The sequence below is a fragment of the Syngnathus scovelli genome, chromosome 8 (assembly GCF_024217435.2).
Source record: "Syngnathus scovelli strain Florida chromosome 8, RoL_Ssco_1.2, whole genome shotgun sequence".
Lineage (NCBI taxonomy): Eukaryota > Metazoa > Chordata > Actinopteri > Syngnathiformes > Syngnathidae > Syngnathus > Syngnathus scovelli.
The window spans coordinates 5,492,209-5,636,387 of NC_090854.1; the positions used below are offsets into that span (position 1 = coordinate 5,492,209).

Below are 144,179 nucleotides of genomic sequence, written 5' to 3' on the forward strand. Positions count from 1 at the left end.
GATGCCTTTACCAATTGTCTGTATGCGGGCAAAAGCAAAACGGTGAGATGGTCAGAAAGCCCCAGATGGGGGAGGGGGGTGGCTTTGAAAGCTCCCTTTTGCGCCGAATAGACTAGGTCCAGGAAGCTGTCTCCACGTGTCGGAAAGGGAACATGCTGGTGAAGCCTCGGGAAAACAGACTTCAGGTTGGCATGATTGAAGTCTCCAGCGAAGATGGTGAAACCGTCAGGGTGCGCTGTTTGCTGTTCACTGACAGCCTGGTACAGTTCACCAAGCGCCGCGATCCTGTCTCCTTCGATGTTGGAAGGCGGGATGTATACCGCGACTAGCAGAATCGCGGTAAATTCCCTCGGCAGATAAAAAGGACGGCACTTAATGATCACAAACTCCACAAGCGGCGAGCAGTGCTTACATACCACCACAGAGTCCCGGCACCATTCTTCTCGGATGTAGACGCATATTCCACCTCCACGCGACTTTCCCCCTCGTACAATGGCACGGTCCGCCCGATAGCACGCTAGCCGCTCCAGATGCACTGCAGAGTCCGGAATGTTGTCACTCAACCAGGTCTCGGTGAACACGAGCACACAGCAGTTCCGCACCGTCCGGTTCGTAGACCTCAGCAGGCGAACGTAATCCATTTTGTTTTCCAGCGATCGAACATTCGCCAGAAGAATGGAGGGCACCGCCGGTCGCGCTGGGTTGGCCGCCAGCCTGGCCCGGACGCCTCCGCGCTTGCCCCTCTTTTGCCTCCTCGCACACCGTTTCCGACGGCTCCCAACCGGGGGAGGAATAGCGGGTGAGGTCGGCGACGTTTCAGGACGTAGCAGTCCGAGCGCCTTTAATGTCGACGCTTCAAAGTCCAGAACGCCGCAAAACCCACTTCTGCCGATGTCAAGCAGAACCTGCCTGCTGTACTTGTAGCACGGACGAGACGAACACACAAGACTGTCGGACGAACACTCATAAGACGAACAAATCACCGTACTGACGGGACAGAGAGTGGCCGCTGCGTGTGCACACGCCGCCATCTTGATGTACTTTCCAAAATGTAAGTGGACTTCAGTGCGCAGGGAGCTTTATTTAGTCCGATCGTGCAACCGCAGCGCGCCGGGCTCTCACTGTCGCATTGCTTTAAGAGCGTCTTTGTGTTTTAGGATGGCTCTACTGCTCCCACTTGCTTTCTTTGGAGGCATGATTAGGGGTTAATACAATTCTCCAAGTAACGAAAATACAATAACGGAGTCAGTCGGCATCCGGGCTGCGTGGTCGGGTTTTCTCGGGTCCTCCCGGCTCATCTCGCGAGGTTCGACCTCCGAATTTTGTTCCACAACCGACGAAAAATAATCTCGAATTTTTTGTTCAAATTCCGATTTGTTTGAGAACCGGGACGTTCGAAAACCGAGGTTTGACTGTGCAGTGGAGCCTCGGTTTTCGACCACAATCCGTTCCAGAAGGCTGTTCGAGAAGTGAATCGTTCGAATTCATAATCATGTTTTCCCATTACAAATAATGGAAAAAAATGTAATCCGTTCCAAGCCCCCCCCCCCCCCCCCCCCCCCCCAAAAAAATGACTTTTTAAGCATTTTTTCTGTTGTGCATTTTTGTCCGATCGCGCAACTGTAGCGAACCGCTGAACGTGCAACCGTAGCGTGTCGCCGACAGCGCAACTGGTCGCATTATTGTGACAGAGCCGTCGCTGAAATTTAGAAAAGTCCTGATGTACTTTCCAAAATTTAAGTGGACCTCAGTGCTCAGGGAGCTTAATTTTGTATGATCGCGCAGCCGCAGCGCGCCGGACTCTCATTGTCACATAGCTTTAAGAGCGTCTTTGTGGTTTAGGATGGCTTTACTGCTCCCGCTTGCTTTCTTTGGAGGCATGATTAGAGTTGATGCAATCCTCAGAGTAACGAGAATGTAATAACAAACGGAGTCAGTTGTCATGCAGGTCCTCTCGGCTCATCTCGCGAGGTTGGACAACTGAAATTTTGTCCGACATCCGAAGCAAAAACATCTCGAATTTTTTGTTCGAATACTGATTTGTTCAAGAACGGAGTTCGAAAACCGAGGCTCCACTGTATTATATTCACCTTGGTAGCCCACCAAGCAGGAATATTTTTTTAACAAAACTTGAAATTATAAAATTAATGATTTTGGGGTTGCTATACTGCCAAAATCCAGGAGTTTCCAGGGGGTAAACCCTGGGCCCCCTCCGGGGCATTGCCTCTGGCCCCCTGCAGCCCCCAATGGGGTCCTGTGGCCCCGGGCCCCCTGCGGCCCCCTAATGGGGGCCTGCGGCTTCCCAATGGGGGCATGCGTCTCCCAGACCCAAGCTACTTTTCAGTGTTTTTTCACATTTGTCGTTCTCATCCCTGCCAATTGTTCTCCAATAGGAAGATATTAGTGTGATTTCATGTCAGGCAGGTAAAAAGTACACATTTTATATACCGTATTTGCCGGTGTACAGGTCGACTCGGTGTATAAGTCGACCCCCTAAAATTCGACGGAAATTTACGATTTTATGATATATCCTTTGTATAAGTCGAGCTCAATTGTTGCATTATATTAAACTTCAAAATTCAATATGCGAAATTTATTGACGAAATGTGTTCAAATTCCGGGAGGCCGTGCGCATGCGGCTGTTTATAAGCACCGCGGAGGAGATCGCGGAGCCTCATTCGACTTACAGCGGCCGGCGAGCTCGCGCACCCGCCCGGCACATCCGGGAGGCCGTGCGCACACGCCAAGTGGCCGAAAATAGCCCCCGCCGAGCGGATCGGCTGTTTATAAGCACCGCGGAGGAGATCGCGGAGCCTCATTTGACTTCCAGCGGGCCGCGAACTCGCGCACGCCGCCCGGCACATCCGGGAGGCCGTGCGCACGCGCCGAGTGGCCGAAAATAGCCCCCGCCGAGCGGATCGGCTGTTTATAAGCACCGCGGAGGAGATCGCTGAGCCTCATTCGACTTCCAGCGGGCCGCGCACTCGCGCACGCCGCCCGGCACATCCGGGAGGCCGTGCGCACGCCCCGAGTGGCCGAAAATAGCCCCCGCCGAGCGGATCGGCTGTTTATAAGCACCGCGGAGGAGATCGCTGAGCCTCATTCGACTTCCAGCGGGCCGCGCACTCGCGCACGCCGCCCGGTTCAAATTTTCTAAGTGCAACGCACAATGAGATGCATGAGAAACGGCCTCGGTTACCATCACATTTGAAGCGATGAATACGAAGTTAAATTTTATGACTCGGTGTATAAGTCGAGGTTGATTTTTTTCGGTCGATTTTGGATCGAACAAGGTCGACCAATACACCGGCAAATACGGTAGTCTATATAAACTTGCGATTTCAACTGTATATGCAGTATTTTTGTGTTCTGTGGTTGTGTGATTCCTAAGTTGTGACTACATTTTCTGTCAGGCTGAAGATCAGTTGCGCATAGTGGAAGAGCAGAGGAAAATTCATGAAGAACGCATGAAACTGGAGCAGGACCGACAGAGGCAGCAGAAGGAGGAGCAGAAAATCATCCTTGGCAAGGGCAAGTCCAGACCGAAGCTGTCCTTTACCCTCAAGGCCACTGAATGAAGGAATGCTCCCCTTCATCCCCATCCTGCTCGGCTCCTCATCAACTCTACTCCTGTGTCGGCTGCTCGCTTCATTTTGGAAGTGCTGAACAAAGGATATGAAAAAGTGGTGCAACCCAGTGTTTAAACTTGCAAACCCAATGAAGGTCTGGATTTTCCCTCCTTGCAAGGAAGAAAAATTAGACCTTGATGGACCTGACTACGCCCTGTCTCACTCCATGCTTTTCTTTCCTGATACACTTCAAACTAAAATTTGTGCTTTTGTCACTTTTATTTCAGTCTTTTAGGGAATATCAACTTTCGATGTAGAATGCTTTAACCCTTGCTGTAAAATAAGTCTTAACTCAGTGTAATGAAAACCAGTGCTCTTCACATCTCCATTGGCAGTGAATGGAGTACAATGCAAGTCCCCAATGAAGAATAACTGTGAAGTCAAATTCAGATTACAAAAAATGTCACGTGCAGCTTAGGAGCTGGACTTGGGTTTTCCATTTTTGTTTTAACCTTAAAAATGTACTTTGGCATCAAATCACAGCATAGCCTTGAAAAACATAGTTATTTCCTGCATTCACTATTTTCTGTATACATTTGGTTTGTTTGTGTCAAGTTCATACTGGTCTTTTTGTTGTAGTACACGCATGGATGTTGGTTGAGAGCAACCTCATTGGATTTCATTCGGTTCAGGTAAAATGAAGCCTTTTTCCTGAGCTGTCCGTGACCAACCCTTAGAACCAATGGCGGATTTTATCTCTTTCCTCTCTTATGTAAGGACTATGATCAGTGGAGAATGGACTGTTCTGTATGATGTCACATTGTGAATCCTTGCTGTGGTGTACTGACTTCTACTGAACCTTTCAGGTTTTATAACAATCCCCAATCATCGAACAGATCCCAGTAATAACTGCAAATGTGTTTTTTTAAGGGTGGGGGCTTGACAGAAATGTCAAACTGTATCATATGTTCTTTAGCCCTGTAATTGTAAATTAATGTGACAAGATGCATCCCTTGGTAAGTCTGGAAAGGTAGAGGATGGCCAAATCCAGGTAAGATATGGATTGAGGTCAGTGAGTGCCGTGTGTGTTTGTGTGTGTGTGTGCGTTTGTGTGCGCGCGTGACGAGCTGACCTCATGTGGGTATATTGATTTGTGAGTTTCCTCGTGTACCTTTTTCAGTTGTCACAAGACTTAACTAATAAATCCATTGAGACATCAGAATTTTTGTCATTGCAATATTTACTAATTGCATTGTATATGAGCGGTGTGGTTTCAATAACATCACTGCCCAGGTGGTCAGTCCATTCAACTCTAAATGTCAATGTACCGACACCCAAAATGTCTTAATTTTCCGATTGTTTCCTTTTCCATAACAACACAGTGCTGGTTGGATGGTGTCAGTTCAGTGCAAGGTAAGTTTTGAAAGTTTTTTTTCCCCTCAAATGAAACCTTGAAAGATGGGATTTTACACACCCATTAGAAATCAGGTGTGCACTGCATTTTAGCTTTTATAAAAAACGTCGGTAAACTATTGTTATAAATTACAGTAAGGGTGTGACTTAAGTTATTTGAAGTAAGGCCAGGCCACGCAGTGTCCGGAGCTGTGTTGAAAGCCACATCCACCGCTTCATGGCTGGACAAACGGAAACAACCAATCCCACTGCCACTTCTGCTGATGAACTTTTGTTAACCAATGAAACCTAAATTCACATATTTTTACACCCAGTTCATAAGGTTACTCAAGGCCACATGCCCTTGAACATTCAACTGGAGAAGGAAAAAAAACAGCCTGGCAGATGCTCCCATTCCTTCGGACGTTCAACAAAGCCACTTCTGCTCTTTCATGCTCGGTTGAGTAAAGTCTGAGTAATCGTGGTCAGTTATTTTACAGCTTACCATGCATGTTTTATGTGGAATGTGGGAGGAAACCAGAGTACCTAGAGCAATGGTTCTTAACCTAGGTTCAATCGAACCCTAGTGGTTCGGTGAGTCGGTCTCAGGGGTTCGGCAGAGCCTCCACTGCGGAGGTCCGAACACACCTGTTTTATCGTGTAAATTGATGATGATGTATATCTGAACTGGTCTCACAAAGGCAACAGCAGAAGTCACACTGATTTGCAGGAATGTAATTTGTTGCGAGTTCATGCGTTGTTAGTTTTATTGTTTGAACAAGGTGACATTCATGCACGGCTCATTTTGTGCACCAGTAAGAAAATCAACAGTAAGTCTTGAATTAGATTTTTTTTTTTTTTTTTTCACTATAGAGGGGTTCGGTGAATGCGCGTATGAAACTGGTGGGGTTTGGTACCTCCAACAAGGTTAAGAACCACTGACCTAGAGGAAACCCATGCAGGCACGGGGAGCCAGAATCAAACCCTACACATCTGAACTGTGAGGTGGACGCACTGACGCACTCACCACTGCTTCACCGTGCTTCATCACACAAAAAAACTTGAAATTCTATCCCATCCCACCCTCTGCCATTCAAAGACATTACAAACAGCTTTGATTGAACACGATTAGGCGAAAGAATTGGACTGAGACTATCAACAAAGCTCGTGTTTAAAGCGCAGATTTCATATTAGGTAAGATTCAACATTGTTTGGAAGAGGAATCCCCTCCCATGAGAAAAATTGATTGCTGCATTTTGTCACTGTTTTCCTTTCTTCGTTGTTTTCCACTGGGACCTGGCTGGTAACTCCCTAGCAACACTTTTATTGCCTCTCTATTCCTCAAAAATGAACTTGTGGTCAATCTCTGCACTTTAAATTCTAATGCCAAGTCCATCACAAACACCTCTTTCATACTTGTCTATGATCGCCATTTTTAGCTCTATCGTTGTTATCACCACTTTCCTCTTCTGCTTTTCTCCTGCGTCTTACTTGGGACCCATGGTTTTTCTCTGGTACAGTGCAGTACTTATAGTGGTCTACAACCCGCCAACCAATGCCTACTAGCAGCAGGTGAAACAAACTTTATTTTTTACAATAGAAGTGTGGGTCGGATCGGTTTCCGAAGCTTTGTCTGAGAACCGAGACAGATTTCGTTTCGTTTTGCGTCGAAAACTGAAAATGTTGAGTTCTGCTGGCGTTCCAGCCTCCCTTTACCCCTTTTCCTCTTTTCGCATTCCGTAAATAAACAGTCCATGTTGCACTGCCTCGTTCATGACAAGTTTCTCCCGCGCTTGTCCGCAGTGACGTACATTGCTCAGAGGCACACTACGCGCTATCAATGTGTATTTAAATGCCGTTCTCCCATCACTTATAAACCCGCGAAGTAGCGCATTCACAAAAGGTGAAGCACTAAGTGGCGAGGGATCACTATTATTGATAATAATAATTTTGCAATATTTGCATGTCCTTCAGAGTCTTTGTTCCCGGGACAAAGTATTTGTCACAAATATGGGTTAATGGTGTGTTCAACATGCTGTTTGTGACATTGACTTTATTAGTAGATACTTTAATTCACTGGTAGGTCAAGCAAGTGTATGCAATAAACAAAAGTTGTAATTCTTTAATTAAATAATTAAGTAAAACAATTAGGCCCGTGGCTGAGTGTGTTTATTCCAAGCCAGTACAAGTGGCGTCTGCCTCCTAAATTATCTCCCTGGTGTTACATTATCATGATGAGTGCCTGAGCAAACAAATACAATCCACAGCGGCTGCCCTTTAATGGCCCTGATCAAATTGAGTTGTTGAAAAGTGCCAGATCTTCACACGTTGGGATTGATGAGCTGCTATCTAATGGATGACAATCAACAGGGACAGACTAAGTAAGATTTGGTGTTGACATGGCCTGGTTGAATCTTTAGTCTTTAAAGGACTTTCATGTTGTGTGTAACTAATGGTCTTGTCCAATCAACTGTTAATTTTCAACAAAAATACTGTACATCACTTTTCGTTCAATTTAATAAAGCTCCATACACGTATGGAAACAAAAAATGTATACTGTATATACAGTAATCCTTCGTTTATCAGGGATAATTGGTTCCAAGACCACCCGCAATATGTGAAAATCCGCAAAGTAATCACCCTCTCATTTTTAACATACATTTTTTGTGTATCAATAAGTGTACACTAAACCATATAAGTGCATTATGTTATCATTAGAACATTAAATAATAGTTTCAAACATGTAAATACTATATTAATACGTAGTATAAATGACAGAAAATAATGTATAAATAAAAGAAAATGTGATGTGTGTGTGTGTGTGTGTGGTGACATGTACTATATGTAGCTAAAGTATACATACTGTAAGTATGTTTTTAGAACTCTTATAACTTTTTTTATAACAAGGCACAAGTGTACATACTGTAAATGTTTTTTAGAACTCTTATTATAAAAAGTTATAAGATACAATACTGTAAATATGTTTTAGAACTCATTATTATTAAAACTTGTTTTTAATAAAAGGGTACAAGTGTATGTACTGCAATTGTGTGGACAATCCCTGCCTTCCGGTGGCGTGTGGGCAACTTTCGTACCATCATTCCTCAATTTAGGTTTATTTTGAATTTTTTTAAGTATGTTTTTAGAACTCATAACTTTTATAACAAGGTACAAGTGTACATACTGTAAATGTTTTTTAGAACTCTTATTATAAAAAAATATAAGATACAATACCGTAAATATGTTTTAGAACTCATTATTATTAAAACTTTTTTTAATAAAAAGGTACAAGTGTATGTACTGCAATTGTGTGGACAATCCCTGCCTTCTGGTGGCGTGTGGGCAACTTTCGTACCATCATTCCTCAATTTAGGTTTATTTTGAATTTGTGATTTATTTATTTATTTTTTTTATTTGGAAAAAAATACGCGATGTACTTAAACCGCGATAAACGAACCGCGATGGAGCGAGGGATTACTGTACTACACTCTATGCTTTTATTCAGTGTGGCAATTCCGCTAGTGGGTGCCCTTGCCTTTTGGAAAAACTCGATCTGCCTTCATCAGCACTGTTTTTCTTTTTTTCCCCACCTCTTTCTCTCAGTTGCGCTCATGGGAGGTACTTTGCATCGTTGTGTTCACGGTCCCGACTCGTGAGTAAATGTTCGCCCGTGGTGCTGATTATGTGATCAAAAGCCACGTAAATATTTTTTAGCTGTGAAAACTTGACGTGACGTCACGTTGATTTATTTTGGCTATAAGTGTGTGTCTTTGTCCCTGATACATCTTGTACATATGTTAACCATGAAAATAATTTACTTTACATGCGTGTTGAGTAAAATCGTCCATTCTCGTCTCCCCAGTGCCCTGCTTGACTGACAGGAGATTTGGGTTGACTTGCCTGCCCAGGAACCAATCAGCAGCGTCTATGGGCGGGGTCGTGGTTAACCCGACTCCACCTAATGTATCCATCCAGTCGCCGTCTCTCCTACTTACTATCCAGGTTTCGGAGCTGAGCAGAATCGTGATCTCCCCGTCGTCCGCAGTCGTTTGGAACAGATCTGCAACATTTGGACACTGCAGCTTTTTTGTGGACCTCTATTATGAGAACTTTCCCATCAGCTCTTTTGATTTATTTTATTGTCATGTTTAACCATTTCCTTTATTTACGACGATAATTATTTTTGTCCTTTTCATTTTTTCTACTGCTGTTAGCCTCAATTTGTTGCTTATCACCACCAGCGTCACCTGAAAAGGGAAATCATTCCATTCCACCACTAGTCATCGGTCCCGCTTACTCTGCTGCTGCTTTGGATTTGATGCAGATATCTGGACTCAGACAAAGGGGATTTATTTTTTTTTCTTTCTACAATCAACACTTGTTTACTCTGAGGAATGTATCACGACGGCTTTGAGAGCGCGCTCTGAGCAAAGGAGAATATACGCAGCGCCTGTGAATAAACTATGCGCCTTGGCTTTGTGGAGCGGGTCTCTTCCTGACGATGCTGTAGACCGCGTCGGGGTCTGTGGTCCGCGTGCATCCCCATTGGATTGGGATACAAAACGAAGAAACGACATTTTTCGTTCGAATATATTTTTGGGACAAGTGTATTTATTTTGACAAAAACCGTGCTTCTACCCGGAGGCACACCAGTCAAAACATGGGGGACTCGATGTGGAGATATTATTTTGGAGTTCTCTTTCTTTTCTGCAAAGTACACTTGTGTCGGGCGCTCATCTTGGAGTCCATTTATTGGAACACAACAAATACCAAGTAAGTACGCACGCCCGCACACACACGCCGAACAGTCGCCAGTACTGCGCTGCGTCGTAGGAGCGACGGTCCGGCGGGCTTCCTTATAAAGATCATCATACAATGTTGCTCATGCAGCTAACGTAAATAAGTAAATATAGACAGATGGATCGATAGATTAAAAAATTAAATACCCGATGCAAAAATGACGATTCAGGAGTACATAAATACTATTTCATTCCCATCCGGTTTATCACTTGTCTCAACGTAAACGACTTCCCAATATAGGTGTGCGCATTATATTGTGGATAAGTGACGTAACGTAAATAAAAATTTCAGGGACATGATAGCGCCCGTCGCATTATCATGTATTCTTCTAGTGGTTGATATTTAGGCTATTTGCAGCGGTCGACGGCTTTGGCACGAAGTGCCGTGCTTTAGTTTGAACTATGCAGCAGACAAAGCAACATAAACTGCGGTATGCATGGCAAGTTGTAGTTGTGTTTAATTACCTATTATAATTTTTTGGCCGACCCTGGATGAGGTAGAAAACGTCACTCCAAACTATTATTCCAACTGCATAGATGCTCGCATTGCTGACTTGAAAGTGACTTAATTTGATGATAGCTTTCAATTCATTTATATTTGGTTGGAATCAAACTTTTTTTTGGTACCAGATGAGCTAAATCTCGGGCAGAAAACATTGCAGGCAGGTATAAAGTTTGCGTCGCTTTTCTCAGATGCTTTCGCTCGTGATCCACGAGAGCCACCATAATATCGTTCAGGACCATTACATTTATAACACACACGCACACGCACGCACGCATATTAAGATTATTCAAGCAAATCGAAATGATTTTTAAACACAACAAGCAAGTTTTTGTTATTGATTGTTGTGCTTGCTTATTTTTTTTTGATCACTTATAACTCCAGATGAAACCACAACAGATCACAGTTCCTTCCTTTGCCATTCAGATATTCAAAGGAAAATGCTCCTATATTTCCAGTGACTATAGATGAGAATGATTTGGCCGCAAATAGTTAAATGTACAGACACATTGTTTGATGTTTTGGGTGGGGTGCATAGAAAGTATTGTCTTGATTTAAGGAATGGGCAGAGCTTTGCGCTCTGCACGCAGCTACCTCCGGCCTCTTTCTCAATTGCTACAGCCAACTGTGTCCCAACACCTCTGTAGATAAAGAGGCTTGTCAGTTATTGATTCAAGCACTGTTCACTCACTTTGTTTATGCATCATAGCCCTTTTAGTTTTTATTTATTGCTATTCGCACGTTATTTGTTAATATGTAGTGTTTAGAAGCATGTAATTGTTTGGTATATGATCTACTAGCTTCCTTTTGAAACCGCAGACAATAAGCAATAAATTAACAGAAATCAATGTGAGTCTATTTCCAATACTTTTTATATTAATAATTTTGTGGTTTGCAGCTTTTGTTTTGAAAATGTGATGCTTGTCTGACCTTGGAATTTTAGCTCCCCCGACTACCACTAACCAGCAAACATTCCGCTGAATTAGCGTGTGCATGTGCACATTCTTTTTGTTTTGTGTGTAGTTCAGGGTTAAAAGGCCAGACTGTGATATCATTAATTGAATTACGTTTTGGGTTACTATCTCATTATATATATATATATTTCAAAATATATATATTTTATATTTATTATATATATATATATATATATATATATATATATATATATATATATATATATATATATATAATAAAAATTATATTTTCATTATAAGTAATAGAGACAGAATGAGAGTACTGCCTTGAATTTTAAATTCATAGGTTGAAATAAACACTAACAATGGCCAGAGGCTAAAACATTTAACTCGGTTTAAGATAATTTATTGAGTAAGATTACTCCCCCTCATGCACGCGCGCACGCATGCACGCACACACACACACACACACACACACACACACACACACACGCACACACGCACACACAGGGTCATTGTTGCGACCATTTTGACGTATGGAGATAGTAGAAAAAAAATACAACTAATGGCCAATTCCTTATTTAATTCTGAAGATTATGGAAAGACCTCATGCCTCTTGGATATCTCTATTTAGCACCTCAGCATTATGCTCCACAGACCTTTGTGGCTTTCACTTTGTCTCTCATTCAGTTTGTCTTGATCTGCCTCTTTGACTCTTCAAGAAGGATGAACGTTTGAAATGTGAAATCTCTAGGCCAGTCTAATGACTTTGTGTGTAGGTGGAGTAGTGGATAAAGGAAACTCAAGGCTGGCCCTATAGCTTTCTGCATGCATGCTACATGTGTGCATCTATGGAAAAAAAAGTCCGTCCACAAGGCCCATGGCTATGTCGATTAAACGCTATTGTTATGTGTATTGCCCTTATGCATGAACCTCCAAAGAAAAACAGAAAACACCCAACCTCCACATTCTTCACAAGTCTTCCTAACACGCACGCACGCACGCACGCACACACGCACGCACGCACGCACGCACGCACCTTCTAATCCATTTTGTAGTTGGGAGGGTGAAACAAAAGCAAGGCCTCCTTTACATGGTTTATGTAAAAAAAGAGCTCCCTCTTTTCCTCTGCAGTTCATTAAGAGATTACGACTAAGGCCCTTTGTGACCAGGCAGTGACGGGGGCACCTATGTGGGTTCCTTTGTTGTTTTGGGGGGTTGGACTTCTGCTTAGAGATGCAGGTCTGTCACGAATGAGTGTAAAGGGCCTTGGTTCTGAAAATTATAATGATAACCCCTTCCTTCATTGACCTTTCCTTCCAAAAAGTCCCTAACTCCAAAAATGTATCCTTTTTAGTTTCCCTTTCTCCCAGCAACTGAAAGGGAGAAGGATCTGCTATTTTTATTTAGCCACACTGGCTATCAGTAATGGTAAATATTTGCTATGGGGGAAAGTAAAAGGTCAGTTAATTAAACCATGTGGTGTTTGACGGAGTGTAAGGATTGCAAATGCAATATACATGGCTGTTTTATGATGTCAATTAGACATAATCACCAGGATCATATATTAGAACAGGGGTGGGCAAACTTTTTGACTTGCGGGCCGAATTGGGTTCTAAATTTTGACTGAGGGGCCGAACCAGGAGCAGATGGATGTAGTGTTTGTGTGAAGTAATATAAACAACCTGTAAAGGTCATTGCATAAAAGGTTTTGGCCTTTAGTAGGTAGTAAAGCATGGATATTCAAAAAAGGTTTTTTGAAAACAAATGCATTTATTAACAGCATTAAAAAAAAAACATCCCTAAAAAACTGCTATCAGTGATTCTCATAAAATACGACACTGTTATTATGAATAACAGTCTCCATCACTTCAGTGCCTGCAGGTCAGATTAATGAAAGATGTATGTTTATCTTATGAGATCACATCAAACGGCAAACATTCTGACCAAATATATCATCTTGAAGAATCGGTGAAAGCATACATCCAAATAAAGTAATCAAAACGGCAACACGGTGAGGGGTATCTGAAAATCAGAGCAGAGTTTTAACTCACAAACACCTGGTAACAGAGGTGAGGAAACGGGAAACACTTCCTTAAAGTAAGCCTTAAAGGGCTAGAGACACCGGTATATGTATAAATCGGTTTTAGTTAGCTTATGGGCTTATAAATATAAATTGACGCTCGAAACAACGAATAGGAAGCTGTTGCTCTGAAAAATATCATTTTAATTTGCCGCACAGACGAGTTTGACTGCACTGAGCCGCCAGCCGGAAGTGACGTCTCATGACGTCTCAAGTTGTACGCGTTTAGCTCCAGTGAATGTAAACAAAAAGAGAAGAGGGGCCAGCGCGGAGACGTCGGGCCAGGTTTGCGGCCAACCCAGCTTGCCTACCCGTGCCTTCCATTATCCTGGCGTACATTCGTTCGCGGGACGACAAGATGGATTGAGTTTGCCTGATAGGATCCACGAACCGGACAGTGCGTGCCTGCTGTGTGCTCGTGTTCACAGTGGCCTGGTTGACTGTCATCTTTCCGGACCCTGCTGTGCATCGGGAGCGGCTAGCGTGCTATCACTCTTATTGTTCATCTTCTTGTTTTATTTGTCCTGTGTTGTTTACTTGTATGTGCGTTGTGAACTCTGTCTTACCTTTCTGGACTCTGCTGTGCATCGGGAGCGGCTAGCGTGCTATCACTCTTATTGTTCATCTTCTTGTTTTATTTTTCCTGTGTTGTTTACTTGTATGTGCGTTGTGAACGCTGTCTTGTCACCCTGGGATAGTGAGAAACGTAATTTCGATCTCTTTGTGTGTCTTGACGTGCGGAGGAATTGACAATAAAGGAGACTTTGAGACTTTGACTTTAAAAAGTATGTCGAAGCGTGACGGGAGGGGAATTCAGAACACATGCTCAGCTCGTCGAAAAAATGCGATTTAAGAAATAAAATTAAAAATACGCCTAAAACCTAAACCAAACGCTGCAGATGTTCATTTCTTCATTCGCAGTGGTCAACTCGGCACTCTACTCTTTTTACTATGCCAACCTAACCACAGTGACGGGAGAGGCACAATTCAGAAAACGTGCTCAGCTCGTCGAGAAAATGCGATTTAAGCAATAAAATTAAAAATGCTTATAAAACCTAAACCAAACGTTGCAGGTGGTCACGTCTTCATGTGCCGAGATCAACTCGGCATTCTAAAGCCCCCAAGAGCACTTTTTACTATGCCAACCTAACCAGAGTGACGGGAGGGGCACAATTCAGAAAATGTGCTAAGCTCAGCCCAAGTGAACTGCTAGATTCATCATATTCTGCGTCAAAAGAGGTTTCTGAATCGGATAAAATGATGCTAATATTGCCGCTAGAAACGGAGCTGTCGCTATCATCTGCCATGTTGTTTGGGTTTGTTGACATCCAGATGTACAACTTGTGACGTCACAGTAATGGCGCCGCCAGTTTGGCTTCGTGCGGGACCCGATCGAAAAACTGGCATTTCATTTCAGCTTTATTCTTAGTAATCGGTGTCCATTTTTAATTTCCAATGCGGCAAATGTGTTCACTTTATACATTCTATCAAATTCTGTTCTAATTGGAAAAAAAAAAGGGATGTCTCTAGCCCTTTAAGAACTTTACAGGTTAAGATTAGTCACAAACAGGTGGTGCATCAATGTCCTTGAGCATCCTGCATTGTTTGAAAATGAGAAAGGTCGCTAGTTTCAATCCCTGCTATTTGTACAGATCATATTTAAAATGCATTTTTTTACAACAAACTTGAAAGCCTCCCCTTCATTTTCAGTGGGAACAGTGTTGTTGGTCTCCCTTTTTTTGCTAGTGTGTCATAGTCTGGAGTAAAATTTGTTGTGGCAATTCTTAGGAGAGATCCGAGGTGTTGGTCCGTTTATCTAGATCTGTGATGTTCATGTGGCTGAACGTCACGTCGCGTACGTCGAGCCAAATTGGCCACTCTTTTTAAACACTCGGCACTCAGTGTCCACCTTTCTTTTCCTCGGGCCACTCATTTTAATGGAAGGATTCCAGGGGAAGGTTTGTGGGTGGCTTTAGCGTAAAACTGTATCCAAAAGCTCGGCGTGCAAATTACAAGAATGCTGTCGTCACAGCCCACGCTCTAAATTCGGCACTGATACAAATAGAGCGCGAGTGCGCCATTTCCGTACTACTGAGTACGTACACGCACTTGTGAGTGTGCACCGAGCTTTCTGACACAGCTTCCGGTAGTAAATGCGCAGGCGAGTGGTTCCCCATCTACTGGGGAAACGCAGTCATTGCAGGCAAAATGACCGAAAAAAATCGTTTAATAATACAATTTATTTAGGGTTGGCGGGCCGGATTAAATGGTCCCGTGGGCCGGATGTGGCCCACGGGCCGTAGTTTGCCCATACCTGTATTAGAACAAAGAAAACCAAAGCAAAATGAAACAGAGCAAGAAAAGAAAGCATTGGGGCCCCTTGGAAAGAGGAGGGTAATTATGTCTCGGGCTGCTCTGATCTCGTAGGCCTGGATTACTGGATGAAAGGTGCAGTGAGTGCAGACAGAGCCAGAGAGGACAAGATGGGGATGGGTGACAGTCAGCATAAAGACCTCTGTCCCTTTGGCCAACAGAGGGCGAAAGCTGCAGCGCTGCAAATAATTGAGGGTGGATTAACCTTCGCTATATCTTGGCTTGCCCTCTTTGTCCATTGCCTGAATGAAACCTTGCATTGCAGCTGCGATTCAGAGTCAAACAGTTGCTTTTGAGCAGTGGAAAATAGTCACCATCTTCACTTTGAGGCCATAGGAAGAGAATGGAGGGGAGATTTCGAAAAAGGATTACACAAGGGTGGGTGTTGTTTTTTGTAACACAACAATCCATTGTTTTAAATTGATTGCTTGATAAGGTACTTCACTTTCCACCACCTCCCGAAAACATTTTAACACATACACATCAAACCTGGGGGTGAAAAGGTGCTAAAACAAACAGAGGACACCCAAGCAAATGCTCTTTCATGTCTCAAATTTAACCTAAACTAGCAGGGATTGCGACCATTTGGCAGATGTAATTTAAGCAACAGAATGGCTTAAAATATATTGTGCCAAATGCTGTAAGATTTGAAGATTTGCAAGTGATTTTGTCAATAGACTGGCAACCTTCTCAGTATTATTCAAGCTTCTTTTTCCTGACAAAGGAAATTACTTGGAGTTGTTGATGCCTGTGTACAGAAACAAGAGCAATATGGCTCCTCTGTTGACTTGATAGATGGCAGGATTAATCTTCACCAACTTCAAAATTTTGATCTGTGTTGCTTGGGGTGGGAATCACTTGCCACGTCTATGATTCAATACGATTATGATTCAGAAGGAAGAAGAAAACAAAGGAGAAGAAGGCAAAGAAGAATACCATAGGTATACAACCGCTAGTGTTTGTTTGGCTTCATTCATTAAAACCTATTGATTTTTTTTTTGTTATTTTAAGGAAGATTGCTTTGCTATGATACAAGCCACATGTGTCATTTTATAACTGGGGCTTTAACAATGAACCATCACAGTAAAATGACAATGCATTGATGCTTATGCTGGTGGCTGCCTGACTGATGAATACACTCCTGAATAAAATTTCAAGACCAGTTAAAAATTGTGTGAATTTGCATTTTGCACTTTTGGATCCTAAAAAGATTCTAAGTAAAGGTTCAGAATGTATCCAGAAAAAATGGGAACAAGAGACTAAAAAGTGTGAGCATCCAATTGATTGAAAACAACAATTTAACTGAAGGAGGCTGTTGATCAGCTGATCAAAAGATTAAGACCACGGCTCCAACATGCCCCACCCCCCAAGAAATCTCCTTGGCAGAAATTAAACTGTCAAAATCTGACTGACTGTATAGCTCTACCGTTACTCAAAAATTTGTTTTGGCATGCTGGATGCAAGTGTCTAACAAAGTCTCTGTCTGGCAACCAGTGCGAGTGAGAAGACCTACGGAAAAGAACACTGCCTGCATGGCAAGCAAAATCAAGTGACTTACATGACCTGTTTCAATCATAACATAATCTATTACTTCTACCTCTAAGTGGTTGTTGAAGTATCATTATTTTATACCTATGGTCTTCAATTTCTAGCAGTTGTTAATTGTCATCAACCAATATAAGTTTTAAATAGTTCCTCTGCAAGCCTGAAAACAGCTTATTTTGACTAGGGGGTATGTATGTTTGCATGTTCTCCCCGAGCCCGCGTGGGTTTTCTCCGGGCACTCCGGTTTCCTCCCACATCCCAAAAACATGCTTGGTAGGCCGATTGATCACTCCAAATTGTCCCTAGGTGTGAGTGCGTGTGCGAATGGTTGTTTGTCTCTGTGTGCCCTGCGATTGGCTGGCAACCGGTTCAGGGTGTCCCCCGCCTACTGCCCGATGATGGCTGGGATAGGCTCCAGCATGCCCGCGACCCCCGTGGGGACTAAGCGGTTCAGAAAATGGATGGATGGATGGTATGTATATCTTACTACAGTCAGAAATCATCCTAGAAATAGAACAAAGTGAATGTATGGAAGAGTTAAAAATGAGATAATGGAGAAGTAATGGTACGTTTTAGAAAACAGGCAAGGGTGGAGCAGCTGCACAATAAGGGAGGTGCATAACAAATGAATCACTGGTGACACCTCGCAATCTCACAATTTTACATTGTTTATTGTTGTTATATATTGACTTTTTTGCCCTCCCCGAAAAATCTTATTAACTATTTCATTGTGAATATTTGTATAATGCTGCACATTATATCTTTCTGTAAGTTTATGAAATGTTTTTTTTTTATATTTGGGCTGTTCAGATAACACAGGAAGTAGCCTGTTTGACTATGACAAAAACAGGATAAAAAAAGAGACGGGCGCATGAGACAATGAAGTTTTCTTTGGCTCTTTTTTGTCTGCTGTGTGCGTGTTAAGCTTCTCTCCGTTATCATTGGAAATGTTTGATCTCTTGCATGTTGCCTATTTCCTGCCAAGATAGCATTCATGCTAACTGGGCAAGAGTCTGACAGCACCAATGATTGTCAAAAAGTTTGCAATGAAACGTCTTATCAGCAAAGACCTTTTCCTGTCATGAAGCAATTGGAGCTGGGCGACCAAATGCAGTTTGGACCAGGGTTTATTGAACGAACTCAAAAGACAAACTATAGTTGCTCGACTAGGAACGTGAATAACAGAACAGACTAGAGACTAGAAACAAGAAGACGACAGACGAGAACAATCCAACAGGGAGTGACACGCAGACAGGGCTTAAATACATGACAGGTAACGAGAGGCAGGTGATGGCGATTACATAGATTGTGAGCACAGGAGGGGAGGGGCGAGCACACAGACTATGACATTAAAACAAGGAAACAAACTGTGACAGATCTTGACATTTCCCTTCGTGCATGTACACAGGATGTTGATTGATATCCAGGTCTGTAATGTGAGAATGTTGTGATTTTCAACAATGTTTGTTAAAGGCTTCACATGTCAAGCAACTCATAGATCTAAGCTGTAGGATTTTTCATATATTTTTTATACCAATATACTGCCTCTTTTTGTCCTAGTGTGTCCATCACTACTTTGCCACTGAGTGTGTCCTCAAGGGTAGGAAAAATATCCACTCGGCCTACTTAGCTGTTGTGCTTGACTGTATTCGTTCTTCATGTGTATGTAGCATGCAAGCACATGTGTACTCGTGCCCATGCGATTGCCAGAAGCCACAAAAAGATGATGCATACTCTTTAGAGAGGGAAGGAGAAAATAATGTTGTAATGATGTAAAGTTGTGCATCTGTTCTTTTGTAAGTGACAGATACTATGTCAGTGCTGAAGAGGTGTGGAAAACAAGTGTTATTGCAAGAATCACAATTTGTATTTCATATTATTCTGCATTGATTCACCCCCCCCCCCCCCCTTCAATTTAATTATGTGTTGTTTTTTAATTATGAATTGTCCTTTCCTTGCCACATGTCCCATGCATGATGACTGCTGCATTGCGGGGGCTGCTTTTGTAGTAAAAAAAAAAAAAAAAAAGGATAAGCTTTGCTGTTCAGTCTGGGAGTTGAGGAAATTTCATTCTTTCAGGAAGTTAATTCAAAGTTCAAAGATATATGCAAGGTCATCCCAGCACTTTAAATTTTATTTAACATTAAAAAACATACAGACGCATAGATTAAGACAACAATGACTACAATTTACAATTTATACTACCCTCAGCAGGATCCTCAAGGGTGCATGGGAGTTCGCTCAACCAGTCCACATGTGTTTTGTGGACTTGGAGAAGGCGTTCGACCATGTCCCTCGGAGGTTCTGTGGAGGGTGCTTCGGGAGTACGGGGTGCCGAGACAACTGATAGGGGTGGTTCGGTCCCTGTATCATCGATGCCAGAGTTTGGTCCGCATTTCTGGCAGTAAGTCGGACTCTGTACCGGTCCTTCGTCGTGAAGAGAGAGCTGAGCCAAAAGGCAAAGCTCTCAATATACCGGTTGATCTACGCTCCTACCCTCACCTATGCTGACGAGCTATAGGTCGCTACTGAAAGATCCTGGATACAAGCGGCCGAAATGAGTTTCCTCCGCAGGGTGTCCGGGCTCTCCCTTAGAGATAGGGTGAGAAGCTCGGTCATCCGGGAGAGACTCGGAGTAGAGCCGCTCCTCCTCCACGTAGAGAGGAGCCAGATGAGGTGGCTCAGGCATCTCACCAGGATGCCTCCTGGACGCCGGGCATGTTCCGGGCATGTCCCTCCGGCAGGAGACCCCGTGGACGACCCAGGATGCGCTGGAGAGACTATGTCTCTCAGCTGGCCTGTGAACGCCTTGGGATCCCCTGGATGAGTTGGACGAAGTCGCTGGGGAGAGGGAAGTCTGGGAGTTCCTCCTAAAGCTGCTGCTCCCGCGACCCGACCCCGGATAAGCGGAAGAAGATGGATGGATGGATGGATGGATGGATGGATGGATGGATGGATGGATGGATGGATGACTATAATTTCACAAAACTGTTTAAAAATACATACAAATAGAAATAATCTGCAATCTTTTTGCTGTAGACAATTATTATTCTTTTTTCTTGTTTAAATGCATCAAATGATCCATTCATGACCTTCGGCAAGGTACATTTATGGTTACAGTCTAAGTCTCAGAAATATTGATTCCATTCCAACTTTAAGGCAAATAATAATATATTGGTCACTTATCATTTTAAAAAAACATGAAAGCACATGCAGTAATGTTTTCAGCAGGAATATTTTTGTGCTTGATACCTATCTTGCTGGCATCAGGCCAAAACCTAGTCACATTTTGGTGAATTCCATATTTTACAAAAATGTTTGTCGCGCAACATGAGTTTTCATCAAATGGCGGCACGTCTGTCATCGCGACCGGTGTTGTGACCGGGGTTGCCAAAGCCTTTTCCCCCGCCTATTTTAGCCTCATTTACAGTGTGTTTAGCTGGGCTTTATTTTGAAGTCTTAGAAGCGAAAACCTGGCATTGTTGAACTGTAAATTGCCTTTCAAAACTATTCAATGGCCCCAAAATGAGGGCGTTCACATAAACGTCCACGGAGCAAAAATGCGCTACGTTCAGTTCACGTTCATCCAAAATATGAACGAGTTCATGAACCTCCGTTCATTGAACGCGTTAAGAGACAACACCGCCTATTAAATATGGCCTGGATCTCCACTCTCCACACACGCGGGGCACCGCGGTTGAGTTGCGCATGCACGTCTCATAACGGAAACACCAAATAGGCGATATGCACTTACGTCACAGATTGGGGCGGCCATTTTTGTTTGAGTGGCAAAAAGCCTTGTCCGCTGCCACTGGACTCGTGAGGATGGCGGCCTGGGTGGGTGTCATGAGTGATTATTTCGTCCTGTTGGACCAAGAAAGCCGTAAGAGATACATTGAGAAGTTGAAAAAATATAACATTCGTGTTTTTCAGACAAGCTTGATATAAAAATGGAAACTGGCGGATCCAGTTTGGTGTTTCAGGTGGGGCCGAACTGATCTTTGGGTGTATCCGCCAGTGACAATGGATAAATCTGACTTATAATTGTAGATATGTGAACAATCTAATTATTAGTAACTAGCAATTGGACAAACATACTGTAATGAAGCCGTGTAATTATGCATTCCTTAGGTCATGGACGAGTAGCACCAAGAAAAAGGAGTAATCTTATCCAAGCAATACCTCACAGATGAATGTTGACGTCAATAAAACAAAATTACGTACCTCCTGCAAAGTGATCTGAGCAGATGTAAGAATGGATAGTTGGCTTCCAAAGCTTGGAGCTGTTGCGACCATGTTCCGCCCTATGAAGCGCCGCCACCCAGCTATCCTTTCTGGTCTAGGCACATCCTATGGTCAAAGTTGCACCGTAACAATTCTGCCACGATTTGCCACCGATAAAATGCTAAAAAAATGCCCCAGTACACGTATCTCTAAAGCTCAATCCAGCCTTGGCCCTATTAGCGCCACCCAGCGTCCGCCACTTTTTGCCACCCAAACAAACCGTCAGCCGATCTGTGACGTCACGTGCATATCCCCTATAGTCGTTTGTTCTCAATTATATGAATTGAGTTGATGATGAATGAGCTCGTCTGGAGCCAAAATTGTGTTTATGATTAAAATTTGATTAATTGAGCAGCCCTAATGTCTAATGCAGTGGTCCTTAAACTGGGTTCGATCGAACCCTTGGGGTTTGGTGAGTCGGTCTCAGGGTTTCGGCAGAGCCTCCACTGCGGAGGTCCGAACACACCTGATGTCTTGAATTTGAATTTTTATTTTTTTATTTTTCACTAAAGAGGGGTTTGGTGAATGCGGATATGAAACTGGCAGGGTTTGGTACCTCCAACAAGGTTAAGAACCACTGGTCTAATGTTATTATCTCCTTATGTGTGCTGATTTAATTCTGCAAAATGACTGACGCATATACATCTTTTAATGCACACGGCTGAAAATGTGTTTAAGGCCATAAATATGTTTACAGGACAATCATTTATTTAAATGTATTTTTTGCATGTGTGCATTTAGTTGTTTAGAGTAGCATCTGTGGGTAGCATTCCCGATTAGATTGATTTAACCTGAGGACACAGCAAATAAAGATTCAAGCTGAATTTTATAACGTGGACGAGAATATGTGCGTCACGGATCGGGATGGAGCAGGGCGACCAAATGCAGTTTGGACCAGGGTTTAGTGAGGGGAAAGGTAGTTGGAAGGGAGGATGAGGGGGAACAGACGGACAAACTAACATAACAACCTAACACAACCAACAACATAATAACTGGAGTGACCGACAGACTGGATAACTGAAACGGAACTGACCGACAGCGACGTGAGACAGGAGACATCAATGATCCGACAAGGGAGTGAGGGGCAGACAGGACTTAAATACAAAACAGGTAGCAAGAGGCAGGTGACTGTGGTTATATTGATTGAGGTAACACAGGAGGGGAGGGGCGACTCAAACAGAAACCACGGCAACATACACATAACAAAACAACCGGGGACGAGTCGTGACAATATGTATTGTTGGAATGCTGTAGGGCTTCTCGATACTCCGGACTAAATGGCACTATTATTTTACTTTTGGGAAATATTTAGGGAAATTCAATTACACTCTCAGACAAAGCCCTCCAGGCTTCCTGCCGAGGAGTTCCTGTGACTGTTGCTGTTGTTGAAATGTTGCCTCACATTCCAAGGCTTTTCTTTTTTTCAGTTTTGTTGGTGCCTGCCTCCCATTACTTATGTGTTTTTTACACGCCTTTCTTGTCACTCATTTACTTATATATATATATATATATATATATATATATATATATATATATATATATATATATACATATATATATATTTATATATATATATATATATATATTTATATATATATATAAGTAGTTTAGTCCACGTATATTTCCACAATGTTGAATAAAATGCATATTTGCTTACATTTATCAGGGGTGAATGAGGGTGAATTTATTTGCACTTGCACATTTGCCCAATCCTACCAGAACTTTTGCCATAATGCTTTGTCATTGAAAATTCAGGACATAGTCACTAATTACAATAATGGTATTTGACGGTGATGATTTTTACAATTTAAGTCCGACAAACACTGCAAAATACTATACACAATGTATGTCTGGTGATGTGAAATAAAGAGGTTCTGTCCTTTCTTTATTCTTTCAGATTTGTGCCAGGTCAAGGTGTGGTACTTTACCCTCAGATTGGGGATAAATTGGACATTGTGTGCCCTCGAGTGGATGGTGGGGTCGGTGAGGGAGTGGAGTATTACAAGGTATATATGGTGCCCAGAGAGCAGCTAGAGAGTTGCACCATCACCAAGGCTGACACACCGCTGCTCAACTGTGTCAAACCTGACCAGGACGTAAAGTTCACCCTCAAGTTTCAGGAGTTCAGTCCCAACCTTTGGGGTTTGGAGTTCTTCAGGGGAAAAGACTATTACATCATCTGTAAGTATCAGTAATATATGCACTGTGATCTCTTTAAATGTTTGTTCATGTTAACTGCCCTTAAGATTAGTTTAGCGACAGTGTCTCATCCAGTTTGTTTGGGTGTGTAATTTACTTGATAGTTCCACATTATATTTAGGGCCAGTCCACGGTGCTGATTACCTGCGATGTACTAACATCCTCAGGGAAATTTTGACAGAGTTTAGTGAAGGCCTCCTGGGTTGTAATATGGGAGGTGGACTGAACCATCTGTGCTGTGCAAATGGGGGTTTATTGAAGATAAGACCATCTGTGAAGCTGTGCCACTGCCAGCTGTGTGCTGTCACTGTTGAGGAAGGCAATAATTCTTACTCTTCAGAAGGAAGGGGAATCAGAAATGTTGTGTTCAGATAGGGAAACAATTGCTGGAAATACTACATAATCCAAACAGTGTCCAATTATAATGTACAATTTAAACTAGAAGTGAGTTTAGAAACCTCATGCAGTAACTGGCTAATGCTTGCACCTATTTCCTTCAGGTGCAAATTTTGGCAAGCTTCTTTAAAACAAACAAGTGTCCCTTGTTGTGCTATTTGTATTGTCACATACATCAAACTTCATGAAATCGAGCCTTAAGCTTATATGGTTTTGCAAGTGAGAGTTAGAGACATTGTCGGTCAGCTTTTTCACAGACACACTCAATTCAATCATGTCTGATGCTGAACTAAAATGGTGTGTGGGTGTGTGTGCGCGTGTGTGTGCGCATGTGTGTGTGTGTGTGTGTGTGTGTGTGTGTGCGTGTGTGCGTGTGTGTGCGTGTGTGTGCGTGTGTGTGCGTGTGTGTGTGTGTGTGTGTGTGTGTGTGTGTGTGTGTGTGTGTGTGTGTGTGCGTGTGTGTGTGTGTGTGTGTGTGTGTGTCTGTGTGTGCGCTCAAAGATTTAAGAGGACCACAAGCTCAATTACCCATTTCTTACCTCCTCCCAAACTTGCTTCACCCAAACGTTGAGGTTAAATATTGATGCGTCAATATTGGCGTTTAGGTCTGATGCTTCTACGAGAATGATCTGCCTGGATTTCTGCCACAAAATCAGTTTAGGATTAGAGATGACGTAGCAGGTTTAAATTTAGATAAAGGTGAATTTAAATGAGTAAGTGATAAAGATGTGTCACATGTACACGTAGAAGCGTAACAGATGTGAGGCGATGGTGAATATCATCCCAATGCTTAGGGTGCAGCCTGGAGCAGCTTCTCTGTGCACACTGTTCAGATGTATGCTTAGTATGGCAACAACAAACATCCCCTTGGCTCTACCTCGCCATAGATAATATTTCTCAGCTTTATCACAGCATGAACAAAGAATAATTTTCAATTTCCACTAGTGTTACACAAAATACATCTGCCAACTGCATCGGTCAGTTTGAATGTGAAACAAAGGGTTTTCAATAACTGGTTTTATATTCCATGCAAACCTCTGCCTATCAACAGTAATTACGCTATACGCAAAGATGTAGCTTGAGGTGTACATCAGGAGATCCCACATTGAGGTCTTAATGGGGAAAGGGAACAATATTGTAAAGTGTGATGAAGCTAGTGTTCCCATTTTTGTGCCTAGTCTTGTATTTGCCAAAATATTCTGCCTGGTTTCCGTTTAGTGTACGGCACCATGATGGGAACTGGTGATGTCCATTCTCAGTAGCTCACACTCAAGATTTACTGCAAGGATTTGATTAGGCTTTAGGAGAGAGCACTTGATACATAATTAATTAACCAGCGTTTAATCCTCCATGTCCTCTCTCAATTGCCAAGGAACTCACATCAAATCAAAAGATCTGGATCTCAACCAATTGGATTAGTGCTGCTTTATGTTGATAAACTGTGCAAAGGCTAGAATTATAATACATGGATAAGATACACAATCAATTCAAACAAATTGATTCAAGTACATCCACACTGTTTTTTTCAATGTGTTTTTGACAGACATTCAAGTCTATTTCCTGTGCTAAAAATAAATCGAGTCTTTTGTGTTTGTGTATGTGTGTGTGTGTGTGTGTGTGTGTGCGTGCGTGCGTGTGTGTGTGGGTGTGGATGTGTGTGTGCGTGTGCGTGCGTGCGAGCGTGGCATGCATGCGTGCGTGTGTGTGAGCCGTCTGCTTGACACGTGTAGTGTTGCATCTGTCCAACAGGCAGCATTATGTCTGCAGATATTTCTGTCACTGTGCCTACAAGTGTGCACGATGTGCTTTCATGCATGGCTGTGTCCGTGAATGTGTCTTTAAGTGGCTGTGCTTGCTGCTCCAGTTAGGAGCAAATGAATTTGATGTGATAGTTTGTGGCAGCATCGCCTGAAGATCAGAGCCTTGTATGAAAGATGACGCTACATGAGCAAAAATGGCGAATGATAGAGATAGAGGTGAAAGACATAGACAGTGAAGAGAAATAGACAGTGAAGTCGATTGACAGAGGTTAAAAACAACAAAAAAGCAAAACAATAGACAGCAAATCCAGTATTTTTCAGACAGAAATAAATAGTTAACATATTCCAGTGAAAATAATTGTTTGATTGAAACACACACGCGTGAATTTTCACTAATTAAATGTTTCATCATCAGTACAATGCAACTTTTGTTGTACTGCGCATTTTGCTACAGCTGATGCTGTAACAAAGCACTTCACATATAGCAATGGGACAATCACAAAGACAGTGAAAACAGTCAATTAAACACAAATTAACATATACTAGCAGAACAGTAAGTCAGTCAAAAGCCTAATAATAAAAATGGCTCTTCAAACAAGTTGAACGTTGAGGGGGCTTGTCTAACATACCATGCAGAAACGAGCTGGAGGTCATTCCGGAGGGAAGGACCGGCACCAGAAAAGGCTCGATCCCCTCTGAGGCTCCGCTGAGTCTTCAGCACTTGCAGGAGCATCTGGTCTGCAGCCCTTACCGGGCAGGTGGTAGGGGTGGAGGAGCTTAGAGAGGTTAGCTGGGGCAAGGCTATTTAACGATTTGAAACCAAATGGCAGTATCATAACATGCACTCTAAAATGTATTGGGAGCCAGTGAGGGAGGCCAGAATTGGGGTTATGTGCTCCCTCCTACGAGCTCCAGTTATCAGGCGAGTGTCAGCATTTTGGACAAACTGGAGACGCTTGAGGGATGACTGGCTGACTCCGAAGTCGAGTGCATTAGAGTGCAGTCTAGTCGAGATATAACGAAGGCATGGATCACTATTTCTAAGTGCTGTTGAGAAAGAAGGTGGCTCAGCCAACCTCCTAACATGAAATAAGATGGATTTGACAACAGCAGTGATTTGGCATTCCAATTTAAATTTATTGTCCAATTTAAAACCAAAATTCAAGACTAATGGTTTAAGATAAGACTCTAGGCAGCCCAGGTCAACAGGGTGGGATGTACATGGGCCACTGAGACCAAAAACCATAATTGCTGTTTTAACTTCATTGAAATTTAGGAAATTCAGTGACATCCAGGCTTTGAGTTCTCCCATGTCAGAGAACATGTCCTTTTTGCTCTGCGGGACATAGATCTGTCATCTGCATAGCAGTGAAAGGAAATCAAACTATCAAACTACATACAGGCTTAAACCATCTAAACAAAATTTTATTTGGTGGTGGATCTGTGGAAAAAATCTCAAATGATTGGATTTGAGACTGTGATTATGTGATTATTAGCATATACAGCAATTGACAAATCCAGGGCGCTTGCTTGGAGCACACACACATATGTTGAGCTCTTGTTTTTTGAAATAAAGAGCCGGTTACCAAACCCACATCTTGCCTGGTACTTTGGTAACGCTACAATATAGTTATATACGTAGATCTATGGAATAATTGGAGCCGCAACTGACGACAAGTCTGACGTCAGTGGCTTATGTTCCGGAGTCAACAGCTGTTTTTTCTTTCTTTCTTTTTTTTTTTTTTAAGTGACACATAGGACAAAGATTTCGATGGATTTAATGATGTGGAATAACATGGATGGTTCGATAAAATTGTTGTTTATATCAGTGGATCGGTTGGTTACGTGTCAGAAATATTTTCGCGGACCGGCTTTTATATAAATAAATAATACATCTATATAGATAAATAATAGATTTATAATAAATATATAAATATGATGAAATAAAATGATATGACTGGCATAAAAACAAGTATAAACGACATTAAAATAAAACTCACAATTACGTTGAATTAGTGGGAGCACTGAGCTTGTTTCTCAGAAACGAGCTGGTCTCATCTAGGCGTACTAATCGGAGACAATGACACCCGAAGTGGTTAAGGTTTGTCTTTTAATATAGGATGCTCCATGTGCCGAAGCACTTTTGAAGGCTTCATTGCCTTGTGAGCTAGCCTGTCGCCACATATTATGCAGAGTGGGCTTGGTGCGTCAGTCACCTGTGGCGATAAATCCATATTTTAAGTAGGACTCTAGAAACCTTCTTTTAAATGCAGCTTTCCTTTTCTTAGAAGTTGTAGCCTCATTGGACTTTTTTCCCTTTCCGAAGAAGCTTTCCAAACATCTCTGTTTCTTGTTCATATTTGCTTGCTTCGCGGGCTCGACTGAGGTGGCATGACATGTGACCGAGACGAGCACCTTGACCTGAACCGACGAATGTAATTGGGAGAGAATCACAAATGTTTAATTATTTTTCAAAATAAATTTTTACTCATTTTTGCTTGCTTTGCGGGCTCGACTGGGGAAGCATGTCACATGACCGGGATGAACGTCGTGACCTGAATTGATCATCGATAAAATATATATAAATTTTTCTGTGCGGCTTGGCGGCCCGTTACCAAGTGACCCACGTACCGGTCCACGGACCGGGGGTTGGGGACCCCTGGTTTATATTATAGTTTGATATATAGTTTATATATACCGTATTTGCCGGTGTATTGGTCGACCTTTTTCGATCCAAAATCGACCGAAAAAAATCGACCTCGACTTATACACCGAGTCATAAAATTTAACTTCGTATTCATCGCTTCAAATGTGATGGTAACCAAGGCCGTTTCTCATGCATCTCATCCGCTCGGCAGGGGCTATTTTCGGCCACTCGGCGCGTGCGCACGGCCTCCCGGATGTGCCGGGCGGCGTGCGCGAGTGCGCGGCCCGCTGGAAGTCGAATGAGGCTCCGCGATCTCCTCCGCGGTGCTTATAAACAGCCGATCCGCTCGGCGGGGGCTATTTTCGGCCACTCGGCGCATGCGCACGGCCTCCCGGATGTGCCGGGCGGCGTGCGCGAGTGCGCGGCCCGCTGGAAGTCGAATGAGGCTCAGCAATCTCCTCCGCGGTGCTTATAAACAGCCGATCGTCTCGGCGGGGGCTATTTTCGGCCACTTGGCGCGTGCGCACGGCCTCCCGGATGTGCCGGGCGGGTACGCGAGCTCGCCGGCCGCTGGAAGTCGAATGAGGCTCCGTGATCTCCTCCGCGGTGCTTATAAACAGCCGATCCGCTCGGCGGGGGCTATTTTCGGCCACTTGGCGCGTGCGCACGGCCTCCCGGATGTGCCGGGCGGGTGCGCGAGCTCGCCGGCCGCTGGAAGTCGAATGAGGCTCCGCGATCTCCTCCCCGGTGCTTATAAAGTGCCGATCCGCTCGGCTTGGAGCTATTTCCGGCCTCCCGTTGGTGCCGGGCGGCGTGCGCGAGCTCGCCGGCCGCTGGAAGTCGAATGAGGCTCCGCGATCTCCTCCGCGGTGCTTATAAACAGCCGCATGCGCACGGCCTCCCGGAATTTGAACACATTTCGTCAATAAATTTCACATATTGAATTTTGAAGTTTAATATAATGCAACAATTGAGCTCGACTTATACAAAGGATATATCATAAAATCGTAAATTTCCGTCGAATTTTAGGGGGTCGACTTATACACCGAGTCGACCTGTACACCGGCAAATACGGTAGTTATATGGGCCTGTGGAATAAGTTGAACTGCAACTGACGTCAGTGGCGCACCGCACACACTTCCGGGGTTAGAAGCGCCGGTGTTTACACAAAGGACGAAGATTCCAATGGATTTAATGATTTGGAATGACACGGATGGTTCGATAAAATTGTTGTTTGTATTACTGTTATTTGATATATAGTTTATATCTAGTTACATGGGCCTGTGGAATAATTTGAACTGCAACTGACGTCAGCGGCGCGCCTCACACGCGGCGTTGTTTACACAAAGGACGAAGAATTCGATGGATTTAATGATTTGGAGTGACACAGATGGTTTGATAAACGTGTTATAGTTATTTGAATCACTGTTAATGTTACGTCAGGCCCGTTCTCAGCTTCTCGTTTGTGTTTATGTCACGTTAGCATACCGTATCGTTTAGCCTGTTGTTGCTGGTTCATGTCTGTTCTTGGTGTTGGATTTTTTCAAATAAATTTCCCCCAAAATGCGACTTAAACTCTAGTGCGACTTATATATGTTTTTTTCCTCTTTATTGTGCATTAAATGGCCGATTCGACTTGTACTCCGGAGCGACTTTTAGTCTGAAAAATACAGTAGATCCATCCATTTATCCATCCAGCCAACAAATTACCAAATATTTTTTTAAGAGTCAGAGATGAGTTGAAGCCATCTCAACTGAATTTGGGTGAAAGGCAGACCATAGTCTGGACTGTTCACCAACCAATCAGTCACAGGGAACAATAACACTAATAAAAGAATAAATTGGATAATATTCAACAGCATGAAAGAGAGAATAGTAATGACATTAAATATGGTAGACGTGTTAATATGCAACCAAAAATAAGTGTATATGGTTGTACTGCATGTTGCTGTTGGTGTTATGGCCGCATAACATACCAAGAGAGCACTTAAGTCACTTAACATTACCTGTTCAGACCTGCTGTCGTAGTTTTCCTGATGCCATCTTTTTCTAGCAACAGCTTTTTTCACCATTGTGTGTGCATGCAAAAACGTGAATAATTTCCAACCTCTAAACTTCCAACCAAATTGAAAGTTTTAATAAATTAGGGCGGACGTCTGCTGGTCGGTTGGTCGAATTGTTGGTCAACAAGCCAATGTCGGACCAAATTCTTCCTGGTCTCTGCGACAGAATTGTCACGGTCGGGTGTAGCATGGAGCAGGACGACCAAGTGCAGCTTGGACCAGGGTTTATTGAAGCAACTCAAAAGGCAAACTGACATGACTTAACAAACAATAACTTGACTGACTGACCGGGACGTGAAACAAGAAGACAGCAGGACATGACGGCATCAAGACAGTACGCCAACACCGAACGACAGCAACCAAAACCATAACCAAAACCAACCAATACCAATGATCCGACAGGGAGAGAGGGGCAGACAGGACTTTTATACACGACAGGTAACGAGAGGCAGGTGGGAACAATCACACTGATCATGGGCACACAGGAGGGGAGGGGCGAGCACACAGACAGAAACCAAGACAGACACACAGTGGAGCAGTTGGGGGCGAGACGTGACAAGAATCCCCAGCAAACAGTTTGTCACAAATAACAACACCAACCCATCATCTCAAAAATCATGTTAAATTGCTAATTAAGGACACAAAAATTATAATAATAATAATCATAATAATAACAATTATTATGAGTATTATTATAATTATACTACTACTACTACTACTAATAATAATAATAATAATTATTATTATTATTAATATTATCATTATTATTATTATTATGGCAGCTCTCATATGACATCATCTCATGGCGCCAGCTCCTCTCAACATTCATGAAATAATAACAAATGGAAACCTGAATAAGTCACATGTTCATTTTGAGCATTTTCTCTAAATTCACTTAAAATTTGGAAACATTTGGATGGAAACCCCACAATTATGCTATAATCCTACTCTAGCTTGCCTGGCACAACACAATTACTCTGCGTGTAACAGGACCAGAGAAGTTTCAAATTCCCTCAAATTGAAGAGATTTTCCCTGCCATGTGTTGCAAATCAGATTAGAATAACATTTTTGGCCTTCTTTTGGTAAAACCATAAATAGTCTTTCTCTTCTCAATTATTGCCACACACCTGTCTGCACCAATGTACCATGCTATAAACACAACTGTAAAAACATGCCCTAATGGTGTTAGTCCAGGGGTGGGCAAACTTTTTGACTTGCGGGTCGAATTGGGTTCTGACCGGGGTGCCGAACCAGGAGCAGATGGATGTAGTGTTTGTGTGAAGTAATATGAACGACATGTAATGGTCATTGCATAAAATGTTTTGGCCTTTAGTAGGGAAGTAAAGCATGGATATTCAAAAAACGCTTTTTGGAAACAAATGCATTTATTAACAGCATTAAAAAAATATTTCACCAAAAAACTATCAGTGATTCTCATTAAATACATTGTTATTAAGAATAACAGTTCCATCACTTCAGCATCTGCAGGTCAGATTTATGAAAGATGTTTATCTGAGGTGAAATCACATCAAACGGCCAACATTCTGACCAAATACATCATCTTGAAGAATCAGGGAAATAATACATCTAAATAAAGTACTAATATAGAAATTACTAATAAAGAAATCAAAAAGGCAACACGGTGACAGATTTACTGAAAATCAGAGCAGAGCTTTAACTCACAAACACCCGGTGGCAGAAGTGAGGAAACGGGAAACACTTCCTTAAAGTCCGCCTTAAAAACGTTAACAGTTAAGATTAGTCGAAAATAGAAGGTGCTTCATAAACTTGCACCTGTACTTGACTTTTGATCCGCAGTTTGTCGGTGAAAAAAGTTTTGCTGAGTCTTCAAATTAGCTGTCAACCTCTCCGCTGTCAACCTCACATGCTGTTCATGTGTTGACTCCTAGCGTAGTTAGCATGCTTCGTAGCAAAGTGACGGCTAATATTGTACTCCTTGCAACCGTTTCTTGGCATATCAGACAAAACGACATTGATTGAACTTCAGCAAAAAAAGGATTTTGTTGTCAACTCTTTTTAAACACTCAGCACTCAGTGTCCACCTTTCTTTTCCTTGGGCCACTCATTTTGATGGAAGGTTTCCAGAGTAAGGTTTGTGGGTATCTTTGGTGTAAAACTGTATCTGAATGCTCAGTGCGTGAATTTTGAGAACGCTAACGTCACAGCCCACACTCGAAATTCGGCACTGATGGGAATAGAGAGCGGAGTGCGCGGGGTCCCTACTACTTAGTACGTACACGCAATTGTGAGTGCGCAGACACGGCTTCCGGGAGTAAATGCGCGGGCGGGCGTTTCTCTATCTACTGGGGAAATGCAGTCATTGAAGGGAAAATGACCCAAAACAATGTATAATAATACAATTTATTCAGGTTTAGCAGGCCTGATTAAACGGCCCCGCGGGCCAAATTCGGCCCGTGGGCCGTAGTTTGCTGTCTGTGTTAGTCACTCACAAGTCAGCAGTGTTGCTTTTATAATACATAATACACAGTCGCACTCACACACACAAACACACGTGCACGCGCTCAAACGCACACACGCGCACGCACACATGCACACTCACGATCACGAGCGATCACGGAGCTTTGTCTGTAATGTGCTTTATGGCCACTACGGGAAAGCCAGAGTTCAGCTCGTGAGAAAGGCATGGGGTAAGAGGAGGGAGAATGGAAGGAGTGAGGGAGTCCTTGTTAACATCCTCTTTGTGTCTCCTCCCATCGCAGTCAGATCAAAATAGTAGATGTGAGAAGAAAAACAAAGGCAAATGGAGACAGAAAACAGTTTGATTTTTAAAATCAGTCTGGATCAGCATCTTTCTTAAGAATCTGCCGTGTAATGCTCTTGTAAGAAAATGGTAGAAATGGGAGTAGAATTGATAGGGAGGGGTGGGCTGACGGCTTCGTAAGGCAGTAGTTAAGGTGTTCACAGGAGGGGAAAGAAAATATCATCTTGGACTAGAAAGCGTTGGGGTGGGAGGGGTTGGGTCCTCCCGAGTCTGGTGGAGGCAGATGTAGTGAATGCAGGCCACTGCGCCTTGGCAGGAAGCCAAGACACTAAGCCCTGGCAGCTCGTTAGCCTCTATGTTACTGACCTGATAGACCATGAGCCCTACTCCCCACCCCCTGTTCTCCCCTTCCTCCTTCTTCCCCATTTCACTCAAAACACGAAGCAACTGCAGTCCTACTTAGCAGCTGCTAGAGCCAGCATACTAGATAAAAGTAAACAGACCATGAACTTTAGGGTCTTGAAACCATCATCCAGAGCTTTGGAATGCCCTACCAATGGATATTAGAACTACTACCTCAGTAGAAACATTTAAGACACGTTTGAAGACACATTTCTATGAGATGGCCTTTAACTAACTTGTAGTGGCCGATTCGGCCGGAGTTTGTTTTGTTCTCTCTGCCCACCCCCTCCCTGGCTGGGGAGGGGGTTAGGTGGCGCAAAAGCTGATAGCGGCTAGCTGGATTCTCGGGGACCAATTCAAAATGAAGAAACTGCAGCTCAACCTCCTTGAAGACACTGCCAGGACAATCGAGGGCACCTCCGACATCCATTTTTTCATTGATTTTCATAATATGTATTACTTGTGCCCTCTCTGCATCCATTACAACCTGGTGATCCTGAAAGGGGGATCCTTCCATCTGTGGTCCCTTCTCAAGGTTTCTCATTTTCCCCTGGTAGGGTTTTTTTTGAGTTTTTCCTTGCCCTTTTGGGAGCTTAAGATCAGGGGATGCCATCCATCCATCCATCCATTTTCTGAACCGCTTAGTCCCCACGGGGGTCGCGGGCGTGCTGGAGCCTATCCCAGCCGTCATCGGGCAGTAGGCGGGGGACACCCTGAACTGGTTGCCAGCCAATCGCAGGGCACACAGAGACAGACAACCAATCTCACTCACACTCACACCTAGGGACAATTTGGAGTCTTCAATCGGCCTACCAAGCATGTTTTTGGAATGTGGGAGGAAACCGGAGTGCCCGGAGAAAACCCACGCGGGCCCGGGGAGAACATGCAAACTCCACACAGGGAGGGCCGGAGGTGGAATCGAACCCGCACCCTCCTAACTGTGAGGCGGACGTGCTACCCAGTGCGCCACCGAGCCGCCCAAGATCAGGGGATGCTTTGAGAATAATTGTCAATTTTTGGCTATGTGTTTGTGATTTAGGGCTATACAAATAAACTTGACTTGACTTGACTTGAATCATAGTGATTAAGGCCAAAGCAATTGTTCCGCTGGTCGTTTACACATTACATATTGACACATTACAACATAAGACAGAAATAGCCATTCAAACCCCCTCATGCCGGGAGAAAAAAAAAATATAAAAAAAAATAAATGGCTAATTTTTCTTTGTAGCATAAATGGACCAAAAGGAAAGTTTTGATTAATTATATATATATATATATATTTTAATCAGCTGATTAATTAAATAACCAAATTATATTCTGCCAAATATTGCAATGGGCATCAAGCTCAATAAATTTAATCGGTCCAAAATTGACCCAACTTGTTGGGTTGTTTTATTGCAAATCAACTTCCCAAGTGCAATTTTTCTTCGAATTGTTTGTGTCTTGATGGTCTTGGACAGGGGTGGGCAATTAATTTTTACAAGGGGCCACATGAAAAACCTGAGTTATGTCAGAGGGCCACACCAACGATAATTTAAACCCGCTCAACTTTATTCCATTGTAATATGCACTAAATTATTTATTTTAAATAGCTGGTACTGGTGATTAGAAGACTACAATTATTCTGTTTATATTTATATTAGGCTATGTGAAATTGTGGTGTATAGGTCAAATAAAAAAAATCATTAATCAGTACAATTTATTCTTAACTTCTTTAACTTTTCCTCAAATGAATTACAACACATTTATAGAAACATATCAATGTGTCCTCAACCCGCCTTGTTATGGTACGTCGGGAGAGTGACACATTCTCAAATGCGCTCTTTTTCTCCGGGCATATCAGTGCAACAGAGTCCAATAAGCACTCCTTAATAAACTCTCCGTCAGTAAACGGCTTACTTTTTCTGGCAATTTTGCGGGAAATGACAAAACTTGTCCTGACTGCTGTATCTCTGTGGGTATGAAGTTTGATGAAAAGTCCTTGTTGGGCTTGCAGTTTTACTAGCAATGCATCAGCCTCTGTTGCGCGCTCTTTATTAGACAGATTTCTGAATTTTTCCTCATGCTTGGTCGTGGAGTGGCGACTCAAATTATATTCTTTAAACACAGCGACCTGTGTGCCACAAACCAGGCACACGGCTTTACCTTTCAGTTGTGTAAAGAAATACTTGGCAGTCCATGTCTTGTTGAAAACACGGCACTCGTCAACTTTTCTTTTCTTCGCGCCAGCACACATTTTGAGGGCAGCATTACTTCGCGCTGTTCACCTACACGCACAGCTCACATGCACGCACGCTACATGGAAGTGCAGCGCCTTTCAAAATAAAAGCAGTACAGTTGTATTGCATGTACGACACAGATTTTTTATTTTTATTTTTTAAGTTGTAATCAAATGTAATTTGATTACATTGGCCCGCGGGCCGTATTTTGCCCGGGTCTGGTCTTGGACCTTCTTATCTTTCAGAATTGCTTGTACTTTATGAACTCTCGCTGTCCCTGCAATCCTCCTGCAGAGTGTTCCAAGTCATGGACTGGTGTTGGCGAGGTGTTTTTCCATCACTGTGTCCCCTACCTCTGAAACAGTTTGCCGAACGACAATGTTCATGTTTTGAAGAGCGGGCTCAACATCTACCTGTTTAGTTTAGCTTTTAGTAGATACTAATATTTTTATCCATCCATCCGACAGATCATACTGGACAGCCAAATGCAGTACGATGCAGACTTTATTGTTGTGTGGGAAAGGGGAGTGCTGGAGGTCTGGCTGGGATGGTGCGACAAAGTTGTTAGAATGCGACTGGTGGGCAAGGGCGGCAGTGCCGGACGGGCCGCTCTCCACGGCGTGAACAGCTGGCCGATAGCTGGAACCAACCTAGCAGGGGTTAACAGCAGAGCGCAGTTGATAATCGTGGTCAAGGCCAAGCAGGCAGTCGGGACGGGCGGCGATCAGAACGTCATAAATGGGCAAGTGGTCAGGGCGGGCGGCAGATGGGCCAGTAAACGGGCAAGGTTAGCAACAGGAGTCAGACGGGTAAAGCGCAGTGAGCAAACAAGTGGCATCACAGGACAGACTGACACCGAGTGTGGAGGGCTCAGGGTTTAAGTAATGTTCCAAAACAAGCGAAGTCAGGTGCAGGTGACTGACTTGAGAGTGTGAGCTTGGCTGTGACCGGTTGACGTCAATAGAAATGGGAGGCCGGGTGGCAGGTGACAATCTATCAATCCACCCACAAATTTTATTCTTAGCAAATATTTATTTAGTATTGTAGTAGTTTAGTATTGTACAACTAGTATTATTTATTTATCCACTTTTATCAAGCTTTCTTCTTCCATTGTTCCTCTAAAGGAGTCTGCTGCCCCGGAAGCGGCGGTTGCCTGTGGCTGCCTTGGCGTTGCCCTGTGTGAGCCGGTGTGGGTTGGATTTTTGCCCCACACCTTCTCTGGGCACCTTGGCGGCGCCCTGGGGTCTGTGGGTGATGTGCTGGTCTCGATGCACATGGCTCCTATGATTCCTTCCTATGATCACGCTTCCTCTCTGAACCCAGCCTGTTGTCAATATTCTTATAAGTTTCGTATTGTATGAATGTGTGTACGTGTGTAATTGCTGGGGGAGGCGCTTGTGTGTGTGTGTGTGTGTGTGTGTGTGTGTGTGTGTGTGTGTGTGTGTGTGTGTGCGTGTGTGTGTGTGTGTGTGTGTGTGTGTGTGTGTGTGTGTGTGCGTGTGTGCGTGTGTGCGTGCATGTACGTGCATGTACGTGTATGTGTGTGTGTGTGTGTGTTTGTGTGTGCGTGTGTGTGCATGCGGGTGTGTGTCTGTGTGATTTTGGGAAGTGTGTAAGATAAGCAAAACTATACTTGACAAGGCACAATTACTGAAGTTAATTGAATAATTTTGTACCTTAACAGAAAGATTTTACACCTTCTATTGTCTTTCTGAACTGATTGTTTCCCCCACAAAGTAGTAAGCCTGAGGCATAGACTATAATGTCTACAGGCCACCAGAATAAGTTTTTCCCAACCAGATGATTGCAGTGACAATTGTCACTTTTTCCTCTATCTCTCTTTGTGCTGTAGCTACATCAAATGGCACGATGGAAGGCATCGACAACCAAGAGGGGGGAGTATGCAAGACCAAGTCCATGAAGATGATCATGAGAGTGGGACAAAGTGAGTATAAGTAAATCAGAGATAGAGTAAGGAATGAGCAGTCACAACACAGTGCTCATGTAATGTGAAAATTCGTGCAACATTCAACAAATGTAATGTCTTGATAAGGTCACAAGAAACAGTGGAGGGTCATTGTCTTTGTGACATCTGGGTTGGGAGGAAGGGATATAATGAAGACAAGGTTTTGCGCATATTCAAACAATTGAGCAAGCTTACATCTAGTGAAAACATCTGCACTTTAGAGCACATGTAACTAATTCTCGCGTAGATGGACACAAACTGTTATCACAAGCACCACACAAGATAGCACAACTATAAAAGGAAGTTCTATTCTGAATCAATACGGTAATTAAAGTTAAAGTCCCAATGATCATCGTCACACACACACATCTGGGTGTGGTGAAATTTGTCCTCTGCATTTAACCCATCCCCATGTGATTTTGAACCATCCCCTGGGGGAGAGGGGAGCAGTGAGCAGCAGCGGTGCCGCACTCGGGAATCATTTGGTGATCTAACCCCCCAATTCCAACCCTTAATGCTGAGTGCCAAGCAGGGAGGCAATGGGTCCCATTTTTATAGTCTTTTGTATGACCCGGCTGTGGTTTGAACCCACAACCTTCCAGTCTCAGGGCGGACACTCTACTACTAGTCATGAATCAGTTGCTTAGATGACTTCTAGTGTTGCAGTTTCCTGAGGCTGACAGTTTCTTCAGGTTCCGTGTTGAAAATAGCTTAAATAGTTATAGTTCCATTCCTACAACACCCAATTAGCCTCTATCACTAACCTATGCTAAAGGATCAGCAATTGTCTGTGCCGCTAGCCAATCGTAATATATACATTTTGCCAAACAATAATTCACACCTATGAATCATTTACAATCTAACTTACTTGTTTGTGAGCGGAATCCTGAATTACATTGCTGTGCTATGTAGATCCTTAAAACCACGGTGGTGGTTTTCACCCCTCGTTATTGTGATCTACAGTACTATTGTAATATGATTTTTTTTTATCATAATGTATTGTTGATGTAATTTTGACTTAGATGGAAATACTTGTTTAACTTGAAAACTGTGTCCTTACAATTCAAAAATGTTATCTTGTGTTTTCTCAGATCCTACTGACCCTGTTTCATCCAAAGATAAACCCACCAGGGTTCCATACTCTCCTAAGCACCCAGACAGCAAGGACACCCACAAAAATAATGAAGTGCTAGAGAAGCCAGGTGAGATCATATGCTGTCATTTTAAATGCTGCGAAAGTGGTAACTGAGTGGAGGATTCATTGAAACAATTTGGCATTACAGAGGAAGGCCTGGAAAGAAAGGACACCAATTAATCAGTCTGTAATTGAATGTTAGCCATTAACGTGATAGGCATCTCTGGCCTCTCCACTCTCAAGGACTTCAAAGTCATCATTATGCTGGTCCACTCCATTTAATCCATCATTGGAGTGACATTTTCAGGAAAATGATCGTGTGCCATCTTTTTAACCCAGCTCCATTCTCATAAAACAATTTTTTGAACAAAAGCAAGCTGAACATATCCGCATGCAACGCATCAGAAATTTCTTTTGAATTTTATTTAAAATTCCTAGGAGAATGCTTTGCTTTAACTAGTTTATTCCCCTGCATAATATATTCTGTGGTATCATAAAAAAATTCCGTTTTGTGTCAGGTGCTACAATGAGCATATGGGCATTAGAGCAGAGTGTATGAGGTAGTATAATCTCCTTGTACAACAGCACAAGGGTCCTTGCTTTGGGCTGCCTGCCATCTTGTATCAGCTCTTACCTCAGTACGACCGCTGATGGATTACTTTTAGGCCTCAAAAGATCAGCAGAAAGCATAGATAGCCAGGTAGCACCTGAGAACATCATGACTTCAGTAATGGATGTAAACCATTTCCATTTAGAAGTTCATAAAAAAAACAAGAAAAGGATCTTTTTTTTATTTTTTACCCCCTGGGCTGTTAGTTTAAAATTGTGCTGTGCACATCTTAGTGCCATCTTTTGTCCTAGTTTTAAGGTAACCGTCTACATAGATTGTATGCAAATGATGACTAATTGAATTTAATCTTCATAGAAAAGCCTTCAATATAAGTTTTATTACTTACTCCTTTTCTCGTACTCTACTCACTGTGCTGTCATTTATCTCTTTGGAGGATACATTATGAAAAGAATGTTGAAAATGAGGGCTCCTCTCCCTGTTTTTTTCAGTGAAAGCATTCGCTACGTCTAAATTTTGGGAATTGCAAACACAACCAAGTAACACAATTCACAATTCTATTAATGTTGGTACACGAATGCAGTGTCTTTGTTGTTCTTATTGTTCATCTCAGTTTCAACAGTTTTCATCTTTGTCCTTTGCAATGGCACATTTGCATTTCACATTAAAACACAAAACTTCTCAAAATAGCCGCATAAGTAACATATGATGGACACATATTTTGAATGGATGAATAATTTCTTTTGTCATTTAGACCCTCATGACTTTTTTTTATGTTTGGCAGGTGCAGCATCCAGAGAAAGCGATGCAAACAACACAGGCGGGAAGTCATCCAATATCATCGGTTCTGGGGTGGCCATCTTTGTCAGCATTGCCTCAGGCAGTGTCATCTTTATCATCATCATCATCATGCTGGTGCTGCTGCTTCTCAAGTACCGGCGACGTCACCGTAAGCACTCTCCACAGCATGCAGCTACGTTGTCTCTGAGCACGCTGGCCACGCCTAAGCGAAGTGGCAGTGGTGGAAACAATAATGGCTCCGAGCCCAGCGACATCATCATCCCGCTCAGGACTGCAGACAGTGTCTTTTGCCCCCACTACGAGAAGGTCAGTGGCGATTACGGCCACCCGGTATACATAGTTCAAGAGATGCCACCGCAGAGCCCTGCCAACATATATTATAAAGTTTGAAGAGGAACGTTGAAAAACACGAGACTTACTGGATCACTGTGCGTGTTCATGGTTTCAGCTAGCACAGCCCCCATGCCTGCAAACAAACTCCCTCACCCTTCTTCTTTCATTCTGCCAAGTCTTCTCCAATATTTCTTCAATATTTTCATTGTCAACTTTAGATTATACCTACTTCCTCTGATATGTTCACAGCGAGTTTGACAGGGATTGGCAGAGACCTGAGAAATTGCTGCTGCTGCTGCTACTTCGTGGCTATGGGCAATAGGAAAAGGAAAAATGGAGTGTATCTTTGTCCAAACTTTCTCCCTTTTCTGGTTTGTGCACAAGTGGCTTGCATGTTCGGGAGCTTCATATGTGAGGTCCAAGAGGTTTGAGAGATGCAAGTGTTATTTTTATTTTGCTGTCATGGAAAGGAGAGACGACTAAATGGATGTGAAAGATTCATCATAGAGACTGGCGGTTGGAAAAATAAAATTAGCTGGAAAGAGGCATAGATTTGAGCCTGGAAGAAAGGTATCAGAGAAGAATTAGGCTGACCATGAACTTACAAAGTGGCTGCCCACCCTTGATGTTCGCTGGCTTGAATGACAATTTGATTCCCCAGGCGAACAAGGAAAGGGGGAAACATTTTATAACCATCCTCTCTGGGACGTTGCTGACTGACTTGCAGATATCACCCAAACACCCTGTCAGCCCACCCACTACTACGCACATCTGTCAATTTCAACATTTTCTTTTTTGTGGATACACCATTTGTCCCAATTCATAGATCCGTTCTCACCAAATTCTTCTTTCATGTTACTTGAAGGTTGTATCCAGTGTGTATCCTATGTACATTTGATTTGATTATGTGTGGCTTTGATATCCTGGTGTAGCTTTGTGCAAATAGGAGTTTAATTCATCCTTTCTCAGCACATCATTTTTTTATGTAACATTCAAAGACAAGTGGAGTCGCAAGTGTTCAAGATGATAGGATGATATTGAGGATGATTGTGTGACAAGTCTATTAAAAGACATGCCTGAAGAGTGGAGGACTTTGTAAAAAAAGAGAGCAGCACTTTTAACCCTGTTTTGGTACCTGCACTCTTCATAGCAATCCAGAGATGGACAATGAAAAAGAAAGATTTGAGATAAGCTGTATCCTGGCAGTGTTAATAGTAACTACTCACCTCAGCTCCCCGAAACCTGGGCTTTAAATGGGAAATTGTTTAGGGCAATAAGAAATCCAATTTGCCTTAGTGTCGTTTTTTTTAATTATTTTTTTTTAGATCAGGTGAAGAAAGGCAGAGGTTATCTTAGCTGCGTAAAACAGCTCTAGGTACTGTAACGTTTACTCTAAACATCTGAAGACAGGGCATCTCAAGCCCAATTAAGTTTGGCCAGTGCTCACGGTTTGTTTTTTAAAGCAGGGACATACTCATCCACTGTTCTTTCAGCATCGTAATTTCCATGTCTTAGGGCTTTAAAATTAAGTTTTACAAAGTATACATCATGAAAAATATAGATGAGATTTTATTTATTATAGACACATAGAGCACAGACTGATGTTGGCATGGCAAGAGGTAATAATATACAGTATTAAGGTATACGTGCACATTATGCAACCTAGATATTTTATTATTTGATATGCTTCAAGTCCTGCAATTTCTTAAGATCTCCAGGGGAAGCAGGGCCATGTGAGGGAATTGGGACCCTTGGCTCTTATAGAGCAGAGTAGCTGTCTCTCTTACTCGCTCAGCGTAGCATATACTGTATGTCATGAACACCCAGTGCCCCTAATTTCCGCACACACATCCTTCATCTCATCTTTGCATCTGTATGTGTGTGACTATTCAATTATTCATGTTTCAGTGATTCCACAAATCTTCAGCTCACAATCATGTCTCTTTTCGAAGTGTATAGTGCCCCATCTTCCTCATGAATCACATCAAATTTCACCGAAAAGCCAAGCCTAGTATAATGAGGTTTGTGCCTCTAAGAGGCTACAAAATCAGCGAATATGCAACTGTTATTTATTTTTGTAATCAATTCTGACACACACATATATATATATATATTATATATATATATATATATATATATATATATATATATAAGGCGGCTCGGTGGCGCACTGGGTAGCACGTCCGCCTCACAGTTAGGAGGGTGCGGGTTCGATTCCACCTCCGGCCCTCCCTGTGTGGAGTTTGCATGTTCTCCCCGGGCCCGCGTGGGTTTTCTCCGGGCACTCCGGTTTCCTCCCACATTCCAAAAACATGCTTGGTAGGCCGATTGAAGACTCCAAATTGTCCCTAGGTGTGAGTGCGAGTGCGATTGGTTGTCTGTCTCTGTGTGCCCTGCGATTGGCTGGCAACCAGTTCAGGGTGTCCCCCGCCTACTGCCCGATGACTGCTGGGATAGGCTCCAGCACGCCCGCGACCCCCGTGGGGACTAAGCGGTTCAGAAAATGGATGGATGGATGGATATATATATATATATATATATATATATATATACACACACACACATGCACGCACGCACGCACGCACACACACACACACACGCGCGCGCGCGCACGCACACACACACACTATGAAAACACCTATGGGAAGTGTTCTTAACCACTGAAAGACATTTCAAATGGCATACTGTAAAACAACAGTGTCAACAAGCCTGCTGTTAGTTTTATTCCCTGCATATTATTTAAACTCTTTTTTGTTTTATTGTTGTGCAACTGTTTAGCTGTGAAAAAAAATTAACAATTAAAATTGTATGACATCTGAACAGATATTTTGTAAAAGATGAAAAAAGACATAACAAAAAATGTCTTAAGTTTCTGTGCACCTGCAGCAGAATATGACAATCCTATTAGTTGTTTTTTTTATCTGGCGTCATTTTCTTGGCCTTCACTTGAATAACACTCTTCAAACATTGACCTGATTTGGTATGAATGTGATTAAATGTCATAGATGGGCTGTCAGAGAGTCTTATTAAGTCGGAGAGGAAAAGTACGTTATGTTCCTGTAAAATGCCTTGCTCGTTTGATCACCCCTTGGTCACTTGACTCAGAAATTTTGCACCACTCTTCTGTAGGTAAGAAACTGTAAATACATTATTGTTTGTATTGTATATGGATCCTGGGTTGTTACAATAGCCTTATTCACCCTTTTAGGAAATTAAATACAAAAACCTTCTGAAAAAAATTGAATAAACTTCAGTAAAACAGAGCATACTACTTTTTGGTAAATAGCTTATGTAAATATTGACGAGAAGAGAAGAAGACATTTTTATAAACTCTTAAAGTAAAAGCTTTTGTATAAAATTTGAAGTTTTTGCTATGTATTTTAGCTAGCGCTCAATGGAAAGTGTCCTCCCCACGCCCTTCCCTTTTGCACTGTTTCCATAGTCATTTGGTTTGGGAAAAAAAATTAGCAAAAATTTGCCAAACTGACTGCTGCATATTTGTGCCATAAGTGTGTCCCATAAATATTTATTGAGTTATTTTTTTTTATTTTTTTTTTTGGGAGGGGAGCATTTGTTTGATTTTATTTCAGTCCAGTTTGTCAGTAACACAGTATTATATGTGAATTGCTTTTTTGTTCTTTCAACCTTGTTTTTTTTGTTGCCCTGTCATGATTACTAAGTGGCTGTTCCCCTTTTCTCCTTTCTCGTCAAGAATGAGTTAAAGAAGTTGTGAAAAACTGGTTTTAATGTTGAAAATCTGAAGAAGAAAAAAAACCAGTGAGCATATATGACACACATTCCACCAGTCTGTTACAAAATACAGTTTTTCAATAAAAAAAAAAGTTTTTCCTATGGACAAGCTCTCTGGTTGTGATTTTTTTATAGACTAATAGAGATTTTTTTCCCCAATTTGACTCATTTTTATGTACGTTATGTATTCTAACTTAATATCTAGTTTGTGAACAAATGACTGACAACTCCCACTGACAGTGGTGGTTCTGCATTGAATTACTTCCTGGGCGAAACTACCGTATTTTTCAGACTATAAGTCGCATTTTTTTTCATAGTTTGGGTGGGGGGGGGGGCGACTTATACTCAGGAGCGACTTATATATGTAATTATTCACAAATTTTGACTTGATCATTAACACATTACTGACTTACTAGTATAGTTGATCACTTCACATGTTATTTTCACTTTAAACCGCATGAGGGCGCACTATGGCTGTGGAATAATTGGAGCCTCACTGACAATGAGTTCCATTCACTGACTTCCGGAGTCAGGAGATGTAATGATTTGGAGTGACAGAGATGGTTCGATAAACTTGTTATTTATGTTATAGTTATTTGATTTATAGTTTATTTAGAGTAGCAACGTCTTATGTTATTAGACTTCAGTAGTTTCCGATTGTCTATGAAGGCAGCACGGGAGGGGTAGACAGGAAGAGTGATCCAGGGCGCTTGCTTATAGCACTGTGTTGGCTCATATGCTGAGCTCTTGTTTTGTGAAATAAAGAGCTGGTTACCAAACCCACCTCTTGCCTGGTACTTTGGTAACACTACAATATAGTTACCGTGTTTATTCTAATTATTGCCCATATTCTAATAATTGCCCAGTGTGTGTTAGCGATGACATAAATAAAAAACATTGATACCTCTGATTATCGCCCATGCTGCTAAAAATTCCCCCCAAAACTTACGTTTTCCTCCGCGACCGCATGCCGACGTCATTGCGCAAGTTTAAATATGACTGATTTGACAGCACGTCGAACGAAACCACGCAAATCTTTCCTGGAAATATTTGATTTCAGACGGATTTGAATGATTGACTGAAAAAATGCCAAAATATAGAAAATATACCGTTAAAGAGAAGTTTGCAATTGTAGCTGCTGCCGATGCAACTTCTATTAATGCAGCTTCTAAAGAATATAATGTCGTTTGTTCTTTGTTGTTGAAGTTATGATGTACACGGGTCGTCTGGCGCTTCAGCCTGCTTTCCTTCTTTTGAAGGCTGATGCGACTTTGATTTTGTTCTCTTCATCTCTATATTATGATACAATTGCACTCGTCACTCCGCTACAATATCCTCACACAATTGCGTTATCGGGGCGTACGCTTAAACAAGACGATCGCGATAACATGACGAGTCCGACGTCAGCGGCACGCCGCAAACGCGCCGTTGTTTACATAAAGGATGAAGAATTCGATCGATAGATTCATTGATTTGGAGTGACACAGATGGTTTGATAAAATTGTTGTTTATATTATAGTTATTTGATATATAGTTTATATATCGTTATATGGGCCTGTGGAATAATTTGAACTGCAACTGATGACGAGTCCTACGTCAGCGGTGCGCTGCACACGCGGCGCGTTGTTTACATAAAGGACGAAGAATTCAATCGATAGATTCAATGATTTGGAGTGACACAGATGGTTTGATAAAATTGTTGTTTATATTATAGTTATTTGATATATAGTTTATATATCGTTATATGGGCCTGTGGAATAATTTGAACTGCAACTCACGACGAGTCCAACGTCAGAGGGGCGACGCATACGCGGCATCGTTTACATAAAGGACGATCGATGGATTTAATGAATTGGAGTGATACCGATGATTTTATAAAGGTGTTATTTATGTTATAGTTATTTGAATAACTGTTAATGTTAAGTCAGGCCCGTTCTCAGCTCCTCGTTTGTGTTTATGTCACGTTAGCATACCGTATCGTTTAGCCTGTTTTTGCTGGTTCATGTCTGTACTTGGTGTTGGATTTTGTCAAATAAATTTCCCCCAAAATGCCACTTAAACTCCGGTGTGATTTATATATGTTTTTTCCCCCTTTATTGTGCATTTTATGGCTGATGCGACTTGTACTCCGGAGCGACTTTTTGTCCGAAAATACCGTACTTCCAAGCCCCCCCCCCGTAAAAAAAAAAAGAAAACAACAATTTATTTCCGCAGACATTTTATATTAGAACAGTATATGCTGCAAAATATTTTAAAAGAGCCCGCATAGTTACAATCGCAATTGCGCTCGATACACCCACAATACAGTAATCCCTCGTTTATCGCGGATCATTGGTTCCAAAAACTACCCGCAATAAGTGAAATCTGCAAAGTACGGTCACCAGCAAAAAATACCGGGAAGGCTAACGAGTTAGCGGAAAAATGCTAATTCGCGATCGTGCTGACACGCGAAAACGGACTTCTAAAGGAATGTAAACGAACATTTGGAGCAATACGACATTGTCCTAAAGGTTAGACACATGTTCCTCAATTTAGAAGTTTTATTTTGAATTTCAAATGTTTTTTAATTTGGAAAAAAAAATCCACGATGTAGTGAATCTGCGATAAACGAAATGGGAAGTAGCCAGGGTTCACTGTATAACTCTCATATAAAGCATTCCTCCGTGAATAAATAAACAAGCCTTTACATGATAAATGTCAGTGATGTAAATATAATAATGTAAGGAATAATTTAATAAATAATAATAACTATGTAATAAATGTCATAAATGACATTATTTTGTCTTTCAAGGAAGGAGGAACGATTGGTAACTGCCCCGAATTCTATACTTGGCACACTTTCAGTTATGACACAAAATACAGTTGTCACAAAATATAGTTGCACTAGCAAATGGCCGGCGGCTCGGTGGCACACTGGGTAGCATGTCTGCCTCACAGGAGGGTGCGGGTTCGATTCCACCTCCGGCCCTCCCTGTGTGGAATTTGTATGATCTCCCCGTGTCTGCGTGGGTTTTCTCCGGGCACTCCGGTTTCCTTCCTCATCCCAAAGACATGCTTGGTAGGCCAATTGAACACTCCAAATTGCCCCTAGCTGTGAATGCGAGTGTAGATGGTTGTTCTTCTGTGTGTGCCCTGCGATCGGCTGGCAACCGGTTCAGGGTGTCCCCCGCCTACTGCCCGATGACTGCTGGGATAGGCTCCAGCACGTCCGCGACAGTATAGTGGTATAGAAAATGGATGGATGGTTTATTTAGCTTTCTGTTGATGGATGGATGGATGGATGGATGGATGGATGGATGGATGGATGGATGGATGGATGGATGGATGGATGGATGGATGGATGGATGGATGGATGGATGGATGGATGGATGGATGGATGGATGGATGGATGGATGGCAAATGGCCAATGTTCGTCTATGAAACTAGCTACAGATATGAACGTTCCATTCAACGTTAACCCAAGGGAAATAAGTAGGCCTAATAACTGAACTTGTAATAGTCTTGATGACTTTAGGGTGTGTTCAGACCAGAAAAGTCCTTTAGTCCGCTTATTTGGTCCGGACTAAAAGCGGACTCATTTTTTTTCGTTTGGTGCAGACTGTACATTTTGCAAGTGAAGTATTCACATCCAAGCTTGTGATGATCTGTGCTCCCATTGGACAGCAATGACCAGAGCAGCGCACAGAGCACAGACCCGAAAATGGAGGAAAACATGCGAGTCCTACGCGCTGCGTTCCTTGTCTGCACATTTGTGCTGTTGGTGCTGATCTTCGCTGTTTGTATTCACACCTGAAGCAAACCGCACCAGAGTTCGTTTGGAAGCTAACCGAGACCACTTGAAAAAGTGGGTCTTGGTCCGTTTCTTTAATCCACACCAGGATTCATTTGTGTGTATTGACACCTGCACAAAAAGTCCGGACTAACATTACAATCGAACCGTGGTCCGTTTCAAGCGGACCAAATAGTCAGGTCTGAATACACCCTTCGTTAGGGGGGCACCTTGACATATTTTTGCAAAGGGCCCCATGGAGGTCTGAACCGGCTCTGGTTCCAGTAAAATCATTAACTACTTAATCATTTGAAAGCACATTGCCTTAACGCTGTTTTGTTTCTTAGGCAGAAGCTGAAAATGGTAAGATCACCACTGTGCACGTGCACTTGCTCCTTTTTTTGCTCCTCTTATTTATTTATTTATTTATTTATTTATTTATTTATTTATTGTGTTATTTATTCATTATTTATTCAGCACGCTGTTGTTATACTTGTTTACTTGTTTGTCTGTTGTGGGCCATGTCTTGTCACCGTGGGATAGGGGGGAACGAAATTTCGGTTTCTTTGTGTGTCTTTGGCATGTGGAGAAATTGACAATAAAGCTGACTTTGACTTTGACTTTGTATAACATATCAATTCTTAGCTGTGTATTAAAAAAAGCAGGGAAAAAAGCCTGACAAGATAAAAAATGAGAAAACAAATTGTAACTCTCTCACGGCAGTACATCATCTTCCCACATCTTGCTCACCCACTTTGATGAAGAAGAGGAGATGTAGGGAAAGACAACTTTTTGATGTTTTTATTATTAACACTTCTGTTTTATCATGTCTGCTTTCATGCCTTGTACGTGGAATGGTGCTTTGAGGCAACGAGGCGTTTTTTGCTTTTTAATGGGTGTTTCGTTTTGAAGAGGTTGAGAAGTTTACCACTGAGTTATGTTTGGGACATTTTTTCAACCCTTTATCCTCATCACGTATATCATGTTGTAGTGTCTTCTCTACCTCCAGCCATATTTCAAAGCCAGTTTTTGTTTGTCAAAACAACTGACTTTCTTTAATTTACCATGCAAAATTACACATTGATTCTTTGTATTGGCTCAGCTATGATACTGAGAAACTAATAATTTACCATGAATTCAGCTTTACTAATGGGGCACCTTTTTGATTGCTGAAGGAGAACTTATCTGCAGAATAAGGTTGTTGGATTGTTTGAGCTGTGTCGAGTCAAAATTCAGAGTCCTTACTGTAATCCTGTCATAATTATAACTCGTGGACGGCAGTTTGCATTGTTAATACAGTTTATTTATTGCTGGATTATAGTTGAGCTAGATAGATCACCAGAGAGCAGAGCAAATGGAGGTGAGTCATCGTCCAATATTTCTGGACCTGGAGGAACTAATGATAATATAAAACATCATAACAAACATCATCACTCGCAGAGACGAGGCGGGCTACAGGAGGGAGGTGGACAGCCTAGTGTCATGGTGTGAAGAAAACAACCTCACCCTCAACACGGACAAAACGAAGGAGATGATAGTGGACGTGCGGAAGAAAAGGGGACCTCACCAGCCACTTTTCATTCGACAGCTTGAAGTTGAGAGGGTGAGCAGCTTCAAATACCTGGGTGTCCATCTCAGTGACGACCTCACCTGGACACTCAACACCACACAGCTGGTCAAAAAGGCTCAACAGCGGCTGTATTTCCTGAGGAGGCTTAGGAAGTTTGGAATGTCCCCCAAGATCCTCAGCAACTTCTACAGCTGCTGCATCCAGAGCATCTTGACCAGCTGCATCTCCGCGTGGTACGGCAGCTGTACTGCTGCGGACCGCAAGCGACTGCAGAGAGTGGTGAGGACGGCAGAAAAAATCACCCGGAGTCCGCTGCCCTCTCTGCAGAGTATCCACCACCGTAGGGTCCACAGGAGAGCGGCGTCCATCCTTAAAGACCCCACCCACCCCCAACATGGACTGTTCACACTTCTCCCCTCAGGCCGGAGGTACAGAAGTGTATAATGTAAAACCTCCCGTTTCAAGAACTCTTTCTTCTCCACAGCCATTAGACTCTTAAACAGCTGACCAGATCACTACCTCAGTAACTGATCTGCACTTTACTGTACACTGTTTACACTCACTTTGTTTTGCACTGCATTCTCCCCTGTTTAACAGTACAGGTTCTATAACTCTCACAACTGTTGCACAATGCCATTTTTGCACTAGCCTATATTGTGGTTATATATTGTATATATATTGTATATGTAGGTATATATTGTGGTTTTTATATTTTGTGTTTTTTTTACTTTTTAACCTTCTTTTAATCTCCTTACCTTGTCTGGCACTTTAACGGACAGCGAAAGAATTTCATTGTACAAAGAAAAAGTGCTTTCCTTTTGTACATATGACAATAAACGCTTTGAATCTCTTGAATCTTGAATCATAAATTGGGGTGAAAAACATCATTTGGTTCCATCTAGATTTACTTGATTCGGATATATACTAGGTTACAAACTAATACATAATTTGAATATTTTAGAGTTGAGTACATTTTAATCATATGAAACCAAAGTTTAAATATTTTTTCAGGGATAGATGGCTGTGCCTCTGATACACAATTTGAGTAGTTTTGTAATCTTATCCTCAGCTCAAGATGGCGTGCATAGTTTGCAAACAAAATACAAAAGACTAAAACAAGATAACCTGATGTTTACTGGTGCGTGACGATGTATAGACAAAAGAAAGACTATGCACGCAGACTAGTTTTATGAGTACTATTGTAATGGCAGACAGGATGGGATTTTGCATATATACATATAAATTGTCAAATGAGCTCTTCTGGCTCCAACTGTGCTCCGGTTTGGTGCACTGTGGTGGGCACATGAAATGGAAAAATCAGGCCAAAAACCACTTCCCTTTCTTTGCTCACACTTGACCATATCTGCACTGATGCGTATGATTGACTGGAGGTAAGGTTTATTGAATGGACACACACACATGCATGCACGCGCGCGCACACACGCGCACACACACACACACACACACACACACACACACACACACATACACACACTCACATACGCACGCATGCGCCCTCACACACACACACACACATGCACACATGCACACACACACACGCACACAAATACGTTGTATACAGTGTGAGTCGAGATGAGCAAATTGAGGTTACATGACCAAAAACAAAAAAAGCTGTAGCACCTCTAAATAAGAACAAATCACAAGAAAGTGTTTGTGTCATTAAATTGGACTCCTGAGGTAATCTGTAGGCCCTTACTAGACAAAATTGTCCCTGGGATAATTATATTTAACTGCTCATACAAAGTCTTCATCAGACATCACAAATCATCACGCCCCATTTGAGCTTTTAGTTAGCAGTGGTTTCAGGAATTTTTACCTAGTAGCTTCCTCATTGTTGATTTGTTGATCATGACTGACCTTAACTGAGGCAATGAAGGGCTACAGTTTTTTACATGTTGCTCCGTGTGACCTCCTGGTTGGGTTGTTGTCGTGCGCTTGGGTTAATTTCTGTAGGCAGGCCACTCTTGTGGGTAATAGATCTCAATGTGGTTCACTTGAGTCATACAGGTTTAGAAATGACTTTGTAAGACTTTCGAGACTGATCAATTATTTCTCATTTGTACTTTGGATCATGAAATTTTGTCGCAGCTTTTTGAGTACTTGTGGCCAACTTAATTTTGTCAGACAGATTAATGAGGTGATTTCTAAGATTGAATAGAACAGCTCAGGACATAATCAAGCTTGTTTTTAGAGAAAATGATTTCGCCTTTCCAATTTAATGTGATTAGCTACAGTTAATTCATGATTTAACAAGGAGGCAAATACTTTTTCATCCAGGGCCAGTTAGCTGTATTCTTTTTTTCCTTAAACGAAATCAACTTTTAAAAAGATGCATTTTGTATTCACGTCTGACATTTGCATTTCTTTGATAATCTTAAATAAATAACTAAAACTGTGGAAAAATAATTGGGAAGAGGGCAAATACCCGGCATTATAAATGGCCCTGGTGCTTTATTATCGGTTTGTTTAATTAAGAGCTGGTTGATTACCGTATTGTCCCGAATATAAGACAATGTTTTTTTGCATTGAAATAAGACTGAAAAAGTGGGGTTCGTCTTACATTCATGGTCTAGACCAGTGTTTCACAACCAGTGTGCCGCGGCACACCGGTGTCACGTGAGAGATGTTCCGTGGGAAATTGTCCAACATTAAATACCGAGCGAATTGTAACAGGATTACCAAACCACAGGTCAGTTTCCGCAAGGCTAATCGTGCATGTGTGGCAAATCGGAGAATTTTGAGATTGCATGTTGTGGCATCGGCACATACTCAATTTATGTGTGTGTTGCTGTTAGTGTTGGCTCGTGAGTGAACGATTCGTTCAAAAAAGGTTGGGAAACACTGGTCTAGACATTATTCCCACTCACTTGTGCGCAGCGGTAAGTTAAAGGTTGCTGGTATCGACTGAGTATGTTGCTGTGATCGTGTGCGTCTTTGACACAAAGTGAGTATATACGTACATTTCATTGATACTAATGTCTACTGTTGTGCCGTTCGTCTGATCGCGGTTTGTTTCGTGTGTGCGCCGTTTGATTGATAGCTTCGGCGCGCTCCTTTAAGTTTGCCTCACATCGTACGAGTAGCCGTTACGCAGCGGCACGGCGACTAACGGTCGCCAGCAAATTTATTTTGTTGTCTCGATGACTTATGTTTGGTGTGTTGCCGAGGGTATTTCATTTATGGTTATTTAGTATAGCGGAACCGTTACGGGCAGTTAATTATGTAATGTGTGTCATCGTGTTGCGTGACGTCAGAAGTTGAGCGTTGACTTACGTGCTGTATTTCTGTCTGTTGCAGAACCATACACACCCCACACACACACACGCACACACACACACACACCCCACACACACCACACACACCCTTCACATGCTTCATACAATAATCACACACACAAGAATCACATTCACACACCCAAAGACTCACCCATGTACACTACACACACCTGCTCACATATCCTTACGACCAAACGTGTGCCTATACCCTTTTGCCAGTTTGCCTGTATGCCCCTATGAGCCACAGTGCTTTTTACCTTTTTGCCAATAATTCAGTAAAGCAATCAAAACTGAACCACATCTTCCCTCCTGTGTTCTGACCGACACCCGGGGGCGGAAAGAGCATAACCATCCGATCCAACCCCCTATACAGTCCTCAGGCTCCCCAACAATAGTGGTAGCAGTTTGCATTATTTTATTGCAATGTTTTTCCTTATTCAGATTTGTTTCAAGACTACAGTTACAGTTAGACTTCACTTTGATGGTTAATGCAGTTATTGCAATTTTGTTGTTTTATCACAGTAGATTGGTTTATTTACATTTCAAAAACCAGAAGCCATTCATTTACAAATGTGATTGCACTCAAGTTAACATATTTAAATGTTCAGATATTAAGATGTGATAGTCAGTTTTTGCATGATTTGAATGATGTAAAATAACATGCTTTTTCTCTTGAATATATTGTTATAATCATTTGTTTCAGATGTAATAATTTTATGTATAAAAATTAAATTTGGTGTTCAAAAAGTCTCTTTTCAAACTTGAATCTAAAAGTCTTTTTCCAAACTTGAGTCTTGAAAAAGAGGGGTTCATCTTATAATCAGGGTCGTCTTATATTCGGGCCAATACGGTACATATCCTGCCAATCATTAACTTTCACATTTTCAGAATTTGACCATAAAACAGAACTGTTTTGCTGTGATGCTAAGACTTAAAGCTCATCATTTTACAGTAGAACCCCGGAACTTGACGACCTCGGGACTCGACGCAAAATGACAGAAAACCTTTGCCTCTGATCTAGAACAAAGCTTCTGAATCCGACATTAGTTGGCATGGTTTAGGGGGTTTTAAACCATTGTCACGCCCGACTGCGGTAGTGTGCGATGCACTTCTGGAAAGGTGCACTGGCTTACGGGGTTCATGCTGAAGACTTGAGTTCACGCGATAACAACTGTGTAAAAAGAGAGCTACTGTATTTGTCAACAATAGCCATCCTTTTGTTCATATTGATTTGCTTTTGGGACATTATTTCCGGAAGTTTGGCTCTTCTACCATGGGTAAGTAAGTTTTGTGTTTAAATACTGTTGTTTTGTCATGTTTAATTTATTTCAAGCTCATTGTTTGTCTTTTAAATGTCCTGCTCGTTTCAGGCCCTGAATACAGACCACGTAAAGCTGTGCTCCAAGTTTTCGCTGTACTGTACTGTATTTTCATTTTTTTTCTTTTTTTTTTCTTTGTGGTTTTAAGTACTGTTTTAACCCAAACTAGACAATTTGCTGCGGAACTCGACGGTTTTACTTCTCAACGCTGCTTGCGGAACGAATTAGCGTCGAGTTTTGGGGTTCTATTGTATTATGTCACAGTAGGGAGGTAGGTCGGTCAATCAATGTTATACACGAAATTTTGAAAATATGTTTAATACAAAAACATTTGTTCTACAACTATAACTACAACTATTTCTGTCAAGCTGCCCTATATTAACATATCTTGGTGATCTTAAATAATTAACTAAATAAAATTGCAAATGAATATATGTATGCACTTTTACTGTCACTTTTACCAAATGATCAGCAAACATATGCAGTTATCAAAAAAATTCTTGTACAACTAGTACAATCTAGTTCTGTCAAACCGCCCTAAATTAGCACATCCTGGTGGTCTAAAGGAATTAACAAAATAAAGTTGCAAATTAGTACATGCACTTTTACTGCAGATGCTAATTGCTTACCAAATATATATATGTCCTTTAGGATGTGGGTTTGTGTGGGTGTATGTAAATGTATGCAGGCAGATGAACTTTAAAGAGGATTTATTATGAGCACAGTGTGACCATATGCTTTGCACCGGCATTTTCTTCTACATACTAGGTAGAGCAATGTCTTTATATCTTGCCAAAGAGCTGCATATGTATACATAGCACATCGCAGTCTGCATGCCTATGCCAAATAACTATCCAGGAATAAGCAAGATTGAAGCTTGCTACTGGAGCGTGTGACTTTCTGATTGAGTATATGCACCATCACTCTGGACAATCCATGTTTATGTATGCTGTAAAGTGTAAAGTGATGTTTAATACGAGTGGTTCTGTGTCACAGGACTACGTTTATTGTGGTGAACAGATAAGATGACCTATAAACAATGGTCCCCTTTCTGAGCCAAGATGTTTGTCTGAACCTGTAAGCTGATCTGCTGCAGCCCCCTGGAGCATGAAAAGCCTTCCGCGTCTCTAACCAAGCGAAACAAAGTGACTCCAGACCCACTAACAAGAGCCAGAACTTGTTTCGCTGCACAGGGACATGGTTAGTAAAGGAGTAGGGGTCTTTCTTTTGATGATGGGGTAAAGGATGTATATGTGTTTGTGTCTCATTCGATTAGCTATAATTGAGACTTGCTAAATACTCAAAAATATGAACTATTGGCATTCTTCAGTGGCATCCTAAGATGTTTGTGATCTTGTGGCTTTTTTCTTAAGGCATACAGAATTAAAAGGACAACCACTGTCTTCAGCAAAGTAGTGGTATTGTGAGAGATCGGACAGTACAGCAAATTGCAAGTGAAGCAGTCTTTATTGTGGAGGGAGAGGGGAACGCTGGAGAGCTGAAGCGGCGTTCGGGCGAGGACTGGACGTGGCAGACGGGTGATCTCCAAGTCGAGCAACTGTGGAAGGGACCGGTGTGCACGCAGACACTACGAGACAAGCTGACAAGCATTGTCGCGCTGGCCGCGCTAATATAGTGCTCCCAATCAGCCTGCGACAGGTGACAGCGATCATGGTGACAAGGGGGCGTGGCTGGACGACACCGGTGCGTGACAGAACCCCCCCCCCAAGGAACGGCTCCCGACGTCCCCAGGAACAGCCCACCCCAACACCGAAATGGGCGGGCGGGGGGCAATCAATAACCCGTCAAAGCACCCGAGTTGGCATCCGACGCCGAAGCAGCAGACGCGGGCGTAGGAGGCGGCGAGGCCGGGGCACGGTGCCGCGACGGACCCTCCCCACAGGCCATCTCCCTCCGACACGGACGCCCCCGCCGTGGTCCCGGCTGGTCCGGATGGAGGCGGTGGAACCCTGCGACGAGTGAGAGGTCGAGGATCCAGCAACTCGGCACCCAGGAGCGGTGCAAATCATCGGACCCCTCCCAATCGACGAGGTACTGGAGCCCGCGGCCATGATGCCGCGACCGGAGCAAGGAGCAGACGGTGTAAGCTGGCTCTCCCTCGACGAGCCGGGGCGGCGGAGGAGCAGATGCCGCAGCCAAGGGGCTCTCAAACACGGGTCTCACCCGAGACACGTGGAACGTGGGATGGACCTTCATGGAGCTAGGAAGGCGCAGACGAACAGCAGATGGGTTAATGACCTTGCTTATGGGGAAGGGGCCGACAAAGCGGGGCGCCAGCTTGCGGGATTCCGTGCGCAGCAGCAGATCCCGCGACGAGAGCCAAACACGCTGTCCCATGCTGTATGACGGAGCTGGCGTGCGATGCTTATTGGCCTGGCGAGCGTAGCCGGAGACAGAGCGGAGGAGAGCGACCCGAGCCCTCGCCCAGGCCCGATGACAGCGGCGCACACAACCGAGGGCCAATGGGCATGTCGCGCTCTGCTCCTGGTGGGTGAACAAGGGCAGTTGATAACCAAAAACACAATGAAAGGGTGACAGACCTGTGGCCAAGCTGGGAAGGGCAGGCGTACTCCACCCAGGGAAGCTGTTTGGCCCACCCACGCTGATCTCCAGCAGCCATACTGCCTTGCCCAGCTCCTGGTTCAGACGTTCGGCCCATTCGACTGCGGATGGAACCCCGAGGAGAGGCTGGCCGTGGCGCCAAAGAGCCGGCAGAATTCCGCCCAGAAGGTGGAAGAGAATTGCGGGCCACGGTCCGACACAATGTCCTGAGGGATGCCGTGGTGCAGAATAACCTCCTGCAGCAGAATCAACGCTGTTTGCTTTGCCGACGGGAGTTTGGGCAGGGGAATAAAATGGGCTATTTTGCTGAACCGGTCCACGACTGTGAGGACCACAGTGTTCCGCTCCGAGGACGGAAGCCCCGTGACGAAGTCGACCGACAGATCAGACCAGGGTTGCCGGGGAACGGGCAGGGGCTGGAGCAACCCGGCCGGGGTCTGATTAGATGACTTACAGCGGTTACAGGTAGGGCAGGCCCGGACGTAATCGCGCGTGTCCTCCCTCCAGGTGGGCCACCAGAACCGCTGAGCCATCATGAACCTAGTGCGGGCAGTCCCAGGATGGCAGGCGAGGCGAGAGTCGTGTGCCCATTGAATGACGGATGACCGCCAGTCCTCGGGGACAAACAGGCGACCCACCGGGCAGTTGCTGGGCCCAGGTTGATTGCGGGCCTCCACCTGACGCTCAATCTCCCACGACAGGGCCACCACCCGAACAGAGCTCGGAAGGATAGTGGGAATTGGACCCTCCATCTCCTCCCCGCCAGGGAACCTGTGCGACAAGGCGTCCGCTTTCTCGTTGCGGGAGGCCGGCCTGTAAGAGAGCGAGAATTTAAACCGGTCGAAAAAAGGGCCCACCGAGCTTGCCTGGCGTTCATTCTCTTGTCCGATCTCAAGTATTCCAGGTTCCGGTGGTCCGTCCAGACGACGAATGGCGTGGTGGTGCCTTCCAACCAATGCCTCCAGTCCTCCAGAGCCAGCTTGACCGCCAGGAGTTCCCGATTGCCGATGTCATAATTTCGTTCTGCGGATGACAAGCGGCAAGAAAAGAAGGCGCATGGGTGGAGGCGATCATCCTCGTGGCTACGCTGGGACAATACTGCCCCGACTCCCACGTTGGAGGCGTCCACCTCGACCACGAACTGCCTCTTGGGATCAGGCACTTGGAGGATGGGAGCGGACGTGAACCTCCTCTTTAAATCCGCAAAGGCGCGTTCCGCCGGGTCTGTCTATTTGTACGGGGAGGCAGGGCTGATAAGAGCGGTGAGGGGTGCCGCCACGGTGCTGTAGTTGCGGATGAAGCCGCGGTAGAAGTTCGCAAATCCCAAGAATTGTTGTCGCCGCTTGCGTGTCTCGGCAACTAGCCAAGACGTGACTGCCCTCACCTTCTTGGGGTCCATCTCAATGGATCCCTCTTGCACCACGTAGCCAAGAAACTTGAGAGAAGACGTGTGGAAGATGCACTTCTCCGCCTTAACGTACAGGGAATTCTCAAGGAGACGGTGCAGCACTGCATGGTCATGTTTGATGTGTTCTGAGAGGGAGGAGGAGAAGATGAGAATGTCATCCAGGTAGACGAACACAAACCTGTTTAACATGTCTCGCAGGACATCGTTGATCAGGGACTGGAAGACTCCTGGGGCATTGGTGAGCCCGAACGGAACCACCAGGTATTCATAGTGCCCGCTAGGAGTGTTGAAGGCCGTCTTCCATTCGTCTCCCTCTCGGATGCGTACCAGGTGATAAGCGTTGCGAAGATCCAGCTTTGTGAATATGGTGGCGCCTTGCAGGCTTTCGAAGGCGGAGGAGAGGAGAGGAAGGAAATAGTGGTTCTTCACAGTGATCTCGTTGTTTCCCCGGTAATCAATGCACGGGCGGAGCGTCCCATCCCTCTTCCCCACGAAGAAAAACCCTGCTCCTGCGGGTAATGAGGATGGCCGAATGATACCAGCAGCCAGAGACTCCTGGATGTACTCCTCCATCGCCTTACGCTCAGGGGCAGAGAGGGAGTACACGCGGCCCTTGGGAGGTGAGGTGCCAGGTAGCAGGTCGATTGCGCAATCATACGGCCGGTGTGGGGGAAGAGAAGTCGCCTTGGCTTTGCTGAAAGCGTCTTTGAGTTCATGGTACTGTGCCGGGACGTTGGAAATGCCCTAGCCCGGACATGGGCCTTTTGAGCGGGTCGGCAGCTGCTCTTAGGCATAAGCGATGTCGCTTATGCCTAAGAGATATCACTCGCTCCACTGCCGAACACCCCCCATCCCCCAGTCCAGCACCGGGTTGTGCAGCCGCAACCAGGGAAGCCCCAAGAAGAGCCGCTGCTCGGGGAGAGACAGGAGAAAGAACTGTTATTGTCTCATTGTGATTGCCCGAGAGAAGTAGCCTGACTGGCTCCCTGATGGAAGTCACTTCGCCAATCAGCCGACCGTCAATGGCATGAGCGGGGATTGACGGGCTCAGGGGCAGGGACTTGATCTTCCACTCACGGGCCAAACTGGCGTATATGATATTTTCTTCCGCGCCGGAATCCACCATGGCCGCCATGTTGCGGTCGCCTGCCGCAAACTGGACTCGTGCTTGTAGCGCGAAGGGAACTCGAATGGGAACTGGGAGAGCGGATGTCACTCGAGCTCACACAGATTCCCCCGACGACGCGCGAGCTCTTGCCTTTCAACGGGCGGGCCCGGGCCCGCCCCAATCCGCTCAGCCCGCCCGCCCCAATCCGCTCGGCTCGGTGGGCTCGATGGAAGCTGAACGGACGAACGAGGGTGGCTGTGACGGCTTTGCGGCGGTCCTCACTCCCACTCGCATCGCCGGGTCCGGATCCGCCGGTCCACGCGGGCTGCCAAATCCATCGCACCCTCCAGGGTTCGAGGACGCTCGTAGGATACCAACGTGTCCTTCATGTACTCAACCAGGCCGTGGATGAAGGTGCTCACCAGAGCCGGTGTGTTCCACTGGCTGCTGCCAGCCAAAGTCTGGAATTTGAGAGCATATTCGGCCACCGATCATCTCTCCTGCCTCAAGGTGGCCAGCTCCTCGCCGGTGTCCTCTGTGGCCGAGCCCAGATCAAACAGCCGTAGGAGTTCGCTCGCGAAGGCTTCGAATGAGCAACAAGCAGGAGCCTCTCGCTCATACTCAGCCATTCCCCACAATCGTGCTTCGCCCGTGAGGTGGGACAGGACAAACCCTACTTTGGCTGGCTCGGTCACGAACGTGACAGGTTGGAGACTTAACATGATGCGGCAGTTGGTCACAAACGCCCTGACATGTTTGGGATACGGCGGTGGAAGGTATTGAGTCTTATCTCCTGCCTTGGCGTATGTGGTCCATGTCTCGCTGCCGAAAAGAAGTGTACTCATAGCACAGGCGTTGTACACTGCCATCTTGGTCTTCACGGTTAGCCTGGGGTTTGTCCACACTCTGGTCGTGAGGCGTACAAATGTTGTAGCTGCCTTCCTGATCCTCACATCAATCTCAGTGTCCAGGGAGAGGATGGTGAAGTCAATGTAGGTGAACTGACAGATGACGTCGAGTTTGTAGTCGTTGATGGTGGTGATAGGCGGTGCTGCTCTATCCTGTCCTAGGGTGTTGGTCTTCTTCAGACTGATGGTCAACCCAAAGTCATAGCAGGCCTGGGAAAATCTGAAAATCAGCGACTGCAATTTCAGCTGGGTATGGGTGGTAACTGTTGTTTCATCAGCAAACAAGTGTCTGATGAGGACTTCCCGAACCTTGGTCTTGGCTCTGAGGCAGGCAGTGCATGACTAAGTCCGGGGGTATTCCGCCGTTGCCTGGGGCTTTGCCTATGGCCAGGCTGTCGATGGACCCGCTGAGCTTTTCTACAGTCGTCTCTGCATCTAATTCTTTTATGGCTGGGAGACATTCGATCGCATCAAGGGCCAATGGGGCAAAAGTGTTCTCCATGGAGTAGCGATTGGGGTAGTGCTCCACCCATCTCTCCATCTGCTGGCCTTTGTCCATGATCACTTCCCCCAATGGAGGATTTGAGAGGGGCCGTCTTGCTCTGGACTGGACGGGCCTTCTTGATGCCATCGTACATTCCCCGGATGTTTCCTGTTGCAGCAGCTGTTTGGATTTTCACGCTCAGTTGTATCCAGTACTCGTTGGCACAGCGCCTGGCAGTTTACTGGAACCCGCTTCTTGCATTCCTGAGAATATGCAGGTTTTTTTCCCTGGGTGACTGCTTGTATTTCGCAAGAGCAATGCGTTCTGTTGACTTGGCCTCAATCCAGTCTTGTGTTTCTTGGAGGTTTTATTTCCAAAGGTGGCCAAGGCTGTGCGGCGCATGATGTCTTGCAGGGCTTCCCAGTTCTCCATGCCAGAGTCTCCTGGCTGTGAAGCGCCGAGCGTTTGCTCGAAGGCTTCAGCAAACAGTTCTAATAGGTCCGGCTGAGACGGCTTGCTGAAGTCGATGCAAGGGTTTTCTCATTTCTTGGTGTGGTGAAACCTTCAGTCGCATCTTTATCTTGCAACACATCAAGAAATGGTCTGTGTCGCAGTCCGCGCTGTGGTAGGAGCGTGTGTGGAGAACTTTCTTGATGGTGGTACATCTGACCAGGATAAGATCCAGTTGATGCCAGTGCTTGGAGTGTGAGTGCCTCTAGGAAACTTTGCGTTTAGGCTTGTATTACGGCGACAAAATCCCAAAAAATGTTCTGAAGCTGCGGTGGGCCAAGCTGGGGAAAACAGTTGTAATCCTCGCACTTAAGGATGCAATGTCCACACGATCACTACAGTTTATGCATTTTATTGCTCTCTCTATTCCGATCCACCAACAGTTGATTCGCGGTGCAGAGCAAAAGGATCCAAGGGGCGATAAACATGCCATGTGCGTTGTGCGTATGTGCGGGGTTGGTGCGGTACACATAAGTGTAGCCTTCCCTGTGCTCATGCCAAACGGAACAGGAGCACAGGTGTCAAGTGAAACTAATTAAGGCTCCTCTTGTGCACCGCCCACGCCCAGCACCCATGTCCACCAGTATCCAATAAAATAAAAACTGAAAGCAAAATAAACCATCCATCCATTTTCTATACTGCTTGTCCCCACGGGGGTCACGGATGTGCTGGAGCCTATCCCAGCAGTCATCGGGCAGTAGGCGGGGGACACCCTAACCGGTTGCCAGCCGATCAGGGCACACAGAGAAGAACAACCATCCGCACTCGCACTCACAGCTAGGGGTAATTTGGAGTGCTCAATTGGCCTACCAAGCATGTTTTTGGGATGTGGGAGGAAACCTGATTGCCCGGAGAAAACCCATGCGGAGACGGGGAGAAGATGCAAACTCCACACAGGGAGGGTTGGAGGTTGAATCGAACTGGCACCCTCCTAACTGTAAGGTGGACATGCTAACAAACGGACAAACCAATATCCGAAAAGTTGACACGATAATGAAAAGCAAAAAAAAAGAAGTATTTATGGCCCCTACAGCTTGGTTTTGAAGGAGGAGTTTGCGATGCATGACGTAAGTGCACATCTCCAGCAAACGCTGTCCATTCACATTCATTTTGCCCACAAACTGGCCGAGGCATGAAGGCCACGAGTTATGGTCTGCACCCACTCTGGCGTTTAAGTTGCCTAGGAGAACAAGTTCCTCAGGGCTGGAGATGTTCCTGATAGTGGATGCGAAGTTCTCATCAAACTCGTCCTTTACATCTGGAGTGGAGGTTAGCATTGATGAGGCTGAAGGGTCATCCGCGGTATCGAGGCGGAGAGCCAGAAGTCGCTCTGAGCCGCTGCCTAGTTCTACCGTGCTCAGCAGGCTGTTTTTCACTGTGAAACCTACTCCATGAACTCTGTGTTCGTCAGAGCTCTTTCCCTGCCAGTGGTAAGTATAATCTTTCTCCTTCAGCGTGCCAGAGGCGGCTAGCCATGTTTTGTGAAGGGAAGCTATGAATATCCACGTTCAGTCTCTTGAGCTCGTTGTTAATGACAGCCATTTTTCTGGTGTTGCTGATGTCATGTATGTTTTCACAAAAGCCAGTCAGCATTGTTAGGACGTTCCAATTTTCCAGTTTAAGGCCTGGTCTTTTATGTTGTGTTCGTTTGTTGCTTGGTGCGATAGTTGCGGCCTGCCGTTTGGACAATTCCTGATCTCCATGCACCCAATGAAGAAAGCAAACCATGGCGGGACAGCAACTCACTGACTGGACCCAACTTAAGGCGGGTGGTAGCTGTCTATTGAGATCAGAGAATCTCTACACCAATTGAGCGCTAGCTTTTTGCCGGTAACTGGCACTCCCCGTGTTGTATCGACGCCGAAGGCCTCTCCAGGTTGTGGGTTTAAGTATGTAGTTGTGTGGGGGTGTTGGGGTGGTGGAATGTAAGCCTGGGTGGTGTGATATGTGAAACGGCGTGTTGCCCATGCAGCGCTTTCCAGTATTGGGGGTCTGGATGTCATATGTGATGGTCCCCAGCCTCACATGCTGTCTCCTGTTGGTCAGGAAGCTGGTGATCCACTGACAGGTGGAGGCAGGCACCGCGAGCTGGATGAACTTCTGTTGGAGTATGTCAGGAGTGATGGTGTTGAACGCCAAGCTGAAGTCCACAAACAGGATCCTGGCGTACGTCCCTGGGGTGTCCAGGTGGTGCAGGATGTAGTGCAGTCCCATGTTGACCGCATCGTCCACCGACCTGTTTGCCCAGTAGGCAAACTTCAGGGGGTCAAGCAGGGGGCCCGTGACGTCCTTCAGGTGGTTCAACACTAACCTCTCGCAAGATTTCATGACCACAGATGTCAGGGCGACAGGTCTATAGTCATTCAAACCAGTGATGGCAGGCTTCTTGGCCACCGGTACGATGGTGGAGCACCTGAAGCACGAGGGCACCTTACACAGCTCCAGGGAACGGTTGAAGATCCATGCAAAGGTGGGTGCCAGTTGTTCAGCACAGACTTTCAAGCAGGAAGTGGACACGCCGTCAGGGCCCGGTGCCTTCCTGATATTTTGTCTCCGGAACTTCTGACACACGTCCTCCTTGCGGATCTGGAGTGCGGGCGCTGCTTCTGTAAGAGAGAGAGTAGGTGATAACAATGATGAAGGTGTGAACAGAGCGGTTGTGGGGGGAGGTGAGTATGTTGAGTGTGCTGTAGGAGGTCCTGTTGTGTGGGTGGACCGTTCAAACCTGCAGTTAAACCTGTTTAGTTGGTTTGCAAGCCTTGGGTTCTCCACAGGACGCCCACATTAGCTGAAACCCAGCTAGCTCCACGGCGTGGCGGGGGGTGCGTCCGTCAAGCCGCATTTCAACAAAGCACAGCGCGGCGGATCTGCTGAAGTCCGTGTTCCTTGAAGTGAGAAACAGCAGTTCGTCCATCTTGTTCGCCAGGGAGCAAACATTCGCCAGATCAATCGATGGTAGGGGAGAACGGAACCCTCTCTGCCTAAGCTTCTTCGTGTTTGCTACGCCGCCATCTTTGGCATGCTCGCTTGTATAGCACCGCCGCTGTGGCTAAAATCTCCGTTAAACAGTCTGGATCAGAGAAAACTGGAGATAAAATACCAGGAGAAGACTGTCCAATGTGTAACAGTTCTCTTGTAAAAGTGATCCGGGATGGACAGTGTTAGGTTCAAAATCAGCAAAAGGATCAGCAGACAAAACCAGTGAGGCAGAATATTGAGTCTTTTCTCGCGAGGAGTGCATTCAGACTTACAGCAATCCGACTACACTAAAAATCTGTTTTACACTCCTTGCTCTTTTTATTTGGAATGCCCTACCCACAGTGTGAGACGATTAGCCCTTAGGGGGGGGGGGGGGAAGAGATTGTTGCTTCGTCTCGTAAGAAAAGAAACAAAAAGTAACGCACAAAGTGTTGCGTGCAGATATGGCTATATCAGCAAAACAGTTTAAGCAATATTCCGAGAGATAAAAAGAGAAAGTGACGTTCTTTAAGGAAGATCAGAAGGTTCATGACGCATCGTTTGACCTGTTGTTTTCACGATCTGTTCTGGTGGACGCTGAGCTGTCAGCAGCATCTTGTTTGACACAACAGTCATCTCGCCCCTGACCCAGCCGTAATCCTTCTGTTTTGTTGTACAAGATAAGAATAAGCAAGGCAAAGCAGCAAGCATACTGAACAGTAACATTATGAATAAGTACTCATTAGAGAACGCATGATAACATATATATATATACAATTTTTCTAACAGACAGCAGAAGACACAGAAAACACACAAAATAAGAGAAAGTAGCAGAGAGCGACTCACTGAGGCGGCCGTCCGCGGTGCCATCAAGATTGCACATATGAAATAATAAATATATATAGTAAATAAATATTAATAATGAATAAATAAAATAATAAATAAATAAAAATAATAAAAAGAACACAAAATTAAATTATCTGGTGCAAAGACAAAGTCTCAATCAAAATATGTACTTTCACAACTTTTTTCAATTAATACTGTGGAGTGGAATTAAATAAAAAAAATACAACTGTGCTTCAAGTAACATTCACCTACCATTTTTAATTTTGGCAAGAAGAGTTTGACACCGTTTAATTCACCTTGGTGTCTCAGTTTGAGCACTGGTTGGCACCCATGTAATGTACATAAAAAAAAACTTACCGTAATTTTCGGACTATAAGTCGTGTTTTTTTCATAGTTTGGGTGGGGGGCGACTTATACTGAGGAGCGACTTATATGTGAAATTTTTCACAAATTTTCAAAATTCAAAAAAACAACGTGAAACCATGATAAACGAACCGCGATGTAGCAAGGGACAACCTTAATTTGAACTGCAAGTGACATCAGCGACGCGGCGGTTGTTTACATAAAGGACAAAGGATTCGATCACGGGATGACGAAGATGACGAAGGGCCCCACGTACTACCGGCATCATTAGCGGCTTTGTTTGTAAGTGACACGGAGGACGAAGAGTTTGAAGGATTTAATCATTTAGAGTGACACAGAAGGTTTGAAAAACTATTATGGCTTTTACGCACGCCCGGTCCTACTCTATGGCGCTCTCTTTCACCTCCGTGGATGAAAGTCGGGGGCCGGCTCTCGGCCGGGTGGCTGTCCGGGGACGGTAGATGGGGCTCGGACATGGCTTTTACGCACGCCCGGTCCTTTTCTACGGAGCTCTCTTCCACCTTCGTGGCTGGAAGTTGGGGGCCGGCGCTCGGCAGCTGGCTGTCCGGGGACGGTGGATGGGGGTCGGACACTGCTCCTACGCACGCCTGGTCCTACTCTACGGCGGGCTCAGCCACCTCCGTGGCTGGAAGTGGCACCTCCGGGATGGAAGTCCATGTCGCCACACACCTGGAAGTCGACGCCGGTGCTTGGGGCCGTGTGGCGGTGAACCATTTATGTTTTAGTTGTTTGATATATTTTATTTCGTGTAGCAACTTGTATATGCTTTTATTGTTACAGTTCAGTAGTTGTTGGCTCGTTGAACTCTTGTTTTGTTAAATAAAGAGCCGTTTATCAAACCCACATCTTTCCTGGTACTTTGTTAACGCTACAATATAGTTATATACTAGATCTGCGGAATACCGACGAGTCTGATGCCAGCGGCGCACGCGCGGCGTTATTGACAAAGGACGAGGATTTTGATCGGTGGATTTAATGATTTGGAGTGACGCAGATGGTTTGATAATATTGTTGTTTATATGATAGGTATTTGACATATACTTTATATATCGTTGGGTCTGTGAAATATTTAGAACTGCAACTCACGACGAGTCCGACGTCAGTAGCGCGGTGCATACGTGGCATCGTTTACATAAAGGACGATCGATGGATTTAATGAATGGGAGTGACACAGATGGTTTGATAAACGTGTTATTTATGTAATAGTTATTTGAATAACTCTGAATGTTACGCCAGGCCCGTTCTCAGCTCCTAGTTTGTGTATATGCCACGTTAGCATACCGTATCGTTTAGCCTGTTGTTGCTGGTTCATGTCTGTTCTTGGTGTTGGATTTTGACAAATAAATTTGCCCCAAAAGTGCGATTTATAATCCGGTGCCACATATACATGTTTTTTTCCAGTTTATTGTGCATTTATGGCTGGTGTGACTTATACTCCGGAGCGATTTTTAGTCCAAAAAATACGGTACATAAATTAGGAAGAAAAATAGGCACCAGACTTCATGCACTTTCTGTCCTGAAAATAATCTCAATTTAAAATAATAAAAAAAAGAAATTTATTGTTGAGAATTACCACACCGAACAAATGTGAATGTCTGGTACAAAAACGACCCCTTTCCAACTAGTGCCGGCAATCGAAGGCTTGCACTGATAGGAAATTAGATGCTTTTGTAAGCCACGGTCTACCATGTCAATGATCGGCAAGCTTTTGACTCGTTACAAAAGCCCAAACCTGTCAACTACTGTGATATGACATAGTCGCAGCCCAGCTCAGCAACACTTGGTGCCCTAACCCTTCCTTCAAAGACAATGCAAATATGTTGAAAATAAGTTATAATATGCTTAATTTTCAACTGATTTTGCTTATGCTTACTTTGTTGTCAAAGCCAATGTGTATTCTATCAATACAGAAAATACATTTTTTAAGCTTCTTCCTTCGGCTGCTCCCATTAGGGGTCACCACAGTAGAACTCACTCTGTCCTCTGTATCTTCCTTTGTCTCACCAACCACCTGCGTGTTCTCCCGCAACACATTCTTAAACTTCCTCTTTGGCCTCCCTCTTCTCCTCTTACCTGTTGGCTCCATCTTCAGCACCCTTCTCCCTATATCACCTGGGTCCCTCCTCAGCACACATCCAAATCAACTCAATCTTGCCTCTCTAATTTTGTCGCCAAACTTTGTCCCACCTGAGCTGTGGCCGTAAGGTCGTTGGTGCCTGTCGTGGCGGCAATCCCCGAACCCGCTGGTGGACACCGGCGGTAAGGGATGCCGTCAAGCTGAAGAAGGAGTCCTATCGGACCGTTTTGGCCTGCGGGACTCCGGAGGCAGCTGACAGGTACCGGATGGCAAGCGGAACGTGGCTTCGGCGGTTGCTGAGGCAAAAACCCGGGCGTGGGAGGAGTTTGGTGAGGCCATGGAGAATGACTTTCGGACGGCTTCGAGGAAATTCTGGTCCACCATCCGGCGTCTCAGGAGGGGGAAGCAGTGCAACGTCAACACTGTTTACAGTGGGGATGGCGTGCTGCTGACCTCGACTCGGGACGTCGTGAGTCGGTGGGGAGAATACTTCGAAGACCTCCTCAATTCCACCTACACGCCTTCCGTTGAGGAACCAGGGCCTGGAGACTCTGAGGCGGATTCTCCAATCTCTGGGGTCGAAGTCACTGAGGTAGTTAAAAAACTCCTCGGTGGCAAGGCCCCGGGGGTGGATGAGATCCGCCCAGAGTTCTTAAAGGCTCTGGATGTTGTGGGGCTGTCATGGCTGACACGCCTCTACAACGTTGCGAGGACATCGGGGACAGTGCCTCTGGATTGGCAGACTGGGGTGGTGGTTCCCCTCTTTAAGAAGGGGGACCGGAGGGTGTGTTCCAATTACAGGGGAATCACACTCCTCAGCCTCCCTGGTAAGGTCTATTCAGGGGTGCTGGAGAGGAGGGTCCGTCGGGAGGTCGAACCTCGGATTCAGGAGGAGCAGTGTGGCTTTCGTCCTGGCCGTGGAACAGTCCGGCAGGATCCTCGAGGGCGCATGGGAGTTCGCCCAACCAGTCCACATGTGTTTTGTGGACTTGGAGAAGGCGTTTGTTAGGGTTTTCCAGGTTATCTTTATCGTAGGATTATGTTGGAATGTAGACTGTAATGATTAAATCAATCTTGTCTTGCCCTCACAATGTAATGATTAAATCAATCACGTCTTGCCCTCACAATGCAGAGTAAGATGAAGTGGTTGCTTCCTCTGCTTGATTGACCAGCTGCAGGGGAAGCAATCAAAGTTGTTCTGTTTCCCACAACAGTGTAAAACACCCCTTGCTCTGATCTTATCAGAGGCCGGGGGTTCACCAAACCTGTCCACTCCCACCCCCACTCTGTTCCTCCTAATAAATATGCCCTTGCAGGGAGGAGACTTTTAGACTTCATTCGATAATCGCTGTTCAGACAGCGACGAATGGACTCTCCACCTGCAGGTGTCTAAAAGAACTTGCTTGTCTTCTGTTTGGTTCTTGCAAAATAAGTTGGAGTGAGCAAATCTCTAACATTTTGGTGCCGAAACCCGGGACCCTCATACCCATCATCTGGCTGACGGAGGACGACGCGCTGTACACCGTCGACGGGCCAGCGTCCACTAGCCGGACCTGGTAAAGAAAGACCTGGGAAGGAAATTCTTCGCTGGGCCAGCATCTTAGGTCTGCCTTCGTCTGACAGAGGTGGATTGACGGGACCCGGCAGTGCAACGAACCAGGGGACAAGTAAGTTAAAGGCTTGAAATTGTGTTGTGTTGTTAAACGCGTAACACATAGAGGTGCACGGGAGATAGCTTGGGTTCAAGTCCCAGTGGAAGAAACAGGCTAAGAAAGGCAGAGCTTCTTTTTCGTTCATCGAAGAAGTGTGTAGACTCTTCTTGGTCTGTTTTTCCGAGCTGAGGGATCTGGCTTGGGTTAAAGTCCCAGTGGAAGGAACGTGCTAAGAAACACGGAGCTTCTTTTTTGTTAATCAAAGAAGGGCGTAGATTTTTCTTTGTATGTTTTTCCAAGCCAAAGAATAGCTTGGGTTCAAGTCCCAGTGGAAGAAACGGGCTAAGAAAAACAGAGCTTCTTTTTCTTAATTGAAGAAGGGCGTAGATTTTTTCTTTTGTCCGTTTTTCCAAAGCTGTTTGGGAGGGTTTTACACCCATCCCTGGATAGGCCTAAAAAAGCGCTGGAGTTAGTGTGATTGAGTGTGTGACTGGTAGGATAAATTGACAAAAAAGCAGTTCTAGCATTGATCCACGGCAATAATACAGGCTAGTAATTTGTTGAAAGGTCAATTTAAACCTGCATTGAGGATCCTCAAAGCAATAGTTAAATAAATAAATAAGTAATAATAGTAATAATAATAATAATAATATTTTTGAGACAAAGAGATTGTATAACCTAAAACTACTAGAATTAATATGGGAAATAAAAACGGTAAATCTCTTGCTCTGCTCTTTTTTTAAAACGAGAAGTTCATGGCAAGTAGATTTCTTAATTGTATGCAATATATGCCGAAGTGGAAGAAAAAGTATGGAGTAGAAAGGAAGTTGAGAGTTCAAGTGGTAAAGAAATGCAACTTGCTTCTAGAAGAATAAATAAATAAAATTAGAATGTGCTGTCCTCGTGTGCATGGGAGGGACCAGCTCATGATCGACCACAGGAAATGGCCAGCCTGTGACGAATCATTGGTGCTGGGAACTACCTTTTGCATGCGAGAGCTGTGCATCTGTGTGCGTATATGTTAAAATGATGAACATTGGCTAAAGTTTTAGTATAAAAAAAATTTGCTAGACTGTGGTCTATCCAATTTGCACCGCAGAACAGAAATGATTTTGAAAGATAAAAATGAGAGGAAAAAGAAATCTGTTTGCAAGCAGAAACTAATCCACACTAGTGCATGTTAAGTGTCGAGCCCACATGAGAAATTCGAAGAAAAAAAAAAAAAAAAATGACAGAACATGCTTTCAGGAATTGGAAGAAGCTAAATTGTGAATTTAAGATTTTGCAATGCTACATTTAATAGGAATAATTGATTGGTTGTGTTATAAGATTATGCAAAATTCTAATTGCAAGCTAAATCTGAGCGATTGAGTTCTTCAAATTTAAAAACAAAGAAAAATTCAGATTAATTTGCCAATTGTTTGTTTTAGTTGAGTTTTTTTTTTTTTTGAAGTGGTGGATTGTTCTACCAGGAAACCTGAGTTGAAAGTGATATATGAGTGTTGTGTGGTGAGCTTGGATGAATTGGGACCGATGTGATAGGAAGACTCCTTTTTGGAGACTGTGTGAGATACATATGATGAGCATTGATGAATGATTGCCTGAATGAAAGGTTGAATGGTTGAAGTCCTTGGCGACTACTATGGAAAATTAGAGCGACTTTGATGAAAGAGTGATTTTGAGCAGGTTGAATGTTAGAAAGAAACACGTAGCTTTTGGATTGATAATTAACTAGAAAAAAAATGGAGAACCAGTAACACATGTAGAAGATGTGTGAACTGAGAAATTAAGAAGCGTTTTGGAAAGAAAGTCAAACTAAATGATGATGAAATCATATGTAGTACTACAAAACTTTACTACATATGGATTCTCTAAATCATACAATTGAGTGAAATAAAACATACGTTTTGATTTGTATTCAAATTTCTAAGATTCTTGTGATAAACAATGAGAAAACGATTGAAAAGTAACTAAAGAAACTACAACAAAGTGAAAATGTCTAATCATTTGCTAGCTGAGTCGCTCCCCATTCGGGGAGGCCATCCATTTACTTGCTAAGCTAGTTGTCAAAACAGGGGCAAGATTAGAGAATGGCATCTATAAATGACCTACCCTACCAAAGAACCGATGCAAATGGGCTGCAATATTGAGCCATGGTGCGCGTCACATGGCTCAAGAGGAGGGATAGTGGGGCAGGTCAGTCAGCTTTATACAACATATGGATTTGATTCATATTCAAAACATTTTCAAAACAAAACAAACATTTTTTTTTTGTAGAGCTTGTTTCAAAAAAAAAAAAAAAAAAAACTCCTATTTGCCAGTTAAATGGGCACTACAATTGACTACGAGAGTTGCAAGCAACAGATGAAGAGCAGTCCTGGGCAGATTATCTAATCAGGACGCTCAAACTGAAAGATGTGTCCAATGCAAATTTACTGCCGCCTGATCTCTCCCCCTCACAGGTGGACAACCCTCAGGTTCACTGTGAGAGCTCACACACAGGAGGCGTGCTATGTGTGTTCGAAACTCCCGCCTTCCTCCACGCAAGTTCGCTTGGAGGCCAGAGCAATGAATGTCACTGAAGCGAAACACGGTGCCTATGATGAACACTTCTGGGCAAATCTCAATGTGACTGTTAAAGGACGAACAATACCACAAGTGGCCTACACAGAGAGACCAGCTGGAGTGAATTACACATGTTACATCCAAGGTAACAAGACCCACGTCTGCATTAACGACGACTGCTCTCCAGGAGGAAACTGGATGGGAGCTCTGGACATCACCGATGAGTGTCAAGATAAGAGAGCCATTTCAGGTGGTGAGGGCTCTCCAACCAACATGGCTACACCATCAAACGGAACATACTTCATACAGAATGGCTGGTGGCTTTGTGGTCACAAGGTTTATCCGATGCTGCCCGCCAACTGGACAGGAGTGTGTGCACCAGTGTGGGTGACAGACCACACCTACAGGATATGACATCATCAGCTGACAGGAGCACACAACTCTTCTGGACTCGACGCAGAGCAGTTGCAACCTTTGACCCTCATGACCCTGTCTGGGGTGCGAACGTTCCAGATGACCATAAAGTATGGTCCGTCGGAGACAAAGTTGTCCTTGCGCTCTTCCCTCAGATGTACTGTTTCTGTGTTTTTCTTTTTGTTTTTATTGATAGCATTCTGGTCGCCTGTGGCACAGGGGCCGTGTAAGAATTTTCCTGCTAATAACATCTGGCCAGCAGGTTTTTCGCTTACACAATAAGTTTGATCTGGGGTATTGAGGTAATGCCTCATCTTCACTGGAAAGTGTTGCTATCATTGTTTGTTGTTTTTATTTTTACTATTCTTCTTTCTTCATTATACATATATATATATGTTTTTTCTTACTTGTCTTTGTTGTTTGGGGTGACATAATCATATGATAAAACAGGAGGGAGATGTTAGGGTTTTCCAGGTTATCTTTATCGTAGGATTATGTTGGAATGTAGACTGTAATGATTAAATCAATCTTGTCTTGCCCTCACAATGTAATGATTAAATCAATCACGTCTTGCCCTCACAATGCAGAGTAAGATGAAGTGGTTGCTTCCTCTGCTTGATTGACCAGCTGCAGGGGAAGCAATCAAAGTTGTTCTGTTTCCCACAACAGTGTAAAACACCCCCTGCTCTGATCTTATCAGAGGCCGGGGGTTCACCAAACCTGTCCACTCCCACCCCCACTCTGTTCCTCCTAATAAATATGCCCTTGCAGGGAGGAGACTTTTAGACTTCATTCGATAATCGCTGTTCAGACAGCGACGAATGGACTCTCCACCTGCAGGTGTCTAAAAGAACTTGCTTGTCTTCTGTTTGGTTCTTGCAAAATAAGTTGGAGTGAGCAAATCTCTAACAGCGTTCGACCGTGTCCCTCGAGAGGTTCTGTGGAGGGTGCTTAGGGAGTACGGGGTGCCTAGCCAACTGATAAGGGCGGTTCGGTCCCTGTATCACCGATGCCAGAGTCTGGTCCGCATTTCCGGCAGTAAGTCGGATTCGTTCCCAGTGAGGGTTGGACTCCGCCAAGGCTGCCCTTTGTCACCGATTCTGTTCATAATTTTTATGGACAGAATTTCTAGGCGCAGCCGAGGCCTTGAGGGGGTCCGGTTTGGGGACCTCAGCATCACGTCTCTGCTTTTTGCAGATGACGTGGTGCTGTTGGCTTCTTCAGGCCGTGATCTACAGCTCTCGCTGGAACGGTTCGCAGCCGAGTGTGAACCGGTCGGGATGAGGGTCAGAACCTCCAAATCCGAGTCCATGGTCCTCGATCGGAAAAGGGTGGAATGCCCTCTCCGGATCGGGGATGAGATCCTGCCCCGAGTGGAGGAGTTCAAGTATCTTGGAGTCTTGTTCACAAGTGAGGGGAGGATGGAGCGCGAGATCGACAGGCGGATCGGTGCAGCGGCGGCAGTAATGCGGACCCTGTACCGGTCCGTTGTGGTGAAGAGAGAGCTGAGCCAAAAGGCAAAGCTCTCAATTTACCGGTCGATTTATGCTCCTACCCTCACCTATGGTCACGAGCAATGGGTCGTGACCGAAAGAACGAGATCCCGGATGCAAGCGGCCAAAATGAGTTTTCTCCGCAGGATGTCCGGGCTCTCCCTTAGAGATAGGGTGAGGAGCTCGGTCATCCGGGAGAGACTCGGAGTAGAGTCGCTACTCTTCCACGTTGAGAGGAGCCAGATGAGGTGGCTCGGCCATCTTATCAGGATGCCTCCTGGACGCCTCCCTGGGGAGGTGTTCCGGGCATGTCCCACCGGTAGGAGACCCCGGGGACGACCCAGGACGCGCTGGAGAGACCATGTCTCTCAGCTGGCCTGGGAACGCCTTGGGATCCCCCGGGATGAGCTGGATGAAGTGGCTGGGGAGAGGGAAGTCTGGGAGTCCCTCCTAAAGCTGCTGCCCCCGCGACCCGACCCCGGATAAGCGGAAGGACTGAAGGATGGACACATATATATATATATATATATATATATATATATATATATATATATATATATATATATATATATATATATATATATATATATATATATATATATGTGTGTATATCCATCCATCCATCCATTTCCTGAACCGCTTAGTCCCCACGGGGGTCGCGGACGTGCTGGAGCCTATCCCAGCCGTCATCGGGCAGTAGGCAGGGGACACCCTGAACTGGTTGCCAGCCAATCGCAGGGCACACAGAGACAGACAACCAATCGCACTCACACTCACACCTAGGGACAATTTGGCTACCAAGCATGTTTTTGGAATGTGGGAAGAAACCGGAGTGCCCGGAGAAAACCCACGCGGGCCCGGGGAGAACATGCAAACTCCACACAGGGAGGGCCGAAGGTGGAATCGAACCCGCACCCTCCTAACTGTGAGGCGGACGTGCTACCCAGTGCGCCACCGATCCACCTATGTGTATATATATATATATATATATATATATATATATATATATATATATATATATATATATATATATATATATATATATATATATATATATTTATTCATTTATATATATGTACGATATTTTCTTACTGTTATATAATTACATTTCTTGAATCGAACAAAGTAACTGACTAATAAATGCCTACATAGTCAATGGTGAGAATTTAGAGCTGCGGATGAAGGTTTAAGGAGGAGCAGCCAGGAGAGTGTTTTATGATAACTCCACAGTCACATTGCAGGACCCACCCTATTCCAATACTACACACACAGTATGAAACGCATACACTACACTGGTTGCCATGGGGACTTGTCATGGCTGCAGATTGTGCTAATAGGGTAGCAATGGGTCCAACTGAGATCAGAGACATAGCTGTTATAATTTAAGATCAATACTCCAACCTCATTGATGTTCACTGATGCAAATTTTAATGAATAAAAACATCAAATTTATTATTTATTATTTAGCTAAATTACAGTTTATCAGTGAAATATATGTCGTTTGTGCTCCATAAGCACCATGAAGCAAAGAACAAAAAAGCTGCCTAAACAGTCTGTAGCTTTGAATAGGAAAAAGAGGGGTAATTAGTAAAAGGTTTTCTGTCTATAAAGATGTGAAGGAATAAAACAGAAAGAATCTTTGCACATAATGAAACAAACGAGACATTTATTGGAATTAAAAAGACTACTCAATCAAAAGGATACTGTCATGTTAATTTACAATCCGTAGCATCCCATCCCTTTCATGTATTTCTCTCTGTTGTCCATTTGTTTATTTTTTCGTAGTTACATTGAGCAAGTCACCTGCAGTCCACCATCTACGTGGCTATTGATGAAACCGCTAGGCAGCAATTAAGAGACTAACCCCCCCCCCCCCACACACACACACACACACACACGCACGCACACACACACACACACACACACACACACACACACACACACACACACACACACACACACACACACACGCACACACACACACACACACACACACACACACACACACACACACACACACACACACACCGAAACAAAGGCACCAAAGGAATAATAATGTATGCCTGGGAAAACGAGTGCTTTAATTTCAATTCATTTCCAGCCTGGGCCCCTGGGGTGCTGAGTGTGTTTGATCCCAAAGGCAAGTGAGTGGGGAGAAGGAGGGTTGCAGGCATATGTATGCAGAGGAGAAGAGAGAGAGGGGAGCCAGGGAGTTGCAGAGAAGCAGAAAGCCATTTAATATTCCAGACCATGTGTTGAGATGAGAGACTGCTCTCATACCTTCAGGTTCATGAGCATAATGAGATTTTTATTTTGCTGAGTGCAGTCTGTGCTTGTGTGTTCACTTTCTGATCACTCACTTGTGCTTGTGAGGGTGAGTGTGGGGGAAAAAAAAATCTCCCATGGGCTAACATGCCTCAATTATATTATCACAGCAGGGACTATGTATGTATTTATGAGACAATGATTCACGTGCCAATAAGGGAGTCGGGCTGATTACTTTAACACCTCAGATAAAGTTAACCTATTACCATTGACTTAATCTGACAGGAAATACACTTCTTATTAGCACACATAGAGCATATTACTTTCAGAACACTCCCATTGGGTACTTTCCCAAACAAACGTCTACAACTCCCAGACTCCTTGGGGTGAAAAAAGATCAGCTGAAAGTGCACGGAAAATCTCCCTAACATTCAATACTCATACAATGTATGGGTGTGTCTTGTAGCAATCCAAAAAAGTACCCAGTTTTACTATAAATAAGGGGAAAGAAGACCTGCACCTAAAAATGTGTATGCCCTTTCTTCAGAGCCCTTTGTATAAAAGAATGAAAGTTGAAACAGGAATCTTGCTCTGTTTGCATTCATTGCAGTGCACTTTGGTTCATTGCATGTGTAGTGTATCAATGTAAGGCTCAAAAGTACCCCCCATCCCCTCCCTTTGCAAAGCAGTTATGTTAATCAATGATTTATTTTAAGGAGCAACACTCAAATTTTGAGAAGTAGATATTTGCTTGATCCCAGGGATTCATAAAAATACAATATTTTAAATGAACAATTGCTTTTTTGGAATCAGCAAATTTCATTTAATAAATTAATATTGTACATAACAGCAAACTGGGAGTGAGCGAGAGAGTGGCGAGAGAGCGTGTGAGAGAGCGATTGAGAGATAAAGAGAGAGAGAGATCTTCGCGTGTCATCAATCCATTGTGAAATATTGAATAAATATACCCTGTATGCATTACCCATGCATGTGATGTTTAATTCCTTGGAATGTGAAGAGAACCATTGCCCCATTGCCCAGTGTACTGGCTCACCTCAGCTCTGTTAAATCCTCAAAATGATGATCTTGTGGCCCCTAACAATTTATTTTAGTTTTTCCTTGCCCTCCTGGGGTTAAAATCAGGAGATGTCTTTAATATTTTCCACTATTTTTTAATATTATCCACTGAGGGCATGGGAAGACTTTCATCCATCCATTTTCTGAACTTCTTATCCTCATTGGGGTCACAAGCATGCTGGAGCCTATCCCATCTGCCTTGGGTGGGGAGACACCCTGAGCTGGTCGCCAACCAATTGCAGGGCACACAGAGACGAACATTCACATTCACACCTACTGGCAATTTGGAGTGGTGAATTGGCCTACCATGGAAATGTGGGAGAAAACGAGAGTACCCCGAGGAAAGCCACGGGGAGAACCTGAAAACTCCACACAGGAACCTCTCAGCTACTGGCACTGAGACGTTTTTGTGATTAATTTGACTTAACCCAGCCGCACCTGTATGTACTCGGTCACTACACACCTTGCTGCCATGTGCACAAATCGATTTTTTTTAGTTAAAAGACGATTGCTTGAATGATACAGATTCTAACATATTTAGTATTCTCCTGTACAACTGTAGTATTCCACCTTTGATTTTATTAACATTCTATGGTTTCACACACCATCCAACTATACTCAATAGTACTCAACTATACTCAATCCCGCTCTTCACCTCATTTTGCCATCTGCTCCAACGTCAGTCATGGTTTCTTCTTTTTCACCACAGGCCCCTCAGTTTCCCGTTTTCTTGTAAACATTTTGCAACGAAGCAATATGTTTGCCACCCAAATTGCTTTAACAGGATTCAGCTGAGTCACCACCAGCAGATGTCCAGCACCTGTCCCGTGTTTACCAAAAGTACAGTGGAGCCTCGGTTTTCAACCACAAACCGTTCCAGAAGGCTGTTCGAGAAGTGAATCGTTCGAATTAAGAATCGTGTTTTCCCATTACAAATAATGGGAAGAAAATAATCCGTTCCAAGCAAAAAAAACGCAAATTAAGCATTTTTTCATTTGTGCATTTTTGTCTGATTGCGCAACTGCAGTGCACCGCCGAACGCGCAACCTAGCGCGCCGCCGCCGACCGCGCAACTGCACCGCGCTGGTTGCATTATTGAGACAGAGTGGTTGCTAAAATTTAGAAAATATTTTTAAAGTCCTAATGGACTTTCCAAAATTTAAGTGGACCTCATTGCGCAGGAAGCTTAATTTGGCCCGATCGCGCAACCGCAGCGCGCCGGGCGGTCACTGTCGCATTGCTTTAGGAGCGTCTTTGCGTTTTAGGATGGCTTTACTGCTCCCACTTGCTTCCTTTGGAGGCATGATTAGAGTTGATGCAATCCTCAGAGTAACGAGAACGTAATAACGAACGGAGTCAGTTGGCATGCAGGTCCTCTCGGCTCATCTCGCGAGGTTCGACAACCGAATTTCGTCCGACATCCGAAGCAAAAAAATCTCGAATTTTTTGTTCGAATACCAATTTGTTCGAGAACCGAGGCTCCACTGTATATTACTTCTCTCCTTACATATGATCTGAGTAAAGAGAGGGACACTTTGCTCTTTTGACCTAACATATTCTAACCAGAAATATAAATCCAAAATGTGAACTGCATCACCAGTCTAATAGAATTTCAGTTAGAATGAATAATTTGCCTGGGGCCAAAACAATTTGATTTTTTAATGACCACCGGCGGGCGTGGCTCACCTCTCCTCCTCACCGGCTGTGTTCCCTGTGAGAGATACGCGCTCTTGTCCTCGTCATACCCTGAATGTGGCCGACCTCCGCCACCCACCTCCTCACCAGCCGTGCTCCCTGTGACAGACACAAGTAACCACCTGGCTGAGCCATGGCATAACAGTCTTCTTTACTGAATGCTATTGTTTTAATTTGTTTTTAACTTTTTAACTATTTTTAAAGTGACCTTAAGTGACCTGAAAGGCGCTTCTAAATTAAATGTATTATTATTATTATTATTATTGTTAATATTAAACAATCGGGTTTCTCAAACTATCTCCCATAAAATGATCAGAACTGACTAAAGTTCGATCTAACTCATTGGTACTGCTTACCTATGTTTCCCTTCCATATCGATCCGTAAATTTACTCAAAACATTAACAGAACAGCCTATTTTGACATGAAATAGCCTTGTGCGTGTAGCAGCTATCACTATAGCATTAGTCACCTGCAAACTCCCATGAGCTTCAGTTCGCATACTCCCATGAGCCTCAGCAAAGTGTAAACAATCGCGTTTCTCTAACGATCTCCTATAAAATGATCAGAACTGACTAAAGTTTGATGTAACACATTGGTACTGCTTACCTATTTTTCCCTTCCATATCGATCCGTAAATTTACTCGAAACATTAACGGAGCAGCCTATTTTGAAATGAAATAGCCTCACGGGTACAACAGCTATTCAGTGACGCCCGCTGACCACTTTTGCCGTAATGCTGGGAAGTGATGCGACCTTGTAATTTACTAGTCGTACTAAAACATACTGAAACATTTTGGCAAAGCACTGTGTACAACCAGTATGGATCAACAAATTCATCAATTGATCCATATATAAGGCGCACCGGACTATAAGGCGCACTGTCGGCTTTTGAGAAAATTTTAGGTTTTTAGGTGTGCCTTATAGTCCGGAAAATACGGTATGTAATGTACGTATGTACATATCTATTTGTTTGTAAATAATTTTTAAACAAGCCAGATACCTGTGTAAATTTGGAACAATACAGATTTTGGTTCAAATTTGATTTTTAAACAAAAAGCACTATTTACCAAATCAATATGCTGATACCGTCATGATCTAAGTTTGTTTGGTCGGTCATTTGTCCTTTGCCATGTGCAGTGTGTTATATGCCGTCAATGGCACGCCTTGTCGACTCGTAAAGTCTGTTTATGCTAGTGTGTATTTTCATAAGCTTGTGTTTATTTATCCCAGTACCCTGCTTCGTCTTTTGTTCCATTTATTAAATTCCTTTTATCCTGCAATCCTGCGCCTCAACCCTGCCTCAAGCCTGACATATACAGTGAACAAGCATATCGATCAATGAAATTTTATTTTTATTGCCCTCCTTATACATGATTTGCAACCCAAAGTACTTTCTATGTATTAATTATAAGCCCTGTCACACACATACAGGTTAAAATGGTCCTCTAAAGACCTCAGATACAAACCGGATTCGGTTAAAGTTGGGAAATTTTGTAAAATGTAAATAAAAACAAAATACAATAATTTGAAAATCCTTTTCAACCTATATTCAATTGAATACACTACAAAGACAACATATTTAATGCTCAAACTCATAAACTTTATTTTAGTTTTCAAATAATAATTAACTTAGAATTTCATGGCTGCAACACGTGCAGTCGAAGTTGGGAAAGGGCATGTTTACCACTTCGTTACATCACCTTTCCTTTTAATAACACTCAGTAAACGTTTTGGAAGAGAGGAGACTAATTCTCTTAGCTTCTCATGTGGAATTTTTTTCCCATTCTTGCTTGATGAACCGCTTCAACTGAAGCGGTTCATCAAGCAACAGTCCGGCGTCTTCCCTGTCGTATTTTATGCTTCATAATGTGCCACACATTTTCAATGGGAGACAGGTCTGGACAGCAAGCGGGCCAGGGGAGAACCTGGACTCTTTTACTTCGAAGCCACGCTGTTGTAACACGTGCAGAATGTGGCTTGGCATTATCTTGCTGAAATAAGCAGCGGCATCCATGAAAAAGACGTCGCTTGGATGGCAGCATATGTTGCTCCAAAATCTGTATGTACTTTTCAGCATTTATGTTGCCTTCACAGAAATGTAAGTCACCCATGCCATGGGAATGAATGCACCCCCATACCATCACAGATGCTGGCTTTTGAACTTTGCGTTGATAACAGACGGTCCGCTTCCTCTTTGGTCCGGAGAACAAAACATTCAGTGTTTCCAAAAACAATTTGAAAAGTGAACTCATCAGACCACAAAACACTTTTCCATTGTGCATCAGTCCATTTTACATGAGCTCGGGCCCAGAGAACCCGGCGGCATTTTTCTGGTTGTTGTTCATAAACGGCTTTTGCTTTGCATGGTAGAGTTTTAACCCACACTTACTGATGTAGTGACGAACTGTATTTACTGACAGTGGTTTTCTGAAGTTTTCCTGAGCCCATTTGGTGATATCCTTCACCCCAGGGGTCACCAACCTTTCTTAAACCGAGAGCTACTTCCTGGGTACTGATTAAACCAAAGGACTACCAGTCTGACACACACTTCTGAAATAGCCAATTTGCTCAATTTGGCTTTCACTGTGTTATTTGTCATTTCCAGTTCACATGTAAGTATGATTTTAACAACAATAGCAAAAATACAGTCAAACCTTGTTTTTTTACCATAATCCGTTCTAGAAGGCGGTTCGAGAAGCGAATCGGACGAATTCCAAATCTATTTTTCCCATTATAAATAATGGACATTTTTTTAATCCATTTCAAGACAAAAAAAAATAAAAACGCCTTTTTTTTAAGCATTTTTTCATTTGCGCATATTTGTCCGATCGCGCAACTGCAGCGCACCGCCGAACGCGCAACCGTAGCGCGTCGCCCACTGCGCAACTGCACCGCGCTGGTCGCATTATTGTGACTGAGCCGTCGCTGAAATTTAGAAGATATTTTTAAAGTCCTGATGTACTTTCCAAAATTTAAATGGACGTCAGTGCGCAGGGAGCTTAATTTGGTCCGATCGCACAACCGCAGCACGCCGGCCGGGCGCTCACTGTCGCATTGCTTTAAGAGCGTCTTTGTGTTTTAGGATGGCTTTACTGCTCCCACTTGCTTTCTTTGGAGGGATGAATAGGAGTTAATACAATCCTCAAAGTAACAAAAATACAATAACAACGGAGTCAGTCGGCATCCGGGCCGCGCGGTCGGGTTTTTTCGGGTCCTCCCGGCTCATCTCGCGAGGTTCGACCTCCGAATTTTGTTCGACAACCGAAGCAAAAAACTCCAATTTTTTGTTCGAATTCCGATTTGTTCGAGAAAGCAGGACGTTCGAAAACCGAGGTTTGACTGTAAAATAAATAGATGCAACTCACTGACAAGTGCCGCTATTTGAGCTAATTATAGAACAGGCCTGCGGGCGACTCATGCAGTCCTCACGGGCGACCTGGTGCCCGCGGGCACCATGTTGGTGACCCCTGCTTTACACACTCATGTCAGTTTTTAAGGCAGTGCCGTCTGAGGGATCGAAAGTCACGGTCATTCAGTCTTGGTTTCCGGCCGTGGCGCTTACGTGCAGTGATTTCACCAGATTCTCGGAACCTTTTTATGATATTATGGACCGTAGACGTTGAAATCCCTAAATTCCTTGCAATTTTGCTTCGAGAAATGTTGTTCTTAAACTGTTCAACTATTTTCTCACACAGTTGTGGACAAAGTGGTGAACCTCGCCCCATCCTTGCTTGTGAATTACTGAGCATGTTTGGGGAGGCTCCTTTTATACCCATTCATGGTACCCACCTGTTCCCAATTAGCCTGATCACATGTGGGATGTTCCAAAAAGGTGTTTGATGAGCTTTTCTCAGCTTTTTCAGTATTTTATGCCACCTTTCCCAATTTCTACTGGACGTGTTACAGCCATGAAATTCTAAGTTAATTATTATTTGGCAAAAAAACAATTAAGTTTATCAGTTTGAACATTAAGTGTGTTGTCTTTGTAGTGTATTCAATTCAATGTAGGTTGAGAAGGATTTTCAAAATGTTGTATTTTGTTTTTATTTACATTTTACGCAATTTCCCATTTTCAACCGAATCCGGTTTGTACATACACATCCTAAAAACAATACCATAAATACCTCAGAAACCTGATATGTGGAAACACCTCTTAACTTCTATCACTCTATGAACATACTATTGTGATTACCCATCCTTTCCTTCAAAGTGAGCTAGTATACTTTCCAGCTAGGAAACATTTTAGCTAGTCAAAGACAAGACCACTGTAACAGCCAGTTGCTTGCATAATTTTTCTGTCATAATATTCATTTTTCTGAACCGCTTAGTCCCCACGGGGGTCGCGGGCGTGCTCGAGCCTATCCCAGCCGTCATCGGGCAGTAGGCGGGGGACACCCTGAACCGGTTGCCAGCCAATCGCAGGGCACACAGAGACAAACAACCATTCGCACTCGCACTCACACCTAGGGACAATTTGGAGTGATCAATCGGCCTACCAAGCATGTTTTTGGGATGTGGGAGGAAACCGGAGTGCCCGGAGAAAACCCACGCGGGCTCGGGGAGAACATGCAAACTCCGCACAGGGAGGGCCGGAGGTGGAATCGAACCCGCACCCTCCTAACTGTGAGGCGGATGTGCTACCCAGTGCGCCACCGAGCCGCCTACATAGCACCATTACGTCTAAATTTCAGGTCACTAGGAAAAGCTACAACAGCCCAAAAGATAGCCGCCAGACAATAAATCGCTACGATGACAGAAGGCTAATATTCCGTGAATCTTTCATCAAGGTCTATTCCAGAGAGGATTAGCATGCCACAGGATTTGTAATGTGGATTCTGAGTCAATATCTTCCGACGATACTACTTTACCCTTGACCACTATGGAGGAGCAGGGAAACACAGGTAAAAGCATGTAGATTACCATGATGGGGAACAACAATAGAGCCAAAAACAGAAAGCATCGTGAGAGGATAATGTCAGGTGTATGTTAGTATTAGTGGAAAAAGGAAAGAAATATTAGACCACAAAGAACACAGTAGTCTTTCTTCTTTATATGTCTGTGTTCTGGTTTTATTTTAATTTATCTAGCATTATTATTGTAAATTGAAGAAACTCTTCTCCCTGCGCCCATTGCTCTCCCTCTTCCTTGTTCAGACATTACAGTGTTTGTCTTTTTCTGTTTGAAAAAACAAAACAAAAAAACACTCCTCAAAGTCCTCGTTCTACATAACCCCTGCCACTGAGTCTCAGCCACACTGGAATCAGCTGTGACTGGCCCAATTTAATTTATCAGCTGTGTCAATTACACAATTACACAGTTGCACACGTTCAATTGTTTGATTATTATCAGCTTAGGTATATACCTTTTGAACTGATATAGGAATTGCAGAAGCAGAGTTTTTTATGCTGTTGCTATGGTTTGGAATATTGTTTTTGCTACGCAAGGCAAGCATGGAGGGAAATTTGACGGAAGAGCGACAGACTTTGTCTTCAATTCACCAACTTTTGGCAACTTTATTTGAAATAGGAGTAAAGACGACTGATGAGGAAGAAGGGCCAAATTCATGACAGCCACCATGAAAAATGAAAAATACCATATTAGCCCGAATATAAGACGGCGTTTTTTGCATTGAAATTAGACTGAAAAAGTGGGGGTCGTCTACTGTCTACTGTTGTACCATTTGTCTGATCGTGGTTTGTTTTGTGTGTGTGCGCAGTTTGATTGATAGCTTTGTCGCGCCTCTTTAAGTTTGCCTCGCACTGTACGAGTAGCCGTTACGCAGTGACACGACGACTAACGGCCGCCAGCAAATGTATTTTGTTGTCTCGATGACTTATGTTTGGTGTGTTCCCGAAAGTATTTCATTCATGGTTATTTAGGATAGCGGAACCGTAACGCGCAGGTAGTTATGTAATGTATGCCATCTAATAGTGTTGTGTGACGTCAGGAGTTGAGCGTTGACTTACGTGCTGTATTTCTGTCTGTTGCAGAACCACACACGCACACCCCACAAACCACATACACCCTTTACACGCTTCACACAAGAATCACACACACAAGAATCACATTCGCACACCAAAGACTCGCCCATGTACACTACACACACCTGCTCTCACATCCTTACGACCAAATGTGTGCCTATACCCTTTTGTCAGTTTGCCAGTATGCCCCTATGAGCCACAGTGCCTGTTACTTTTTTGCCATTAATTCAGTAAAGCAATTAAAATTGAACTGCGTCTTCCCTCCTGTGTTCTGACCGACACCCGGGGGCGAAAGAGTATAACCATCCGAGCCAACCCCCTATACCAGGGGTGGCCAACCCGCGGCTCGCGAGCCGCATGCGGCTCTTTGCCTGGTTTCATTTGTGTTTATTTTTTTGTGCGTGTTTGCTTCGCTTGAGTTCAATATGGTATTTTGGTCAAACGAGCATACGCGTGATGTGAAATCCTGCAAAGGAGGAGGGACAAACCCATTCGAGGAGTGTCAATTTTGCTCTTAAAATGGCAAGGAAAAATGCACAGCTAAACGAATATATGAAGATGAACACAGGACGTTTTTAACAGAGTGGGAAAGTTTATATTTTTTCGTTGAATGCAATGGCAAGCCATTCTGCCTGATATGTCGGACGTCAATACCGCATTTAAAAGCTTCAAATCTTCAGCGCCACTTCAGCTCACTTCATGCTAATATCGCTAAGACTTTCCAAAAGGGACTGAATTTCGCAAGCGCAAGTTGGACACTTTGAAAAGTCAGGCAGAAAAACAGGTACAGTTTTTCAAAAAAATTACGAAGCACTCAGAGACTGTCACGCTTGCATTGTTTCAACTGGCTTGGAACATTGCACGGGCTAAAAAGCCATACAATGAAGGGGAGTTCGTTAAAAAATGCCTCAGTGACGTTATTGAAATCTTGTCTCCTGAAAACGACAAATTAAAACGAATGGTCTGTCCCGCCACACGTAGTAAGTGAAAAAAACTTTTTATGTTTTTGTTTGTGGACTTTGTTGAACTGAGAGTTTGTCCATGTGAGACAATGCACACAATGTTTAATGTTGAAAATGTGGTCTTTGGTCTGTTGTCTTAGTACTGTAGAGTCCATTTATGTCATTATCATGTTGGTGCGTGACATGATAATGTCACACAATAAATTTGGCTGAGCAGAGAGTAGGGTGTGTGTGTGTTTGTGTGCGCGCACGCACGCACGTGTGTGTGTGTGTGTGTGTGTGTGTGTGTGTGTGTGTGTGTGTGTGTGTGAGTGTGCCTGCGTGCGTGCGTGCGTGCGTGCGTGCGTGCGTGCGTGCGTGCGTGTGTGTAAGAGGAAGGGATGGGGTTATGTTCATGTGTGCTCATGTGTATGATGTGGCTCTTTGCGGTAACACAGTAAAAATGTGGCTCTTAGTCTCTGACGAGTTGGCTACCCCTGCCCTATAGAGTCCTCAGGCTCCCCAACAATAGCGGTAGCAGTTTGCATTATTTTATTGCAATGTTTTTCCTTATTCAGATTTGTTTTAAGACTACAGTTACAGTTAGACTTCACTTTGATGGTTAATGCAGTTATTGCAATTTAATTGTTTTATCACAGTAGATTGGTTTATTTACATTTCAAAAACCCGAAGCCATTCATTTACAAATGTGATTGTACTTTAGTTTACATAATTAAATGTTCAGATATTAAGATGTAATAGATAGTTTTTGCATGATTTGAATGAGGCAAAATAACATGCTTTTTCTCTCGAATATATTGTCATAATAATTTGTTTCAGATGTACTGTGATTATTTTCTGTATAAAAATTAGATTTGGTGTTCAAAAAAATCTTTTTTCAAAATTGAGTCTTGAAAAAGACAGGGTCGTCTTATAATCAGGGTCGTCTAATATTCAGGCCAATACGGTATATACTCGTTTCAATCCTCGCTGGGCGAAATCTTCACAATTTGAATAGGTATAGCCAACCCAGGAAGAGCATTTTTACGACACTTATGTTTTGAGAAAAAATGGTTTGGAAAACTATGCAACAAATTGTGGTATCAAACGAGCAAAAAGAGCCAGCCATTACAACCTTTTAACCAATAAAGGTTCTCCAGAAGCAGACAAGATTGCAGTGGCAGCGTGTAAAAGGGAGTGAAACACAGCCACAGCTCATCAACAGACTGTAGAAATAAAATGCAAAGATCTTTAATGATTCAACTATTGCCACAAAAATGTCATATGGAATAACAAAAAAGAGGCCTTAATTAAAAATGTCTCCTTAACAGCCAGAAGCAGCCATATTTTTCTGTCTGCTCTGACGCATCAATTTCAGGCAACACAAAACTGTATCCATCCAGTTCAGCACTTGCTCCTTTAAATATGCTTTAAATATGGACTGTTTAAATTTTATGAGGAACCCATTAAACTATGGAGGACGGACAATGCCATCATGAAATTATTAATTCAAAATGTCATAAATTAATAAAACTTTTATTAATTAAATAAATAAATTTAATTAATTAAATAAACAAATAAATAAATGCACCATTAAATAATTAAACATGTGTTTTATTAATTAAATTATTCATTCATCAATTAAATGTGTAAGTAAATTAATGTTAGGAGATGTAATTAATATATATAGGCTGGAATCGAACCCCGCACTTTTGAACTGTGAGGAAGTGCTAACCAAACCTGCACCGTGACACCCTTGGTTTGAATACACAAAACAACTTAAAAAAAACTTTGGGATTTGAATCCGAGATTCCAAAGAATAAAGTGAAATAAAAGTTAAAACTAAAAATAGCCGCTGCTCTTCCACTAAAGCATGTGTTTTACCTTTTATTCCACAGACAAAATAAGCGAGAATAAGTGATTTACACTAATTAAACTCCCTTCAAAGATAGTGGCTCCAATACACACACACACACACACACACACACACACACACACACACACACACACACACACACACACACACACACACACACACACATCCTTGTTAACCTCCCTCTGCAGGACCCAACTTAATTTACCGAGTTCTGGGGTCCACCCTTTCTAGTGGTCCAAGAACTATGAAAAAAATCAGGCAACTCCCAAAAAAAATCTTGTTACTAAAAATCACTTTCAATAAACACAATTTGAAACTTTTTTTTTCATGTCAGTTTTTCAGTCATATCTGGGGCCTGTTTCTAACATTCCGGCTTTGCGGGGTCCACCTTTACACACATGAGATTTTTAGTCAGTTATGGGGATCGCTTTTAATATTTCAACCTTAAGAGGTCTACCTATACACACATTATTTTTTTAGCCAGTTATGGAGCTTGCTGTTAAGATTTAAGACTTGTTAGGTCTGCCTTTATAAAGAGGATCTATCAAGTTCAACCCCAACCCTAATCTAACCCAAACATGCATTTGTGTGGACTTAATCATTTGAGAAAACCTAAAAATTTTGTTAGTGTTATTAATACTTTCATCTGGCTAAATATACTAGATATACATTGAAATGTGCATTCTAAAATACATTCTGAAGTCTTTATTCAGATTCTGGTCCATTTTCCTTGGTCACAGTCTTAATATTCTTCAATTTGTTCAGTCATATTGGTACATTTTAAAATATTTAAATTCTGCATTTTAGCTAACTATAAAGTACACAGGATTTACAAGTAATAATTGTCGAGTCAAAATTTTAAATGGACACATTACAAATGTAGCCAATGAATAAAGGAACTTATTTAATCTAACATTTACGAACAGGAGAAGTGGAGCATAAAAAAAATCACAAACAAATAGTGAACAAATGGTGAAACAGGACCAGCCATGTGTTTCTATCTCTGTTAAGGGAAGCTGTTTCACTCATATTTTCTCCTCATGGTGGTTATTCTCTTTTTGACAAAGTACTTAACAGCTCGGTGCTTGTGGTTCTGCAGCAATGCATCTCTCGCAGTCAAGCTTACCAGGAACCTGATTTGTCAATATATACTTCCTTGAATGTTTATTTACTGCAGCACATTCCTCTGGGGTCCAGCTTCTTTTCACAACTTTTCCGTTACCTAAGGGCATAGGAAGAGCACTTTTTAGTTTACAACTTAATTAGAACAAAATTGCATAAAGAATACATTCACTTTATGTACAATTATCCGACAATATAATTCAAATGAGATATTTTATAACGTCAACTATCTTTGTCAACAGTGATGAGCCTACAATAGACATAAGTAAATCAGTTAATATCTGAGATATTAATCCGGTCATTTAAGTTGCTAGGTGGTCTTCAGTGTCAGCTGTTTTGATATTAACAAAATTAAAAATAGATGCACAAAAGGGTAACATTAGAATGCCCCCAGTTTTGGTGGTGGGGGAAAGAGGTCTCTCATTTTCTTGATTACTTTTAAGCAGTTTTGCATTTGACCAGAATGTCACTGCTGGTAGATGAAGCAATTCCTGGACCCTACAGAGGTTGCACAGGCAGTCAAACTCCACCATGGCAGCACATTGGGATGCACCATTTCTCTGACAAAACCATTAAGAACAGATACAAGTTGTTGCAAAATCAGGGAAAATAAAAAATAAAAATCAGAGAAAAACTTTTTTCAGACAGTGTTTTACATGTATGGGGAATTTGCTTTGATAACGTGCTACACATGGACAAACAAAGATGATAAAAGTAAATTTGGAAATATATAATGTGTAAAAAATTAAATGCAAGCTGTATAAGAATGGTATCTGCCTTGGTGTGACAATGTGTGAATTTGCATATTCACTAATAGGTTAATCTAGAGCAATTTTTCTTTCTCTCTTTTGAGGTAAATGTGTCATGTATACATTACCTCTATTTAAAAATAGATGTAAACAAACATCTCACATATAATCAAGGTTAGCAATGACCTGTAACTCACATGAGAAAGGATGGGTCAATTTTCATTTTATGACAAAATTCAAAAGTTTAGACCTTACATGTCTAAGAAAAAAAGTCAAGTGGTGTTTAATATATCTTGCTTGGGTCATCTAAATCTTAGTAAGCAGCATATGTGAGGATAATTAGATACTGATACAGTAGTAACAATTGGGCAATTTAAAAGCAACTGTGATAAAGTTATATATTGAAAAGGATTACTCTAAACTCACCTCCCTTTTTGGCAGACTTTTCATTACTTGGGCCACGAGATGCGGAGGTACAAGAGGTCACTTCTATCACTTCTGGGATCAGCCCATCTGAAATGATGATTTTTAAGTACAGAAAAAAACCACAGTATAGCAATATTCTAAAACAAAAATTAACTGCACCTGTATAAGAATGCTTGGTCAAATTTAATATACTCTTGTTTTGAGCAGATTGATTTGCAGAGGTACAGAGCAGTCCTTTTGGGAATCATTGTCAGTATCATCACTGTCTGAGTAGTCCACTTTGAGAAACTCCTTTGATAATTGATAGCTCTATGGAGGGAATTAAAAGAAATGTGTTGTTAGTTTCTGCAAGCTACTCTTATATGCTGTATTAATATAAAGACTAGAATTTCTTTGCTCAAAATAATTAAAATTTCTGTCCAATATCTTAACTGGTAGACGACCGGTGCTGTACACATCCTCTGAAATATGCCAAAACCTTATATCACAGGAAATTTTACATATAAAACATGGAAAAGGCTCCAAAATTTACAACAAAGAAGCCACAAGAAACCATATTTCAGAAATCTGTTATGTGTGTGTGAATGATTGGCTTGGTTGGAATAACCATGACAACCTTAGATCCATACGGAGGGCCCCACAAGTAGCCATCAGAAATCTGTTATGTGTGTGTGAATGATTGGCTTGGTTGGACACCCATGGGCGCATGTTTCAACAATCCATCTATAGGTGTGTGTGCCACTGGTTCGTTTGGGCTCTATGAGGAGAACCACTAAAACCGTGTGATCCAATGGTTGGCTGAATGCTGTTTAAGGTACCTTCTGACTAAAGAACAGCTTTCCAACTAAAAGCTGTAAACTAAGAGAACAAGAAAAGGTCTACAAAGTTTATTTCTTACAACAAAGTCGCACTGAATGTTACCCGTTGGCTGGCATCTTGTTTGATGTTATCATCAGGGTCAGAGTCCTGCCAAGTTCTGGCTGGTTCAGGCAGCGCACCATCAACAGGAGCCTGAGAGCCTGTCACCTGGAATTAAAACCACAAATAACTTACCAACATCATACAGACACCACAAATGACAGACTCAAGACCTGTATAGTTAAATCATGTGAAGTTAGTCCCCGAAACCAAACAAGCTTTTCTAACTAAAGTGTTCCAGTCAGTTCTGGATGTCTAATCAGGTCCTATAACAGCATCTTTATGGATGTAGTGGAGCATCCTTCAGCATGACACTTTAGCCGTTTAGCTGTTGAGGATGTGTGGAACTATAGCTGTAATATAATCAGCCTCCATAATGTCCATAACCAAAATATGATCTAAAAACATGAGACAACCTTCGATCCATACGGAGGGCCCCACAAGTAGCCATCAGAAATCTGTTATTATGTGAGTGTGAATGATTGGCTTGGTTGGAATAACCAAGACAACTTTAGATCCATACGGAGGGCCCCACAAGTAGCCATCACAAATCTGTTATGTGTGTGTGAATGATTGGCTTGGTTGGACACCCATGGGCGCATGTTTCAACAATCCATCTATAGGTGTGTGTGCCACTGGTTCGTTTGGGCTCTATGAGGAGAACCACTAAAACCGTGTGATCCAATGGTTGGCTGAATGCTGTTTAAGGTACCTTCTGACTAAAGAACAGCTTTCCAACTAAAAGCTGTAAACTAAGAGAACAAGAAAAGGTCTACAAAGTTTATTTCTTACAACAAAGTCTAACTGAATGTTACCTGTTGGCTGGCATCTTGTTTGATGTTATCATCAGGGTCAGAGTCCTGCCAAGTTCTGGCTGATTCAGGCAGCGCACCATCAACAGGAGCCTGAGAGCCTGTCACCTGGAATTAAAACCACAAATAACTTACCAACATCATACAGACACCACAAATGACAGACTCAAGACCTGTATAGTTAAATCATGTGAAGTTAGTCCCCAAAACCAAACAAGCTTTTCTAACTAAAGTGTTCCAGTCAGTTCTGGATGTCTAATCAGGTCCTATAACAGCATCTTTATGGATGTAGTGGAGCATCCTTGAGCATGACACTTTAGCCGTTTAACTGTTGAGGATGTGTGGAACTATAGCTGTAATATAATCAGCCTCCATAATGTCCATAACCAAAATATGATCTAAAAACATGAGACAACCTTCGATCCATACGGAGGGCCCCACAAGTAGCTATCAGAAATCTGTTATTATGTGTGTGTGAATGATTGGCTTGGTTGGAATAACCAAGACAACTTTAGATCCATACGGAGGGCCCCACAAGTAGCCATCAGAAATCTGTTATTATGTGTGTGTGAATGATTGGCTTGGTTGGAATAACCAAGACAACTTTCGATCCATGCGGAGGGCCCCACAAGTAGCCATCAGAAATCTTTTATGTGTGTGTGAATGATTGGCTTGGTTGGACACCCATGGGCGCATGTTTCAAATATCCATCTATAGGTGTGTGTGCCACTGGTTCGTTTGGGCTCTATGAGGAGAACCACTAAAACCGTGTGATCCAATGGTTGGCTGAATGCTGTTTAAGGTACCTTCTGACTAAAGAACAGCTTTCCAACTAAAAGCTGTAAACTAAGAGAACAAGAAAAGGTCTACAAAGTTTATTTCTTACAACAAAGTCTAACTGAATGTTACCTGTTGGCTGGCATCTTGTTTGATGTTATTATCAGGGTCAGAGTCCTGCCAAGTTCTGGCTGGTTCAGGCAGCGCACCATCAACGGGAGCCTGAGAGCCTGTCACCTGGAATTAAAACCACAAATAACTTACCAACATCATACAGACACCACAAATGACAGACTCAAGACCTGTATAGTTAAATCATGTGAAGTTAGTCCCCTAAACCAAACAAGCTTTTCTAACTAAAGTGTTACAGTCAGTTCTGGATGTCTAATCAGGTCCTATAACAGCATCTTTATGGATGTAGTGGAGCATCCTTGAGCATGACACTTTAGCCGTTTAACTGTTGAGGATGTGTGGAACTATAGCTGTAATATAATCAGCCTCCATAATGTCCATAACCAAAATATGATCTAAAAACATGAGACAACCTTCGATCAATACGGAGGGCCCCACAAGTAGCTTTCAGAAATCTGTTATTATGTGTGTGTGAATGATTGGCTTGGTTGGAATAACCAAGACAACTTTCGATCCATACGGAGGGCCCCACAAGTAGCCATGAGAAATCTGTTATTATGTGTGTGTGAATGATTGGCTTGGTTGGAATAACCAAGACAACTTTCGATCCATACGGAGGGCCCCACAAGTAGCCATCAGAAATCTGTTATGTGTGTGTGAATGATTGGCTTGGTTGGACACCCATGGGCGCATGTTTCAAATATCCATGTATAGGTGTGTGTGCCACTGGTTTGTTTGGGCTCTATGAGGAGAACCACTAAAACCGTGTGATCCAATGGTTGGCTGAATGCTGTTTAAGGTACCTTCTGACTAAAGAACAGCTTTCCAACTAAAAGCTGTAAACTAAGAGAACAAGAAAAGGTCTACAAAGTTTATTTCTTACAACAAAGTCTAACTGAATGTTACCTGTTGGCTGGCATCTTGTTTGATGTTATCATCAGGGTCAGAGTCCTGCCAAGTTCTGGCTGGTTCAGGCAGAGCACCGTCAACAGGAGCCTGAGAGCCTGTCACCTGGAATTAAAACCACAAATAACTTACCAACATCATACAGACACCACAAATGACAGACTCAAGACCTGTATAGTTAAATCATGTGAAGTTAGTCCCCAAAACCAAACAAGCTTTTCTAACTAAAGTGTTCCAGTCAGACCTGATGTCTAATCAGGTCCTATAACAGCATCTTTATGGATGTAGTGGAGCATCCTTCAGCATGACACTTTAGCCGTTTAGCTGTTGAGGATGTGTGGAACTATAGCTGTAATATAATCAGCCTCCATAATGTCCATAACCAAAATATGATCTAAAAACATGAGACAACTTCGATCCATACGGAGGGCCCCACAAGTAGCCATCAGAAATCTGTTATTGTGTGTGTGTGAATGATTGGCTTGGTTGGAATAACCAAGACAACTTTAGATCCATACGGAGGGCCCCACAAGTAGCCATCAGAAATCTGTTGTGTGTGTGAATGATTGGCTTGGTTGGACACCCATGGGCGCATGTTTTAACAATCCTTCTATAGGTGTGTGTGCCACTGGTTCGTTTGGGCTCTATGAGGAGAACCACTAAAACCGTGTGATCCAATGGTTGGCTGAATGCTGTTTAAGGTACCTTCTGACTAAAGAACAGCTTTCCAACTAAAAGCTGTAAACTAAGAGAACAAGAAAAGGTCTACAAAGTTTATTTCTTACAACAAAGTCTAACTGAATGTTACCTGTTGGCTGGCATCTTGTTTGATGTTATCATCAGGGTCAGAGTCCTGCCAAGTTCTGGCTGGTTCAGGCAGCGCACCGTCAACAGGAGCCTGAGAGCCTGTCACCTGGAATTAAAACCACAAATAACTTACCAACATCATACAGACACCACAAATGACAGACTCAAGACCTGTATAGTTAAATCATGTGAAGTTAGTCCCCAAAACCAAACAAGCTTTTCTAACTAAAGTGTTCCAGTCAGCCCTGATGTCTAATCAGGTCCTATAACAGCATCTTTATGGATGTAGTGGAGCATCCTTCAGCATGACACTTTAGCCGTTTTGCTGTTGAGGATGTGTGGAACTATAGCTGTAATATAATCAGCCTCCATAATGTCCATAACCAAAATATGATCTAAAAACATGAGACAACCTTCGGTCAATACGGAGGGCCCCACAAGTAGCCGTCAGAAATCTGTTATTATGTGTGTGTGAATGATTGGCTTGGTTGGAATAACCAAGACAACTTTCGATCCATACGGAGGGCCCCACAAGTAGCCATGAGAAATCTGTTATGTGTGTGTGAATGATTGGCTTGGTTGAAATAACCAAGACAACTTTCGATCCATACGGAGGGCCCCACAAGTAGCCATCAGAAATCTGTTATGTGTGTGTGAATGATTGGCTTGGTTGGACACCCATGGGCGCATGTTTCAAATATCCATGTATAGGTGTGTGTGCCACTGGTTCGTTTGGGCTCTATGAGGAGAACCACTAAAACCGTGTGATCCAATGGTTGGCTGAATGCTGTTTAAGGTACCTTCTGACTAAAGAACAGCTTTCCAACTAAAAACTGTAAACTAAGAGAACAAGAAAAGGTCTACAAAGTTTATTTCTTACAACAAAGTCTAACTGAATGTTACCTGTTGGCTGGCATCTTGTTTGATGTTATCATCAGGGTCAGAGTCCTGCCAAGTTCTGGCTGGTTCAGGCAGAGCACCGTCAACAGGAGCCTGAGAGCCTGTCACCTGGAATTAAAACCACAAATAACTTACCAACATCATACAGACACCACAAATGACAGACTCAAGACCTGTATAGTTAAATCATGTGAAGTTAGTCCCCAAAACCAAACAAGCTTTTCTAACTAAAGTGTTCCAGTCAGACCTGATGTCTAATCAGGTCCTATAACAGCATCTTTATGGATGTAGTGGAGCATGCTTCAGCATGACACTTTAGCCGTTTAGCTGTTGAGGATGTGTGGAACTATAGCTGTAATATAATCAGCCTCCATAATGTCCATAACCAAAATATGATCTAAAAACATGAGGCAACCTTTGATCCATACGGAGGGCCCCACAAGTAGCCATCAGAAATCTGTTATTGTGTGTGTGTGAATGATTGGCTTGGTTGGAATAACCAAGACAACTTTAGATCCATACGGAGGGCCCCACAAGTAGCCATCAGAAATCTGTTGTGTGTGTGAATGATTGGCTTGGTTGGACACCCATGGGCGCATGTTTTAACAATCCTTCTATAGGTGTGTGTGCCACTGGTTCGTTTGGGCTCTATGAGGAGAACCACTAAAACCGTGTGATCCAATGGTTGGCTGAATGCTGTTTAAGGTACCTTCTGACTAAAGAACAGCTTTCCAACTAAAAGCTGTAAACTAAGAGAACAAGAAAAGGTCTACAAAGTTTATTTCTTACAACAAAGTCTAACTGAATGTTACCTGTTGGCTGGCATCTTGTTTGATGTTATCATCAGGGTCAGAGTCCTGCCAAGTTCTGGCTGGTTCAGGCAGCGCACCGTCAACAGGAGCCTGAGAGCCTGTCACCTTGAATTAAAACCACAAATAACTTACCAACATCATACAGACACCACAAATGACAGACTCAAGACCTGTATAGTTAAATCATGTGAAGTTAGTCCCCAAAACCAAACAAGCTTTTCTAACTAAAGTGTTCCAGTCAGCCCTGATGTCTAATCAGGTCCTATAACAGCATCTTTATGGATGTAGTGGAGCATCCTTCAGCATGACACTTTAGCCGTTTTGCTGTTGAGGATGTGCGGAACTATAGCTGTAATATAATCAGCCTCCATAATGTCCATAACCAAAATATGATCTAAAAACATGAGACAACCTTCGGTCAATACGGAGGGCCCCACAAGTAGCTGTCAGAAATCTGTTATTATGTGTGTGTGAATGATTGGCTTGGTTGGAACAACCAAGACAACTTTCGATCCATACGGAGGGCCCCACAAGTAGCCATGAGAAATCTGTTATTATGTGTGTGTGAATGATTGGCTTGGTTGGAATAACCAAGACAACTTTCGATCCATACGGAGGGCCCCACAAGTAGCCATCAGAAATCTGTTATTGTGTGTGTGTGAATGATTGGCTTGGTTGGAATAACCAAGACAACTTTAGATCCATACGGAGGGCCCCACAAGTAGCCATCAGAAATCTGTTATGTGTGTGTGAATGATTGGCTTGGTTGGACACCCATGGGCGCATGTTTCAACAATCCTTCTATAGGTGTGTGTGCCACTGGTTCGTTTGGGCTCTATGAGGAGAATCACTAAAACCATGTGATCCAATGGTTGGCTGAATGCTGTTTAAGGTACCTTCTGACTAAAGAACAGCTTTCCAACTAAAAGCTGTAAACTAAGAGAACAAGAAAAGGTCTACAAAGTTGATTTCTTACAACAAAGTCTAACTGAATGTTACCTGTTGGCTGGCATCTTGTTTGATGTTATCATCAGGGTCAGAGTCCTGCCAAGTTCTGGCTGGTTCAGGAAGAGCACCGTCAACAGGAGCCTGAGAGCCTGTCACCTGGAATTAAAACCACAAATAACTTACCAACATCATACAGACACCACAAATGACAGACTCAAGACCTGTATAGTTAAATCATGTGAAGTTAGTCCCCAAAACCAAACAAGCTTTTCTAACTAAAGTGTTCCAGTCAGACCTGATGTCTAATCAGGTCCTATAACAGCATCTTTATGGATGTAGTGGAGCATCCTTCAGCATGACACTTTAGCCGTTTAGCTGTTGAGGATGTGTGGAACTATAGCTGTAATATAATCAGCCTCCATAATGTCCATAACCAAAATATGATCTAAAAACATGAGGCAACCTTTGATCCATACGGAGGGCCCCACAAGTAGCCATCAGAAATCTGTTATTGTGTGTGTGTGAATGATTGGCTTGGTTGGAATAACCAAGACAACTTTAGATCCATACGGAGGGCCCCACAAGTAGCCATCAGAAATCTGTTATGTGTGTGTGAATGATTGGCTTGGTTGGACACCCATGGGCGCATGTTTCAACAATCCTTCTATAGGTGTGTGTGCCACTGGTTCGTTTGGGCTCTATGAGGAGAACCACTAAAACCGTGTGATCCAATGGTTGGCTGAATGCTGTTTAAGGTACCTTCTGACTAAAGAACAGCTTTCCAACTAAAAGCTGTAAACTAAGAGAACAAGAAAAGGTCTACAAAGTTTATTTCTTACAACAAAGTCTAACTGAATGTTACCTGTTGGCTGGCATCTTGTTTGATGTTATCATCAGGGTCAGAGTCCTGCCAAGTTCTGGCTGGTTCAGGCAGCGCACCGTCAACAGGAGCCTGAGAGCCTGTCACCTGGAATTAAAACCACAAATAACTTACCAACATCATACAGACACCACAAATGACAGACTCAAGACCTGTATAGTTAAATCATGTGAAGTTAGTCCCCAAAACCAAACAAGCTTTTCTAACTAAAGTGTTCCAGTCAGACCTGATGTTTAATCAGGTCCTATAACAGCATCTTTATGGATGTAGTGGAGCATCCTTCAGCATGACACTTTAGCCGTTTTGCTGTTGAGGACGTGTGGAACTATAGCTGTAATATAATCAGCCTCCATAATGTCCATAACCAAAATATGATCTAAAAACATGAGACAACTTTCGATCCATACGGAGGGCCCCACAAGTAGCCATCAGAAATCTGTTATTGTGTGTGTGTGAATGATTGGCTTGGTTGGAATAACCAAGGCAACTTTAGATCCATACGGAGGGCCCCACAAGTAGCCATCAGAAATCTGTTGTGTGTGTGAATGATTGGCTTGGTTGGACACCCATGGGCGCATGTTTTAACAATCCTTCTATAGGTGTGTGTGCCACTGGTTCGTTTGGGCTCTATGAGGAGAATCACTAAAACCGTGTGATCCAATGGTTGGCTGAATGCTGTTTAAGGTACCTTCTGACTAAAGAACAGCTTTCCAACTAAAAGCTGTAAACTAAGAGAACAAGAAAAGGTCTACAAAGTTGATTTCTTACAACAAAGTCTAACTGAATGTTACCTGTTGGCTGGCATCTTGTTTGATGTTATCATCAGGGTCAGAGTCCTGCCAAGTTCTGGCTGGTTCAGGCAGAGCACCGTCAACAGGAGCCTGAGAGCCTGTCACCTGGAATTAAAACCACAAATAACTTACCAACATCATACAGACACCACAAATGACAGACTCAAGACCTGTATAGTTAAATCATGTGAAGTTAGTCCCCAAAACCAAACAAGCTTTTCTAACTAAAGTGTTCCAGTCAGACCTGATGTCTAATCAGGTCCTATAACAGCATCTTTATGGATGTAGTGGAGCATCCTTCAGCATGACACTTTAGTCGTTTTGCTGTTGAGGATGTGTGGAACTATAGCTGTAATATAATCAGCCTCCATAATGTCCATAACCAAAATATGATCTAAAAACATGAGACAACTTTCGATCCATACGGAGAGCCCCACAAGTAGCCATCAGAAATCTGTTATTGTGTGTGTGTGAATGATTGGCTTGGTTGGAATAACCAAGACAACTTTAGATCCATACGGAGGGCCCCACAAGTAGCCATCAGAAATCTGTTATGTGTGTGTGAATGATTGGCTTGGTTGGACACCCATGGGCGCATGTTTCAACAATCCTTCTATAGGTGTGTGTGCCACTGGTTCGTTTGGGCTCTATGAGGAGAACCACTAAAACCATGTGATCCAATGGTTGGCTGAATGCTGTTTAAGGTACCTTCTGACTAAAGAACAGCTTTCCAACTAAAAGCTGTAAACTAAGAGAACAAGAAAAGGTCTACAAAGTTTATTTCTTACAACAAAGTCTAACTGAATGTTACCTGTTGGCTGGCATCTTGTTTGATGTTATCATCAGGGCCAGAGTCCTGCCAAGTTCTGGCTGGTTCAGGCAGCGCACCGTCAACAGGAGCCTGAGAGCCTGTCACCTGGAATCAAAACCACAAATAACTTACCAACATCATACTGAGAGTAATTCAAATAAAAGAGACAAAAATCTTCCTTTTTTTAATAACAAATTAATATTCCAACTTGCATACTTGATCTTACTGACTTACTTTTTCACGCCATGGCCATTTAGAATCACCATAGTTGTAATTGATTTCAGTTCCCATTTCTATGTTTTTGATGGCAAAAAGGCACAAATGGGGCTCGTCATTTACTATTTTTTTCATGGTGCAGTTTGGAGACTTGTGGTTGTCATTCACTAATCTTCCAAGAGAGCCATCCTCTGTTGATGTATCAATACTAGGAAAGAAAAAACAGAAATCAAACATTTTGTATCATATAACTAGTTTTTTAGTAAAATAAAAGTTGGCTTACAGAAATAAAAACTTGCAACATTTCAAAAGAAAAGTTGAGAGGGAAACAATGTCTTTTTGAACATCATAGCACTAAATAAAAAAAATTGTTAATGCCACAATCCTGATGTGTTATTGAAATATTGCTTCTGAGTGACTCACTAATTTAGGGTATTTTATTCCAGTCTCTTTCTAGAGTTCATAATTATTGTATAGAAAATATTTGGATATACATACCACCAGTAATGATTCTGCCATTCAAAGTCAAAGAGAAATGTACTCTCCTTTTCAGAGTACTTGCTTGTTTGGCATTTTTCTGCTGACAGAAGTTGACCCCTGTATTATAAGATGAACTCTCCTTGTTCAAAGTGCTGGGTAGCAAACACGCCTCTTCCTGCAAGGACATTTTATATAAAACCATTGGTTATGAGAAAATATTTCTTTAAGATACACCTTTAACCAAATAATTGTGGTGTTATCTTACAATTTTAATACTAAGTTCTCGCTTAGAAACAGAAATACAACAACCAATCTGAATTTGATTGTTTTTTGTGTTGTTTTATAAAATAAATAAATATATACTTAATGGATAAATGGTCTAAAAATGAGTTTATTACCTTTTTGATCATCAATAAATCTTTCCACTAGTCCAGGTTTGTCCTTTGAGGATTAAATGTAAAAGGCTGCTTCATCAGCAGGCTTTTTTCTTGCTTTCCTTTTGGACATTTCTGGCTCTAAAAAATAATTCAAAACATGGCAGAGAGAACTTTAACAAGCACTCTATATTAATTTTAAAAGATTTGTAATCATCCACTGTATAAAGACTGAAGGAATAAGCCTGGCCTGAGAACTAACAGAACAAGAGTGATTAAAGAAAGAATATTTTTCAGAAAATACTGATATATTAATGAAAATGTTTGTCGGTTTGAAGCTGAGCTTTGTTACTTTTAACTAGTCACAGTTCCAACCAGGTGCTGCATCCAAAGAAAAGTTATTTCAATAGTTTTACCAGTATAACTCGTTATACTTTTCAGGAGCTACCAACTCGTTTTTATTATGTTTGTGTTTGAAAAGTGAACGTAGCATCCTGATTAGCGGTAGCTAATTAGCCAATAAGCTAGTTTCCGGATAGTTTTATTTGCGTCAGAATGCTTGTGTTATTTAAAGAAAGCATTCTTACATGATAGAAAACCACCGAGAAATACAGAAGACATGCAGATATATCATAACACTGAGCACACACGTGTTTGACGAGTTTTGAAGTGGTTTCGGCAATTACGGCCAGAGTCCGGTTCTGGGCTTAGCAATTATGAAACATTAGCACATCGAAATCATCCTGAATATAACACGGAGCAATTATACATTCTGTCGTTCTCTTTTACACCATTGTTTTTAAAACCACTGCAAGCTAAGATGAATAACAAGTTAAAAAGCCGGACTGTCTGAGGGGAAAACGTTACGCCATCCGAGTGACAATATACCGAATCCGAAGCCATAATCATTGCATATAAACCCCTCGGGGTCTGGACAAAAAGCATTTCTACATCAGTTTCTTGTACTTAGTATTTACATGCAGTTGATTTACTCACCGTGTATGTTGTGTTTCGTTATGAGCAGCGTGTCTTCGTCGCGGAGCAGTCTCAGTCTGGCGGCGTCACACGTGGCGAAGTGACGTTAAGCTGGTGGTTTTAGCCGCATGAAGCTAACACATGCAATACCTGCTGATTTAACTAATATGTAAACTGATGGTAAAGAATAAATTACTATTTATTTATACCTTTATTTTTATGTTTAGAACATGAAAAATGCACGAGATGCTGATTTAACTAATATGTAAACTGATGGTAAAGAATAAATTACTATTTATTTATACCTTTATTTTTATGTTTAGAACATGAAAAATGCACGAGACAGTTTTTAAAATAAGCCTAATAGAATGAGCGTATTTTTATAAAGCAAGTGTAATGAATATTAAATAACGTAGATAAATTGCAATTGTAATGCAGGAATTTTATGTTTACAGTATTATTTTAGCTGCTATGGTTACTAAAATAATAATTACCTGGTTTAAATCTACAGGAAATAGCATTTTATTTTCTTAATCAACACTCGGATCACGAGGTGCCCTGATTGGTTGAATCACACACACTTCCGGTAGTGTGTATACTTGCAATACCACTTGCCATGGTCGGGGGGCCGCTACTGAGCACACACACTTCACACACACAATTCTCAACATTGCGACCATGAGGGGTAAGTGAAAAAAATTCGTGAGGCATGTTGTTAGAGCATTTCAAGCTGTTTTAGAGTGGTTTCCCGAGTGGGGTCCATGATTTTGGACCCCACAACGACACAGGGCCCCACTTTGTTGGTGGGCTCCCTGTCTTCGGACCCCCCATACTAATAAAAACAAGTACACACACACACACACACACACGCGCGCGTGCGCGCGCGCCCGTGCAGGAATTTTAACTCGTGGGATTCGATCTTTTCTAAAGGAATTTGTGTGAATCGTTGACAAAGCTCCAACCAGGATGGATAAGCTGACCTTCCGCAAAGCCAGACCAGGCAAAGCACCAGCTCTACAGGTGGCTACATTATCCAATACTGACTAAATGAGAAACACCACTGGGCTGAGTTTTTCTGCCTGGTCACACAGCTGTGTAATCCCCTAACCTGCCCAAGGATAGTCTGCATTCCCAGCCCATGAGCACCATCCTTGCAATTGCAATTGAGTGCAGTTTGTAGTAAATGCAACACATGTTCAAAAATAAACGAACTTGTAACCCATACACTTTGTTTATTGAAAATATTCAGGGGATTATTTTTCATCCCTCTGCCTTCATTGTGTTAAGGTTTGCAGGAAAGCTAGAGACTTTCTCAGGTGGCAAGAGGCAAAACACCCTGGGTTAGTCAAATATAACAGAATGCACATTCGGTTGTTTTCAGAGCAATAGCCGTGTGTTTAATAAAGTAAGTCCAGCTCAAAATCATTCTATACATTGCATTGCAATTGCATTGAGAATAATGCACATTGTACACATATTCCAAATCAAAACATGGATATGCAAATGCATTGGGAAAACTACACTTTTTAATCCCAACAAAGACGGCAACAGTCTCTGGCGATACATCCAACCCTAAGTGACATATCACGTTCGTAAATTCTTCCGTTTTAATCATTCAGTTGCGGTCTATATGAAGTGGAACAGCGATGCTTTTGTCTGATTCCTCGTTTTAATAGCATCACAGGTCCCTTTTATACTTGTTCTGAGGGTTAGGGTCAGAGCAAGCTGAAGTTGAACGACTTCTAGAACAATGTTTATATGCAGTACTATTTCTAACTGTGAAAAATTTTATTTGATATGTACAACTACCAAATACAAATACAACATATCCAAAGGCACCAATGGGATGATTCATACTTTTACAAACAAGGCAGTTTTTTATAATCAGGAAATTTGAAATTTTGACTGATATTTCTTTTTTTTTGTTTCATTCTTCGATAGCTGGAAGGGTATACAACTATCCCATGCCGGAGAAAAATAAGACAAAAGTTATTTGAAGGGATTAAACTAATTGTCATATCTGCACAAATTAATTTCTGTATGTTATTTCTGTTTCTGTGTACCTCAGAGTTTCAGAAAATAATTGTGGAAACTTTGGCTTCAATCCTTGAGGAACTAAAAACCCTGAATGCAAAAGATGACTGTGGAACACCGGATGGGCAGTTCCCAATTCGCTCAATGGAAATCTTCGCTATTAAGGACAGAGAATTAAAATAAGCCACATACGACGGTAAATAAGAATGATAAAGCTTCAAATCACTGTTTGTGAACATTTCGGATGTTAAGGTCTCTCTTTTACTCATGACATGTTACAAAAACCTGTCTTTTGGCTTTCAATTGTGATGTAATCCACTCATAATTCATATCATAATATCAGTTCATAATTTGTAATATACAGATTGGAAGTCAAGTCAAGTCAAGTTTATTTACATAGCCCTAAATCCCAAAGAAGTCTCAAAGGGCTTCACATATACATAAAATTGACAATTATTCTCAAACATCCCCTGAACTTAAACTCCCAGGAGGGCAAGGAAAAACTAAAAAAAAAAACTATCAGGGGAAAAATGAGAAACCTTGAGAAGGGACCACAGACGGGAGGATCCCCCTTCCAGGATGACCAGGCTGCAATGGATGCAGAGAGGGCACATAGAATATATAATATAAAAAATCAAAGAATAACTAGATGTCCAATTCAAAGTGAAGAGCTGCAGGAGCTGCCCTCGATTGTCCTGGCAGTGTCTTCAAGGGAGTAATCCGCTGCAGTTCCCTGATCCTGATCGGTCCATGAGAATCCAGACAGCTGCTGTCAGTTTGTGTGTCACCTAACAACCTCCCAAGCCGGGGAGGGGTGGGGGGAGCGAAAACATAAAACTCCAGCCGAATCTGCCACCACAGGTTAATTAAAGGCCATATCAGAAAAATGTGTCTTTAAACGTGTCTTAAATTTTTCTACTGAGGTAGCAGGTCTAATATCCATTGGTAGGGCATTCCAAAGCTCTGGAGCCCGAATAGAAAATGCTCTAGACCCTGCAGACGTTTTGCGAGAGGAGGTTACGGGACGGAACGTAAGGAACAACTAAGCCGACGATATATGAAAGCGCTAAGCCATGCAATGATTTATAGGTTAATGGGAGAACCTTGAAGTCACATCTTAAACGGACCGCGGGCCAATGTCCATCCATCCATCTTCTTCTGCTTATCCGGGGTCGGGTCGCGGGGGCAGCAGCTTTAGGAGGGACTCCCAGACTTCCCTCTCCCCAGCCACTTCATCCAGCTCATCCCGGGGGATCCCAAGGCGTTCCCAGGCCAGCTGAGAGACATAGTCCTTCCAGCGCGTCCTGGGTCGTCCCCGGGGTCTCCTACCGGTGGGACATGCCCGGAACACCTCCTCAGGGAGGCATCCCGATGAGATGCCCGAGCCACCTCATCTGGCTCCTCTCAACGTGGAGGAGTAGTGGCTCTACTCCGAGTCTCTCCCGGATGACCGAGCTTCTCACCCTATATCTAAGGGAGAGCCCGGACACTCTGTGGAGGAAACTCATTTCGGCCGCTTGTATCCTGGATCTTGTTCTTTCGGTCACGACCCATAGCTTGTGACCGTAGGTGAGGTATATGAGCGTAGATCGACCGGCAAATTGAGAGCCTTGCCTTTTGGCTCAGATCTCTCTTCACCACGACGGACCGGTACAGAGTCCTCATTACTGCCAACGCTGCACCGATCCGCCTGTCGATCTTGCGCTCCATCCTGCCCTCACTCATGAACAAGACCCCAAGATACTTGACCTCCTCCACTTGGGGCAGAATCTCAACCCCGATCCGGAGAGGGCATTCCACCCTTTTCCGACCAAGGACCAAGTACTCGGATTTGGAGTTGATGACTCTCATCCCGGCCGCTTTACACTCGGCTGTGAATCGCTCAAGTAAAAGCTGGAGATCACGGCCTGAAGAACCCAACAGCACCACGTCATCTGCAAAAAGCAGAGACGCGATGCTGACGTCCCCAAACCGAACCCCCTCAATGCCTCGGCTGCGCCTAGAAATTCTGTCCATACAAATTATGAACAGAATCGGTGACAAAGAGCAGCCTTGGCAGAGTCCAACCCTCACTGGGAACGAATCCGACTTACTGCCGGAAATGCGGCCAAACTCTAGCATCGGTGATACAGGGACAAAAACGCCCTTATAAGTTGGCTCGGCACCCTGAACTCCCGAAGCACCCTCCACAGAACCTCCCAAGGGACACGGTCGAACGCCTTCTCCAAGTCCACAAAACACATGTGGACTGGTTGGGCGAACTCCCATGCACCCTCGAGGATCCTGCTGAGGGTGTAGAGCTGGTGCACTGTTCCATGGCCAGGACGAAAACCACACTGCTCATCCTGAATCCGAGGTTCGACCTCCCGACAGACCCTCCTCTCCAGCCCCCCTGAATAGACCTTACCAGGGAGACTGAGGAGTGTGATTCCCCTGTAATTGGAACACACCCTCCAGTCCCCCTTCTTAAACAAGGGAACCACCACCCCAGTGTGCCAATCCAGAGGCACCGTCCCCGATGTCCATGCAATGTTGTAGAGGCGTGTCAGCCATGACAGTCCCACAACATCCAGAGCCTTTAAGAACTCCGGGCGGATCTCATCGACCCCCGGGGCCTTGCCACCGAGGAGTTTTTTAACTACCTCAGTGACTTCGACCCCAGAGATTGGAGAGTCCGCCTCAGAGTCTCCAGGCCCTGCTTCCACGATGGAAGGCGTATAGGTGGAATTGAGGAGGTCTTCGAAGTATTCTCCCCACCGACTCACGACGTCCCGAGTCGAGATCAGCAGCACGCTATCCCGACTGTAAACAGAGTTGACGGTGCACCGCTTCCCCCTCCTAAGACGCCGGATGGTGGACCAGAATTTCCTCGAAGCCGTCCGGAAGTCATTCTCCATGGGTTCGCCAAACTCCTCCCACGCCCAGGTTTTTGCCTCAGCAACCGCCGAAGCCGCGTTCCGCTGTCAGCTGCCTCCGGAGTCCCGCAGGCCAAAACGGCCCGATAGGACTCCTTCTTCAGCTTGACGGCATCCTTTACCGCCGGTGTCCACCAGCGGGTTCGGGGATTGCCGCCACGACAGGCACCAACCACCTTACGGTCACAGCTCCGGTCGGCTGCCTCAACAATGGAGGCGCGGAACATGGTCCACTCGGACTCAATGTCCCCCGCCTCCCTCGGGACGTGGGAAAAGCTCTGCCGGAGGTGGGAGTTGAAGCTCTTCCTGACAGGGGATTCTGCCAGACGTTCCCAGCAGACCCTCACAGAGCGTTTGGGTTTGCCAGGTTGGACCGGCATCTTCCACCACCATCGGAGCCAATCCACCACCAGGTGGTGATCAGTTGACTGCTCCGCCCCTCTCTTCAAGTCAAAGTCAAAGTCAGCTTTAATGTCAATTTCTCCACATGCCAAAGACACACAAAGAAACCGAAATTTCGTTCCCCGCTATCCCACGGTGACAAGACATGGCCCACAATAGACAATCAAGTAAACAAGTAAACAACAGCGTGCTGAATAAATAATGAATAAATAACACAATAAATAAATAAGAGGAGCAAAAAGGAGCAAGTGAGCGCACAGCAGACATTCCAGAAAATAGCGCAACAGTGCCACACGCTACGCAGAAGGGGGTAGCGAGTTCAGGGTCCTAACTTCCTGGAGAAAGAAGCTGTTGGTGAGTCTGGTGGTGCGGGACCGCAGGCTCCTGTACCTCTTCCCAGAGGGCAGAAGGTCAAACAAAGAGTGAGCTGGGTGACTCACATCACTCGCAATCGTGGTTGCCTTGCGGGCGAGATGGGAGGTGTAAATGTCCTTCAGGGAGGGGAGCGAAGCACCAATAACCTTACCAGCCGTATTCACTATGCGCTACAGGGCCTTCAAGTTCTGTTCAGTGCAGCTACCACCCCAGACAGTGATGCAACTGGTGAGGACGCTCTCAATGGTGCCACGGCAGAATGTAGACAAGACTGCCTGAGGAGCACATGCAGGAAGTACAGGCGGCGCTGAGCTTTCTTTGCCAGCGACGCGGTGTTTGCGGACCAGGAGAGGTCCTCAGTGATGTGCACCCCCAGGAACTTGGTGCAGCTCACCCTCTCCACCACAGCACCGTCGATGATCAGCGGCAGGTGTTTTGTGTGACCCTTCCGGAAGTCAACAACGATTTCCTTGGTCTTGTTTACGTTCAGCAGGAGGTTGTTGTCCCTGCACCACGTGGTCAGAAGGTGAACTTCCGACCTGTACCGAGTCTCGTCGCCCTTCGTGATGAGACCCACCAGAGTCGTGTCGTCAGCAAACTTCACTATGCGGTTGTCGCTGTAGGTCGCAGTAAAGTCATGTGTCAGCAGGGTGAAGAGCAATGGACTGAGCACGCAGCCCTGTGTCACCCGGGTGTCCTAAACATGTGGCCGCTAATCCGATGACACAACTACAAAGTCAGTCATCGAACTGCGGCCTAGGGTGTCCTGGTGCCAAGTGCACACATGGACACTCTTATGTTTGAACATGGTGTTCATTATAGAAAATTCGTGTTGAGCACAGAAGTCCAATAATAGAACACCACTCAGGTTCAGATCGGGGGGGCCGTTCCTCCCAATCATGCCCTTCCAGGTCTCACTGTCATTGCCCACGTGAGCATTGAAGTCACCCAGTAGAACGATGGAGTCCCCAGAAGGAGCGCTCTCCAGCCCTTCCTCCAGGGACTCCAAGAAGGATGGGTACTCTGAGCTGCTGTTTGGTGCATAGACACAAACAACAGTCAGGACCCGTCCCCCCACCCGAAGGTGGAGGGAGGCTACCCTCTCATTCACCGGGGTGAACCCCAATGTGCAGGCGCCCAGCCGGGGGGCAATAAGTATACCCACACCTGCTCGACGCCTTTCACCGTAGGCAACTCCAGAGTGGAAGAGAGTCCAGCCCCTCTTGAGAGGGCTTGTACCAGAGCCCAAACTATGTGTGGCGGCAAGTCCGACTATGTCTAGTCGGAACTTTTCTGCCTCACACACCAGCTCGGACTCCTTTCCAGCCAGAGAGGTGAGGGAGTCAATGTAAGTGTGCTAGTATTGGGGTAATGTGATCAAATTTTCTTTTCCCTGAGAGCAGCCTTGCAGCAGCATTTTGTACTAACTGTAAACTTTTAATACTGGACTTAGGAAGACCAAAGACTAATGCGTTACAGTAGTCCAGGCGCGACATAATAAACGTATGTATAATAGTTTCCGCATCACCTGTCGAAAGAATCGGACGAATCTTAGCAATATTATGAAGGTGAAAAAACACAATTCTAGTTATGTTCTTAATATGCTTTTGAAAGGAGAGCATTGTGTCAAATAGTACTCCGAGATTAGTTACAGCATCGCTCTGAGTGATAGTACAGTTATCCATAGTTATAGTGGTTTCCTTAAATAAGTGGTGATAACGAGCTGGACCAATTATCAACATCTCCATTTTATCTGGGTTAAGACGGAGGAAATTGAGTGACATCCAGTGCTTGCAAGGCACGCCTCAAGATTACAACAATCCCACGGATTTGTCATTGATAACGGCATATATAATTGAGTGTCATCTGCATAACAATGAAAACTAATGTTATTGGAAAGCTGTTGGAGGCAAGGCTCTGCGGACCTGCACTACCAAGATCATGGACAGATTTGAATACACATTCAAGATTAAGATATATACCATATATTAGAACAGACAACAGTGGACGGTTACAATGTGGCGGTGCATTTTTTTTCTGTTGCAGACTCTTCACTATTGAACTAATAACTTTAATATGCATGGTGGCAGCCCTCATGGCAAAAAGGCTTTCAGAAAGACAGCCTTCTACGATATCGTTACAGGTAAATTTAAAAAATCAACTGTTCACTTGTTATTTGAGGATCGTTCCATGTTAGTGTAACTGACATGGTATGATTTTATGCATTTGTCAGGACTGAACTGGGTAATCAATATCTGTCATACTGACAGGTACATAATTAATATGGTCTTTCTTCATTTAAGTACCACAGTTATAATCAGACTTTATTTCTTCGTTAAAGAAACTTAAAAGTTAAAGCCCCAATGATGGTCACACACATCTGGGTGTGTTGAAATTTGTCCTCTGCATTTAATCCATCCCCTAGGCGAGAGGGGGGCAGTGAGCAGCAGCGGTACCGCACTCGGGAGTCATTTGGTGATCAAGCCCTCCAATTCCAACCCTTAATGCTGAGTGCCAAGCAGGCAGGCAATGGGTCCCATTTTTATAGTCTTTGGTATGGCCTGGCCGGGGTTTGAACCCACAACCTTCCAGTCTCAGGGCGGACACTCCACCAATAGTCCACTGAGCTGGTTCGTAATTATTTACAGCAAAGAGTATGATGGGTGGTGCCCAATGGCTATTGAGCCAAGTCCCTTGAAACCATGTTTAACTTTAAGCTTACCTTGAAAGGTTATGCATATGTTAAACATAGTCGGAAAATACCTTAAATTTCACTTTTTTAATAAAACTATTCATTAACCTTTTCTGCGGCCTGCCAAATTTCATGCATCTTCATCTAAAATTGTAAATTTACAATTTATCCTCATTATACTCCTATGTTTGACTCTATGTATAGACGTCTAATAGACAACTTTTAGACCGCAAAATGCTCAGTGGGAACTGAATGAGTAAAATGCAAGAGATGACTTGTCGACACTAGCTATTTTCTACCATTTTTACCAGCTAATTGTTCTGTGTGTAAGGCACCTTTGTGCATGTTGTTCCAAGTTGTATATTTGTGTTCACCACCAGTAAGATGAAATTATTAGTTATCACAGTTACACTGAACTCACTGTATATCTAATTATTTGATTGCACATTGACTGTGTGAACACACAGTGAATATGGCAATTTCCCACTCCACCTTTCTGTCTGAAAGGGACATGCAAATAAAACCTGGCTGGACTGTACTTTGCTCCCGATGTTCTGATTTATCGGGAATGCAGTGTTTACAGCCAGTGTGAAGATCATCGTCTTCAGGATCAACCCACACAAGACAGCTGGACCAAATGAATACTCAGGGAAGTGCAAGATGTCAGCACATAGCTACATGTCTGCTCATCAGTGAGTATGTTATTTAACTGTTAGTAGGGATGGGATGAGACAACTCCAAGAGACGAGATGTCTCACAAGAACGAGACGACCAGAGACAAATTTTTGCAAAAATTCTAATATAAAATAATGCTTTCTTTTTACTACACAATGTACTGTATAAGTTGTATTTTAACAACCTTACATTGTAAAATTTTAATTTGTTATGTGGGATACACCCAAAACTGCTCGCCCGCCAATTGCAGGGTACACCTAGACCAGTCCTTATCCAAGGCCGCATTTGGCCCGTGTCTAAATTTAAACTGGCCTGAAACATTGTGTCATAAAATCAATAATAAGAGGCCTGCTGGCACTGTCACGGGGACCTGCGCGCCCCAGAGCGAGCCACAGAAATGAAACTTGTCCTAACAGGAATGCGCACGAGCGCTCATGATCGATTGCGAGCCAGTTCACGCGCACACAAGTGTCCGTTTGCAAGATAATCAGTGACACAGACACTTCCTCATTCAAATGGCCACACACCAAGGACTAAGGCAATGCTAAAATCAGAGACGCTGCACAGGGAAAGGCAAAAAAAAGGAAACACTGACTACTGGTGAGAGCTGTCTACTTCGTACTAACTCTACACACTATTACGTGTCCGCGCCGCCCTCTCACAGTGATGGCAAACAACAAAAATACTATGGATTATTATTTTGTGATTATCAAGTAATTTGTTGCGTATGAAGTTGAAATAAAAAATATAAAATGGAGAATGTTTTAATTTGGATTAAAAATCTGATATGATGAAACCTGTTTACTGCAGTCACAAACACCAATATCACCCTTTTTATTAATACAACAATAACAATAATAAGACAAATATAATACATCTAATAAAAAACTCATTCAAATTTCATAAAATTGTTCATTTGTATTTAATTTATTATTATTTTAATGTTTAACTTTTCTAGTAGTCCAATTGACAACAGATTCTCATTTGTAATTTCAACCTAACTGCAGACAGCAAAGGATATAGTTACATATTTACAAGTTCATTTACAATGGTAATGGTTCGAGGGATGTCGGTGCGAATGGTCAGCCCCTATACATTTTCATCTAACCAAATCTGGCCCGCTTTGCAAAAAAGTTTGGACACCCCTGACATAGACTCACACCCACTTATAATTTATAGTGGTCAGTTATGATGCATGTCTTTGGAATGTGGGAGGAAACCAGTCTATGCAATCGAAGGAAAACCCATGCAGGCACAGTGAGAACATGCAAACTCCACCAGTGGGTGGGACTAGCCGTGCTAGAAGTAACGGTTATAGTTATACCGTATTGTGTCACGACTCGTCCCCGATCGTGTCATAGTTTTGTTCGTGTGTCTGTGTGCTCGCCCCTCCCCTCCTGTGTGCCTATTATCAGTGTGATTATTCCCACCTGCCTCTCGTTACCTGTCGTGTATATAAGTCCTGTCTGCCCCTCACTCCCTGTCGGATCGTCGATGTCGTCACGTTTGCTGTCCTTGTGGTTCCTGTCTGTTTCGAGTCTGTTTCTGTTTGCCATCCCTGTCGGTCAGTCTGTCATGTTATTAGTTTGCCAGTTCTCGTCTGTTTCCCTCGATGTCTCGTTCCACTTCCCTTTTCCCTCAATAAACCCTGGTCCAAGCTGCACTTGGTCGTCCTGCTCCATTTTCCACTCCGATTCGTGACATATTGGCCCGGATATAAGACGACCCCTATTATAAGACGACCCCCTCTTTTTCAAGAATCAAGTTTGAAAAAATACTTTTTGAACACCGAATTTAATTTTTATACAGAAAATAATTACAGTACATCTGAAACAAATGATTATAACAATATATTCAAGAGAAAAAGCATCACATTTTAGCCTCATTCAAATCATACAAAAACTGTCTATCACATCTTAATATCTGAACATTTAAATATGTAAACTAAAGTGCAATCACATTTGTAAATGAATGGCTTCTGGTTTTTGAAATGTAAATAAATCAATCTACTGTGATAAAACAACAAAATTGCAATAACTGCATTAACCATCAAAGTGAACTCTAACTGTAACTGTAGTCTTGAAACAAATCTGGATAAGGAAAAACATTGCAATAAAATAATGCAAACTGCTACCACTATTGTTGGGGAACCTGAGGACTGTATATGGTTGGCTCGGATGGTTATGCTCTTTTCGCCCCCGGGTGTCGGTCAGAACACAGGAGGGAAGACGTGGTTCAGTTTTTATTGCTTTACTGAATTATTGGCAAAAAATAATAATGAATAACCATAAATGAAATACTCTCGGCAACACAAAACATAAGTCATCGATCGAGACAACAAAATATATTTGCTGGCTGTTAGAGATTTGCTCACTCCAACTTATTTTGCAAGAACCACACGAGAGACAAGCAAGTCCTTTTAGACACCTGCAGGTGGAGAGCTCACACGTTGAAGGAGTGAAGTCTAAAACTCTCCCTCCTGCAAGGGAATATTTATTAAGAGAAACAGAGTCGTGGTAAGAGTAGGTTGAATAGGAAGCCCTTGTGCTCTAGTCAAAACATATCGGGGTGTTTTACGACCTTGTGTAGGATGGGACAGCGATCTTATTTATTACCGGTTGCATTCCAACATAATCATACGATAAGGATAATCTGAAAAACCCTAACATCTCCCTCCTGTTTTATAATATGATTATGCCACCCCAAACAACAAAGACAAGTAAAAAAAAAACACATACCGTATTTGCCGGTGTACAGGTCGACTCGGTGTATAAGTCGACCCCCTAAAATTCGACGGAAATTTACGATTTTATGATATATCCTTTGTATAAGTCGAGCTCAATTGTTGCATTATATTAAACTTCAAAATTCAATATGCGAAATTTATTGACGAAATGTGTTCAAATTCCGGGAGGCCGTGCGCATGCGGCTGTTTATAAGCACCGCGGAGGAGATCGCGGCCGGCGAGCTCGCGCACGCCGCCCGGCACCAACGGGAGGCCGGAAATAGCTCCAAGCCGAGCGGATCGGCACTTTACAAGCACCGCGGAGGAGATCACGGCGCCTCATTTGACTTCCAGCGGCCGGCGAGCTCGCGCACGCCGCCCGGCACCAACGGGAGGCCGGAAATAGCTCCAAGCCGAGCGGATCGGCACTTTATAAGCACCGCGGAGGAGATCGCGGCGCCTCATTGGACTTCCAGCGGCCGGCGAGCTCACGCACCCGCCCGGCACATCCGGGAGGCCGTGCGCACGCGCCAAGTGGCCGAAAATAGCCCCCGCCGAGCGGATCGGCTGTTTATAAGCACCGCGGAGGAGATCGCCGCGCCTCATTGGACTTCCAGCAGCCGGCGAGCTCGCGCACCCGCCCGGCACATCCGGGAGGCCGTGCGCACGCGCCAAGTGGCCGAAAATAGCCCCCGCCGAGCGGATCGGCTGTTTATAAGCACCGCGGAGGAGATCGCGGCGCCTCATTGGACTTCCAGCGGCCGGCGAGCTCGCGCACCCGCCCGGCACATCCGGGAGGCCGTGCGCACGCGCCAAGTGGCCGAAAATAGCCCCCGCCGAGCGGATCGGCTGTTTATAAGCACCGCGGAGGAGATCGCGTCGCCTCATTGGACTTCCAGCGGCCGGCGAGCTCGCGCACCCGCCCGGCACATCCGGGAGGCCGTGCGCACGCGCCAAGTGGCCGAAAATAGCCCCCGCCGAGCGGATCGGCTGTTTATAAGCACCGCGGAGGAGATCGCGGCGCCTCATTCAACTTCCAGCGGGCCGCGCACTCGCGCACGCCGCCCGGTTCAAATTTTCTAAGTGCAACGCACAATGAGATGCATGAGAAACGGCCTTGGTTACCATCACATTTGAAGCGATGAATACGAAGTTAAATTTTATGACTCGGTGTATAAGTCGAGGTCGATTTTTTTCGGTCGATTTTGGATCGAAAAAGGTCGACCAATACACCGGCAAATACGGTATATATGTATAATGAAGAAAGAAGAATAGTAAAAATAAAAAACAACAAACAATGATAGCAACACTTTCCTGTGAAGATGAGGTATTACCTTAATACCCCAGATCAAACTTATTGTGTAAGCGAAAAACCTGCTGGCCAGATGTTATTAGCAGGAAAATTCTCACACGGTCCCTCTGCCTTAGGCCACCAGAATGCTATCAATAAAAAAAAAATAAAAAGAAAAACACAGAAACAGTACATCAGTGTATCCATTACTTGCGAAGCATATTTGATGGTCAAATCAACATGTTTCCGTAAAATATGCTCAACAGAACAGCATCTACGCAATCCACGTCTCATTATCATTATCACATCTGTCACGTCTAAGAAGTTGTATATGTGCTCGTGTTTTCGTCAGCTGATGATGTTCTAGTCTGTAGGTGTGGTCTGTCACACACACTGGCGCACACACTCGTATCCAGTTGGCAGGCAGCATCGGACAACTCTTGTGACCACAAAACCACGATCCGTTCTGAACAGGCACGTGCACTCATAGGATGCAGGTGAGGCAGTGCTTCCGAACTTCTGGACGAAGTAGGTCCCGTCCGATGGTGCAGCCATGTTGGTCGTAGAGCCCTTACACCTTGAAAACGGCTCTCTAATCCTGGCACACAGTGGCGATGTCCAAAGCTCCCATCCAGTCTCCTCCTGGAGAGCAGTCATCGTTAACGCAGACGTGGGTCACGTTACCTTGGATGTAACATGTGTAATTCACTCCAGCTGGTCTCTCTGTGTAGGCCACTTGCGGTATTGTTCGTCCTTTAACAGTCACATTGAGATTTGCCCAGAATAGCTGATCACAGGCACCGTCCGCAAGTCCAGGGCGGTAAGGGTCGGCATCCTTGACTGTGACAGCACGGTGTTGATATCCAACTCTTGGATGCCGTGTCCCTGTAAAACAATGCTCTAAACTTTCTTGCTACGTTTCACACAATAATAATGATGAGTAGATCATCAGATACCTCTCGTGCATACACTCCAACAAACGTTAAGTAGATGTGAGATAACTTGCATGAAGTCTACTTAACCAAACATTGAGTAAATATGGGATAACTTAAAAACTGTCCCGGTCAACAACAATTCGTAAATAGAAACTACAAGGTATAATAAAGAACTTCTCTTTAGCTAAACAAGGAACGAAGGTGTTCTGTTCATAACTAGTGAGGGCCTCTCACAGGTAAGACAAGGAAGGGAGTATAAGAACTCCCTAAAACCTGGCAGATGTGTTGGCCTTGAGCGAAGGTATGAGACCTCCGGTTCATGGCGGCCAGCGCTTCTACAAAACTCATTATCCTGACATTTCCCCACTGTTTATCAAATTCACTCATCACCGTAAACAACCCCTTTTCTCAACTCTCAGTCGTCGGATCACATTCATGAGGACAAATATGTTTACACCAAAGGGTAAACGTTGCGATGTCATCATTCAGAATCCCATGGATCTGGGAAAAGTCTGGTAACACAGATGCAGGAATTTTGCCATCAACATCATCATGTTGCCGCTCAGACATTAGGTATATCTGAGCAATCTCGTCCTCCATGGGCGATATTACTGTAGTGACGAGACGATTAAACAGAGCACGAAGACACGGTATGCAACATCCATACAAGGTGAGCACAGCAGCAATACTGAAACTGATGGTAAAATTGAGGAGACAATGGCGTTATACTTCGCAAAAGCCGTCATCCACTTGTAGTGCTCTTTCATCCTCGTTTTGAGGGATCGCAGGCCTGTAATCCGTCAGGCTCCCAACAGGGGCGGTGTTGTTGGGGATGAAGGTGCAGCATTGTTCTCCAAACATTGCGCAGATGCCTCCTTTCTCAGACAACAACATATCATGATCATTGTGGTTCTGGATCGACATTAGGGAAGGCGTGGCTAGCTGTTCATGCACTGCCTCGAGCCCCGCTGTTAGGGTTTTCCAGGTCTTTATCGTAGGATTATGTTGGAATGTAACCTGTAATAATTACCCTCGCCTGTCCTGTCTTAACAAAAGTAGTAGAACAAAGTGCCAAGATCTTTTGAACTGATTGACTAGCTGCAGAGGAAGCAATCAAAGTTGTTTTGTTCACACAACATCGTGAAGGACCCCCTGCTGTGCTTTGATCAGCCAGGGGCTTCGGCCATTTGTCTACTCTGACCCCCACTCTCACCCCCACTCTGTTTCTCTCAATAAAAATGCTCCTGCAAGAGGCCTGAGTCAGACCTCCATTCGATCATCGCTGCACGCACAGCGACGAATGGACTCTCCACCTGCAGGTGTCCAAAAGGACTTACTTGTCTCCCGTGTGGTTCTTGCAAAATAAGTTGGAGTGAGCAAATCTCTAACATTTTGGTGCCGAAACCCGGGATCCCTCATACCCACTATCTGGCTGACGAAGGAGGACGTGCTGCATTGTCGACAAGCCAGCGTCCATTAAGAGGACCTGGAGGAGAAAGTCCTGGGAAGAGAATTCTTCGCTGGGCCAGCATCTTAGGTCTGCCTTCGTCTGACAGAGGTGGATTGACGGGACCCGGCAGTGCAACGAACCAGGGGACAAGTAAGTTAAAGGCCTGAAGTTGTGTGATTGTGTTGTTGTGAAAGGCGTAAAATGTAGAGGTGCACGAGAGCCAGCTTGGGTTCAAGTCCCAGTGGAATGAACAGGCTAAGAAAAGCAGAGCTTCTTTTTTGTTCATCGAAGAGGTGCGTAGACTCTTCTTTGTCTGTTCTTCCGAGCTGAGGGATCTGGCTTGGGTTAGAGTCCCAGTGGAAGGAACATGCTAAGAAACACAGAGCTTCTTTTTTGTTAATCAAAGAAGGGCGTAGATTTTTCTTTGTATGTTTTTCCAAGCCAAAGAACAGCTTGGGTTCAAGTCCCAGTGGAAGAAACAGAGCTTCTTTTTCTTAATTGAAGAAGTTCGTAGATTTTTTCTTTTGTCCGTTTTTCCAAAGCTGTTTGGGAGGGTTTTACACCCATCCCTGGATAGGCCTGAAAAAAAAAGCGCTGGAGTTTGTGTAATTGAGTGTGTGACTGGTAGGATAAATTGACTAAAAAGCAGTTCTAGCGTTGATCCACGGCAATAAAACAGGCTAGTAATCTGTCGAAAGGTCAATTTAAACCTGCATTGAGGATCCTCAAAGAAAAAAAAATTTGAAAAAAATTGTAAAACCTTAAACTACTAAAATTAAGATGGGAAATAAGAACGGTAAATCTCTTGCTCTGCTCTTCTTTAAAACGAGAAGTTCATGGCAAGTAGATTTCTTAATTGTATGCAATACATGCTGAAGTGGAAGAAAATGTATGGAGTACAAGGAAATTTGAAATGTGGAAGAAGTGGTAGAAGTGCTAGAGTGTGGTTGAAATCTTCACAAAGAGATGAGAACGAATTCAAGAGACAAAAGCTAGAAAGATGAAAACTGATGCGGTCACAGGAGACAATAAGCCCCCTGTGAGCAGGTGCAAGGCCGCAGCTCAAGCCGCGGCTCAAGCAAGGGGCAAGAGGAGTTTCCGGTCCTATGCAAATCATGTATCGAAATTTAAAAGACCTGAAACCTCTCCCATATGACAGCAAAACATGTCATTGTCAGGTTATCAAAAATCGTTTTAGATTGTTAGTGCCCCTGTCCACACAAGAAGTATGACAATACTGTTTGTAGGCCCAATTACAAATGAATAGGGATCAAATTGTGTTACACTGAAGTTAAAATATGCAAATCAAGTGGTAAAGAAATGCAACTTGCTTCTAGAAGATAAATAAATAAAATTAGAATGTGCTGTCCTCGTGTGCATGGGAGGGACCAGCTCATGATCGACCACAGGAAATGGCCAGCCTGTGACGAATCATTGGTGCTGGGAACTACCTTTTGCATGCGAGAGCTGTGCATCTGTGTGCGTATATGTTAAAATGATGAACATTGGCTAAAGTTTTAGTATAAAAAAAATTTGCTAGACTGTGGTCTATCCAATTTGCACCGCAGAACAGAAATGATTTTGAAAGATAAAAATGAGAGGAAAAAGAGAGAAATCTGTTTGCAAGCAGAAACTAATCCACACTAGTGCATGTTAAGTGTCGACCCCACATGAGAAATTCGAAGAAGAAAAAAAACGACAGAACATGCTTTCAGGAATTGGAAGAAGCTAAATTGTGAATTTAAGATTTTGCAATGCTACATTTAACAGGAATAATTGATTGGTTGTGTTATAAGATTATACAAAATTCTAAATGCAAGCTAAATCTGAGAGGTTGAGTTCTTCAAATTTAAAAACAAAGAAAAAATTCAGATTAATTTGCCAATTGTTTGTTTTAGTTAATTTTTTTTTAGATTGGTGGATTGTTCTACCAGGAAACCTGAGTTGAAAATGATATATGAATGTTGTGTGGTGAGCTTGGATGAATTGGGACCAATGTGATGGAAAGACTCCTTTTTGGAGACTGCGTGTGAGATGCAAATGAACATTGATGAATGATAGCCTGAATGAAAAGAAATTACAGGTTGAATGGTTGAAGTTGTTGGCGACTACTATACAAAATTAGTAGAGCGACTTTGATGAAAGAGTGATTTTGAGCAGGTTGAATGTTAGAAAGAAACACGTAGCTTTTGGATTGATAATTAACTAGAGAAAAAAAACTGGAGAACCAGTAACACATGTAGAAGATGTGTGAACTGAGAAATTGAGAAGCGTTTTGGAAAGAAAGTCAAATTAAATGATGATGGAATCGTATGTAGTAAAGAATGCATTCTCCCAAAAAGTTTGTCAAGGTGTGAGGCATGGGCGTTGCCAAGCCTCAAAAGGGGGGAGTGAGTAGGACAGATAGTGGAAGATAGTAATAATACAACACTTTATGACAATGAATTTTCGAATACATTTGGTGTTATATTATGGTAATTTTTTTGTTCTGGTGTAGATAGGTTAGCAACACGAGAGATTTAGAGGTTCAAAAGAAAGGCAGTTAAAAGAAAACATTTTTGATTTGGACAATTGCAGGCTAACAGGAACATGAGAACGATAAGAACTACGAGGTGGGATCCAATTTCATTGGGGAGATTGAGAATTCACAGCACCATACTCTAAGTCACATTTTTGAGCAAGCATGACAATAACATGTGAGAGGTCAAGACATACAGATCAGGGCTTGATGTGGAACGCAGACCTCGATGAGTTGATTTTCAATAATGATACTGAAGACAACATACTGTCCGATTAAATTGGAACTATAGATAAAATGTAGCTCAAAAATAGGATGAATTGCAGGATTTACGATATAAAAACGAGACCGCTGTTATTAGAAGAATTTGAAGTTTGGTAAACAAATGTTACCAGCAAATTGATGGAAGCAGCTACATTTGGAGATAGTCTTACAAGTTTGATGTCCCAGCCTGTCATTCTCAGTGTCAGAGTCCCTGAAACCCAATCCGAGACTTCGCCTGCAGCCGTGAACAACCACAAAATGGTGCCTGGCTCTGAAGCACCTTTGACTTTTGGCGAAGGACAAGAAAAGACTGCTGTTGTGCTTGGAGGAGGACAAGTACACTCCGGAGGAAATACAACATCCTCGGGGACGAGAAAAGACAGTGAAAAGCGGAGGAACACACAATGATGAAAATTGACTCATTTGAACAATGGACTCATTCAAGAGTGATGGATGGGGTCGCTCTGAAGCAACAGCCAAAGAACACCAACGTGAGAGGGTGAAGTGCGGCAAAAAGATATGGACTTGGAGTGTCCGACAACCAAATCGCACTCCTTGCTACGGCGTTACCAAATTTGGTGAAGCTTGATTCAAAGTGGAAGGGAGGTTCATTGTGCACTGAGTTTGACAGAACTGAGGAGATTTGATAAATAAATAAATAAAAATTTGAAAAATACGTAGGGCTACAGAGAAAAGCATTATAATCAGAGATTGAACGGATTTGGATAAAACAAATAGGCTAAAACGGTAGGAAACAAGAGCAAGATCTTATATTTTGGCTCATCAAGCTTAAGACGTAGAGGTCGAGTTATATAAATTTTAGAACAGGACATTTCACAGTCAGGAGGAAGCTAGGTTGCTCAATGTACCTACTCAATACAATAGTAAGTTTTTTTGCACCACAGTGGAGGTTGGATGGTCAGAAAGTTAGGTACGTTCAGTTTTTTACATTCACACAATCATGCATAGGAGCCACACGGCGACAGTTTTTCAAGATTCAAGATTCAAGAGTTTTTTTATTCGCCATGTTTGAGCATGCCAAACAAGGAATTTGACTTCGGTAAATCACAGCCTCTGTTCAACATTTAGGTGACTAACAACAACACTCAGGACATGTGAAGAACGAAAGATATTCTCAAACACCCCCTGATCTTAAACTCCCAAGAGGGCAAGGAAAAACTCAAAACTCCAGCTAGGGGAAATGAGAAACCTTGAGAAGAGACCACAGATGGGAGGGTCCCTCTTCTAGGATGACCAGGCTGCAATGGATGCAGAGAGGACACATAGTCCAAACAGTGTAGACAAAAAAGGTGTGGCAAGCGGGATGTTATTGCACAGTAATGACTCTGAGACTCTAAGAGTGGTGTGAGTTCATCAGAGCGACAGCCTGGGGGAAGAAGCTGTCTCTGTGTCTGCTGGTTTTAGTGTACAGAGCTCTATAACGGCGTCCGGAGGGGAGTAGTTCAAACAGGCTGCAACCTGGGTGCGAAGGGTCTGTTGAGATGTTACTTGCACGTTTCCTGGTCCTGGACAGGTACAGTGCGCTATAACATTTCACTATATGCTGTCATCCAGTGGCAGAGCTAGATGGGGACCTTCCCCGGGAACCCCCATCCATTGAAATATGCTTGGAATCCTCCCAGATGCTAGACTAGTAATAATTTTGAATCTCAAGATGGTAGCCAAAACAATTACCTTACACATAATACGTGCTCGGTGGCGCACTGGGTAGCACATCCGCCTCACAGTTAGGAGGGTGCGGGTTAGATTCCACCTCCGGCCCTCCCTGTGCGGAGTTTGCATGTTCTTCCCGAGCCCGCGTGGGTTTTCTCCGGGCACTCCGGTTTCCTCCCACATCCCAAAAACATGCTTGGTAGGCCGATTGATCACTCCAAATTGTCCCTAGGTGTGAGTGCGAGTGCGAATGGTTGTTTGTCTCTGTGTGCCCTGCGTTTGGCTGGCAACCGGTTCAGGGTGTCCCCCGACTACTGCCCGATGATGGCTGGGATAGGCTCCAGCACGCCCGCGACCCCCGTGGGGACTAAGCGGTTCAGAAAATGGATGGATGGATGGATAATACGTACACCATGCGACCCAGAGATCTGCCAAGTGGCTAGTGTTTGACAGCACATTAATTGGAAATACAACGTTGTCCAGCATTCATGCTGTCCACTCACCATCTCACCCATCCGCTCACAACAGTCCAGAGAAAAGTACCCTGAAGTTTGACTGTGAATACCTCTGCGCAATTGAACCATATTACCACTGGTAATGATGGCCAACGCTTTGTGCAATTCACATGAGGTGTCGCAGCTGTCTGGCTCAATCATGTCATGTAGTCATTTGGATGCCCAAGGCAAACTACCGTAATTTCCGCACTATAAGCCGCACCGGACTATAAGCCGCACCAGCTAAAATTCGGGGATATTTTAGTTTTTTTCTTACATAAGCCGCACCGGACTATAAGCCGCATGTGCACACGAGTTTTTTACAAAGAAAGACAGTACACAGAAAGCCTTTTTAAAGTTTGAATAACATACTTTAATATGTCTTTCTAAACATTGCCTGTGACGCAGCAGTAGTACCACAACATCGACCCTCACTTATCATGGCCTCAAGAACCGTGGTCCCAATACCAAGTGAGCCTACAAGTGCTGGAACTTCCGCAAGTATACAACTACGTATACAACCTCATCACAAACAAGTTTGCCCAGAACCTTCCACCTCCTGACACTAGCCATGTTGATGAGGCATACCAGGACATTTGTGATGTCACCTACCCAGCAGCTAGCAATTCCACGCCGGTGTTGAAATAACTACAGGCCGTGCTGAGATGCGGAGTGCGAAGTCTTCTACCAGGCTTTTCTTTGGAGGCCACAGGGCATCAGACACAGCTGCCTTTGCTCTACATGCCCGACTGGATCAAAAGCGGAAAGAATGCTGGTCAGAAGTGGTTAATTCCATCAACTTTACACACTATAGCCGTCTGGCATGGCACACCATCAACAACCTCACGGGCAAATCCAGGTAATCACAACATATTTGCGCCATCTCTGCCAAGTCCATTGCCTCAAAAACCGGTAAAGAATGGGGTATACAAAACAAAATATTGCGATGCAGACTACCTCATGAACAAAGAAGTGGCTGAACTCTGGAAAATCCCGATGCCCCCTGGTCAAACAATCTCTGGGGACTTGACATCCGATGAATTTGTCAATGCTGTCCATCAACTAAAACCTGGAAGACCCCCGGGGCCTGATTCCATCTGCCCGGAGCTGATTACACATGCTGGAGTTGCTCTGAAGTCTTGGTCAAACAAGTTCTTATTTTCCTGCCTGCATACACTCAAGCTTCCCAAAATCTCGAGGAAAACGTCTGTGGTTGCTATTCCAAAGCCGTCGAAGCCATTAGGATCCTAAGAGCTACAGACCTATCTCTCTTTTGTGTATCCCCTTTAAGAGCCTGGAGAGACTTATCTACAACCACGTTGAACCTATGTGCTAAACAATAAATCCAAATCCAAACAAAGCCAGTCAGAAATTGACTCAGAAAGTGACGTCTCATGACGTCTCAAGTTGTACGCGTTTAGCTTCAGTGAATGTAAACAAAAAAAGAAGAGGGGCCAGCGCGGAGACATCGGGCCAGGTTTGCGGCCAACCCAGCTCTCCTAGCCGTGCCTTCCATTATCCTGGCGTACGTTCGTTCGCGGGACGACAAGATGGGTTGAGTTCGCCTGATAGGATCCACGAACCGGACAGTGCGTGCCTGCTGTGTGCTCGTGTTCACAGTGGCCTGGTTGACTGTCATCTTTCCGGACTCTGCTGTGCATCGGGAGCGGCTAGCGTGCTATCACTCTTATTGTTCATCTTCTTGTTTTAATTTTCCTGTGTTGTTTACTTGTATGTGCGTTGTGAACTCTGTCTTGTCACCCTGGGATAGTGAGAAACGTAATTTCGATCTCTTTGTGTGTCTTGACATGCGGAGGAATTGACAATAAAGGAGACTTTGACTTTGAAAAGTATGTCGAAGCGTGACGGGAGGGGCACAATTCAGAAAACGTGCTCAGCTCGTCGAAAACATGCGATTTAAGAAATAAAATTAAAAATGCGCCTAAAACCTAACCCAAACGCTGCAGATGTTCATTTCTCCGTGCGCAGTGGTCAACTCGGCACTCTACTCTTTTTACTATGCCAACCTAACCACAGTGACGGGAGAGGCACAATTCAGAAAACGTGCTCAGCTCGTCGAGAAAATGCAATTTAAGCAATAAAATTAAAAATGCTTATAAAACCTAAACCAAACGTTGCAGGTGGTCATGTCTTCATGTGCCGAGATCAACTCGGCACTCTAAAGCCCCCAAGAGCACTTTTTACTATGCCAACCTAACCAGAGTGACGGGAGGGGCACAATTCAGAAAATGTGCTCAGCTCAGCCCAAGTGAACTGCTAGATTCATCATATTCTGCGTTAAAAGAGGTTTCTGAATCGGATAAAATGATGCTAATATTGCCGCTAGAAACGGAGCTGTCGCTATCATCTGCCATGTTGTTTGGGTTTGTTGACATCCAGATGTACAACTTCTAAATAAATAATAAAGTAAATAAAGTAAAAGAAAAGATACAGAGAATGTAAGGAAAGGTAACGCAAAACTGTTCCCTCTTGGCTAACAACAAAACAATGCATGACACTTTTTTTCCCTGCCATTTCATACTGTTACCTTAACCTGCCACCAGCTTCCTCCACCCCACCAATAACTCACCCCCATGAGCTTTTTATGGTAGATGACTGGGTGAGCCTTGAAATCATCAGCCTGCTGTGTTCCCACAGTCCACCCAGATGATTATTAGGGTCAAAAGTCAAAGCTAAATGTTCTCAGACTATGTGGGCAGTCTTGCAGTTGTAGTTGAAAGTCGTTGAAATATTTCAGGGTGCTGTGACAACTATTCCTGAAGTACAGCTCATGATGCAAGACAGAAAACACAGACACAGAGTTTGACATTCATTTGATCAAGTTCAGACTTCTTCAAGTGTAATAAATCCTTTGACTGAAGGATGGCTATAATTTTGCTTGCTTTTAACACAAAACTGTGTACAGTAATCCCTCGCTACATCGCGGTTCGTATATCGCAGTTTCACTACATCATGGATTTTTTTTCCAAATTGAAAAAAAAATGTAAAAGTCAAAATAAAACTTCTAAATTGAGGAATTATGGCACAAAACTTGCCCACACGCCAGCAGAAGGCAAGGAGTGCCCACACAATTGCAGTTCATAAAAAAAGTTATAATAATAAGAGTTCTAAAAACATATTTAGTGTTGTACCTTGTTATACAAAAAATGTTATAATAATAATAATAAAAAAGAGTTCTAAAAATATATTTACAGTATGTACACTTGTACCTTGTTGTAAAAAATATAATAATAAAAGTTGTTCTAAAAACCTATTTACACTATGTGTTAAGAATTCTCCATGTTATTTATGTTATTCAGCCGTGCTTTGATTTGAGGTAGGGTGATTTATTTTGAAGGCCGTTTTCAGGCGATACCACTTCCTGTTTTACGTTCGCGTACATATGTCGGTTACAGTGGTACAGGAGTCATTGGCGATGTAAGTGGGTCTCCTAACAAGAGAAATTAACGATCACGTATGTCTAACCTTTAGGACAATGTAGTATTGCTCCAAATGTTCGTTTAAATTCCATTAGAAGTCCGTTTTCGCGTGTTAGCACGATCGCGAATTAGCGTCTTTCCGCTAATTTGTTAGCCTGCCCAGTACTTCTTGTTAACATGTTACACGCACACACGTATACTATTTATATTTTCAATATTTATACAAAATTTTCTGTATGTTATTCATACTATTAATGTAGTATTTACATGTTTGAACCAATTATTTAATGTTCTAATAAAATATGCACTTAAATGGTTTCATATACATTTATTGACACACACAAAATGTACAGATAAAAAAAATTTACAGATGAGAAGGTGACCGTACTTTGCGGATTTCACCTATCGCGGGTGGTTTTTGGAACCAATTATCCGCGATAAACGAGGGATTACTGTAGATCATTATTTCCTAAGCATGACAGCACAATTGTTGCTTTTTTAACAAAGATAAATCAACTTGGGACAAAACTCAAACAAAAATTCCAGAAATTGTACAGCCAATAATCGTTCCATGTGTCCCTCATTGATTTTGCCTGTTGGCATTAAAGAGGGGAAAAAATCTGAGCTCTCTGGCACTCCAGGTCTATCCCAAAAGCTGTTACAAGTCAACAACTCTGACTGCATTTTTAAGTGGTTCTCCTAAAGAGGTGTGTGTGTGTGTGCGTGTGTGTGTGTGCGTGTGTGCGTGCGTGCGTGTGTGCGTGTGTGTGTGTGTCTTACTGTGTCAATTAAATGTGTGTGTGTGTGTGTGTTAGTGTCAATTGAATTTGCCCCTGTGGTGAGCATTCCTTACTCTCTCTGTTAGCATTCAGCTCACATAGGTCACAACAGCAGGCTTTTGTGGTCAACAAGGCCTAGTGTTACTGCAGTACAGTAATGTGTGTGTGTGCGTGTGCGTGTGTGTGCGTGCGTGCGTGTGTATGCATGTTGTGTCCACGGTCCACCCATGTGTGATGTCAAATCAAATCAGTTTTGATTTGCCAAGTTTGAGCATGCCAACAAGGAATTTGACTCCGGTACATCTCGTTCTCTGTACAACATTTAGGTAGCTAACAACATTCAGGACAACATGTGCAAAAATTGACAATTATTCTCAAACATCCCCTGATCTTAAACTCCCAGGAGGGCAAGGAAAAACTCAAAACTCCTACTAGGGGAAATGAGAAACCTTAAGAAGATACCACAGATGGGAGGATCCCTCTTTCAGGATGACCAGGCTGCAATGGATGCAGAGAGGACACATAGTACAAATAATATAGACAATTCAAAGATGAAGCATCAAGAGCAGGATGTTATTGCACAGCAATGTCTCTGAGACCCTAAGAGTGGTGTGAGTTCAGCCTGGGGGAAGAAGCTGTCTCTATTTCTGCTGGTTTTGGCGTACAGCACTCTGTTACGCTGTATGGAGGGGAGTAGTTCAAACAGACTGCAACCTGGGTGGGAAGGGTCTGTAGAGATGTTACTTGCACGTTTCCTGGTCCTGGACAGGTACAAGTCCCAGATAGATAGGAGGTTGGTCCCGATTATCTTTTTTGCAGTCCTGATTGTCCATTGCAGTCTGTGCTTGTCTTGTTTGGTGGCCGATCCAAACCAGACAGTGATGGAGGTGCAGAGGATGGACTGGATGATGGCAGTATAGAAGGTCTTCAGCAGCTCCTGTGGCAGGTTGAACTTCCTGAGCTGTCTCAGAAAGTACAGCCTCTGCTGGGCCTTCTTCCGGACAGAGTCTATGTGGCTGGTCCATTTCAGGTCCCGAGAGATTGTGGATCCCAGGAACTAGAAGGTGTCTGTGGAGAGAATAGTATTACTGTGGATAGTGAGGGGTGAAAGTGGTGAAGGGTCACACGTGAAGTCTACTGTCATTTCCACGGTCTTGAGCGGGTTCAGCTCCAGGTGGTTTTGGCTGCATCAGTGGACCAGCTGCTCCACCTCTTGTCTGTACGCAGTCTCGTCATTGTCCTGGATCAGTCCAATGAGAGTGGTGTCGCCCGCATACTTCATAGCTTCACAGAAGAGTCGCCTGAGGAGCAATTGTTAGTGTAGAGAGAGAAGCAGTGGGAAGAGGACGCACCCCTGGGGGCGCAGGTATTGGTGGTCCAGGTGTCGGATGTGATGGTCCCCAGCCTCACACGCTGTCTCCTGTTGGTCAGGAAGCTGGTGATCCACTGACAGGTGGAGGCAGGCACCGCAAGCTGGATGAGCTTCTGGTGGAGGATGTCATGAGCGATAGTGTTGAACGCCGAGCTGAAGTCCACAAACTGGATCCTGGCGTATGTCCCTGGGGCAGTGGTTCTTAACCTTTTTGGAGGTACCGAACCCCATCAGTTTCATATGCGCATTCACCGAACCCCTCTTGGGTAGTACCGAACCCCATCAGTTTCATGTGCGCATTCACCGAACCCTTCTTTAGGGGTGGGGGGGGGGTGTAGGTAGTACCAAACCCCATCAGTTTCATATGCACATTCACCGAACCCCTCTTTGGGGTAATGACATACCAGCAAATCAGTGTGACTTCTGCTGTTGCCTTTACAAGACCAGGCCGAACCCCTGAAGCCGACTCACCGAACCCCTAGGGTTCGATCGAACCCAGGTTAAGAACCACTGCCCTGGGGTGTCCAGGTGGTGCAGAATGTAGTGCAGCCCCATGTTGACTGCATCGTCCACCGACCTGTTTGCCCGGTAGGCAAACTGCAGGGGGTCGAGCAGGGGGCCCGTGATGATCTTCAGGCTGTTCAACACTAACCTCTCAAAGGATTTCATGACCACCGATGTCAGGGCGACAGGTCTATAGTCATTCAAACCTGTGATGGCGGGCTTCTTGGCCACCGGTACGATGATCGAGCTCTTGAAGCACGAGGGCAGCTCACACAGCTCCAGGGAAAGGTTGAAGATCCGTGCAAAGGTGGGTGCCAGCTGTTCAGCACAGACTTTCAGGCAGGAGGGTGACATGCCGTCTGGGCCTGGTGCCTTCCTGACCTTTTGTCTCCGTAACATGTGACACACCTCCTTCTCGCGAATCTGAAGTGCGGGCACGGCTTCTGTAAGAGAGAGAGTAGGTGATGACGATGATGGAGGTGTGGACACGGGGGTTGTGGGGGGAAGTGTGTATGGTGTGACTGTCGATTGTGATGCAGGAGTTCCTGTTGTGTGGGTGGACCGTTCAAACCTGTAGTAAAACCTGTTTAGCTGGTTTGCAAGCCTTGGGTTCTCCACAGGATGGGGGGTTGGTTTCTTGTAGCCCGTGATGCTCTACAGACCTTTCCACACTGTTGAGGGATCAGGATTGGCAGAGAGGTGTCTCTCCAGGCTCTCCCCATAACATCTCTTGGCTTTCCTAATGTCTCGGTTCAGTGTGTTCCTGGTCTGCCTGAACAGGTCCCGGTCCCCACTCTTGTAGGCCTCCTCCTTGGCTTTGCGCAGCATCTTGAGCGTCGGTGTAAACCAGGGTTTGTCGTTGTTGTACGTGCAGAAGGTTTTAGTCTGCACACACAAGTCCTCACAAAAGCGGATGTATGATGTGACAGTATCGGTGAGTTCATGCAGGTCTGAAGTTGCAGCTTCAAAAACCTCCCAATCGGTGCAGTCAAAGGAGGCTTGGAGGACCTGCTTTTACTCCACTGTCCACTTCCTCACAGTCCTCACCACAGGCTGAAACGTTTTTAATTCCTGCCTATAGGTTGGGATCAGATGAACTAGACAGTGGTCCGAGAGTCCCAAAGCTGCACGTGGTGCAGAGCGGTATGCATCCTTTATTATGGTGGAGCAGTGGTCCAGTGTCTGCGTCCCTCTGGTGGGACACGTTATGTGCTGTCTGTATTTGGGGAGCTCATGAGTGAGGTCCGCCCTGTTAAAATCACCCAAAACAATGATTAGTGAGTTTGATTGTATTTTCCTTATTTACCTAATCAGCCAGCAGCTGTGTGGCTTCGATCACATGTGCGTGTGGTGGAATGTAAACAGCCGCCATGACGATTGAGGAGAGCTCACGTGGTGAATAAAATGGCTGGCAGTTTATGAAAAGTGTTTCTAGAAGAGGGCTGCAAGACTCTTTCAACACTGTGACATCAGTACACTAACGTTCATGTCAATTGGAACCATGCATAGGGTCCCTGTCTCCAAGTCCACTTTAATGTCAATTATTAAATATTAAGTGGCACAGTTGACAAGTAGCACATTAGCATCACCATTGTGAAGTTGGTGATTTGAATCCAGGCTCCCGTCTTCCTTAGTGGAGCTTACTGCCTGATAGATCCCCAGGGACGCTGAGCGTCCGATGGGTGGGATAAAGCTCAGCATTTATTTATTGACGCTCCAGTTCCCCGCAGTGTCCCCTTTACGCATCCCTCATCAAGGCAGTAGACGTATTTTATTAGACATTTTATATTGGACATATATTAGATACTTAGTATTTAGATAGATTTATTTAGATATTAGTGCAGCATTTTGAATCCTGACTTTGACTGGCATTGAAGTGCCTGGCGTAAGACTCCACATCAGGGCTGCCCAAGTCCAGCCTTCGAGCTCCTATCCAGCCTGTTATAGACTGCATCACACCTGATTCACATCATCAGGATTGTTATCAGGCTTTTGCAAAGCCTGCTGAGAAAGGATACACATAAAACAGGCTGAATAAGGGCTCCAATGGATAAACTGTGATCGCCCCCTCAAGTGACTCCCACCAAGATATTAATAGAGGAGGGTGGGCGTGGCCATATTCCTCATTAATTATTTCTCCTAAATGAATGAATAAAATAGAACATGATAACTATAAATACGCAACCTGGCTTTTGCGTTCTTATAGACGGATAGACACACTTCAGGCAGACACTTCAATAGTATAGGACACCAATTACTTTGATCCCTCACCCCACTACCCTAAGAGCACAGGTACTGACACTGAGGAGCAGGAGAGTGCATTTTTGGAAAATCCTAGCTTCCCAAGTCATAGCTGCCCTAAACAACAAGCCTCACTGAGTATTGTGTTGTAATATTTGTTGAGTTTTGTACAGTTTTGAGTCTAAAACTGGATGTTAGGGTTTTCCAGGTTATCTTTATCGTATGATTATGTTGGAATGTAGACTATAATGATTAACCAATCTTGTCTTGCTCTCACAACGCAGTAAAATAAAGTGGTTGCATTCTCTGCTTGATTGACCAGCTGCAGAGGAAGCAATCAAAGTTGTTCTGTTTCCCACAACATCGTAAAACACCCCCTGCTCTGATTTGACCAAAGGCCGGGGGTTCACCAAACCTGTCCACTCTCACCCCCACTCTGTTTCTCTTAATAAATATGCCCTTGCAGGAGGGAGAGTTTTAGACCTCCATTCGATCATCGCTGCACACACAGCGACGAATGGACTCTCCATCTGCAGGTGTCTAAAAGGACTTACTTGTCTCCCTTGTGGTTCTTGCAAAATAAGTTGGAGTGAGCGAATCTCTAACATTTTGGTGCCGAAACTCGGGATCCCTCATACCCGCTATCTGTCTGACGAAGAAGGACGTGCTGCATTGTCGACAAGCCAGCGTCCATTAGGAGGACCTGGAGATGAAAGTCCTGGGAAGAGAATTCTTCGCTGGGCAAGCATCTTAGGTCTGCCTTCGTCTGACAGAGGTGGATTGACGGGACCCAGCAGTGCAACGAACCAGGGGACAAGTAAGTTAAAGTCCTGAAGACCTGAAGTTGTGTGATTGGGTTGTTGTGAAACGCGTAAAAAGGTAGAAGTGCACAGGAAAAAGTAAGTTTTGTGGAAGGAAGGGGTGTTGTAGAGTCCCCCTCTGGATGAGGTGTCTCTTTTGGAGCAGTGGTTCCCAAACTGTTTTAAAATCTCAGTACCTCCGTGGATCATTATTTGACGACCACTGTTCTAAAGAGTACAACTTCGCGTTGGCAGGGCTGGGGACAAGGACTGTTGTCTTTAGTTTCCAGGGAAGGTGGGGGGTGTTGTAGAGTCCCCTCACTGGATGAAGCAGCTCCTTTTTTTTAAAAGGAGGACTTCGTGTTGGCAGGGCTGGGGACAAGGACTGTTGTCTTTAGTTCCCAGGGAAGGTGGGGGTGTTGTAGAGTCCCCTCACTGGATGAAGCAGCTCCTTTTTTTTTTTTTTTTTTAAAGGAGGACTTCGCGTAGGCATGGATAACTTGTGTGATTGAGCGTGTGACTGGTAGGATAAATTGACTAATAGATATATAGGCTAAATAGCTGTTCTAGCGTTTATCCACGGCAATAAAACAGGCTAGTAATTTGTTGAAAGGTCAATTTAAACCTGCATTGAGGATCCTCAAAGAAAAAAAATTTTGAAAAAAAAAATGTAAAACCTTAAACTACTAAAATTAAGATGGGAAATAAGAACGGTAAATCTCTTGCTCTGCTCTTCTTTGAGATGAGAAGTTCATGGCAAGTAGATTTCTTAATTGTATGCAATACATGCTGAAGTGGAAGAAAATGTATGGAGTACAAGGAAATTCGAAATGTGGAAGAAGTGGGAGAAGTGCTAGAGTGTGGTTGAAATCTTCACAAAGAGATGAGAACGAATTCGAGAGACAAAAGCTAGAAAGATGAAAACTGATGAGGTCACAAGTGTTTGTCAGGCCAGGGGACAATAAGGCCCCTGTGAGCTGGTGCAAGGCCGCAGCTCAAGCCGCGGTTCAAGGAAAGGGGCAAGAGGAGCTTCCGCTCCTATGCGAATCATGTATCAAAATTTAAAAGATCTGAAACCTCTCCCATATGACAGCAAAACATGTCATTGTCAGGTTATCAAAAATATTTTTAATTTGTTAGCGCTCCTGTCCATACAAGAAGTATGACAATCCTGTTTGTATGCCCAATTACAAATGACTAGAGATCAAATTGTGTTACACTGAAGTTAAAATATGCAAATCGAGTGGTAAAGAAATACAACTTGCTTCTAGAAGATAAATAAATAAAATTAGAATGTGCTGTCCTCGTGTGCATGGGAGGGATCAGCTCATGATCGACCACAGGAAATGGCCAGCCTGTGACGAATCATTGGTGCTGGGACCTACCTTCCGCACACGAGAGCTGTGCATGTGTGTGCGTATGTGTTAAAATGATGAAGATTGGCTAAACTTTTAGTACAAAAAGAATTTGCTAGACTGTTTATTCAATTTACAACAGAAACAATTTTGACAGATAAAAATGAGAGGAAAAGAGAGAAATCTGTTTGCGAGCACAAACTAATCCACACTAGTGCATGTTAAGTGTCGAACCCACATGAGAAATTCGAAGAAGAAAAAAAAACGACAGAACATGCTTTCAGGAATTGGAAGAAGCTAAATTGTGAATTTAAGATTTTGCAATGCTACATTTAATAGGAATAATTGATTGGTTGTGTTATAAGATTATGCAAAATTCTAAATGCAAGCTAAATCTGAGAGATTGAGTTCTTCAAATTTAAAAACAAAGAAAAAATTCAGATTAATTTGCCAGTTGTTTGTTTTAGTTAAGTTTTATTTGAATTGGTGGATTGTTCTACCAGGAACCTTGAGTTGAAAATGATATCAAAGTCAAAGTCAAAGTCAAAGTCAGCTTTATTGTCAATTTCTCCACATGCCAAAGACACACAAAGAAACCGAAATTTTGTTCCCCCCTATCCCACGGTGACAAGACATGGCTCACAACAGACAAACAAGTAAACAAGTACAACAAAAGCGTGCTGAATAAATAATGAATAAATAACACAACAATAAATAAATAAATAAGAGGAGCAGAAAAAAAAGGAGCAAGTGCGCGTACAGCAGACATTCCCGAAAATAGCGCAACAGTGCCGCACGCTACGCAGAAGGGGGTAGCGAGTTCAGGGCCCTAACAGCCTGGAGAAAGAAGCTGTTGGCGAGTCTGGTGGTGCGGGAGCGCAGGCTCCTGTACCTCTTCCCAGAGGGCAGAAGGTCAAACAAAGAGTGAGCCGGGTGACTCACATCTCTGGCAATCGAGGTTGCCTTGCGGGCGAGATGGGAGGTGTAAATGTCCTTCAGGGAAGAGAGCGAAGCACCAATAATCTTACTAGCCGTATTCACTATGCGCTGCAGGGCCTTCAAGTTCTGTTCAGTGCAGTTACCACCCCAGACAGCGATGCAACTGGTGAGGACGCTCTCAATGGGGCCACGGTAGAATGTAGACAGGACTGCCTGAGGAGCACATGCACGCATGAATGTTGTGTGGTGAGCTTGGATGAAATGGGACCAATGTAATAAGAAGACTCCTTTTTGGAGACTGTGTGAGATGCATATGATGAGCATTGATGAATGATTGCCTGAATGAAAGGTTGAATGGTTGAAGTCGTTGGCGACTACTATAGAAAATTAGTAGAGCGACTTTGATGAAAGAGTGATTTTGAGCAGGTTGAATGCTAAAAAGAAAACGTAGTTTTTGGATTGATAATTAACTAGAGAAAAAAACTGGAGAACCAGTAACACATGTAGAAGATGTGTGAACTGAGAAATTAAGAAGCGTTTTGGAAAGAAAGTCAAATTAAATGGTGATGAAATCATATGTAGTAATACAACACTTTACTACATATGGATTCTCTGAATCATACAATTGAGTAAAATAAAACATACATTTTGATTTGTATTCAAGTTTCTAAGATTCTTGTGATAAACAATGAGAAAATGATTGAAAAGTAACTAACGAAACTACAAGAAAGTGAGAAATGTCTAATCATTTGCTAGCTGAGTCGCTCCCCATTCGGGGAGGCCGTCCATTTACTTGCTAAGCTAGTTGTGAAAACAGTCCAATTGCCACGAAAAGTAGCTGTGTGCACGTGTGCAGTACACACACACGCGAGACTGATAAGGTGTAAAGAGGTAACAAGCTTGCAGACAGAACCACAAAGCTGCAGCGCAAAAGACACTTCAACTTTTATATACACAAGAGGCAGATTAAATCACTGAAACATTTTTAAAGATGTGCAGCGACAAAGTCCATAGAGTGAAATTCCATTATGGACGAAAAGAGGGGCAAGATTAGAGAATGGCATCTATAAATGACCAGAAGACAGACCTATCCTACCAAAGGACCTATGCAAATGGGCAGCAATATTGAGCCATGGTGCGTGTCACATGGCTCAAGAGGAGGGATGGTGGGGTAGGTCAGTCAGCTTTATACAACATATGGATTTGATTCATATTCAAAACATTTACAAAACAAAACAAACATAATTTTTTTTGTAGACCTTGTTTCAACAAAAACAAAAACACTGAATGCCTCCAATTTAAAAGATCAGTTTGACCTTTGCAGGATGATCTGCTGTGTCGGATCTGGACTGCCATGAAAGTATGATGTTTATATGTGTACTTTGTCAACAACCGCTGTAGATGTTAAAGAATGGGATGAATATCTAGAATGAATGTGGATAATTTGTTTCAGGTAACTAACTATAAGAGTAACTGAAAAAAGAAACAATTGATTGCTTATGGCAAAACAAGCTGCAAAGACAGAAAAAATTTAATATGTCATATGTATGGATTTGCGACCAATTATTTATGTTGTACCGTTGCCATTGACCAAAGATTGTGTGAAATCTGTCACGTCTACTGGATTGTGAAATGTGTGACAGAGCATTCTACATGATATCCATTGAGAGAAAGAAAAAAAAAAAAGAAGCCATTGCTTTCAGAGAATGTAGTCAAACGAAAATGTATATACATCAACATGCCAAGATCTGGGAAAAAAGCTGGTAAAAACCAAAATATCTTTAAATTTGAGAGGCGACGATGATTTGACCGAAATTGATGCAATTGGAGTCCCTAGAGGAGTTCCTGATTAATAAGAATTAAATGACAGAATTGCAGCGGGATGGGAGTCCTCCATTTGCTGCTGGTGAACGATGAACAAGAACGTAGACAGAATAAATTACATCCATTACAACATGCAGAAATTGGGCAAACGGACACAAGCTAGCCACGCCTTCAACTAATGTCGATCCAGAACCACAATGCTCATGATATGTTGTTGTCTGAGAAAGGAGGCGTCTGCGCAATGTTTGGAGAACAATGCTGCACCTTCATCCCCAACAACACCGCCCCTGATGGAGCCTGCGATCCCTCAAAACGAGGATGAAAGAGCACTACAAGTGGATGACTGCTTTTGGGAAGTATAAAGCCCTTGTGTCCTCAATTTTACCATCAGTTGCAGTGTTTGCTGCTATGCTCACCTTGTATGGATGTTGCATACCATGTCTTCGTGTTCTGTTTAATCGTCTAGTCACTACAGTAATATCGCCCATGGAGGACGAGATTGCTCAGATATACCTAATGTCTGAGCGGCAACATGATGATATTGATGGCAAAATTCCTGCATCTGTGTTACCGGACTTTTCCCAGATCCGTGGGATTCTGAATGATGACATCGCAACTTTTATCCTTTGGTGTAAACATATTTGTCCTCATGAATGTGATCCGACGACTGAGAGTCGAGAAAAGGGGTTGTTTACGGTGATGTGTGAATTTGAGCAAATATGTGATAAACAGTGGGGAAATGTCAGGATAATTAGTTTTGTAGAAGCGCTGGCCGGCCTGAACCGGAGGTCTCATACCTTCGCTCAAGGCCAACACATCTGCCAGGTTTTAGGGAGTTCTTATACTCTCTTCCTTGTCTTATCTGTGAGAGGCCCTCACTAGTTATGAACAGGACACCTTTGTTCCTTGTTTAGCTAAAGAGAAGTTATTTATTATACCTTGTATAATAAATGTATTGTATTGTATTGACCTTCTGCCCTCTGGGAAGAGGTACGGGAGCCTGCGCTCCCGCACCACCAGACTCGCCAACAGCTTCTTTCTCCAGGCTGTTAGGGCCCCGAACTCGTTACCCCCTTCTGCGTAGCGTGCGGCACTGTTGCGCTATTTTCGGGAATGTCTGCTGTACGCGCACTTGCTCCTTTTTTTCTGCTCCTCTTATTTATTTATTTATTGTTGTGTTATTTATTCATTATTTATTCAGCACGCTTTTGTTATACTTGTTTACTTGTTTCCCTGTTGTGAGCCATGTCTTGTCACCGTGGGATAGGGGGGAACGAAATTTCGGTTTCTTTGTGTGTCTTTGGCATGTGGAAAAATTGACAATAAAGCTGACTTTGACTTTGACTTTGTAGTTTGTATTTATGAATTGTTGTTGACCGGGACAGTTTTTAAGTTATCCCATATTTACTCAATGTTTGGTTAAGTAGACTTCATGCAAGTTATCTCACATCTACTTAACGTTTGTTGGAGTGTATGCACGAGAGGTATTTGATGATTTACTCATCATTATTATTGTGTGAAACGTAGCAAGAAAGTCTAGAGCATTGTTTTACAGGGACACGGCATCCAAGAGTTGGATATCAACACCGTGCTGTCACAGTCAAGGATGCCGACCCTTAACGCCCTGGAATTGCGGACGGTGCCTGTGATCAGCTATTCTGGGCAAATCTCAATGTGACTGTTAAAGGACGAACAATACCGCAAGTGGCCTACCCAGAGAGACCAGCTGGAGTGAATTACACATGTTACATCCAAGGTAACATGACCCACGTCTGCGTTAACGATGACTGCTCTCCAGGAGGAGACTGGATGGGAGCTTTGGACATCGCCACTGTGTGCCAGGATGAGAGAGCCGTTTTCAAGGTGTAAGGGCTCTACTGCCAACATGGCTGCACCATCGGACGGGACCTACTTCGTCCGGAAGTTCGGAAGCACTGCCTCACCTGCATCCTATGAGTGCACGTGCCTGTTCAGAACGGATCGTGGTTTTGTGGTCACAAGAGTTGTCCGATGCGGCCTGCCAACTGGATACGAGTGTGTGCGCCAGTGTGTGTGACAGACCACACCTACAGACTAGAACATCATCAGCTGACGAAAACACGAGCACATATACAACTTCTTAGACGTGACAGATGTGATAATGATAATGAGACGTGGATTGCGTAGATGCTGTTCTGTTGACCATGTTTTACGGAAACTTGTTGATTTGACCATCAAAAATGCTTCGCAAGTTATGGATACAATGATGTACTGTTTCTTTGTTTTTATTTTTATTTTTTTATTGATAGCATTCTGGTCACCTAAGGCAGAGGGGCCGGGTGAGAATTTTCCTGCTAATAACATCTGGCCAGCGGGTTTTTCGCTTACACAATAAGTTTGATCTGGGGTATTGAGGTAATGCCTCGTCTTCACTGGAAAGTGTTGCTATCATTGTTTGTTGTTTTTTATTTTTACTATTCTTCTTTCTTCATTATACATATATATGTGTTTGTTTACTTGTCTTTGTTGTTTGGGGTGACATAATCATATGATAAAACAGGAGGGAGATGTTAGGGTTTTCCAGGTTATCTTTATCGTATGATTATGTTGGAATGTAGACTATAATGATTAACCAATCTTGTCTTGCTCTCACAACGCAGTAAAATAAAGTGGTTGCACCAATAAAGTGCTGCTTGATTGACCAGCTGCAGAGGAAGCAATCAAAGTTGTTCTGTTTCCCACAACATCTTGAAACACCCCCTGCTCTGATTTGACCAGAGGCCGGGGGTTCACCAAACCTGTCCACTCTCACCCCCACTCTGTTTCTCTTAATAAATATGCCCTTGCAGGAGGGAGCGTTTTAGACCTCCATTCGATCATCGCTGCACACACAGCGACGAATGGACTCTCCACCTGCAGGTTTCTAAAAGGACTTGTCTCCCGTGTGGTTCTTGCAAAATAAGTTGGAGTGAGCGAATCTCTAACAGGACACCATCAAATCATTAGTTTTCCCCCCAGAATTAAAGTGGCAGGTTTCACTATAGCCATTTAGAGTTACTACATTTTCAGACTATCTACGGTAAGTTAAAAACAGCAATTTGTTCCCTAGGCCTTAAAATATGTGATAAATAAGATTCTTGAACTGTCAGTTCAAAATCATTGTGGATTGTTTTCTGTTTCTGTCAACCTTGTAAAGGGTTGAATGACTCGTGTAAAAATCCAGTTTGCAATCGACCAAGAAACGTGAGAAGAGAAGCAGACATTTCCAACCCTAAAGCGATCTCACCAGTCGAGCTCACCTGCTTGTCCTTTACCCTCTCTCCCGAGAAACCCGCTGTATGCTTCCTATTTAAGCTGTACTTCACTTCTGCTTGACTCCATAACGTGACACTCCACTACAATAAAACTGCTGTCCCTGTTAGAGGTTGAAAGCTTTATTGACTAAATCCACTCTCACAATAAAACTATGGCAATTGAGTTTGAGTATAAATCTGTTGTTGATGCAAAACTTGAGTTTCGTTTGCAGCAGTGGTGTTAACTGTCATGCCTCAACAAACTGTGACATACTGTATTTGGCTTAGTGTCACAAGAGTAGTGTGAAAGGCATCAATACGTGTGAGGACTTTGCCTACATAAAGCCAATTACTGATCAATGTGGCCGCTGGCCACTAGCTCTACAAAGGTTGTAAAATTGGCTCCAACTCACAGAGAATTTAGACACTGTTATATGTATTTAATGGGGCATTGTTTTCCTTTATAAGATGCCGGATGTTAAACCAAAATTTTCTCAAAGTTGTCGGGAAGTCATTTTCCATAGATCTCACGAAACTACTCCTATGAACGTGTTTTTGCTTTAGCGACCACCGATGCTGCATTCCAGTTTGCCAACCGATGCCTGTCAACTTCTTCCAGAGTCCCACAGGCCAATAAGGGCCGATAGGACTCTTTCTTCAGCTTGACGGCATCCCTTACCGCTAGTGTCCACCGGTGGATTCGGGAAATGCTGTTCATTTATGTTAGCAGAGCTGGCCGGAAAACCCGATGAGGAACTGCAGACATCGACCAGATGATCACCTGCATCCAACACAGGCAGCAGCGGTGGCCAGAAAAGCCCAGTGGGTTGTAGAAGGTTGAGATGCGGGCAGTGGGTCCATGGTGGCGCTTACTGGATGAGCAGGACAGCTGGTTTGTGTCAGTCCTTACCAAGGTGTCAGCTATCCTGACAGCTCAGGCCAGGCTCAAGAAGCACACACTGAGGTGCAGGGAGTAGGGCCTAGGTGGCGCAGAGTTGAAGGGATGGATGACTGGCTTGGGACGGTCCTGACCGTAGCACGCAGCCCTGGCAGGCTGAAGGATCCGGGCGGCGCTGAGTGGACGGGCAGGAACGCTTGTGGCGTTTTGAGCCTGACTGACCGTCACCCTGTGAGTGGATGGCCGTGGCGGAGTAGGCGGCCGTGGAGGGAGAGCATTCAGTGGGGAAACTGCGCAGCTGGTCCTTGCAAAGGTGCGCTGCAGCCATCCTTGGCGAATGGCAGGAATTAATCTGTCGTCTTTACACCATGGTGGGCCGACATTATGTCAGCGTCTCACCAATGTGGCACCAATGTGAGGAATACGTCTTTCTTCCATGGCTATCATCAAAACGACAAAGAAAGCATAATGTCACAAAGGACAAGCATCTCACTTCACCCCTAACTGCAGGCCTGTTAGGTGTGAGGCCTGGTCCTGTGGTCCATCACAATATTAGAATATAATATACAAGTGTTCCTTTACATTTTCTGAGAGGGCCAACATGCTTGACTGTTTAAACAAAGTAAACCTCTAGTAATTTAATCTTTCAATCCAACAAATGACACTCCTCCACCAATCTGGCTACAGGAATAGCCTTCATTAGGGCAAACTTCTAGTTTCTTCATGCAAAGCTCACAGCGTTTATTTTCAAACTGCTGGTACATTGAATTCATACTTTTTGAAGCTGGCACCAAACATCAGTGCTCCACCCCTGACATGCATTTTTTATCTTTCCATTTGTGGGAAAATCTGCTTTTGTTCTCCCTCTGTTTAAAGAAGGGTCTCCTTCTTTCTTTAATAATTATACGCGTATTCTTCTGGGCAAAATAATGGAACCTTCAATCAACTTACGATTGAAAGATTAATATTTTTCTTTAACTGAATATCTGTCTGTGTTTGTTAAGGGGGCAGCAGGGCACAGGCATTTCATCATTTATATTACTAGTGAAGAGAGAGCAATAGCATATTCAAATTTATATACTTTTCATACTTTTATGCTGTTATATTTATGTCAATCAATGTGTACATATTCCTTTTAATTTCTATATTTTATCATGTCAATCAATGTGTAAATACTCTGAATAATTTATACACACATAGTTATGCAATCAGAACACTGACAGCACACAGAGCTTGGTAACTTTTCCATTACACATAAGGCGCATTCGCAATACAAAACATTCAGTAGATAACAAGACATTCACGTGATAACAGAACAAATGTATGCCTTATGAGGATATGTTTTTCCTTCTTTTCCCCTCCCTTTTCTTTTCTTCCTTATTCCTGCTTGTGGACACTATATAGCCTTCTGACCGGAACTTTGAGGTTGTTGTTTCATCTACTGAAGTGCATTGTGTACTGACTGCCGTAAAACAACCCAAGATCTTGCAAATAAAGAACCAACTATTACTCCACATCTTTGTTTTCCTTGCTCAACGACGGGCATCTTGAACAAAATGCAACACTAGGTTTAATCACAACATGGTAAATCCCAGTTTTCACTTCTACCTTGATGGCACAGTCGTGTACTTCTATGCATCTGGGTTAAGATTAAACATGTATCCCATCACTGACTACCAACAAGTTAGTGATGACACAAGTGAACAAAGATAATATTACGCAACAAAGGATTTACGTATGACCTGGTCCCAATCTTCGCCACACAGACCCCCCCCCCCCCCCCCCTCCTCCCGAATACCCAGAGGGACACTCATAACAAAAAACCTCAAAGGGTCAAATAGAGGCAGTATTTGGGACAGAGGCAGGTGGATGACCTGGACAGCGCGAGTTGCCATCTACGATGCGAGCAATTTGGCGGGGGGATGACTCTTACTGTGCCAGTTGCAGTCAATAGTGTGAGTCGATGGACTGTGGGCATCGTTCCTCACAAAAACAGGAGAATATGTTCACAGTGTCCTGGGTAGTCGGGTGGGGTGTTTGTTGATGTGCGTCTGCACCACCAGGCAGTACCTAACAGGAGTCAATATTGCGGATGTCAGGTGGAAGTGTGTTCCAAAGTTTGGGAGCAGAGCAGCTGAAAGCTCTGCTCCCTATGGTGGTGAGCCGGGCATAGGGTACAGTGAGGTGGATGGAAGATGAGGATCTGAGGAAGCGGGTGGAGGTGGCTGTGTAGAGGAGTTGAGACAGGTAGGGAGGGGCAAGGTTATGGATAGCTTTGAAGGTATGGAGGAGGATTTTGAAAATGATGCAGTATTGAATCGGAAGCCAATGCAAGTTCTGTAGGACGGGGGTGATGTGATGGAAGGATGGGTTTTGGGAAATTATTCAAGCAGCTGAATTCTGGAACAGTTGGAGCTTATGGATAGAATTCTGGGGGAGACTGAAAAGGAGAGAGTTTACAGAGGACTCATTAGTTATTGGCTTGTGGATGCATACCGCAACCCTAGTCAACCTCAGTTTGTTGCAGTATAGCTTCTATTTCGTGCAACTTTTACTCCGGTGCACCCTATATATGAAATGATTTTTAAAATAAAAAATTCAATGAGGGTGCACTTTATAATCCAGTGCACCTTTTGGTGCGAAAAATACATACATACATACATACATACATACATACATACATACATACATACATACATACATACATACATACATACATACATACATACATACATGCATGCATGCATACATACATACATACATACATACATACATACATACATACATACATACATTTTCTGTACCGCTTGTCCCCATGAGGGTTGCGGGCGCGCTGGAGCCTATCCCAACAATCATCGGGCAGTAGGCGCAGGACACCCTGTTGCCACACACAGAGACGAACAATCACGCGAGTCTTGAACTCACACCTCTGGGCAATTTGGAGTGCTCAATTAGCCTACCATGCATGTTTTGGGGATGTGGGAGGAAACAGGAGTGCCCAGAGACGGAAGAACACACAAACGCCACACAGGGAGGGCCGAATCCGCACCCTCTGAACTGTGAGGTGGACGTGCTAACCAGTAATCCACCGTGCCACCCCAGATAGATCCATCCATAGATGAATGGAACTTGGATTATAAAGACTCTAATGAACTTCAAAGAATCTTGATCATTCGGACACTTTGACAAAAAAAAATAAAAATATATGCACCGCCATGTTATTGCTGTATACAAATTAGAATGTCACTCTTGTTTTTTTGTTTTTTTTGTGGTAGCAAAAGTAACATATATAAGTGTAATTATGGAGCTAGGTAATCTAAATTCCTGCTATGCGCTTTATTTATTGTTCTGTTATTTGTTTGTTACTCATGTGCAATGTTCTCTTTTGTACTATTTCTATGTGGGCTACCGGAACCTGAATTTCCTGAGGGAGCAATCCCATGGGATGAATAAAGTTGAGTAAGTTTAAGTCTAAGTGCATATGCAATACAGTAAAACAAGAAGGCATCAGTGGAGTAGTGTGTGTTGATGAAAATAAAAATAATTCAAAATAATTAATAATAAGATGGCATAAACAGAGTACCCATCATACACAAAAACTACATTAAGGAAGCATCACACAAAACTGAACAGAGTTTTCATACACACCAAAAATATTATATTTTGTGACTGAAATGCACAACAGGTTGTAGTGATACCTGAGCATCAAGACGACAACAACATGCAAGTGTGTTGCTTTGAGACTGAGCTGGTGTGGGAGCCTGTCACTTGAAGAGTCAGGTCATCTTACACTGGAGTCAGACTTCACTGTAACTTAAACCTGGCACTCCTTTTCCTTTTACTGCTCAACTCATTCTCAAATTTACACACACTTTCACAAACACTTCACAATACAATAGGCAGAATTGAAGGTTTTGTTACAGGGAGAGCCTATACAGATGACGCTGGATTTCACATTGTTAGGGTTTTTCAGATTATCCTTATCGTATGATTATGTTGGAATGTAACCGGTAATGAATAACCTACCTTGTCCCATCCTCCACAAGGTCGTAAAACATCCCCCGATATGTTTTGACTAGAGCACAAGGGCTTCCTATTCAACCTACTCTTACCCCCACTCTGTTTCTCTTAATAAATATGCCCTTGCAGGAGGGAGAGTTTTTAGACTTCATTCCTTCAACGAGTGAACTCTCCACCTGCAGGTGTCTAAAAGAACTTGCTTGTCTACCGTGTGGTTCTTGGAAAATAAGTTGGAGTGAGCAAATCTCTAACATTTTGGTGTTGAAACCCGGGACCCCTCATACCCGCTATCTGTCTGACGAAGAAGGACGTGCTGCATTGTCGACAAGCCAGCGTCCATTAAGAGGACCTGGACGAGAAAGTCCTGGGAAGAGAATTCTTCGCTGGGCCAGCATCTTAGGTCTGCCTTCGTCTGACAGAGGTGGATTGACGGGACCCGGCAGTGCAACGAACCAGGGGACAAGTAAGTTAAAGGCCTGAAGTTGTGTGATTGTGTTGTTGTTTGTGAAACGCGTAAAAAGGTAGAAGTGCACAGGAAAAAGTAAGTTTTGTGGAAGGAGGGGGTGTTGTAGAGTCCCCCTCTGGATGAGGTGTCTCTTTTGGAGCAGTGGTTCTCAAACTGTTTTAAAATCTCAGTACCTCCGTGGATCATTATTTGACGACCACTGTTCTAAAGAGTACAACTTCGCGTTGGCAGGGCTGGGGACAAGGACTGTTGTCTTTAGTTCCCAGGGAAGGTGGGGGGTGTTGTAGAGTCCCCTCACTGGATGAAGCAGCTCCTTTTTTTTTTAAAAAAAAAAAAGGAGGACTTCGCGTTGGCAGGGCTGG

General features: G+C 43.5%; 3 protein-coding genes and 1 long non-coding RNA gene across 5 annotated transcripts in view; 3 read left to right on the forward strand and 1 right to left on the reverse strand.

Annotated features, from left to right (window-relative positions):
* Window positions 1-4,791, forward strand: part of LOC125974191 (arginine and glutamate-rich protein 1-B) — a 20,159-nt gene extending 15,368 nt beyond the window's left edge. Inside the window, exon 5 of one of the 2 annotated variants that reach the window (XM_068651615.1) lies at window positions 3,414-3,580. In XM_068651615.1, the coding sequence (XP_068507716.1) occupies window positions 3,414-3,435 (22 nt within the window). In that variant the 3' untranslated portion in view covers window positions 3,436-3,580. Of the gene's footprint in view, window positions 1-3,413 lie in introns of both variants that reach the window. The other variant, XM_049729172.1, reaches the window with a different exon arrangement.
* Window positions 4,792-8,950: 4,159 nt separating this feature from the next.
* efnb2a (ephrin-B2a) lies at window positions 8,951-42,744 on the forward strand. The gene is made up of 5 exons (XM_049729160.2): window positions 8,951-9,734; window positions 23,359-23,642; window positions 37,747-37,839; window positions 38,952-39,062; window positions 40,348-42,744. Exons 1-5 carry the CDS (start codon window positions 9,622-9,624, stop codon window positions 40,752-40,754), a joined length of 1,008 nt encoding a protein of 335 aa, XP_049585117.1. The 5' UTR covers window positions 8,951-9,621; the 3' UTR covers window positions 40,755-42,744.
* Window positions 42,745-44,777: 2,033 nt separating this feature from the next.
* LOC137840533 (uncharacterized) lies at window positions 44,778-73,151 on the forward strand. The gene is made up of 2 exons (XR_011087252.1): window positions 44,778-72,137; window positions 72,221-73,151. It is a non-coding gene; the product is annotated as an uncharacterized lncRNA (long non-coding RNA).
* Window positions 73,152-88,317: 15,166 nt separating this feature from the next.
* On the reverse strand, window positions 88,318-102,328 carry LOC125974180 (protein piccolo-like). Its single transcript, XM_068651654.1, has 13 exons — window positions 101,485-102,328; window positions 99,653-99,842; window positions 99,419-99,523; window positions 98,608-98,712; window positions 97,799-97,903; window positions 96,988-97,092; window positions 95,989-96,093; window positions 95,180-95,284; window positions 94,278-94,382; window positions 93,470-93,574; window positions 90,084-90,233; window positions 89,925-90,011; window positions 88,318-88,849 (listed from the first exon to the last, which is right to left on the reverse strand). The coding sequence occupies exons 2-11, from the start codon at window positions 99,767-99,769 to the stop codon at window positions 90,108-90,110; spliced, it is 1,083 nt and encodes a 360-aa protein (XP_068507755.1). The 5' UTR covers window positions 99,770-99,842; window positions 101,485-102,328; the 3' UTR covers window positions 88,318-88,849; window positions 89,925-90,011; window positions 90,084-90,107.
* Between the last annotated feature and the right edge of the window lie 41,851 nt (window positions 102,329-144,179).

Coding starts and splice junctions, on each gene's coding strand:
- efnb2a (XM_049729160.2), top strand. CDS start 9,622: ATGGGGGACTCGATGTGGAGATATTATTTTGGAGTTCTCTTTCTTTTC. Junction 9,735..23,358: donor TGGAACACAACAAATACCAA/GTAAGTACGCAC, acceptor TTATTCTTTCAG/ATTTGTGCCAGGTCAAGGTG. Junction 39,063..40,347: donor TGAAGTGCTAGAGAAGCCAG/GTGAGATCATAT, acceptor TATGTTTGGCAG/GTGCAGCATCCAGAGAAAGC.
- LOC125974180 (XM_068651654.1), bottom strand. CDS start 99,769: ATGAAAAAAATAGTAAATGACGAGCCCCATTTGTGCCTTTTTGCCATC. Junction 99,524..99,652: donor AATGGCCATGGCGTGAAAAA/GTAAGTCAGTAA, acceptor TTTTGATTCCAG/GTGACAGGCTCTCAGGCTCC. Junction 97,904..98,607: donor AACAAGATGCCAGCCAACAG/GTAACATTCAGT, acceptor TTTTAATTCCAG/GTGACAGGCTCTCAGGCTCC.